This window comes from Astatotilapia calliptera, chromosome 12 (assembly GCF_900246225.1).
Source record: "Astatotilapia calliptera chromosome 12, fAstCal1.2, whole genome shotgun sequence".
NCBI lineage: Eukaryota > Metazoa > Chordata > Actinopteri > Cichliformes > Cichlidae > Astatotilapia > Astatotilapia calliptera.
Genome location: NC_039313.1, coordinates 35,411,657 through 35,523,557, shown reverse-complemented (window position 1 = coordinate 35,523,557; position 111,901 = coordinate 35,411,657). Strand labels below are relative to the sequence as shown.

Genomic DNA, 111,901 nt, shown 5'->3' with positions numbered 1-111,901 from the left:
GCACAGCCAGTCTCATTGGTACAAAGCAGAAGTCTTTTCCAGATGTTTGGAGAACTGTGCCTTGTTGATATAAAAGTAAAATGAGTTTCTAACACATCTATTTATCTGGCGGCTGTCACTAACACGAGGAAGACCATGTTGTATAAAAATAAAGGAGACCTGGTCTCGTGCTGTTTCACTTTTCACAAAAGCAAACGCACACAGATGTGTGGAGACGACACGTGTCAGCAGTGGGTGGAACCATTTCCTTCATGTTTGATTGGTGTGTTTGTTGATGTTCCTGCTAATCCTCAATTCAGATTTCTGTATTCTTCCATCCAACAGCTGAAACCTTTACAGGTCCCAGAACTTCCCGTGAAGGTCTTTGAATAAACTCTGTCTTATTACAGTTTTGGTCTCCAGTTGGACTTTAAAGTCTGCTGGACTCAGACAGTCTAAGTCAAACCTCACCTTCACCATCACAGCTGCTGTTTTCAGATTGCTGTTCAGACCTCTGGCACGTGTGCAGCTGTGATCTCCCCGGAGCTTCAGAATTGTGCTCAAGTTAAGCATCGACTTGTATCAGATAAACAGATTTCTGAGTGCACATCATATCAAACCATGTCAATGTAAATGTCATTTGCATATTCAAGAGAACTTTTTTTTGCCAATCCAGAGCAGCTTACTTGGTAACAGCAGTCTGGTGTATTAGAGCAGCTTTGCATGATCCACAGTGCAAACTAATGCGCATTTATCTGTTGCTGGGCCTTAGTGCAGCCGCTCGGCCTGAAACAAGCTGGTTTTGCCCCTTTCTCTTTAAGCTAGCCTTCCTCGGATTGGCTGCCCCTCTCTAAAAGTAGGTCAGAATAGCAGGTGGGCGGGGCTTCAGTGCCTAAGATATTAGGTATATCCCGTCTCTGTGGTGTCATGGAGACACCCCGGAGCCAAAACCTTAGAAACAGAACGTTCTGCTTTGTACTCGCATTTTAATATCTGCGATTCCTTTTCTTCCTTTTCCTGAAAACTCCAGGGAAACTTTGGGACCTGTAAACATCAGTGTTTCTGTAAACATAATCTTTCATTCACACAAAGGGAAGCGTAGCCATTTTTACAGGAAAAGGAGGGTTTTCTAAAGGACTGTGTCGTATTGGGTGATGTTGACCTTTCTAAAGTGTAACAAGCTGCAAAGCAAATGTTTAACCCATCACAGGGTGGGCTGAGGACGCCCTCACGCTGAGTACTTTGAATAGAAAGTTTCACTAAAACGCTAAATTCTAATCAGAAAGGTGATTTTTTTTTTTTTATAATTGGGTTGGTTTCTGTACTTTTGTACTTCTCTTAAACGAGCAGCCGGTTACAGTAGACGCTGACGCCGCACCTCTTTGATGCCTCCTCATCAGGTTTTTAAAGCGTTTTCGCCGGCGCAGGGGCGTCATTAATCAAGCTGCCGTCCGCGGTCAGAGTTTTGCACAGTGGCATCCACGCCACCTCTGTCAAGCTAAATTTGAGCTTCGTTGTCGGCGGGCCGCGCGTGGCTTCATGCCTTCTTTCAGTTTGTCTTTGTGAAGCATGAAGCCGCAGCCCGGCCGCAGTCAGCACAAGCACAGGGAAGCGGCGGCGTGATGTTAGTATTGTTAGCTGAAAAAGGCCAAAGGCTGCTGATGACAGAAATGTCAGAGAAAAGCATTTTCACTTTGTGCGAGCTGGTGTTTTGTAACGTTTGTGCCCCTCACTCTGAACCTGAAGAAGAAGAAAACAGCTTGTTTTTCAGCGCACGTGTGCGTCGGACGGTTTCACTCCTGAAGTTACATTTGACGGATGTAAAGGACTTTTTCAGGACGCGCTGTGTAAAGACGAGCTCCGTGCCAGAGTGCAGTATTTGCTGTCAGCTTCTCTTCCTCCAGTGTTACCATCTGTTCACAGATTTAAACTTTCTTCTCGCCAATCAACACAGCAAACTGTTAGCTGTGATGTAAATACTCAAAGCTTTTTGTTAAGCTGTTTGTTTTTTGCTGAGGCAAAAATGAATGTACTGCACATCTTTCCTAAACATATAGTGACAGTAAAAATGAATCAAAGACGCCAACATGTGCGCAGGAACACGAGGAAAGGAAATGTCCCAAACTGATCTGAAACGCGATTTGAGTTTTCTGTTTTTTATTGAAGCTGTTGTCGGAGTTGTGTATAATCATTGCCAATGTTGTGTGCCTAAAACACACTCGTTCATTCCTCTTTCTGCCTTGTACAGTACACGAGCTGAGAGGTGGCGTTTGGAAAGGGAAGAGACGCTTCTGTGTTTCAGAGGATCGTTTTGTAAAAACTGAGAATCACTATGATGAGTTTGTCTTCTCCCTGGAAGCTTCTGCTGAGGTTGAGATGTTTCTGTCGACGAGGAGGGACCGACTCGGTTTTACTGTCGGGTGACTTTTCCTCCTTGGAGAATAATCGCCGCATTGCACAAATCTTTCTGTTGCTATTTATGTTACATCCTTAGCATGTCCTGGAATGCCATGTTCTTAGTACTGCTGACACTTTATAGTGTAATACATTTTATAATAAATTCTTTACCTAATGTCAGTGTGGTTGCATCATTTAAGTGTTCGTAGTAGACTGTACAGGTGCAGCGTGCCAGCACAGGTGGGCTGATTAATGCTAGTTCAGTGACTCTAATGTGCAGTTCGGTTGCTCATATTAGCAGGAGCCTGTCTGTCTGTGTGTGCACACGTATCAATCAAAGGACTGACACACCTGACTTTACTTTAAAGATGAGCTCCAAAAACATCTTTGCAGTTTGCACTGACCGAACACTTTTCAGGCACAACGTTCAAAGAAAGTTTACACACTGCAGTCTGTAAGAAGCTTTAGTAAGATCCAATTTTACATTATTCTGGTTTTTTCTAAGTAAGCAAACCTACATACTGTATTTTTTTTGGACCATAAGGCGCTAAGCGAAACAAAACAGATAAGTCAACTGAACTGAACTCGTTCTTGCTTCCTCCACATCCGTACCATCGATTCATTAATGCTGAATTCTCTGGCAGCTGCTCTATTCCCATGTTGTTGCAGTGACTAACCTCGTATTGTGGATGGATTATCTCAGTTGTTCTCCTGACTGAAGTTTGGTCCGTTTACAGCATCCTGCCTTGCGACTGTATTTGTCTCTAACCATCGGGAACCCTCACGTTAACTTTTATCGAGTGGAAAAGTGTTAGTGTTCATCCTCCAGCTTCACTGTTTATGCTAACATAGCTGTGTAGCTAGCCACCATGTAGCACATCATTATATAGCAGCTAGCCAAACTTCAGTAACCCTACAATCGTCATTGCTGTTTATAGCAGAGCTGTACGTTTGAATTCTTTCAGAAGTCTCTCAGTCAGAACATGCTATATCATGTTTAGGTGGAAGCTAGCGAGCTAATGTCCTGCTAACTTCTAACTCCGTTAAATGTAATAAATCCTGTTTTCATGGATGCCTGGATGTTAAACTTAATTGTTACACCTGGTAAAGCAGCAACGCTGATCATTTTATTGAAGATGAAAGAATTTAGATAGTTTTTAACTCTCAGTGATGTCGCAGTGTTCGTTTGACTTTGCGATATGAAGTAACGGAGTTTTAGACCCAGATTACTCCACGAGGCTCTTGACTACAGCAGCCGTAATGCTCCAAGCCATCAAGCGGCGCAGCTTCTGAGCTTACCAAAGTCATACTAAAGCATTTTTTGACTGATTTATATATATGTACCACATAAAATCAGTTCAAAGTAAATAAGCACAACAAGAATTCATACATAATGCACACCGGATTATAAGGCACACTGTTAATTTTTGAGAAAAATTCAAGGATTTTAAGTGCGCCTTATAGTGTGGAAAATACAATATATGTTTGTATATCCTGGTAAAAAGTCTCCAAGATCCATCACGGTCTTCATATACATATACTGGTGCCTGCTGGCCATATACTTATATGCAAAAAGGGTCTTTGTATATATTTTTGTAGTTTAATTGTTTTACTTATGTCATTTGCTTCTGGTTCTAATAATATTGCCTAAATGTAGCATGTATACTGTAAAAAATACTCGTCCTAGCACAGAACCCTGTGGAACTCCATGACAACCTTTTACATATGAAGAAGACTCCCTGTTTACATGAACACAATGTAATGTGTAAGATACGATTCAAACCACTGCAGTGCCCTGTTTATCTAGCAGGATAAACACAAAGGTGAGTCCATCACCAGAGGCCATAAGAAGATGGTTTGTAACTTAGCGCTACACTGCGATGCACTCTAAATCCTCAATGAAAATCTTCAAATAAACCGTGCTTCTACATGTGCTCAGCTACTGTTGAGGTTAAAAATCGTCCCATAATTAGGTAAGACGGCTGCTACATAGTCTTTTAATAATAAAGATAAAATGATGTATGTAAATTTTAGGATTAATTAATAGCGAAACAACTTTGAGCAGTCTTTAAGGAATGGGGCTTTAGAAAAGTGAAAGATTATAAATATCAGCAGTTATTAAAGCTCCTGTAGGATGTGGATGGTTGTGAATAATTTTTTTCTCTAATTAAAAATGTTTTTATTTCTAAAGAAACGAGTGAAGTCATTGCAAGTTGAAGGAATTCTTCTGACTCTTTGTGGCTGCAGGGCTGAAGAGAAACCTGCGGTTGTTCCTGTTTTCGTTGATCAGGGTTACAGTGAGTGAACGCTAAGATGTCCTCGTTTTACAGAGTGCTTCTGCTTTACAGAAAAAGACACGGGCAAAAACCGAGAAAATGTTGATAACTGCAGCAGGATTACTTGACAAACTTAATGTAGATCACATCGTGGTGGTGATCATGTAGCTCCAGAAAGTTCATCCTGTATCACTCTGAGTGGGAGAAACGTTTTGTCACTCAGTAGAGACTTTTTCAGTCTCACGGCTCGCCCATATGGAAAAGATATTTATAAATCTTATAAAGTTTGTATCTGTCTTGTGTGAAACTTGTATGAAAAGCACACAAGAGTGAAAACAGATATAAGATCCCTTGAAAAATTATATAAATGAATCTTGTATGTTTTGGATACTTACTAAAACAATATATGAAAGTAATGACAAACTGGCCACTTTCATGAGTAAATCATAGAAGTTTTTACTACCGTATTTCTTTTCCATATGGGCGCTGTTAGTCACTGGTGATAGTTTTGGTCATTAAGCAAACATACAGGGAAACCTGCAGTCAGTCATCTGATCGAATGATGAAATATTTCTGCACTGAAACAACATGTCCAGACGAACTGAATCAACCTTCTGGGATTAATGTGGATCAGAAAGATTTGGATATTGCTGTGAAATAAGGGCTGCAGACAGAGGCCTGCTCTTCTCCAAATTCCACACTGAGTTGTTTCCACTCCTCTGGATTCATTGTGGAGCTTCAGCAGCAGGGACGTCACATTAGTTCACCCACAGAGACTCTCACGATTGGAAACTGTCCCAACTTTCTGTGTTGTTAAGAAATATTTGTTGTAGAGAAGAAGTTGAGCTGTTGAACGTGTTTCTGAACCTGTCACCTGATTCTGAGCAACAGCAGGATTGTTTGATTTGATTTGGGAAAGTGTGCCAAGGGTTCTGTTTACAGGGTCTGTGCTGGTTGGTACAGGCAGCACCTGCAAAATGCTTCTTTGGCACATTTAATATCAATACTCTGATTCTTATTCATCTGGCTTCTGGTAACATATTAGGCAAATGCTCAAAGAATACATTAACACATATACAAAGTTAATTCAGTGAACATCAACACTGCCTGTTGTTACTCTAACTGCACTTCATGTACAGTTAGGCCCACACGTTTTTGGACTCTAGTTTTACTTTGTACAACAGCACACTGGGTTTGAAATCAAACAAAGATATTTTAACTTTAATTCAAAGGTTTTTTACAAAACGTTGCATTAAAAAAAGGAGAAATTAGGGTCATTTTAAAACATAATCTCACATTTTCAAGGCCTAAAAAGTGGTTGAACGACTGGTGAACAGTTCTTTGACACAATGAGCAGATAAAAGATCTTCAGCTGATTCCAGGTTTTAATCTCATATTTGGTTTCTTTTCAAAAAGAGGTCCAAACAGACGTTGATGCAACTGAGTGAGACTGAAAATCCAAACTAAACCTGTGAGAGGGACGGAGAAACCTTTAGGAACGACCAAATCAACAATCTGAGTCTTTAAAATGATACATGAGTCGGATCATCAACAGCAAAAACCTGACAGAGCACAGAAGACGACAGAATTATTTCTGTGGTTAACAGAAAACAACTTCAGAACATCTAAATCACTGTTGAGGAGGCAGGTGGTGTAAGAAGACGCTTCCTGAGTGAAAATACGGAGCGTTTACGACAAACATCTGATTACACTCAAAAACACAAACACAAACATCCATAAGGGCCGCGAGGGTCACGAGGAAAAAGCAGATTCATTGAATCCATGACCTGATTACAGCTTTATCTGTCAAACATGGTGCAGGAATGTTATGATATGGCCATGCGTGGCTGCCGAAGGTCACAGGTCACCGGTGTTTATCGATGACGTGTTGATAGAGGGCTACGTCTCTGCTCAGCTTCAGCCAAGTGTTGCAAAACTGATTTGCTGTGAAGAAGCACTGTATTGATTATAATGATTGATTATAATCAATAATGACCCAAAGCGCACTGCAAACAGCAAACCAACAGCTTCTCCAGGTAAACAGATGGGACAGTGCAATGGCCAAGTCAGTCACATGACAAAGAAACCATCCAAACGTGTTTGTAAAACTGAGTCACAACTGAAAGTCTGCACTCTGATCACTTCTTCAGGCCCAGAAACCTCTGCGCCTCTCTGCATCTGCTGTGTTTCCACTTCCTCCGGTCTTGCCCGTCTCCATGATTTGTCTTTTGTCTTTTTGTCCTGTAGCGTCTTTTCTCATGTGTTGCTTTGTGTCTGACGTCCTTCATAAAAAGAGAAAAGGAGCTGCTGTGCTGTGGAGTCTGACTGTACAAGTCAGCTAAACATGGTCACTGTTGTTTACCTCCACGCAGTCAGGACCAGATGAAAACCAGCGTGACATGTGACTGTGCTGAAACGTGTCGGTCATCCGAGGATGTGATGTAAAGACTTCATGTATAGACAAACTGGTTTCATTCCTGTCAGCAAAGCCAAAGGGAAGTTTGTTGGAAACAAGAGAAGCATCAGCTGACTCCATACGCTCCATTACATACATGCAGTGCACTTCCTTAATCCACTAAATATTCACCGACTGTTCTGGTCAAAATCAGACGATAAATCTCGTTTTAAGGGGTTTTCAAAACAGAAGATAAAGACATGATGTCCACATAACATGGATGTAGAGGCCTAATCTGTGCCTTCTGCTTACAGACGTGCTCAATCGACACAGCGACGCATCGCTAACTAAGAACCTCTGACCGTCTTTCATGTTTGCATGAACAAAAAGCTCAAATCAAGATTATCATCAGGAAGTAAATCTGAAAGAAAACACTGGAAACAAACTACAAAAATGCAAAACGTCAGTGACTCTGATGATCCCAATCCAGAAACATGAAGGTGGTCCAAACGGGCCTGTGTGACACACCGATGCATCGCTAATTCTTTCACAGACCGAGTAAATAAAGCCCAAATGAACAAATCTGGGAACAGTTAGCTTCTTCAAGATTTTTGCTTCACGTGAACAAAATAAAACATTTTAAGATGAGCAGTGAAAATAAAGTCTGTGTGAACTGTTTAACAGAAACCTGTTTTTGTGATGTGGAAGAAACTACGTTAAAAATCATCATAATTCTGTAACACGTTCTTATTGGCACAAATATGAAACAATGTAAACACAAAGAACAAAACCAAACAAAAAAGAAAATATTTTTAAGAAATATTAATTATGACTGAAATGAAAAAGTGAAGCAACATAAACACGAATAATTAAATAAATAAAAATACATTTTTGTTATGAAAGCAAACATTTACGACTCTTTGCAAACACTCATGTGACCTCTGCTCTTCGTGGCTGATTGTAACGTGCACGCTTCACGTAACGCCGTGGACACACTTTCATCTGACTGCTGCTTTTTCACGTTAATGAGTTGCTCTTTTTTTTTTTACTTTATCAAATTTAATCACCAGTTTTGTTATTTTATTTTTATTTTATTATTTTGCATTATTTTATTTTAATAAATGAGAGCAAATGAATTTCTCTCATTCTAATAGTTTAAAAGTTTGGAATATTTAAATTTGCATGATTTTTATTTCACATTTCTACATTCGGCTCTTTGCTGCTTTGACTTCACTCTTGTGTGCTGAAATATTTCTGTGAGTACTTCAGTGTTTCTGTGAGTAATGAGGCTGTTTGCACCTCCAGCGATTCCTGGACGACTGCAGACGTTTGAATGACTGTGAACAGAAACAATCACTGACAATCATCAGTGTCACTGAGTGATGGGCCTGTTGTGTTGATCACTGGCCGTGTGTTAACCTTTGTTTCAGGGTCGGCAGACGCGCGCAGCAGCTGATAACCCGGCGGAGTGTTTGAGCTGATTAAACATCCTAATCAGAGGAATGTGTCGCCTCGATGACAGAAACATTTACAGTTCACAAAGTTCACCCGTACGTCTTCATCCGCAGCATTAAAATATTACACAATGATAAAACCATCATGAGCCAGTAATAAAATGATTCTGCATAATGAGTTTTTTTAGTTTTAGGAACTAAACATAGTTTCATTTTTGCACATTACAAAAACACTGAGAGGCTCTCGTGCTCAGAGCGGCACATCCAAACTCCACAGTCTTTTAATTCTGATCTTATTTCTCATTGGTCCTCGCTGCCTTAATCTTTCTCACGTTGCAGTTAGTTCAAAGTGTAAAAGCTGTTTCACTTCCATGCATTGACTTTGCTACTGTGCTCATCTGTGTTTATGAGAAAATATGTAGAAATCTAAATTTGCTTCATCCAAACCGGCCAAATTTGGGAAACATCTTTGATGGTTCATGGTTTTGTAAGAGGGTGACGCATGAATCTGAAATATTCTTGTGACACAGAAACATTTGGAGTTAGCTTCTTTGCTGGTCCGGCCCACATGATGGCTCAGACTGTGCTGTTTGTGACCCATGAAGGAAAATCCATTCATAAGCCAGCACTGTGTGTGCTCCCCTGCAGCATGCTTGATTGATTTAAATCACATTTCTTTGATAAACTTGTTGGAAACAGATGCTGATAAAGTTATCGTGTCTGACAGATTCCTCTGAGAGAAGCTTTGGGTAGATGACCGCACAGAAAACGCTCGGCCAGTCGCTGTCATGTGTGCCACGGCTTGAGCAACACATTCAGTCATATGCCTGCTGTGCTCAGCAGCAGAGACACATGCAAGGAAGGACACAGTGTTTTTTTAGACTGCTGTACAGTAAAGAACGATGCTGCGCTAATTTAACCGCTTCCTATATGTGACCACACAGATGCATGACAGACAGAGGGGCAGATGTGGATGAATCACTGCTGATGTGTCTGCTGCTGGCACTCTATACTCTGTGTTTGATGTGCATTGCTGGTATTTAACTGTGTGGTTTAGACTCAGTGTGCTGAAACCAGTTTGGGGAAATGCAGTTCAGAAGCATCCCGCTGCAGTAATGTAGGTAACATGAAACTAAAGCCGTATCGCAGCATAAGGATGAAACCAGCAGGAGAAATGAAACCTGGCTCTGCTCAAAGGCAGCAAAACACTCCGACCAGCGTTCACCCGTTTGCTGGGTTCAAAGTAAAGAAAGAGAAACAACTGTTATCAAACTACATGCAACTTCTGCTTTGGCGTCACTTTTCAGGCCCAAACATCCATCTTCGTGTTGATGGGCTGCACGAAAGATCTCGGAGGTCCTAAATTATAAAGTTGTTGTTTCTGTAGCAGCTCGTCCATGGCAGCGTTTTTTGCCACGTCAAGTGAGGAAGGATTCTGGACACGGGAAAATAAATTGAACTCATCTGAGCTACAGCCAGTAAGAGTCCAGGTATTAAGATGAGCACACGTGCAGAAATCACACCACAGACACACCAGCAAAACCTCCAGAATCCAGAGCGAACTTGATGTTTGTGCAGCAGTTTTGTACTGCTGTTGCTGTTGCATTATCACGTGAAGAAGCTGCTTTTAGTTGCTCCCTTATTCACACGGACCTGCCACAGTGGGCACATATGTAAACATATGTAAACGTCCACACATTGTGTTTTAAAGTTGTAACATCACAGTTTACGTGCATTTTAAATCTGAACCTGCAGAGTAATAAAAACCTAAATGTCATGATGTAATTCCTGAGGTCAGACTATCACAGCTCTGCCTGTTCAGAGTCCTTCAGTCTTATCAATCACATGAACACTGATTGACTCAGGGTCAGTGTTCATGTATGTTCATGTGGCCCGTCTCTGCTGCTCTGTATGTTAATGCGGTCGTTGTCAGGCTGTTACAGTCTAACACCTGAAGGATCACAAAGTATACTTTGGAAACGATGGCAGAGTGCACCGTCTTCATTTTACAGAGTAAATGATATGATCATATATCATCTACGCTTCTCCATCTATCATCATCAGCTCTTATTTTTATTAAATAATAACCTAAAAAGGGATTAATTTAACCTGTTTTTACTTCAGCAAAATTATTGGAGTGAACCTTAAATTTGGTGCTGGCGGGGTGCACTGAAGGAAAATACTAAAACATACACAAACACTGTCTACAACTAAAGATTCACCACTTCCCCCCTTACAAATCTCCTTTATGACCCAGTAACAAACATTCAGCTGTTAGTGTTTACCCTCCATCTCAGGCTGCTGTTGTTGTGCAACTTTTAAACTCACTGAGAGGCCTTCTGTGGGTGTTTGTTGTCCATACCTATTTTTGCAGTCGCAGTTTCACACAAAGAAAACGACATGTCTGCAGATGAATCTGGAAGCCTTTCTCTAATTTCCTCCTCTGGTTAAACAACAAATGCAGCAGAAAACCTGCAGGCCTGGTTCTCTGTGGGGGTTTCACTTCAGTCTATCCACACTTTCAGTAACAGTATATTTATTTACCAGTTTAACTTTTTTAAAAAGTCCCCCACACACCACAGAAATATAAAAGTACAAAAGCAGACGTGTTTTCAGTAACACACAGAATAAATCGTTATTACTAATCATTGTTACCAATAGTTTGCTGGGTGTACTTTTGAGTGTTTTCCTGAATACTTCTGTCTTGTAATCAGCGGTATTGAGCAGCATTGGGATGAATCAGAGGCTCTGCGACTGAAAACACGTTCAAACAAGAACACGCTGATTAAATCGATTCTTTTTAAAATCGCGCTTATCTAAAAAACTATCGACAACAACAACAGCTACCCGCAGGCTGGTGAGGGGACAATCACGTGCTGCCATGATGACATCAGACCCCGTGTGGGCGGAGCCTGGGAGCAAACAAGAGCGGACCAATCACAGGGCAGCCTCGGAGCAGCTGGGTGTCCGTCCAGCCTTTATAAAGTTTAGCGCAGCGTTACTGCAGCAGGTTATTTATCTTCACTTTCAGCGTCGAGAGTTTTTAGAGTAAGTGAAGTTTTTAATCTCGTTTTCAGGTCTGACGGTTACGTTTTGGAAACAGGAAGTTTGATCAGAATTATTTGTGGGATATTTCTTTTGCCTTTTAAACCTAGCATAAACATCGTGCCAGCCAGTGTCCGTTTTAAAAATCTGTAATTTAGCACGTTTTTAATTTAATGTTTTTTTTAGCGATGATAATCAACATTTTGCTCTTGTTTCCATCACACCCATCGCTTTGTATTTCGTTCGGCTGTGTGTGCTGTGATCTGCGGTTTGTGCTTCGGTGGCAGCCATCGTTGCTTTTTCGCCTCTTCGCGTTAAATAGATTAAGAAAAGCCGGGACCCCGTCGATCAGGTGGTGTTTCTGGCCGGATGCTGGTCAAGTTTTGGTTTTCTTTTCGGTTTCCTGGTAGTAGTTTCGGTGACGGCCCGGTTTCTTGGCTCTGCGCCGGGACAGCCGATCCCGTGACTCTGCACAAACACAAACAGGCCCTGCTCATTGTCGGGGTCTGGCCTCGTTTCCGTTCGGGAATGTGCAGGAAAATGGCGATGAGGAAATCGGCAGCATCGATTTTCTTGGATACACTTTGATGATGATTATTCTTTTATTCCCGGGATCCAGCGGGCTCCTTTTGTGTGTTTGGCCTAACTGTTGCCCCACATTTGGCCCGGGGGGAGGAAGGATATGACTGCGCTGCCGGGAATGTGTTTTACTACTTAGTCATTGTGATAAATAAGAAAAAGACTTGTTGAGTAACCGTGTTTCTGCGAAGACCTCCAGGACTGAGTTCTTCAGAATCGCGCCTCTGAAATCTGATCCTGACGCTGTTTTCTTGTTTTGCAGTAGGAGCCATGATGAAGCTGCTGCTGGCTGCACTGGCCGTTGGCCTGAGCTCGGTCCTCTCAGCCCCCCATCTGGACCCACAGCTGGATGAGCACTGGAACCTGTGGAAGAGCTGGCATGCTAAAAAATACCACGAGGTGATGCATTGTTGTTCTTTCTGTAAAACCTGGTGCTCTTCTGTCCAGCGGAGGAGGCCTGACTGAGTTTTGTCTCTGCAGAAGGAGGAGGGCTGGAGGAGGATGGTGTGGGAGAAAAACTTGAAGACGGTCGAGCTGCACAACCTGGAGCACTCCATGGGCAAACACACCTACCGCCTGGGCATGAACCACTTTGGAGACATGGTGAGCCAGCGGTTTGCACACACACACACACACACACACACACACACACACACACACACACACACACACACACTCTTGTATGGTGAAACTTATCAAGGCTCTTTTAAACCTTTGGAAAGATGAATGAGGAAGATATCACTGGAAAACATGGCTCATGCAAAAATAAAGGTGATCTAGAAGTTTGAAGGTGTAAAGTGCAGCATGATGTCGCTTTATTTACATTCCTGACGTTGTTCCCACAGACCAACGAGGAGTTCAGGCAGCTCATGAACGGCTACAAGCATGAAGCACAGAGAAAGGTGAAGGGGTCCCTGTTCTTGGAGCCCAACTTCCTGGAGGCCCCTCGTTCTCTGGACTGGAGGGATAAGGGCTACGTGACTCCCGTTAAGGACCAGGTAACAGCTGTTTTGTTGGTTTTTTTCACCCTGGTTGCTCGAGGCCCTGTGGCAGCACATGCGTAATTAAGGTGGAGCTTCCTTGGTTTTTACAGACTGTAGACTAGATCAGGCTGCAAGTAGGAGGCAGACGGAGGCTTTTTCAGGTGACACCTCGTGTGGTTGTAACAAACCAGACTGGTGCACATCAGGTGTGCTGTGGCTGTCTGATAAATGCCTTTAGGTGATTTTTTTTTTTTTTGAGTCATCCTGCACAACCTGCAGGTTTCATGACCACAGTGTGGTCCGTTTTCCTTCAGTAAAATTCCACAATGCAAATCTTCATAATTTGCATTGCTGGAGATGCAGACGCACTTCTTTACATCAGCTGTTTGCATTAAGCCTGATGTCATGTGCATTGTTCCAAATGTGTTGAAGGGCATTGCTGTAAATGTTTTGCAAGAAGATAATAAATACCCTGCAAGCAGTCAGCTTATCTATTTACTGCACTCACACCAATGCCCCTCCTCCCTCCTTCCATGAGTGCACAGCCTGTTCTCTCCGCCCCTCGACATACATTTTTCACTCGGTGCTGTCAAACAGGTGGAGCCAGCTCACTGTAAACAGGCCAAGGTGCAGCAGGCGGGTGTATACGTTTCTTTTCTGTCGTTCGATTAGTCCCCTCTGCCTTTGCTCTTAAGTTTATGCAGAAGTTTACAGCCACAAAACTCTCACATTGTGTGCTTTCATTTCTTCACCATCATCGTGTCCTGTCTGCTCTCCTCAGGGTCAGTGTGGCTCCTGCTGGGCTTTCAGTGCCACCGGAGCTCTGGAGGGTCAGCAGTTCAAGAAGAGCGGCAAGATGGTGTCGCTGAGCGAGCAGAACTTGGTGGAATGCTCCAAATTCGAGGGTAACGAGGGCTGCAACGGAGGTCTGATGGACCAGGCCTTCAAGTACGTCATGGACAACCAGGGCCTGGACTCTGAGGAGTCCTACCCTTACCTGGGAACCGTACGTATCTCTCACGTGTCCTCAGCACAAATGAAAAGAAGTCATTTGTCTTTTACTGACCTGTCAGCAGTTTACTTATCAGTTGTCGGCATAATTGAGTCACTGATTTAATTCATCTATTAGTTTTTTAAAGAAAAGAGCTAACCACAGAACACTGATTCAGCGCTCAGTGTTATCCTCACTCACCACCACCTTCCCTCTTACAGGATGACCAGAAGTGCCATTACGACCCCCAGTACAACTCTGTCAATGACACCGGGTTCACAGACATTAAGAGCGGCAGTGAGCATGCTCTGATGAAGGCCGTTGCTGCTGTTGGACCCATTTCAGTCGCCATTGATGCTGGCCACGCGTCTTTCCAGTTTTACCAGTCAGGTCGGTGTTTGCCAGTTATAAAACACATTTTAACTTAAAGCTTATAAAATGCACGGACAGGAGAGGAGTAGTTGACTTGACGAGATCTTCCTGCGTCAGGTTTCATGCTCAAACTGAGCTGCAGGTTTGACTCGTGGCTTTAAATTTCAGGAATCTACTATGAGCCAGATTGCAGCAGCGAGGACCTGGACCACGGCGTGCTGTTGGTGGGCTACGGCTTTGAGGGAGAAGATGTGGACGGCAAGAAGTACTGGATCGTCAAGAACAGGTCAGTCAGGCTTTCACAGCTGCAGCGTGCTCGGCCTTCAAGTGTGTAAAATCCACTCAACAAGAGTAGTTTCACTTCTTCCTTTCAATGCTGATGAATTTCACTTCCAGTTGGTGTTAAAGCTCCTAAATGTCACAGACTTCTCAGCCTGATGCAAAACGCTCTGCTGACATGAGAGTCGTTCTAATGTAAATAGGACTGTTTCAGGCCCTTTGTATCGTCGTCTCTGCATCACAAAGGAACCAAAACCAGTCACCTCCTGACTTTTGTTTTCTTATCTCTCTGCAGCTGGAGTGAGAAGTGGGGAAACAAAGGCTACGTCTACATGGCCAAAGACCGACAGAACCACTGTGGTATTGCGACCGCAGCCAGCTACCCTCTGGTGTGAGGCCGGCTCCACCTCGTAGCACCGTAGTGGTTTTATTCTAATACTCTGGACAGGAGGGACGACGCTGCAGTCGACGTGAGACACGCAGGCGATTCTGAGGTCTCACCACCAATAACACTGATTTTAGGGAAATTGCCCTTTTTTGTTTTCTGCTACTTCATGTTGTCAGGAAAAAATTAGCTCATTGTTTTATTCTCTGTAAATATGTACTAGGCAAGTGATCGTTACCACTTGCTATGGTCATTGTAAATGATTTCTTTTCTACTTTTACTGTGATCAATTAAAGTTTTAAAACACTAGTCTGGACTCAGGACTGTTTTTAAAGACGTGTTTCACCCCGAGCGCTTTCCTCATCTGATTATAATCAAACTGACGTCAACGTTAAACTCTGTCCCTGCAGAAGTCACAGTATTGCTCTAGAAAGCTAATGAAGTTAGCTAATGTTAGCGATGCAACAAAGCTCTGTGCTTCTGCTGGTTTTAAAATGTAAAGCAATGAGGCTAACGAGCTCACAGTATGTGGGATCTCGTGGATTTCTGATCAACAAAGGTGCCAAGTGAGAAGGAAACATGACCCAGTAAATACTGCTTCCATAATGCTTTTCTCATAAATCTGAGCACTTACAGTATCTCATCCAAAGACGCCTCTAACATACGAGCAGGGGGAGCCAGCGATCAAACCAACAGCCTTCTGGTCAATAGATGAGGCTCTTTACTTCAAACCACCAAATATTTCAAGTATAAAAAGCACCTAAAAACTATACTTCATGACTGATGATCATTATTGACTTCTACTGGTTGATTACCAGATGTTAACAAGGATGAAACCTCAGTTAACATTCATGCTAGCAACATTATGGTGATAGCTTTAGATTACAAAACAAAAACCCAACTAATTACTGTCGTACTGGTTCGTGGTATTTTAAGGCCAACTGTTAAAGATATGTGAATTCTCACTTTTCTATTTTATTTATTATTTATTTAGCACTAAATAACCACAGTGGCCTCTGCAGCTGGAGGATGCTGGAAGCTAAAGGCCCTGCGATCGTGCAGAGGAAACCCTAAAATCACACGTCCCTCTGAGCACGTGGCAACAGTCAGAGGATTTTTGCTAAAAAAAAAAAGAGTCAAAAACAATGATACCCGGATTCTTTCTGGTGTCATATTTCTTTGTTTTTATGCAGCATATATGACCCAACACATGATGTCACAGTTAATAAATCTAATTATTTATTTAAGGTTAAGCTGAATATTTAGCTGTTACCGTTAAAGCAGAAAACATCAGGTCACGACTGTGAGAAAACCACATTTTAAGAATCTTCAGCCAATCGAAGCTCCCGCAGCTTTATGAGAACTTCTTGACGAAGGACAGGTACTCGTTGACGTCATCAGGTGAGCCGACGACAAAGGGCACCCGCTGGTGGAGCGATTCAGGCTGAACGTCCAGTATCCTCTGAGTGCCCGTGGTGGCGAGGCCACCGGCCTGCTCGATGATGAAGGCGATGGGGTTGCACTCGTAAAGCAGCCGCAGCTTCAAGGAGAAGAAGAAAAAAAAGGACACACTTGCGTTAATATTGAAAAGATCAGCGCAGCTGTTTACAGCTAAAGGTCACAGCTGGAATCTGAACCGCTGAATCATTTCTAAAGATGGTAAATATTCACTCTGAGACTGATAACCACCTCACAGTGCAGCCGAGGCTCACAACAGCACGTTTCCAGTTTTGTGTAGCTACAGTTTGCAGATGACCACCAACATGTCGCAGGCGATCATCAGGACAGACTCGTGTTCATGTTTAGTTTTTAATTATCACGGATAAAAAGCTGAATGCGTGCTGGACTCTGGACACGCAACAAACGGGATACGAACCCCAGACTAACAATCAGAGGCACCAATAACCTCACATAATACACGCACAGGTCCCTGCGCGATCTGTTGTCATCTAAGTGATGACGCATGAACCCTGCATCCGGGTCCAAATGTTTATTAAGGCTGTTGTGTTTTTAACATGTTTTAATGCTTCGTATCTGTTTAACCTGAACAAGCTCCTGTTAACTTTTACCGAGTGGGAAAAAGTTAGCGTTCATCCTCCAGCTTCACTGTGTTTATCCTCAGCTGCTGTTATTGTTCTATATTTCTATATTGTGTATTTTGTTGTACAGTTATCTTATTTTCAACTTTAATTTATAAATTTTATCTTATTCTTTTCCAGTTAAATTTACCCTTCATTCTAATTTGTTGTTGTACAGTTATTTCAACTTTAATTTATGTATTTTATTCTATTGTTTCCTAGTTAAATTTACCCTTTTTCATTTCCATATTTATTTCCTATCCTATTCATAGTCTTTTTTTTTCTTTAGGTCACAGCAAAGCATTTCACTGCATATCGTACTGTGTATGTGACAAATACGATTTGAATTTAACGTAGCTGTGTCGCTAGCGATCACGTAGCACATCATTATATAGCAGCTAGCCCAACTTCAGTAACCCTGCAAACGTCACTGCTGTTTAGTTTCTGTCTTCATTTATGTTGGAAGTGACAGCAGAGCTGTACGTTTGAGTTCTTTCAGAAATCTCTCAGTCAGAACATGCTATATCATGTTTAGGTGGAAGCTAGCGAGCTAACTTCCTGCTAACTTCTAACTCCGTTAAATGTAATAAATCCTGTTTTCATGGATGCCTGGATGTTAAACTTAATTGTTACACCTGGTAAAGCAGCAACACTGATCATTTTATTAAAGATGAAAGAATTTAGACAGTTTTTAACTCTCATTGATGCCGCAGTGTTTGTGTGACTTTGGGCCCTGAAGTGGCGATTGGACCCGGAAATAATGACGTCAGACTTAAAGCCTGGATTCTGTTTCTGAGACACGCTTGTTTCTTTGACTCTCACATGTAGTGGGCTGATTCCTGGCAATATTAGAGAATGACAACAAGAAAAAAGGAAGAAAATTCTCTCAGAATTGGGAAGTGGAGTAGTTTCTTAGTTTTTATTGTGGCTGCATTTCCTTTTCTTGTGTCCATCAAATCCACATAAACCGTTTCTGATTCGTGACCTTTCAACCGCCACTTGACCTTTAGGAAAGCCTTCTCCTCTTTCTTCACAGCTGAGCTTTGGAAAGGCGTCCGTCCCACAGCACTGACTTATGAAAAACCAGAACGCAGTGCATTTGCTCGATTTGTGGGGCAATAAAACTGCTGTGCAGATTCACACATCTGGTGATTGTCCAGCACACAGAACTTCACCTCCAAAGGTCATGTAGAGTGTCTTTATTGGAGCGCTATGGCACGCTGACAGCATGTGTTTTATCCCCACTACAAGCTCTCAGCTGGAGCATTTGATCTAGTGTAAGGGGGCGATCGTGGCTCAAGAGTTGGCAGTTCGCCTTGTAATCGGAAGGTTACAAGGTTGCGGGTTCGAGCCCCGGCTCGGACAGTCCCGGTCGTTGTGTCCTTGGGCAAGATACTAATCCCATGTTTGCCTACTGGTGGTGGTCAGAGGGCCCGGTGGCGCCAGTGTCCGGCAGCCTTGCCTCTGTCAGTGCGCCCCAGGGTGGCTGTGGCTACAATGTAGCTGCCATCACCAGTGTGTGAATGTGTGGATGTGTAAAGCACTTTGGGGTCCTTAGGGACTAGTAAAGCACTATTCAAATACATTTACCATTTAGTGTTTTATATATATTTGTATTTGTTACATTCAGCTATATACATCAGTCAGATCAGAATTCAGACACCTGCTTGTGAAAGACATTAACTTTTTGATGGGGGGCATGTTTGGGAGTTTACGTGGTGCTTTTGTTAAGCATTAAAAAAATACCCTAAATTTGGCCAAAATGTGAAAGTTTTTTGTTTCCAGGTTACTTTTAAATGCTCTTCGTCAGTATTTCAATAATAACACCGGCAGTGAGCGAGCAGGTCGTGACTATGTGCTGAAACTAGAAAGTCTGAGTTTCATATTCCCGTCTTCACTGCAGTGCACAGGTTTGTTCACAGCTGCCTGCTGCCTGTGATTTCCCCTGTATTCAGTTTACATCTTATAATATATTAATCATATGTTAAGAGTTATTATTTGCTGCCGTTTTTGAAACTGGCGCTCAGCAGCTGTAGCTCGTGTTTGCCCAGGAAATAATGGTGGAAATATGAGAGATGTTGTGTTCGAAGCGCTCACAGAGGGAAGCTGCCTGGATGCACACTGACACATGAGGTTTGTGGGTTTTCTTTACCACCAGTCTCTGCTGCCTCTGAGCTTCATTTATCTCAGGACAACCTTGGATTAGTCCACGGACACATCCACGGCAGTGTCTGGTCACACGTCACAGTCAGAGTCATTTCATTTTGGAGCAAAAACTTCAATCAAACTTTTGGAGTTAAAACAAATTTAAAACTGAAACACACGTTTGTTTCTTCTTTTGTGGAGTGAACCCATTAAAGGGGACCTGCTTTGCTCTTCACACTGTTACTGATGCGTGCTGATACTAAACACAGCCAAAGATTCAGATAATGAGTTCAGTGTATAAGCAAGAAATCCCCGAGAGCCAAAACCTCAGACCTCAGACTGCTCTGAAAACTTTTTTTCCTCTTCTGGGCTCTGCGTGATGTCAGTGAGAGTCGATATCACTTTCATGTCAGGCACACCTGCTACACCAAGGCCCCGTGTAAGATAAATAAGCATTATTCTGATTGGTAAATCATGCAAAGCCACTCAAAAGCACAACGAGTCCCCATTGAACAGCTGCAGCCTTCTCAGTGGTTACCTTTCCCTTTGGGCTCTTCTCATTGGCCGGATACATGAAGATCCCTCCGTAAGCGATGGTGCGGTGAATGTCTGAGACCATCGAGCCCACGTATCGCGCTCCGTAGGGCGAACTGCCGTCCTGCAGGAGAGAAATTCATCTTAAATGTCACTAAACTAAATGTGACTTTCACATTTTCTATGCTCCACATCACATTTTGGTTTATTTTAAGAAATAAATTTAAACACACAGATTCCATTAGCATTAGCATTAGCATTAGCATTCCCAGAGATTCTGTGACCTTTACAGTTTTCACAGTTTGTGACTGGTATTTTATGTTGGCTGATTCTTGGATGTAAAGCGTTAGTTTATCTACTTCCTGTGGTCACTGTCAAATAACTGTATATTACAGATATTACAACCATTTAAAAACAAAGAGCTGTAGAGCAACAGCGTCATGTGACCAGCGTGTCAGCGTGGCACACCTGAGTTCAACACTCCAGCTTTATCACTACGAGTGCATTTTAAAAACTGACCTGTAAGTAACGTCTGAATGAAATGACTTTGTGATTAAATATTCTTCTCAGTGAACTTTATTCTCAGAATTTGTTGTTTAACAGGTTAAAATGTGACGACGTCATGTGACGCGAGCAGTCGAAGGTGTGTGGAGTTCCCACCAAGCGAGGTTCGTGTTCTGACCGGCACGACATGATGTAGAGTCATGTGCCTGCTGAGTCACATCCCATAAGGGTGTGTGTGTGTGTGTGTGTGTGTGCAAAGTAAAGCAGGGCTTCCCAAACATGACACACGATCAAAAAGAAAAGAAAAGAAAAAAATCCACCTCGAGCGAAACTACCTAAAATAAAATAACTAAGTCACAAGAAAGAGCAGCGAGCAGAGAGTGAGGGGAAGTTATCGAGGGTGTGACGTGTGAAGGTATGATTTATGATCTGAAGCATATTAATGCTGAGAGAGACGTCCTGAGCAGCAGGGGTGCTGATCTGGGAGCAGTGATCAGGGCGAGTTTTGTTTAGTGTTGAAATCTGGTCACCTGACTCTGTACGGCTGCTCCGCTGTAAACAAATAAAGCTTTTTCAAATGCAGACGTTACATTTGTGAACGATCCTTCATGCAGGTGAGAAACTGACGGGTTTAAAAAAGGAGCAGAGACTGAAAACTTCCCTGCGCGGCATTCAGAAAGTGTTGATTTCACTTTAACCTCGTGACTGAAGATCTGCTGTTTCATAAAGAAACAGAGTGTGAGTAACTCTGTGGTCACTGACGGATTGTGCTGGCTCATGATGCGCTGTGTGAAGTGTAATGTGAATGAATGAGTGTTCACGGAAGAGATATTAGCAGAAAATCTGCTGTGACGCAAACTCGGCCTGATGGGAACTGCAGCGTGTGCAGAATGGACTTTTACAAAAACACAAAACCACCCTCGAATATACCCACCTTAGTGTGTGTGTGTGTGTGTGTGTGTGTGTGAACATGTAAGAGTGCTAGTTTGTTATGGTAGCGTTACATTTAATACACATAATCCCACAGAGGTTGTTTTCCTATAGATTCGTGTGACGAGACGTCATCCTGTAGCTGCTGTGTGGAGTTTCTTGGTCTTTGTGTTTGAAACCAAACCCACGAAGCGTCGACAGAGTCATGTCTCACACGTGACACAATGCACCACTTTTAATTTGAGTTTTCAGTTATTCTAAAAGCACATAGGAGGGTTTTGTTTTGCTTTTTAGGAAAAATCAAAGGCAAAGGAAACTGAAATGAGAAAACGAGAGCATCAGCGAATCCCGGGCTGATGAAGAGGACGCTCATGACAAGCGCAGGCTTCACCAAGTGCTGAGTGTGCGTGTGCAGGCAGAGTTTCCAGTTGAGAAGCTGCTGCAGTTTCCTGAGGAACAGGATGTGCACTCACATTAGCTGTTTCACCATCCTGCAGCTCAGCTGACCGAGCCGCCACTCCTTCCTACAGCCTGACCGACCGGTCACGCTCCGCTGACTGCCCGTCACATGTTTCAGGGCATAGGTAACCTCTACCTGCTCTCGCTACACAAATGCATTGAGAGTCTTTTACTGTAAATCACCCAGAAGGCACTGCATGTGCATATAGGGTTGAAGTAATTTCTCCAACAAGCAAATGAAATGGTTTTATTGAGCAAGTCTAACAGTGAAGTATACACGTACCATAACACTAGACTGACCAACAAACATGTTCTCTGTGCCTGTGAGTCTGTAAATGTGTTCTAGCCCTGCGGATGCTTCGTCAGGACTCACATGACGAGTGCGAGCAGCTGCTTGTGTGTGAACTGTGGCTGCAGGAGTGTTAGATTCAGCTTTGAGCCGGCAGACCTGAACAGATGCGCTGTGGGTCGATAGCTCGCATTTCTACTGCAGCTTCAGTTAAAGGTATCACATTTAAAACCATCAACGCGCTCTGAGTCAGTGGGACGCCGTGCGCGCTCTTACCTCGGGGTACTTCTTGTGTTTGAGGTATTCATTGATGGAGGGGTGGAAGTACTTGGCGTAGCCCTCGTTCAGACTGTAGATCTTCCCCTTGGGCTTGATCCTCACGCTCCTTTCAGTCAGGATGAACTCGCCGACGCCCTGATAAGAAAACAGTTAGACGTTCAGTGGAAACAATAGAAATGATCAGGATAGAAAAACATCAGCAGAAGTGAACCAGCGCCAAAGGGTCAAATCCAGATGTTAGCCAGTGCCTTCCTTTAAGAGCAAAATCCTCAGGTCGAAGAGTTCAGGTGTTTAAATTACAAAGTCAAGGTGCCGCATTACACACGACTGTAAACACTGATGATACAACATTACTCTCTCCAGCTGTCGAGACCTCCGGAGGTTTCTGGACTAAATTCTTTTTCCTACATTTCTGTTTGCATCGAGACTCATTTCTTCAACGATATCATAACTAAACCTGCTTTTTAAAAAGGCTGATCAAAATGTTTTTAAAGACCAAAAAAACTCAATATCAAAGAAAAAGTGAAGTTTATTGAAAAGCTGATTAATCAAAGTTCTTCACTAAACAACAAAAGACAAAAACACAAAGCAGGACGTGATGAAGGACGCAGGCTGAAACAGGAAAACTCACAGAAGGAAAACAGAGAGAGGGAGACGGGACTCGTGCGCTCACTGAAGAACGAGAAACAGGAAGCATCAGGTGAGAGGAATAAAAACACTCAGACAGACAGGAAGTAAAACAGGAAGCATCAGGAAATTTGCATATTTGAGACAAGAAGACCCAAGATGCTGAAAAATGATGAGAAGATGTGTACGTGATCTTTGTTTAGACTCTTTTTACCTTTGAAACCCAGAATGTGACACGAGTGAGATGATGAAAACTGATTTAATCAGAGATGAGGTGCCAGAAACATTGTGGCAAAGCTAAAAGGATTGACGTGTGTCTACAGTCCTGTGATTCCACTGTGCAGATGTGCCTCACGAGGGATGATTGACAGCATCGTGTCTGCTTTCTTCGGCAGAAACAATAAACCAGAGAAACGGGAAAAGCCCGACTGTGAGGGATTAACCACGAGTTTATGAGATTATCACTGACACAAGGAGCCATGAGAGAAAAGGGCCCTTCAGGTAACGTCACGTGGCGCTCTGTGGAGGTGTGGAAACCTGTGACCGCAGTACTCACAGGATCGAGCGTGAAGAAGTTGACCCCGGCGCCTGTGCTGAGGGCCACCAGGGTGGCGCTGCCATAGAGGGCGTAGCCAGCGCACACGATGTTGTTGCCCTGCTGCAGGGCGTCTTTCTCGGTGGGCTCCCCCTCTGAGATCTGAACATCACAGCAGGGAAAAACAACAGCAGACCTGAGAGATTATCTGCAAACTGCTCACAGACTGAGTGCCTCAGTGGACAAAGACTGTAGCATCCAACCAAAAACTCACAAACTGACATCAGATTAACGTTTTTCTCATTTCAGAATAAAACATGTGGATGAATCACACCAGGGTTCATGGTATAAACCTCACGCAGGCCTGTCTGGGTGTTGTGCAATGTTGAAAAAGCTCAGCAGGCTGCAGCTGTAAATAATCAGAAGCGCTCAGAAGCCAGGTTTAGCTGGGCAGCAGCGCCCTCTTGTGTCTGCAGGATGTTACTGCACCTCGACCCTGCAGAAATCTGAAGTTTCTGAAAATCCCAGAAGCCTTTAAAGACTCGAGCAACATAGATGGTTCTGTTACAGACGGCAGCTTCACAGTATGAGAACATTTCCTGGATTTTGAAAAACGTGGTAGCGGAGTGATCGATAAAAAGGCGTGTGGTGGGAGACGCAGGAAATCTTAATATTTAAATAGGAATAAAATCAGTGTGGACACTGTGTGTCCTGTTATTACTGCACAGCATCATTGATGCGCGACTGTTTACCCAAGTAACTAATAAGTAACTTAATAGCACAAAAGCTGTATAATGAAAATATATTTAAAGTAATCACAGTAAATGTACTCAGACATTTTACTGTTGATGGTTTGAAATACTTGTGACTTCATTCAGTACCAGGATTTGGCTGTTTTCCTTGACTCGGGAGCAAAATGTTTGTGATGCAGATGATTCGGCGAGACTCTGAGCTCAGACTCACCCGTTTGTAGATGGCGAATATGGTGCCGATGGACGCCAAGCAGTCGATGTTACTGGAGCCGTCCAGAGGGTCGAAGCAGACCACATACTTCCCCTGTGGAGAAACACACTAAATAATGAAATATGACGATAATAATAAATTAATTCCAAATAAAAGTGAATGAGTCATGCAGCCATCTAAAACCAGTGCTGGGGGTGAGGGGCAGAGACGGGAAGTAAACAGGAAATAAACAAAGTGTCGGTTGTTAGACTGGAATCATATTATTTCAGAATAACGTGTTTATCACTCAGTGTGCTGTATTAATGCGTCACTACAGCCACTGAAAGAACCAACACGTCCCACATATTTGATCACATGACTCGCTCACCACTGGAGCCGGTGAGCGATTAGTACAGAACACGGCCATCCACCTGCATCTAAAGGTCAAAGGTCACTCTTGAGGATGCCAACGTTCACATGTTGGACAGAGAAGACAGATGGTTTGAAAGAGGAGTGAAAGAAGCATCTATGTCCACTGTGAACGCCATCTGTGAACAGAGGGCGGGGCTTATGACACCAACCGTCTGTCATCTATAATCCAGTTTTGAGATCGTTCCCAGACGCCTGAACGCCCACTCACATCCTGGGCCTGGGGCTGGGCTTCACCTGCAACCTTGGCTGATTGTGACCTACACCCGTTTTCACACCGTGGCTCGTACAGTTAGGTGGAGGATCAATAGGGGGTCCATGACCCTCTTGGGGACACTCCCACAGGGCTTTTGTCTCCGAGCTCCTTAGACAGAACATGCATGACGTCATTCAAACATCCAGATCCCAGATTTCACTCGTCCACCTGCGATGTTGTGGGTGATTAATACAGTTAGAGCCATAAATCTGTGCACAAAGGAACATTTCTTTTTTCTCTGTAACTCCGGACTGTGGACATCCGCCGGTACAACTACTCCTCAACCTTAAATTTCATACTCTAACTGAATTCTTCTGCCATAATAAATCAATTCAAGTGTGAGAAATCTGACTGAGTTTTAAGCTAACAGCACAAAGCTGTATTGTGCTGACTGAATTTAATCTGAGTGCTGTGATTATGAGACACGGACCGACTGTCTGGTTTAAAATGGTGACAAATTAAAAGAAAACCTTGAAGCTTGTAAAGTAGCTCGATGCTCCACAGCTCGGCTCCTCGTTGTGCAAAATCTTCTCTTCATACTGAGCTGGATCTCCCCGGCTTAGATGTGGTGAGGTGTCACACCAGTCCTGACTGACTGGACGAGGTCACGCCCATCACCACAGATGTGATTCATCAGAGGATAAAGATGGACTCACCTGTGAGGGTGGAACAGAGACACCTGGCTGTGAGGTGGCTGCTTACCCTCTTCTCCTGGGGGGTGACGATGAGCTCCTTGTTCTCCTCAGACACCATGCAGCAGGTGCTGTAGGAGGCCCGCAGCATGTTGATGACCAGGTCGTTCGACAGCACGTCCAGCTTCTTCACGTCGTCCCCCGTCACGTTCACAGCGCCCGCCAGACCCTGCCTGCACGGACCAATCAGCAGCCACACGTTAGCCACGCCCACACACAGGACACCTGACTGAGAGCAAACCTGCTCACATCCGGCTGAGCAGAGAAATTCAGTTAGTCACAGAAAAATTCATTATTGCATTTTCCCCCACAGTGGTTTCTTCAACTGGAGATCACGTGTGAAGCGAACTCCATTCACTGAGCTGTGATTGGTTATGTAAGCTCTCTGATGATGATGCTTTCTTCACGGGCGGGCACGATGTCAGCAGGCGGTGCTTTGGGGTCCTCACGAGCTCCGCCTGCAGCTTTAAACAAACCAGACACACTAAACTGTAAAGCGGGCTGTCAGGGTCACGCCTGCGACCCCACATTGACCTGAGGCGGGCTGCACCACTGACACTCCTGCACAATATGACATACATGGACACTTTTTATTAAGATATCCAATGAAAAATGATGACATGTCTTCAGAAAAACGAGCTTTGTTTAATTAAATGTGGTAAATGTTTCCAGTCGGTCGGACCAGCAGATCTGTGACTTCACACTAAATCATTTTATGCTTTTATGATTTGAGCCATTTGTCCAGATCTTAAAATCGCTGCTCTGTTCACACTTCAGTCGTGAAGCGGACCAACTCGGACCCTCAGATGGGCTTGTTTTGGCCCCGGAGCCGTGTGTTTGACACCCCTGCCCTTAAAGAATTTTAACAATGCGCACAGCTCCGTCCTTTCACTGCACCATCTTTTATTAAAGTCACGATTAGAGTGTTGAAATCACACAAAGCTGTGTGTGCTGCTTTCACTGCAGCGGTGCGACCTTTATCCAGCACAAAGCCTCCGTTCATTCTTATTGTGCAGTGTTGAAATCAGAGGAGATTTATCTGTGACGGCTCCTACACTGAACACAAACAGCCAGTCGCTCCACCAGCTCTGTGACGGAGGCCGACCTCCAACAGCAAAGTTCACGCACAGCTTTGTCCCCGCATGCTGAACTGTCTCTGTACGTAGGTGATACTCACAGGTGGGCCAAGCCTGCCTTACGCACAGCAGATGAAATTGCTTTGATGGCCGTCAGCATGGCGTTGATGAGCTGGGTCAGCTCACCCGTCGCCCCTTTAGCCTGGCGCCCCGTCTCGATGACAAACCGGGTCAGGGTCCATACGTCCGTCTCAAACGCCGACTGGTCCGACATGCCGGATCCTGGTTCTTCTGTCCTTCCTGCTGGGCAGCAAGCTACGACTGAGCCTCCTCATTATGAGCCTCGTCCTTTACGTGCCCAGAACTGTGAAGCTGAGCTGATCTATTTGTGAGCGCAGCCGAGTGGAAGAGCGGGTGTGTAGGTGGTGTCGGGTGTCAGCTGCAGACTGGCACGCTTTAATCCTGCACAACACTTTTATCAGCTCTTTAATTCATTTAGGCAACAGGTTTACAGGCTGTTTGACAACAGGCGCCCGAGGCTGGGGTGACGTGGCAGCTCTTTGGGACGTTTAACCTCACATGAACCTGACAGCAGGTCTGCAGCAGATTCTAAACATGCATCCAGGTTTACAGTCAAAAATAATCACGGCTGACTTCGAGGTTAAGGTTTAAGACACTTCAGCTGCTACAAAAAGAAGCTGAAGTGTTTGTTTCAGTTTGATGTTGTGTGTCTTTGTGTTACAGGCTCGGGGACACAGATTCGATTCTGCAGCCGTGTTTTAGCACAACAGCAGATCAAGTGAGCTTTAAATGTCAGTCGGCTCTCTGAGCTTCAGCTGACCCCGGCTTAAAGGTCGACTCCACTGAAATAAGTATCTTTGAACTTTAGCCTCTAACTTGAAGATTTCAAGATATTATCGAGGGACACAAACTGAATAACTGTGAGATGATGACACACGTCTGAAATGATCAAACACTCACTCGTTCTTATCATTTATTGAGAGACTTCATTGTTCCAAACAGCTGTTATTTCACATAATAAAAGAATCGCGTTTGGTTGCAAAGAGGCTGTTTTTGGTCTTTTGCACATCTGGAATGTGTCTTTGATTTAAGGCACAACTGGAGGTAAACTGAGGAGCAAAGGTCTCAGACTGAAGTGCGTTTGGGCACATTTTTGGTCTTTGGTAGCTTTTGTTTAGCAGTATGTGAACTTATGAAGCACCGCTTAAAAATGGGAGCGCTAACGTGGCATGAAAACACCGTGCCTCCAAATCTCTTCACATTTTTGGTCTTTAAAACCCATTTTTACATAAAAACCATCATTACAGAGGCGGTAACGTGCATCCCAACAGGAGGACCGCTGTGTGAGTCCCGTGCGGTCTCACTTCTTGGCGTGTTTCTGACAGATGGCGATGTACTCCAGCACGTCCTCGCTGGAGCCCATAGCCACAGGAGCTCTTTGGTGGATGCTCTCAGGCTGGATGTCCAGGATGTTCTCGAAGCCCGTGGAGGCCATGCCGCCTGCCTGCTCCATGATGAAGGCCATGGGGTTGCATTCGTACAGCAGGCGCAGCTTTGAGCGAGAGGGGAGGGAAGGTGTAAGTGCTCATGAGAAAGTCTGGAAAACTCACAGGCTCGTTCAGCATTTTAGTGCTTGAAGGAAAAAAATTGAGAAGTCACAAATGAACACTGGACCAGGATTTTCTAGAAGAGATCATTCCTCCTGTTCATGTAAAGATCTTCTTTTTGTGCTTTAAATGTAATCGACAGTCTGCTACAATAGTTCATAAACAGGCCTTTTGGTGTAATTTCATATATATATCACATTTAAACTGTCAGATGTGTTTTTTGGTTTTAGGCACCGTTACAGAGGAGCTGCTGAATCCTCCTGAATGACCAAAGTTTACAAAATGGTTTTTCTCCAGTATGAGTCAAACTATCGGCCAGCTCAGGTCAGGGGGGCGTTTTCCTGCAGACCTCTGGCTGTACCGGCTTCACTTTTCAGAACCAGGAACCAGAATGTCAAAGTGAGCAAGCTGATTTCATCAGCCATAAATAATACCTGCCAGTTAGTGCAGAGTAACAGACTGAAATGCTCATTTAAACCAACGTAACCGAAGCACAAACTACTGGAAATCAATTCTATTCAGTTTTATTTATACAGCGCCAAATTCAACAGTTGCCTCAAGGTGCTTTATATTGTAAAGTCGACCCTACAATAATACATACAGAGAAAAACCCAACAATCATATGATTGTTAAGTGCTATGAACAAGCACTTAGGCGACAGTGGGAAGGAAAAACTCCCTTTTAACAGGAAGAAACCTCCAGCAGAACCAGGCTCAGGGAGGGGCGGGGCCATCTGCTGTGATTGGTTGGGGTGAGAGAAGGAAGACAGGATAAAGACATGCTGTGGAATGATCTGTAACTCACAGCAGGTCAAAGTTTCTGTCAGATAATTCAAATAGAAATGCTCCAAAAAGCACCGACAGCACCAACACTTCAAATCTGTGAAGGCGGACAGCAAACCCGTCGCTCAGCTAACTGGACTTTAAACTTTACCAGAGTGGGTGAGTTTAAAAACCTATATTCTAACTGCAGCTGAGTGACAAACTATCGAGCCCAAACCATCTATGTACCTGCACAAAAACACTGTAGACATTAGTTCTGCTTGTAATCATTTGTAATCATCTGTGGGAACTGAGCTGATTTTGATCCCAGCCTTGAGGGGCCAATCGAGGAACTCAAGTTTTGACACGTTTTCCAAGTTTTTTTTAAGGTGCTACAGCATTGATGTCACGGACGCCTACACTGCATCCATCTTTTACATACAGCTGCAGGACCTTACCTTTCCCTTGGGGCTTTTCGTATTTCCTGGGTATAAAAAGATCCCTCCATACATCAGCGTTCTGTGCACATCTGCCACCATAGAGCCAATGTAGCGGGAGCCATAGGGCTCACTGCCGTCCTACAGGGGCGTCAAAAACAACATCTGCTTAGTGACGAGGTCTACGGTAAAAATACATCAGTGTGCACTATTAGTATTTAGTGTTTATTGTATATCCAGCATGTTTGTGGATACTGCTGGAATGTATAAATTTCCCCCTGGAGACAAACATGTCTGGACACCTGCGTTACCTGAGGGAACTTCTTGTTCTGCAGGTACTCTGTGACAGCAGGGTCAAAGTACTTTGCATAACCTTCATTCAAGCTGTAAATCTTCCCTCGTTTCTTCATCTTCACATCCCGCTCGACCAGTATGAACTCCCCGATCGCCTAAAGAGCAAAAAGCAGTAACAACAAAAACATGTTTGTAGATAAAATCAGTTTGCAGCTTTTCTATGTGGAACACGCGAAACCTTCAAAAGAGCGCTAACCGGGTCGAGCATGAAGCAGTTGACTCCCTGGCCGGTGGAGAGCACTACCATGGCGGCGCTGCCGTAGAGGGCGTAGCCCGCTGCCACGAGGTTCCTGCCGGGCTGCAGAGCGTCCTTCTCACAGGGCTCATCATCTGTGGTCTGAGGGAAACGGCATCAGTCGTGTCATTATTGATTCTGTTGCCTGATTCGACATCAGTGGAGCGTTTGCATTAAAATCAGTTTAGTCCCTGCTTTAAACATCTACAAGTGATGCAGCTGTAAAATCCAATACAAACAGTTTGCCAACACTTTAAGTTTTTAAATCAAGAACAAACCAGTTTCATCATAAGCTCTTAACCCTGTGCTAGTACCTTTTTGTAAATGGCAAAGATGGTGCCAATGGAGACGAGACAGTCGATGTTGGAGGAGCCGTCCAAAGGATCAAAGCACACGATGTATTTCCCCTGAAGAAGCAGAAAAACATGCAGTGACTATGTGATGTGTTATATACAAGAGAGTTACTTCTACAAAGAGGCGTCTCAACAGCTGCCTTGAAACGCCTCCGGGCAGCGAATCTGAGGCCTTATCTAATTTCACTGATCACCTGATGATCACCGAATCTGACTGTATCTATGCAACTGTCAGATGTCATAGAAAATAGTTGGTTTCTGAGTTTGCTCCAAAGGTTTTACAAAGCAGATTTCCCCTGGACGTTACACTCGGATGATGTGGAATTCACTGTTAAAGGAACTTTTAAAAAGGTCAACTTAGAAATATCTGAATGATCCGTCTCAGTTTTCAGAAAACGTCCCACACAAATAAGATCAGGTTTTTCAGGCTCGGTGGGTTCTTAGAGGAACCTGGAGCGTTAAACCCGGTTAGGCTCAAAGTCTCAAATATCTCACCTGGTCTCACACTTACCCTCCTGTCTGGCTCCACTATGATGGCTTTGTCATTCTCTTCAGACACCAGCACGCAGGAGCTGAACGATGACTTGAGCATGTTGATGACCAGATCGTTGGACAGGATGTCCAGCTTCTTCACCTGATCGCCCGTCACATTGGTGCTGCCGGCGATGCCGTAACTGAAAAAAGCAAAAACAAGTGAGCGTGAAAAGTTCACACACACACACACACACACACACACACACACACACACACGCACACGCACGCACGCACGCACACACACACACGCACGCACACACACGCACGCACACACACGCACGCACACACACACACACACACACACCAGGTAGTAACACAGCAGTAAGCCTGCCTGAGTGAAACTGCTGGGACTACTTGCGGCTGCTCTGGATACTGAACAAAGACGTCTTTGTGTGGAATTAAATGACAGAGACTTCCTTGTTTCCATCAGACTGGATAAATAAGAGTAACAGAAGCGTGACGCTGCACTTCTGAAACACTCGTTACTCCTCTGAGACGCAGTTCTGCAGGAACAACATGCAACATGTTCTCTTACTTCACATAAACCAGCGGAGATGGAGAAATAAAGACAAATGCAGAAGTGAGCAGGAGCTGGCCCGTTCCCCGACTGGTTCGGGGTTAAAAAAAAACAAGTACCGCAGTAATAACCACCTGTGGACCGAAGCATGTCTCATAAAATGGGCGTGTCTGTTCCAGGTATGCGCTTTCTGATTGGCGCAGAGACCCTGGAGCCCTGCGTGCCGCTGAGGGCTTTACATAGCGCTGCATTCAAGTACGGAACAGTGCTGGCAGGGCCGTAACGGCTACTTCCAAACCCAACGGCGTGTGTAACGTGGCTCACTCACAGGTGGGCGATCCCAGCTTTGCGCACAGCGCTGGAGATGGCCTTCACCGCCGTGCACAGCGAGTTGAGCAGCGTGGTCAGCTCCCCCGTGCCTTTGGCCTTCCTGCCCTGCTCCATGACGAAGCGGGTCATGGTGACCACGTTGGTGTCGAAGGTGCTGCTGTCGGACATAGTGCCGGTGAGTCGCTGGAACTGCGGGTTTAAGGAAACTCTGCAGGATTTAAATGCGGCAGCAACGCGGAACTGCGCGTGGACAGCCGTGGGGGGAGTGTATGTAGCGGAGAGGTGTGGCCCCGCTGTGCACACTGAGCGCTGCAGCGATGACACGATAGTGTTACAAACACAAGGATGTGAGCAGAACAAAGAGAGCTGCACAAGCCCGAGTCCAGACTTTTGTTCCCTGAGAGCGACAGCCCGACACAGATACGAGGAGTGCGGACACGCATTGTTTCTGCGCACGATAGTCAGCGTTTACATTCCTCTTGCGCACACGAACTTTTCAGCGCGTTGCCCTGGATTTTCTCTTTGGAAAGATTAGTGGCTCCAGAGACGCTCGCATGCTCATTTCATAACTTGTGCAAATCAGCTGGAGTCATAAAACCATCAGGTCGAACAGAAGCGTGGGAGTGAGGATCTGAACTCCTAAAACTCCAGCATGCAGAAAACACCGAGTCAAATGAAAATGCTTCATGCAAACATGAAACTGTACAACATGCTGTGAGTCAGGGCGAAGAGGCTAAAACAAGCCAGTGCAGAGACAGTAGTGCTCATGTCCAGTATGTGGTACGATGAGCTTCCAGTTAGAACAGTTTTAACGTCTGCAGTGTTTTAACGCTGAGGTTGAAAGATTTTTCTAAAAGTCACTCCAATGCTGTCATGTCCTTATTGTAAGAAAGTCTCACCTTCCTCTTGAACACTTCAGTGCGATTGTGACACTTGAAGATGCTGCAATGGAGCTGAAAACCGTTTTTACCACATACCGCTGAAGACACACAAGCAAGCTGTCCATCATGTGTTTCAATAAAACCGATGAAGAAAGGCAAAATGTGACGAAGCTGCACATTCAATAAAATCCAACATGTGCGCCCGTTTGCACGCACACACGGAAACACAAGGATGTTTGTGTAGTTTAGAAGAGACCGAATCAAAACCATGGAGGAAATCTGATCTTCCACAAAACAGTTTCCCAGAGTACTAACATGTATCTGGGGTCACGCTGTCAGAAGATAAAGATATGGGAACAGCTCAAACATACCTGTATGTTGAATCGTTGCTTCACAGAGAAACACTGGTGACATTTCAGACCCATAAATCTGCTTTTCAGTTCAGTGCAGTGGAATAAACTCACCGAATCTCAACACAAATATAACTCATAATAATTGATTTTCACTCAGGGCAGACTGTGTATGCTTTACCTGACTTAAGTGTAATGAAAAGAGTCAGATGAAGCACTCTGTCTTATAACCTTTCAGCCTTTAATCTCACGTGGCTCTGTAACATACAGTAAACTTCACTGCTGACGAGCTCTGTGACCTCAAAGTACTTCAAGCAAAAATGATCTCTGTAAGCTTAAAACTGGAAACAAACACTAGGAGCTCATCACCATCTCCAGGCTTTATCTAACTGAGCTGTTTACTTGGTGATGAGACAAAACACTGACAGTTCAGGAACAGCAAACACACTTTTATAAAAATCTACTATGACTGACTGTTTAATAGTCCTTAAGCTCTCCGAGCCAGTCGGCTGTTATCAAAGATGACCGGGATTATATCTATATCCCACATATTCAATAGATTAGTGAGCATGAACTCACTTCAGAGATGTTCTCCTGCCTGCAGCTGCGTCCAGCATCCAACCGGTAGCATCAGCAGCACATTAAACCATATGTTAACTTTCTTGGGCTTCCATATGAAGGCTGTGATTGACAGATAAAGGTTTTGTAGTCGAAGAGTGAGAAAAAAAACACAACAAAACATGGCTTTACTAATAAAAAAAAAAAAAAAAAAAGGAGAGTCCCATGAAGGCCAGATGTCCCAGTTCTGCACTAGCACTTAAACGCAGCTTACATTTGTGGGTCGGGTAGCGTGAAAAGTGCCCCCCCCCACACACACGCACACACACGCACACACTTGCACATGTGACGTCATATGTGCGGTTTTTTTTTTTTTAAACAATCTGTGATAGTGTTAGACGTTTGTCCTGCAGCACAGGAAGCGTTTAAAGGTGAAAACGATCCGATTTATATACATTAAATTAACATTTGACGCGTAATTATCAGCATTTATTCAAATTTTGATACTTACCATTTGAGAAATAGTTTTAGGTGAGACCAAATTGCTCTGTGTGTAGACACACGTCCGTGTACTCACTCATTTGTAAACTGTGGTTTGTGCTATTGTAGGAACTGTTTTGTGCACAAAGATGTGCCAACAGTAGCCGTTCAAATAGTAGATCTATATCAGGTCTAATTACATTTGTTTTCTCTAATGAAAACAAAATAAAGACGTTGGCTTTAAATGTGCAATGAAGGTAAACAGTCAGCTGTCAGTGCTGCGTGTTTATTCCACAGACCACATTAGATTCAGGGAGTTTGGCTTCTCTTTGCTGTTTTGTTTTTTTTTTTTGCCTGTCCCATTTGGTTCTTTAGCCGTCAGAATTGTTGTCTGAAGACCAACAAGGATACCCAATGGATTTACTTTGCCAAATGGATCATCGTGGCATTGCCGTATTGGTCCATTTGGTCGATCTTTGTTTTTATTATTTATTATATTTTATTTTCAGATGTTACAGACGGGACAGACATGAGTGAGGGATAGGAAAGGGAGAAAGAAAGAGGAAGGAAAGGAAAAACAGAAGGGGAGAGGGACAGTGAGAAAGGGGGGGAGAAAAAAATAAAAATCTCCTGGATCACCTGTTGAGAGAAGAATAAAAACAAGCAAAAAAGACAAAACAAACAAACAAAGCAACATACTAAACACAACACCATCGCATTAATCTAGCTAAGTGTAAACAGCAGTAAATACTAAATATTCAATGTTGTTGTGCAGCACGCAGGACAGATGTGCTTCGAAGTAGCAGCCAAGAAAGGTGTAATTTGGGTCTACGAGCAGTGAACACCCGTGTGCATACCTGTGTGGATCAGCGCGCTTGTATTCCAAAGGTTTCTCCATGTAACGATCTGCTAGAGGGTGTGGGGGGGCCACAGCCCCGTCCTCCAGGGTGTGAAGCAGGTGTGGAGGAGATCAAAACTCCAGACATCCAGAGGCCCCCAGAACACAAGAAACCAAGGAAGACCAACAGAGGGGCAGCCGCGCCACTGTCCCAGTAAGAGCTGAGGAGAGTCCCAGATGAGGGTTCACCCAGCAGCCGCGGAGCAGAAGCCAGGGGGAGTTGCAGTGACGCGCCCGTGAGCTCCGCCGGCAGCCAGCTGCGCCTGAGTGACCGAGCCCCAGGCCGAGAGGCCGGGGGCACCCCACCCCCGAAGGGGCCCGAGCGAGCCCCAGGCTCCAGGCCCCGATAAGCGGCCGCCAAGGAGTGAGCCGGTGTGTACCTGGACGCCCACCCCCGGACACAAAGAACCACCAACGCACCGATGTCTGAGGGAGTCCGCCACCGGCAGGGGAAGTGGTGGTGGGTGGAGATAGGCCTCCAAACCTTGGAGGGCCTGAGGTGTCCCCAGAGAGGTGGCGCCTGACACCCAACCTGACATATAGACACAGACATACAGGCACACACAGATACAAACATCCATTCCCACCCTCATGCTCTCATATGCACTCACTCCACACTCAACCAACGTGGAGACATACATAAAGAGACGTTGTACACACGATCACACTCCCCAAGCGTACTCTACAAACCGGGTCTAGGTACCCTTGCCCCTGGAGGGGGGGACTGCACCCAGACCCAGGTGGTGTTACCCTTTTCCCTGCGGTGGGGGGAGGCAGACTCCGCAGCAGCAGGGAGGCCCCACACTCCAGACCGCAGTCGGACGGCCAACTCCTCCTAGCCCCCCCTGCTCCAGCAGGCCGCAGAGAATGGGGGTGAGAGAAGACTCCAAACCTCCCTCCACCCGCTCATTGTAATGTTGATGCATGTGTGTTCTAAGGTGCAATTAAAACCCAGGAGGGCATGGAGCTACCTGCCAGAGAGCAGCAGGTAAGCGCATGGTCCCTCCTGCTAGCCCTCAATGTCTACGTGTATTTAAAATTGAGAGGTGGGCAACGATGCCAGGGGTGGGGTGTACACCCTGATGGTAATTTGGACTCCGTGATTGTGCCCACCCCCAAGATCCTATATGTATGTGTAATGAGAGTGTGAGTAATGTGAATGTCTAAGTTGTGGGATAAAATTGAGGCAGAGGCAGCCAGAAGGGGACAGAGGGGGGGGGGGGGGGGGGGTAGCCTCCTCTGCACCCTGGTGACATACCCCTACTCCAAGGTCCTGCATGTGTGGGTGGTTGTGGTGGAGCGGGAAGAGGGAGGCAGCTGGAGATCTCTTTGCTGTTAACGCCACTGGTCACCAGATGGCGCTGTCGGGCAAACGCAGCCTCCGGCGGGACGCTGACTCTGTCCAAAGCAGTGAGGATGCGTTTCTGAAACTTGTTGTCATCATGTATCTTTGAAATAATGATCATTTTTATGTACATGTAGGTATTCGTGTGTCTGCGTTAAATATTTAGGTTCATTTAAAAGTGTAAGTATTTTAAAGACCGTAAAAAATGAGCCCCGATAAGATTATCTGACACAGAACAATTAAGAACACTTGATATTAATGCGCCAACTGAAACCGCTTCCATCTATCGTCCCGAGCTCTATATTGTATCGCGGAAGAGAAACATCTTCGTTAGTTATAGTAAGTTAAAACTACAAAACTTTAACTTTGTAACGTACATGTCTTTTTCTCCCCGGTGTGGTCACAGTTTTACGACACAACGTGTAGACACTGGTTAGCAAACGACGTGCTAACTGCATTAACCTACACGTTTACCTGAGTTTTAAGGTGAGTCCGGAGCGCGCTGTTTGCTCTTCGTGACTCAGCTAGTGTAAGTAGGCCGAGCCCTGTGCGCAGGTAAAGCAACACCTGTGCCTCTAACTGACCTTCACATCAGCTCAGACTGGGCTCCTGGGAGGGCACCGACTGCGCATGACCGCGGGTTAACTTGGAGCCCAGGCACGAGCGGACAAGTACAAAGAGGCTGCTGCTGCTGGCGCAGAGGGGATGTACCGTGTGCGGCGGGCACAGACTGGAGCTTTGCACACTTTTGCGCAAAGTTAACGCATTACCCAGCTTTTACCCTCCGAGACTCCGACCCCGAGCACAGAAAGGAGTCCGAGGAAAGGAGCTGCACCTCCAAAGGAGCCCGGGAAGCGTTAGCGTGGGGTAAGTTAAGGTCGCTTTTGCTAAGACAAAGTGTGTTTTAAAGTGCTTCAGTTGTCCCAGGTGTCTCTGTGGGCGCGTGTAAGCGTGCACGAGCCCTCTGCTTAATTAATTACGTAAGTTGAGCGTGTCTTCAGTGCGTGTTGTCGGCCAGGTGGTCCTGCAGCGAGCAGACGAGACAATCCCATGAAGCGCTGCTGGTTAAGCTGGATTATATTTAAAGTCAGCTGGTGTTTGGGAGTCCTTCAGGTAATCTGGCGCTGTTTTTTTCCACTTCCGTCTGCGCTGCGCAGGTGTTATGAGGCTGAACTTTGAGCTCCAAGAGCGGGGAACCGGAGGCGAGGGACGGCGGAGGTTTTCAGGGGGATTCGCCCCTCGAGACCAGTTTCATTAAACTCGCGATTAAATCCACAGTGAGCCGCCTTCGCTCGGATTCAGAGTAAGTCAGGTGTCACCACAGGCTCGCGGACACCTTTAGCTCAAGCGCGAGAACGCAGAAATGTCTTTCGTGGCACTGTTTCCACAGCCGCGTCCTCGTAGCGCAGTGCGTGATGAGCTCTTAACAAAAGAGTCTCCGTGGAGCTCTAAAGGTCACTCAGCAACCCCGAAATGCTGCCAAATGAAACTAGTGTTGGACACGTTTCCTTCTTTGCTACCTGTTTTCATGCGGGGGGGCTCAGACCTGGATGGTAGTCCCCATTGTGCTGGTGAAGAGCTGGGGTCAAACTCACAGGCCTTTCCACTCTTCAGTACAGATGAAGCACTGGGGAATTGATATGTGAAGAGGAAGACTAATGGCCTTGTGAAGCTTCCACTGTGGGGTTGTTGCATATCTTAAGATCCACTTGTCTACACTTGGATAATAAGTGCAGATTTCATCCAGGAGGCCACACAAAGCATTCCTTCAGGGCCCGAATGCCTCGCATTTTGTGGCTTTGCAGAAAGCATCGCACTTTCTGCAAAGTCGCTTCTCAAAGCTGCTGCTTTGCTGTTTGTAGCACTGATTAACAGCTTTAATGGGGTTTGAGGGTTAGCGAGTCATTCACTAACCTTAAGGTGGTTAAAGGGTCATCTCGGTGTCTCTAACAGCTCAGGCGTTCTTTACTTCACTGCAGGGAGCTTGTTTCATATTTTCATAAGAATAAACTGAAGATGAGAGAAAAATGATATTTCTGGAAGCTTATTGATTTCTAATGCTCTCCTCCTCGGTATCGTGGACATACGGTGGAGGTCTGTGAAATGACGCCTGACTGAGACGACCCTCACATCCGCAGGATCAAAGCCGGGTCTCATCTGCTCAGACGTGTGGCCTCCCCCGCCTCCCCCGCCTGTGATTACGACTCCCACCCCTCCTGTTTGTTTAGAGGAAATGACTTCCACTCCACAGCTCTGTGCGAGCAGCTTGCACGTCACGACTGGCCTCGCTTCTCTTGTGGGTGTTCAGTTTTTTTGTGGAGTCCTTGCCGTGGTGTTTTCTCTGTAATTTTATCTCGAGGGGGTTGCTGAGTTATAATTTTAGTTTTGGTTGAACATCTGTGCATACTTGTCTTGTTTGTGCTTCTCTTGCATGTTTTTGGTTCTAAAAATAAAGCTGCTCTGCCTGGGTTCACTTGAAAATGTTAGTTTTTGCGTGCGTGCACGTGAAGCTTCACTGCTGGGTAACCCCGAAGAAACCACTCTTACTGGCTGGACTGGAGGTGAAGGGAGTCGTCACAGCTGCTCGGCTTTAACGTGTGGGATGAGGACCTACATGAGCCTCGGGGTCTGCCCTGTTATTACAAGATCAAATGTACTTTAGTTTGAGTGGAAGATCCACTTAAACTAAAACCATAAGAGCCCCCTCCTGCAAAAACAAGAACAGCCCAAGATGCATTTGAGAGGATATAAATGTGTTCATGGAGATCTTCGATAAGACGTTTCACAAAGGACACAACGACCACAACTGTCTGAGTCGGGGCTCAAACCGGCAACCTTCCCATTACAAGACGAGCCGCCAACTCTTGAGCCACGATCGCCCCCATTTCACACACAAGTAGCACTTATGTGTTGGCAGTTTGTGGCAACAGTTGGTAGTGCTTCTTGTAACTGGAAGGTTGCCGGTTCAAGCCCAGGCTCCGACGGTCTCATTCGTTGTGTTCTTGGGCAAGACACTTCACCCGTTGCCTACTGGTGGTGGTCAGAGGGCCCGGTGGCGCCAGTGTCCGGCAGCCTCGCCTCTGTCAGTGCGCCCCAGGGTGGCTGTGGCTACAATGTAGCTGCCATCACCAGTGTGTGAATGTGTGTGTGACTGGGTGGATGACTGGTTGTGTAAAGTGCTGTACAAATACAGGCACCATGAAGCCTCTATAATGACTCACAGCTTTATTTAAGGACATGATGAAGGTGACACTGCTTACTCTGTAAATGAGCTTCTCTGAATCTCAACCATTCTGCAGTGAGCTATTTGTGATCTTGGCTTTTTCATTTCTAAACAGTGAAACTGTCTGGTTTCTAACTACCTTTACCAATAAACTGGGATCATTACTGGCTCAAAATTGAGTTTCTGGTTGGTGACTGACGCTGAAGAGCAGCTGGTCTGCATAGTGTTAAGGCAAAGAGTTATTATTGCTTTTAGTAAGAATAAGTCAGAGTCGGGGAGCACTGGAGATGAGAAAAAGAGCTTCAGGTTGCTGTGAAGCTGCCATCCTGCTGTTCTCTGGGCAGTTGTTGCAGTTATTCTGAAGCATCAGCTGGTATGAAACTGGTGCTGCACCTCCACTCACAGTGCATGAGTTTTGGATGTAAATAAAACCTTTTAAAAACACCAGTGGACCGGCTGAAATGAAAAGGCTTGCATAGCTGATTCTAAGTAAAGGCGATCTTCAGGGAGTCCTAACAGATTTCCAGCAGCTCGGAGCAGCTGCCAAGTCGGCACCACGCTGTTTGCAAATTTGCAAGGAAGTTATTACCGCGGTGATCAAAGCTCTGGCAGGACTGCACGAAATTCTTTTCAAATCAGTTCTTGTGGATTTAGCAGCTTAATGGAGTCAGAGTGGCCTGAGATGGATTGGGAGACATTTGTGTGTGTTGGCACAGATTGTAGAGGAGGCTGTGAGGTGTGTTGGACTGATACTTAAAGCAGAGGTGAGATTATTTAGTTTCTTTTACAGATGTTTGGTGTCTGGGGTATCTAGTTTTGCATGGATGACTTGCAGCTGGAGTTATTCTGCACAGCCAACATTTTGGGTTATTCAGCAGCCCGACGAGGCCGACGGTAAACATGATCCCGGTCGCTTCTACCTGCAGAGATTATGAAACAAACCAGGTGAAGTTGTTGTGACTTTGAATTTCACTGACAACTTACATAAGAACAAGCGGACACATGAGCTATCACGATGAATGTCAGCGGCCCGCCAAAGAGCCCCGGATAGTGTTTTATGTTGTTCCGCCTGCTGATGATTCATTTCTGCATGCTTCAACTTGCGAGATTCTCGTTGGGTAGAAGATTGCTGCGGCGAACATGAAGGAGTGAAGCTTTTTGCTCTCTGTGGCTGGGATTAACCCTGCCTAAACCTCGGAGTGCGTTTCACAAAGATGTTTTGTTTCCTGGTATGTTAATCCCGTTCTTTCTTTCATGCTCCCTCACAGTCGTCACATGCTCGTCGTATCACAGACGATCAATAAGGGATCATTGACCTCTGACATTATGAAATTAAGAGTTTAAATGAGACGTTTTTGTTTCTCAGCTTCGGCTCCTCACAGACTTCGTTTCTTTAAACCACCCGAGCTGTTGGGACAGCAGCAGATTTGTGACGGGGTCTTCTACGTAAATATTTGTGTTGGTGTCGGCCTCGCTCGTGTCGGCTGTGGAAAACTCGATCTTTGCAGTGCTGATGGGACCTTTTGAATCAATGTGCCGGGACGACGCCCTCGTGGAAACGCGCTCTGCCTGACAAGACTTGCAATAAATGATTGTTTTTAATTTTCACTTTGATGGGAGGAGTGATGGTGCGTGGAACTTGAGGCTAAAGCGGGAACACCGTTGCACACCAACCCTTACAGGGGAAGGAAGTTATTCTTCCAGTGTAGAGCTGACGCCTCACACACTCATCCAGTGTGGCATTCTGGGAAATCAGTTTTCAGCTTGCTCGTTTTTAGTAAACAAGTTTTTGTTCTCGAGTCACACAACAAATATTTCAGGGCATGTATAAATGTTTATTACTCCAGGCACCTGTTTGTGGAGGTTTCAGATCAGTGCTCGTGTCGTGTAAGAATCTGTTAACCTTTTAGGATAGAAATAAATGTGACTTTGATTTCATTTGGACCTGTTGGTATTAAAACATTTGAATAAATGTATAAGGAAATCTTTGGATTATAAAATAACTGGAGGGTTTTTTGTGTGTTTTAAGAAAAATGACTAAAAACCTTTATTTTATATTAAAATAAGTATAAATAATTGGGTGGCATTTATTAATTTGTGCAGTTTTTCTCTTATCAAGGTGAAAATTTGAATATTATTGATATGATTTATATTTATTGGAGCAGAACAAATACTTGCAAATAAAAATCTCGGTAAATGGTCATAAAATCAAAATCTGAACGATGAAACCAACAGAATCATTAACATCACTAAGACTTTCATATAGAGTTGTTCACATGGTGACCATCATCTGTCCATGAAGCCATGCCGTCAGTTTTCCGAGCAGATAATTCCCAGAAAAGCTCTGAAAGTTCAGCTGTTCCTAACCTCAGCAAACTGCTCGCTGACCTGCACCGTCGTGGCTTACAGGTGTAGCACCAGCACCTGCAGCAGGTGTAGCACTGGTTCATGTGCTGGTGAAGGACTAGGGATGGGTACCGGTGTCCGGTGCCATAAACGGTAGTAACCAGACCGAAAAGCAGCGCACATTTCGGTGCTTTTTTTTCCTGACCTGTGATACACTTTAGATTCTAGCCAATCATTTTACGTTTCCGAGGATAGTAGGCGGGGCCAGGTACGTACGTTCTGTTAGAGCAGAGCTACAGATTAAAAATGTCCAAGGCGAAGCGGTCAAAAGTCTGGCTGTACTTCACAGCAGAAGATGCAAACTCAGCAGCAACAAGTGCTTTAAGCTGATACTGTGATACTGTCAAAGGAGGTAACACCAAGAATCCGATGAAACACCTGGCGACGCATAGCGGTTTTTTTTTAAAAGCCCAGAAATGCGCCGTATTTGATAGCTTGCTGCGAGACCTCACACCGAGCACATCTACTGCGGGTGTGGTGCCTGTTATTGGACCCAGAGTTAGCAACATCCCCCAAAAACACGAAGAGGAGAGTCCTGGCCCCTAGCCCTGCCAGTGTAGCAGAAATGATGATGAGGATGATGGTGGCAGCAGCCGTTCTTCTCTGCGTGAGTAGCTAATTTACGTTGAGTAGGCCAACCACGTTATTACATTAATGCATGTAAGGTGAACTAGCAAACATCATCATAGCTACATGCGGCTGTCTTCTTGTTTGATGGCAGATACTCCCTTCACCCTGGCCAAAAAGGCTAAAATGACCAAAGAAAAAGTGGGAAACAGTTAAACATGAGAGGTTTTTGGACAAAGTTTGTGTTTTTTCCATTGATTATGCACTGCTTCCAGCCAAGAGTGATACCATATATGCCCCATAGCTGCAGAAAAGGCTAACATTGTTATCTTTTTACAAAAAAAACAGCTGAACATGAGAGGTTTTTGGACAAAGTTTGTGTTCTCCATTCTTTAAGCACCGTTTGAGCACCGGCACCGTTTCAAAAGTACCGATTTGGCACCAGTATCGGATAAAACCTAAACGATACCCATCCCTATGAAGGACTGTTGCTAACTTCTCTCCTCGTATTCACAGAAGCCGTTTTCTACAGCATATTTCATAATTCTTTGAGAAAACTTAATTAAAACTGAAAGTAAGAACTATTGTATGGTGCATCAGGCGCTGGCAGCTGACTCCCTTTTGTGGTGCATGTAGATCAGAAACGAAGGCGTCCAACACACGAGACGAGCTATTAGCCCGTCTTCTTGTTCCAACCACAAAACTCTGGAGCTGCAGGCGGGGAGCAGCGGCACATTCGACTCCTCTGAACCAAACATCCTTTGCTCTGCACGTCAGGGGGAAGTGTCGCTTCTTAAAAACGTCTCACCCGTAGCCTGTCATTATCCTTTCAGAGCTGCTGATGAATGAAAGGTGAGCAGTCTCAGAGAGGAGGGAGCGAGAAATCCCACACGTTTCTTGTGCATTAAGCAGGACAAGGCAGGTGCAAAGGGGATTCAGGGCTCAGTTGATACTGTGATAATCCCTCAGCTATGCAGGCATGCACAGACTCTGCTTGTCAAGTCGAAGCATTCCACAGTCCGGGGGTCTGACGGGGCTTCACGTTAGCCAGAACCTGACCTGCTGATTAGAGATGCAGCCAGCTGTGCGCGGGACACATTCAAGCCTAGTTTACATACAAACCTTAGCATGAATTTAATACAAATGTCTTCATTCTTGGTTCATTGTTTGTTTTTTGAGGGAAATGGATGATGCCCATTTTTGTGAGCAGAGTATATACAGTAAAGCACTTTAAAAATACACCTTAGCGCTCATTATTTGAGAGTTTTTCCTTGTGCAGCTTTTTTTGCTGGCAGCTCTCGGTCTGAATCTCCCATCATCCTCTGCAGCTCAGAAAGGGCTGTTGAGTTTGTTCCCTGTCAGGGATGCCGCTGTTTACGGCCGAGAGCCTCGGCCCAGTGGTCACCGTGCTGCTCATATTACAGCCTCCCTCACTGGCTGCTATTGTCAGGTTACTCTGTGTGTGTGTTCAGCGTTTGCGTGGCCGGGCTGCGATTGGCTGTGCCGTGTGAGACGGCGCCGGGTGACGTCTCTGCTGTAATCCCTCATTTCTCTCTGGTAGCGCTGGCTGCTCTGTGCCAGCTGCAGCTCTGTGAAATGCTTTTACAGGTTTCTAACTGAGGAAGGTGAGTAAAAGGTGCAGCAGTTACCAATACAGCTGTTGTAGTATTATTGTTTTGGTTTTTTAAGTTGTGTTTAGTTTCTAAAACTTGCTGGTGCAGGTTTTAACGTTTGCATGGTGGGACCAGTGAATGTTATCAGAAGGAGATGTGGGGAACAGGAAGCTTGAGTCATGGTCGTAGTCACAGTTCGGGTGTTGGGTGTGTTGTTCATGTAAGCATCTGATCCCTGGTTTGGAAAGCCAGCTGAGCTTGTAACCTGGGTTTGAGTTCAGATTTACACTCGGATGTTGGTGCACATAAACTGCTCAGATGAACCTGGATCGTGCTCTTACACATTTCTCATGTCACATGCCATTACCATTATCTGACCAGAACGTGGATGCTGATGTGCGTGTGAACAAATTATCCAGGAGGAACGCAGTGAAGTCTGCGTGTGGAGATGCCGCCGCTGTGTGACGGTGTTACTGCAGCTGCTCGGGAGATAAACCTGCGTGAAACGCTGCTGTCGTTGCTCTGACTGCAGAGAGCACGCAATGTTAAATGCTGCTAGTACAAGTCATTCACTTTATCTGCTTGTTAGTGTGAACCGGTTCAAGGGTACAGCCGGGGTTTGCTGGGCGAGGGGGGCGGTGGTTGGTTGTGTCTACAGCTGCCACTCTGCACATTCCGACTCTCGGGGCTCTGCAGCTGTCTGAAAAGTTTTGGCATCTTTAATGAGACGCAGGCTGATGTGACTTGTTTTTCTTGGGTGCTTTCAAAACCAACCTCCTGATCGCTTGCAGAGTGATGCTGTGTTCAGTCATGTGACCTTGTGGTTTTTAGCATGTTTTTGAACTGAGAGATGCACTACACAGTTGCATTGTGGCCTCACCACAAGAAGTGGTTGTAGACGAGAGATGAGATGAATGGATGAAGGCGGTTAAAGAAGAGCCACGAGGACTTTATTTCCTACCGCGTGTTGATTCAGGAGGACCAGAGTCACTGAAATTGTGTGATACGAGTTACAGCTGAGTCCACATTAAAGCCTGAACAGTGCTCGAGTTGTTTTTAGGGTCAATACAGAAGTAATAAATCTGATTACATCAGTAAATGAAGGGTAATCGACTTCACACATGCTTACCTGAAGGCACTGCTCAGCTGTGAGGTGTAGTCAGCTACATGTGCTGCACACTGGGCTGTATGGCTGTAGCATGCAGTGGCAAGGTTTCCCTACTACCCCATTATGTTTAGTTTAATAATTAAAAACGGCTGTACACCAGCACTGAGCTGATGGTGATTAACCAGTGCATCTGTTTATCTGTGGGCCAAAATCCTCAACGTTTAATCCTCCTGGTTTCTCTGGAAAAATCCTTCATGAGGAGAGAGCTGGTTGCCTCTCTGCCACGTCTCCGTCTTGCCTAAACTTGGCAACCTGAGGACCAAATGCAGAAAAGCATTAAAAGGGGTTCAGGTGAGAAAGTGAAAGACGCAGCCTGTACCTGCTGCAACTGTGTATGGAGGGAAACTGTAGCATTCATTTGTCTCATTTAAATGTGATGTGTAGAGCACGGCCGACAGTCTGTGGAGCTTCATGCAGTATAAGAGCAGGCAAAGATGTGGGTTACGATCCCCCACACAGACCCTGCACAGCAGCTGTCCTCTTGGCCTGTATCAGGTCACTTTATCAGATCTACTGTAATTGCAAGCTGCAGGAAAGGCAGGAAACTCTTTGTATGCTTTGCATCCTTGTGGAAGTAATCAGCCGGACATTTGGGATTTTTTTTTTTTTTTTTTTTTTTTTGCAGCGTCACAAATTGTGGCAGTTTGTAACACAGATGGCAGCCATTTGTGCAAACCTGCAAATCGACAGCGAAGCGCGTAAGTGCGAGGAGCACGTCCGGTACAGTGAAGTCTTTCAAGCTGTGGTAACAAATTGTCGTAGAGGTCGTTGCATCAGTTTCAGGAACTTTCCACAGGCAGGTGACGAAGCTCCGTTAATATAGAAACACCTCTCCAGCCAGACGGCTTTCATGAAAGCCGTCTGTGGTTACATGCCTCTGATTTGGTGTATAAACACCGTCCTGAAGGAGGTCGGGCGTTTCACTGTTAAACTTCAGCAGTAAACCATTTCCTGTTACGGTCAGCTGGGCTTACAGTGGAGATGGACTCCCTGCTGGCACCGTTGATCTTATCTGGGCTGGTTAATGTTCCTGTCAGCACACATGGGCACGTTTTCATACGAGGCTGCGCTTCCACACCTAAACTTTCAAGTGGGGACGAGTATCGATGATAAATTTGATAGTGATGAACTTTGAAATGGTGTTACTATAGCGACCGGTTTACAGCGTTTGGCTGTGTGTGTCCTCATCGCGGTGGTGCGGTGACGTAGGCTTGCTAATGGCCTGGCGTCCTCTCAGGTTTCAGCCTCCACAAAGTGACGGGCACATCACCATGGCGATACCAGTCCTCGTTCCCCTGTAGTGGAGAGCATTAAAGGTCCCGCATACTTCAAATCCACACTGCAACAGCTGAGAAGGATGTATGACGTGTGAAGATGGGAGTGGATGCAGGTCCATCAGAAACCTCCTACGTGATCATCTCAGATTCAGTTCTTATTAGGAATGATGTAAAATTTCAGCTCCTTTTAATTCTTTGGTTTTATAAACCATTTAGAGAAAATTAATCGTCTGTTAGGCAGGAACAGACATGCACAAGCTTTACTCATCAATCTACAGACTGCTGCACACCTGCATCCTCAGGCTCGTGTGTGTGTGTGGCGCCACAGATTGTTTAGATGGAACAAACTCACAGATGTGAATGTTCTTCATTAAGGACATGTTTGAAATCCATTGATGGGCTTGTTGTCTGAGTAAACAGAAGTAATTCTCGCTGACGTTGGATGCTGCGCGTTGTGTAATTAGTTTTATTTGTTCTAATCACACGGCTCAGACGGTAACGCTGTGGGAAAGGAAAATTACCCATCAGGACGCGGCTTTGTTGGTTTAAGGCTTTAGCAAAGCAGTAATTGGGTTATGTTGTGCATAAATCTCTGATCTTGTCGTTGTTGAAAATGGTCTCGCTCGATTAACATCGTCTTTGTTGGGAGAAGCAACCGTAAGCTCGTATTCAAAAGCTGCAGTCGTGAACATCTGTCTTATCGTACTGTAAATATTGTACTTTGGTAGTCATGCACAGTAACCATTAGTCGTGGATGGGGGGGCTCGTAAGATGTCACGTGCCAGTGACCCACGCCCACAGTCAAGTGGAGCTGCTTTGCTTATTCAAAGCAGAGAGCAGGTTGTTGTTTCAGCGCGCTGGCTGATGGCAGCGCTGCTGTTGTGATGAAGGAAGTGGAGAACAGTTTTCTGTTGCTGCTCTGAAATCACTTTGTTTGTTTTTATTGTACTTTTTAATCGTTATGGACAGTTTGTGTCTTTACTGCACTTTTTAAACAGCTGGTGCGTGTTAGCAGCAGCAGCTCGAGGTTAGCACGTGAAGATCGGGCAGATCTGACTTTGTTTTGTTTTCTCCCACGTTCTGTACGATTACCTTGGTTTTGTTGTTCTTTAAACACATCCAGACCCCAGTGCAGTGCTGAGGGTCACACACAGGCCTGCTGCCCGACCCACAATACTCCTGACCATAATGGCTGTCCCTGGGAGCGGTCAGCCCTCAGGCTAGAGGATCCTCGTTGTTCTGGCTATGCATGGCCAAGCCCAGTGAATTCAAGCCTGAGCACCAGACACATGCCTGCAAGCTCCCCTCCCTGCACTGGCTCTACAGGCCCTGGTTTTTACTTCCATACAAGTTATCCAGAGTCCATATCATGACCCACGTTGTAGTTTGTAAATACATGCTTTTAGTCTGTGTCCTGGGAGACCCTGCCAGGAGCCTCTGTCCATGCCAACACATCCCCCCATCTTGTGTTGGGTGGTTCGGTCCAGCGTTGGAGCTCGGGTGAAGAGCGCAGATGACCGAAGCAGCTGCTGCTCTAATATGTCCCAAGGAGTCAGCTGAGGTGGTTCTTGGATGCTTCTCTTGGAGGTTTTTGTGGGAATACTCAGAGGTGACACCCAGAACCCACTGGAGTTCTCGGGGTTGTGCAGAGGGTCATCTGGCTTGGGAACGTCATGGGATGCTTCAGATGCAGCCTGCTGCCACATGAATCGGATAGATGAATGCAGTAGACTTTAGCTACAGTAGTTAATGTTAATCCTTAAAATTGATCAATTTGTTTGTCCAGTTTTATTTTTGCAGGTCTGTTTGCTTCGAGTTTGGTTCTTGAAGGCGCAGAGTGTGTTTGTGGCGTCTCAGCTGAATGGTCTGATAATGACAACTCTGCTTAATGGGTTTATTTGATAGAGCCACTTTAGAGTTGCAGCGTGGCGGTCACTTTTCCACTGAGCTCATTTTAAACAGAAACGGGCTGAGTTTTGTTTCCTGTCAGGTTTTGGCCACAGATTTCCACCACTATCGGTTTTATCTGCTTTTACTGGTCGATGCATCTGCTCTTCCTTCCTGTCTTTTGCATATTCAGTGACATCTGCCACCAGACTGCTCCCACATTGTTCTTGTCCTCCAGTGAAGCTGAAATAATAGAAGAGCACAGGCCAACATTCGAGTCAATATTTGCTCATGAGCTGTACCTTCTGGGCTCTGTTTTAGAGACGCTTTTGTTATAATTCATAATGAACTCTGTTCTGTTAAAAGTCAGAATAAGGTTGGACACCCAGCTGGAGTTATGAGGAGATTCATCCCAGCAGGACAATAATCTCCTGAGGAAACGGCTTCCTGTTACTTTGGCTACTTCAACAGCAACCAGACCAGATTTGCATTTTAGTTCAGGACCAGACGTTAGTTCAGACGTTAAAGATGGCTGCTGCATGTTTGTTTGAAGTCCTGTTTTCAGGGCTCATGATGGGAAAATCCCCCATCTCTAAGTGTGAGGCTGATCTGTGATGCACCTACAGGCTGTCAGGTCTGAAGTCTTCTCTCCTTCCTGTGTTTAACTGGAACAGGAAGAGCTCAGGTTGTCTCATCAGTCTGCAGAGTAATGCAGAGTCACCGGTGCACAGGTGTAAATGCAATAAATGCACTGCAGCGAGGATTCAGCGCAGTGATGTAAACCCTACATCTGTCATACAGTATCGTGTATTTACAGCAACATTTCTATCTCTGATAAGACAAACACAGATCTACCACTGAGTTTATGTTTGCAGTGTAAATGTGCAGCAAAGTTCAGTAAGCCAGAAACAAAACGGATGCTTGAAGCTGAGATGAAATATTCGGGCAGTCATTCTTGGAGCCGGACGGATTGACGAGTGTGGGAATTTGACTCATCGCTGTCAAAACACGCAGTCAGTTTAGCAAATATGACTGTTCACAGGTAGGAAAAGCCGGACAGCAAAAGTTACTCTGTCATTCCTAAAGGTGACACAAAACATTCCCAGAATGAGTTCATCCCTTTGTTTTGGTGGAAGTGGCGATCCTCCCAGCGAACAGACGCCCTCCACAATGCCACAGTGTTTCCAGAGGAATGCTGCTGCTATTGTTGATCGGAATGACTCCCGCTGGGAAGACCGCCCCGCCTCGCCCCCTCAGCCCTCCACTGCCAACACAATACAATGTGTTGCATTATACCTATGAAGGCATGCTACTGTTTTCATAGCCTGCGACCCTGCGAGGCCAAGATAATGAAAAGGATAACACGGAAGTCATTAGTTAGTCCCACAGTTATTCCCACTTCCTCCACCCAGCGATGGCTGGTAATCTGACGCGAGCCCGACCGTGCAGATGAATTTACATCTGCATTAAATGTCCAGAGCTTAGTCTTAGCCCCGAATTCATGTTATGAATGTTTAGAGATGTGCATGATTTACTAGCTGCAAAATAAATGTTAGTTTTCCGACTCGGACCGGTTTTCGTTTGTTAAACATCGCTGATGATGTCCTCTGCAGACGTCGACACCGTCCACGTCTCGTCTGTCTTCACCTGGAGCGGCGTCTCGCTGAGCCAGACACCCATTTGGTGTTTAACGACTTCCTGAAGCTGCTGAGGTTTGCTGTAACGAGCCGTGCTGTCAGGGTTGGAGGTTGCACCTCTCACCGATTCCTCCTTCTGGCGCTGATGCTAACGCTCTGCTTTACTCTTGTTAATCGTATATGTTAAATTTAAATTGTGTAAACTTGTTCTCGAAGCAGATAATGAGACTTTTTAAGGCTTGTTTGGGAGGTTTTATCTTTTGTGGGTCATGGTTTTGTTTGAATTTGGCGTGTCCCCCACTTTTATTTGGTGGTTCCTTTTCTGCTTCCCCTCTTGGGAACAAATTAGACTTTCAGATTAGGGCGTCAAGTGACGTGTGGACGGCTTCAAGCGCTGTTGATGCTAACGGGGAAAACGGGAGAGGTTAGTGCCTGGTCATTACTGTCATTCCCCTCAAACACCCCCCTTCTCTCCCTGTACTTTCCTCCCCCTCCCTCAGTGGAACAAATCATTTAGCTAATGGGATTAATCCTCTCTCCCTGCCTCCCCCCTCCCTCCTTTCCTCTCTTGTCTTCTTTCTTTTCTCAAGTCCATCCTTGAGTTCCTCTTTCTTCTTGGCAAACACGAGTGCTTCGTGTCAGTGAAAAGCTTTAGAGGGAACACTGAATTAACGAGGACTAAATGCAGGATTTGGGAGCCTCGATCACCTTCCTTGTTACTAAACGTTCTCGTTGCTGTGATCATATAAATGAGGAGTCTTTTCTCCAGACGACCCCTCAGTTGGGAGCCAGAATAAACTCTTAATCGCTGTATTTAGGCTGCTTTGTCGTCCCAGTAACAGAGTAGGGATAACGGCCAGCCCCCGAGATGGCATGCTCGATATCCCCGATGACAAATGACGCTAAAGCCAGTTAATCAGGGCTAGCACTGATGTCACCACATTAACCTCTCCATGACAAACAATGAGGCCAGCTAAGAGCGCACAAAGGCAGCCAGCGTCGGGACCAGCTGGGGCGGACACGCTCAGCAGATGGACATTAATATATTCTACATTACATTTAAATTGAGGCTTTTATTTATAAGCTGAACTACAGGATCTGTAATAACTCAAGAACAGAGTTTACTCACATTAACTGACTCACTGCTCTCTGACCAGGTATGAGCTGCAGAGTGGTTAACCGACTGAGAGTTAAGAACCTGGGGTTTATTAATACGATGATGATGATGATGGTGAGATGTGATAATAGGACTTAAAACGTATTCATTTGATTTATTTGTACTGGTCTTCTAGGCTCAGTGCAACTCTACTGTGTACTGTTATTTACAGTCAAGCTAGTCCTCCTCAGTCCACCTCACACATGCTGCTGGCGCTCCACCTTGCTGCTGGCGCTCCACCTTGCTGCTGGCGCTCCACCTTGCTGCTGGCGCTCCACCTTGCTGCTGGCGCTCCACCTTGCTGCTGGCGCTCCACCTTGCTGCTGGCGCTCCACCTTGCTGCTGGCGCTCCACCTTGCTTAAATCAGCACTTTGTCTCCAGTATCCGTTCCAGCTTCTCCAGACTGGACCGATAATCTGTCGAAATATCAGAAGAAGTGTGAAGGCAGTTTTTAGGCCATTAAATGATCTTTAAGTTGTTGGTGGAGGTGGAGCAGGTCGCCTACTAACCGGAAGGTTGCTGATTCGTTCCCCATCCTGCTCAAGGATACTAACCCCATGTAGCTCTCTGATGCATCCACCGGTGTGTGACCTCTGCAAATGGGAGGATGTACAAGTTGTGTAAAGCTTTGAGTGCTCAGAGTAGAAAAGCGCTATACAAGAACCGGTCCATGTACCGTTAACGAATTCCATGTGTTCTGCCCGAGGTGGGACTGCAGAGAACTCAGGATGTGTGGGCAGCTAACCTTCTGCCCAAAGGCCGATTCCTGGAGTCATAGTTACAATAGATAATTATCAACAGGAAAAGTCCACAAACGAGCAGCAGCAGGTCTGATGCTGCTTCATAACTGGTGCTTGTGAGGCCGTTTAGACTTCCTGACATTAAGGCTGTTTTGTTGTGAGGGGAAAATGAAAACAGACGCTTGTTTTCAGGAGTTTACAGCTGTAACTTTGGCTGCTTGTTAAAACCTGCGTGCTTGTTGTTTGCACAGTGATTCGCTGCTTTCTGTTACGTCTCGGTCATGATGAGATTTCTATCAAACTGAACGGCCAGCTGCTTTCAGTGGAAAACACTTTATCGTGTGGAGGCGGTTTCATGCTCCCCTTGTGCTTGAAAGCCTGAATCTGGCAGGTGTCTTTTGTTCCCGGGACCTGGGCCGCGGCACAGCTGGGACTGCAGCCCCCAGAGATAAAACTGCCTCTTCAGGGAGTCCTGATTGATTCTGAAAGCAACCCGCATAAACACACAGCCTGCGTTGTAACAGCTTTGTGGTGGTTTGACGATACAGTGAAGTGCAGCAGGGCTGCTGTTGTGCTTCTAAGCAGTGCGTGGGACGGTTCTACAGCTGTTCAAGTACTGTAATTATTTAAGGTGTGTTATGCTAATTTCTAGTTACATACTGGAATTGCTAAACTCAGAGTAGCTTTGCATGATTCAGAGTTCAAAATACTCCAAATAAACCTTATTTCTGTTACGCAGGGCATCAGGGTTTCTTCTGATTGGCTGCCCCTCGTAAACAGGATTGAAATGCAGGTTGGTGGGCTTCTGTGCCTGAACACAAAATGACCTAAATGTACACAGGAAGAGTTGAATAGGTCCATTTTATTTGAGACAAAGTTTTATTCAGAGATGTAGGTCGGCTTAAAAAAGGAATGTGAAACAGACTGACGGGGAGAATAAGTGAAAGATACCAGGCTGTGGGTGTGTTGCTCGTGACCCTGAACCCGGTCTTGCTTTTATCTCCACAGCCTGCGCACTTTCTTTCATGTGTTTTCTGAAGAACAAGCAGCTGCATTCTTAGTGTCGCTTTAGAAACTCTGAGCAGTTTCCACAAATGTGTGTTAGCTGTGCAGATTTTAAGGTTTCCACCAATAAGAAGCTGCGCCTGTAAACACACCAGTGCATGCCCATCAGCAAGTGTGCCGATAAGAGTTTATTTTCTCTTCCATGCTGCATGATCCTTAAACCTACACTTTTCTGATAATGCAGCAGTCGTCTGGAGCATGTGGGCCTCGTATCTGTGGAGATATGAAGCTTGTGTATTTTTGTAACATGAACTTTACGCTGTGAAAGAGTGTATTAGCCCCCCTAAACCCTGCACAAACAAACGGACTCCATAAGACAACTGAAGGTGGGAAAGTCCAGTGGATGAGTCCTCTGAGCCTTTCCAGCCCCCAGGGGCGGGTCCTTGTCCCCATTTTAACCAGGAACATGACTTAAACTGCGTTGCTCTAATGGCCACCAGGGGGCAACACCTTGAATTGCACAAAAGAGAGTTTATGGACTCAGGTTCTTATTTTAAGGTTATACTGAATAAAGCATGTTAATATATTTTGATTATTATAAGTGTCAGTAAGTGATGCTCACACATCACCTGCTGGTTTTACTCGGTTCTGAGAAAATCACGTTTTTATCTGTTTAATTTTGGGAAAAACCAACGAGTTTAGACTGTGTCAATAAAAATGACCGTCCGCATCCTCGAACCTAAAGGACCTGCGAGCGCTTCTCGTCTGTGCTCGCTTTGTTCTTTTCCAGTTCTGGGAAAAAACTCAACTTGTATTTAATGCAGATGGTCCAGTTCCTGTTTTAAGCCCATCGGCGCGGCCGCGTGTGGTTGGAAACTGTTTCGCATTTACAGTTTAGAGGGAGATGCCTCTTAAATTTCTGTAAGTAGAAATATGTAACAAAAACAAACTCTTTTAATTTTGTTTTGTAGTTTAGTGCACTTTATTGCAGTTTATGTAGTTAATATGTATGCATTAAGTCCATAATATTAAAATTTATGATATAATTAATATATAGCAACTTGAAACGCTCTACAGCATGTAGTTCTGGGCTTTAAAGGGGCAAACATCCAAAAACAGGAGGTGTGAACTCAGCCTGCCTCAGCAACATGCAAAATCAGCTTTCAGCAGTAGCTGCAGCTCATTAGCTTACATGCATGTGTGACAGAGTGATATCTCTTATTACTGTGGGTCAGGGAGGACGCTGACCTGCATCTCTGTACATTACAATGCTCCACAGCTGCAGCTCTCCTCCGCCTTCCCCTGGCTGTGATCCAGCTCAGTGGGACTCATTAACGCCATAATTGGCCCACCGGCTCAAGTGTTTGGAGCTCGCTGAAAAGGAGGGAAAAGTAGTTTATTAATAATTACAGCCTCCAAAAATATTCCTGAGATCGTTTCTGTTCAGGTAACACAAACTGCAGAAAAATACGTGGAGGCTTTGTTTCTTTAAAAGAAGCTCATGGTTTTATTTTACCCTCTCGTTTTGGCGTCTCTTGGCTTCTTCGCTCCACCACATGTTGTGATCACTTTAATTAGCTTGTCGTTCATTGTCCGGCAGCTGTCAGAGGAGAAGGGCAGCGCAGGAGGCAGCGCTGCATCTCATTGGTCTGTCTCCAAAAGGTCGTCAGAGTGGGCTCGCTTGGCACAAAAGCAAACACGGGAGCACTTAAGTCGGAATTTCTCCCACAATGCTTCTTTGAGCGAGCTGACAACACGAGTGAAAGCTGTGGGAGGGACCGCCTCTCTCTGGAGGTTGCATCTGAGCGCTGTGGCGTGTTTAGAGCAAACACAGACGTGTGAGCTGTAAAGGTGTCCACGCGGCTCGTACCAAAACTTTAGTGTTTGTAGAGAAACCTGAAGGCTGACGTTTGTCTTTGTTCTGATTCGTTGCACCTCTCACATGTTTGGAGTTTACGTTGTGGTTGGTTGACTCTTTGTTTTATTGAATTAAAGGTGATCGACGAGTTTCAAAGTAAAGGCGAGTGCATAACACGCCTTGTAATTAAGGCTCATTCATGTGGTTTCACTGTTGGGTAACACGAGAACAAACCCAGTGATCTGTGTGCTGAATCACGATGGCCGAATAAAACCAGTTTGAACTGAAGGATGAGTTTCAAAGTAAACTGTTCCGACTCACTGCTCTGCAGGAAACTTTAGCTTCAGTAAAATCAGTCATGTTTGTTGTTCTAGTCATAGATGTGAACTCCATTAGATGGAGAACAACGTCTGTGCAAAGCATGTAATTTAAAAGTAACTTGGTGCCTCCACCGGCTGCGAGTGATGGGCGGTGTTCACCGGCCCATAGCTCCACTCCGCCTTAGTGACTCCACTCAAGAGCTGAACAAATAAGCGGCTCCAGCCTGTCCTTGGTCAAGAGCAGGCCAGACAGAGGAGGACCTGTGGGGGGGGGATAAAGAGAAAACCAGAGTCGACACAGTGATCCGGGGAGACGGCGTCTTCTGTAAAAGCAGCTCTTTAACTCTTAGAGCGCAGAGAGAGACGGATGTGTTGATCTGTGGCGTTTTGGTGTTTGTTTCACATCTTTCAGCCGTAACCTGGAGCTGAGTCTTGTTCCTGCAGGGGGCAGTGTTGTCAGCAGAAAGGCTTCGTGTGAGTGCAAAGACTGGGTGACCTCTTAAATCTGTGCTCAGGACGGCAGTGAGGCGAACAGGCTGATTAATGGCGTACCACGGCGTCTGCAGTAGAGTCTTCTTTTCCCTCTTTGTTGTTCGGTGCTGGAGGAGCGGCGAGCGAGACAGAGAGGTGTAAACGGGCGTTTCGCTGATTCCTTGAGGCTGAAAATGACCTTTTTTTTTTTTTTTAACTCAGTAGTTCATCCAAAAACAGTTACTGGTGCAGCTAAATGTTTTTCTCACTGCAAACAAATTATTAACTCAAATAAGCTGAAGGACGGACAGTTTAGAGCCTGGCAACTTTGGCATGTTTAAAGCAGCTGATTGGCTCTTTGGCTGCAGGCGAAGAAGTAAAACTTGGAGGAATAAATCGGAGCAGAGCTGAAGTTTCTCCATCCTGGCAGACAGAAAGCATATGCCAGTGTAATAAACACCAAATTCACTCAGCTGTGAGCTTATTCTTCATTTTGTAGCCCTCAAGGTCTAATTTCTTTATTTGTTCAGAGCTGTAAGAAGGAGGAGGGACCCTGACAGACCTGCAGGGTCTGCTGTTTGTGTGCATTCGATGGTCTTGCACAGAATTCCTTTGTAGGGACTCTGAACCTCTGGAGAGCAGCTGTCGCGATAAATGGCTGAAGAAGATAAAGTCGATTCCTAAAATAAAGGGACAGCAATCAAAGACACTTCTGCACCATGTCGTCCTCTCTTGGCTTTACTACGGTGGAGGTCATGATGAGGAGCCACGCTGGGGGGCTAAATGCATCTGTGTGCACTCAGTTGCAATGATAGGAAAAAAGCTCAAGATCCCAACAAGCTGCATTTTCTGTTAATGGCTGTGAAGAGGACATTTAACACGATATTTAGGAGCTGCCACACGATGTTACCCTTATTAGGTGCTGGCTAAACTACAGTACATATTTACTGTGTGGCACCAACGCCATGTTTGCATCATGTGTTACAAGCTAAATGTCAGTTTTCGGTCTCATTCCTCTGACCTGTACATGCACCGCACAGATGTTGGTTTTCATTAACATTTGAACTAAAACCTCAGACGTGAACGCGGAGCGTCGGTGCGGTGGGGGTGGCCTGTTAAAGGCTGAATGTTTACACGGTGCTTGGCCACTTGAGCGCTGAGTTTAAACACAATATAACTGAACAGACTAAAGGAAGGATTGATGCAGCATGGAGCACAAACAGCCTGCACTGAGACTGTTACTAGAATAGATCTGCATATTTTTAGGATGGCCTATTACGCTCTGTTTAAACGCTTCGGTTATAAGCACAGCTACACTCCTTTTGTGGCGAAAGGTACACAGAACTCTTGATATGCAAGTAAACTTCAAAAACGAGTATGAATGAAAGGTTGGAGGCACTAATTTAAACCGAGCAGGCACACTGTGGTTTTAAAATGCAGTGCTGTCTGTCTGATAAGTGCAGGTTAACGTCTGGAAGAAGTGAACCAGCGACTGCCTCGTCTCACAACATTTTCACTCTTGCCGATACCTTTCCCAAATTTCAAAGCATCCGAACAGCTGATGCTGGAATTCGAAGCGCGTGCGGTATGGTGCAGATTTCAAAACGAGCTGGATTTAGATCTGCAGGTGTGACACAGATGTGCTGTGATCTGAAGTCCTGGTTCCAGTTTGTGCTCAGATACTGATTCTTCTGAAATGACCGGGCCGACTTCCACGTGCACGCTGCTCAGATTTTTATGAACGAGATAAAGCGAGCGATGGCTGGGAGCGTAATGACAGGGCCAGTATGTATAATTGTCTTTGATTTCTATAATTCCAGTCTCAGTGGAGGAAATGCTCGTCGTTCGCCAACACTGTGTTTATCTGCGAGCACGAGGCTCGCGGCTGCCTCGGAGGAACAATAGCAGGGAGTTGAAAGCGTCTGCACCAAAAATAACTCCATGTGTGATTATACAGGAGCAGGAGTCTCTGCAGGTCGGCTCATCAGCTGACCTCACAGTGTTTGCAGGGTAAGTTAAAGTGTGTTGGGTTTGTCTGACCTCAGCCCCGAAGCAGACACAGTAGTGACAGGTGATCACTGAGGTTCTCTGTAAAGAATACAGGCTGCAGTATTTACAAAGAAAGCAGCATGAAGCGATGCTCTGTGAACGCCTCTTTTTCCTCAGAAGCAATACTAAGTTAGAGGCACATTAGTGGGAAAGGACCAATCGTAGAGAGGCGAGGCTGAGCTGGTTTGAACACGTGCGGAGGAGAGAGTGGATCTACTGGACAGGCTGGAGGAAAAGAAGATTAAAGGTCATACAGAGGGTTTGTGTGACAGGATGCTGCAGGGAGCATGGCGAGATGGAGGGAGATGAGCCACTGTGGCGCCCCCTAAAGGAGCGAGGCAGCAGCCCCACTGCAAATAGGTCAGCGTTTGATGAAGCAACATGGCTGCTTTCACTGTTTTGCTGTGTTGCACTCTTTGTTTGACGGAGACCTTATCTCTGCTCATATTTGCATCAGACGCCTGAATGAAGTGTGTGTGCGTGCGCGTGAGCATTTCCACGTCTTTTAAAGAAGCTGCTGAACTTTGCGTCTGATAAACGTCGTCGTGTTTATCGTGTGGTCTTTGGCGCTCGTCAGCTGGGAGCGTCAGTACGTTTACACTCATGGATGTTTAAGAGCAGCAACATCAGCCTCGCTGCTGTTTATCACTGAGGTCCAGAGAGTTTGTTCTCCAAAGATCGTCACCATAAGAGACGTCTATAGAAAAGCAAAAACACAAGCCCGTCTTTATCCTTTCAATGAGTAATTTATCATATGTTGAGCTGACGTGCACCAGCCTGACTTATTGAGCCTCAGCATTGATGCCACAGCCTGGCACTCTTAGCCTCTAATGATTCTGTTTCATCAACTTCTTCTAATCTTAATCAGCTGCTGGAAAAGATTCCTGAGCTTCCCTGAAGATGGACGTCTTTGCTTTTCTCTTCTCACCTCTGCCCATGTGACTTCTCTTTAAAAATGCTAAGTAGGGGACACAATCCTCTGGTTCTTCCGGGTCCTCCCTCCCTGGTGGAATAATTGAGAGGCTTTATCACAGGCTCTCCAGAGTCAAACTCGGCAGGCTCCGTCAAAGTGAAGTGAACAGTTGAACAGAACCAGCTCTGCAGCCTCCAAACTGTAGAGCTCGTCGGCACGTCCGGCCTCCTCGCCTGGCCCGGCTCTTCTCCACGGTCGGCACAGCAGCTTCCCCTCAAAGCTTCAGAGGCATTTCCTAATGAGGCCCAGATGCAGAGCTGAGCTGACAAGCAGCTACTGCTTGTTCTGCAATTAGTCACATTTGCGCTCGTGCACACGTTAGCGCTGCAGCACAGGAGCACGCCGTTTCCTTCAGTTTAACTTTCCTCTACGTTTTAATTCTTACGGACATGAAAAAAGAAAACGAGGTGAACTCGATGCTCCACGTGCAGCCGCTCTGTTACGCTGCTGAGCTTTTCCTGATTATCTGAATGAAAACATCCCGGTTCCTCTCGAGGCTTTTTCCCTCCATTAAAGCTGCAGCCTCTGCTTTTATTAGGGGAAAAACAGCTCTGCTGAATATTCAGCGCAGCGGGTCTGCAGCCTAACGGCCCTCTGGTAACTTCTCCTTCTGTTTACTGTCCACACAAAAAAGCCTCGAGTCTTTGTTTTACTGCAGTGGAAAATGTGAACTGTGGCACCACATCCTGTCAGCTCGAACTTCTTTATATGTGTGTCGATGTGATGCACGCGTGAATGTTCTGACAATAACGGCGGGCATCACCGTGAGCCTGACGTCACTGTTAGGAAGAATCATTGTTTGCACGTCTGTGCTTTAAAGCCACATTTGAGAGGCTGACGTTTAAAACGTGTTTATGATAAAACTCATTGTTCAGTGAAATAACATTTAAAGTCCCATTATTATGAAATTAATGAAACATGTAGGTATTCAACATTTTATTGATAATGTCACAGATTGTATTTTTGCACATGAAAAAGCCGCGTGTTTGAAAACTGTGTGATGAAGAAACTGTTCACTGACCTTTTTCTGTCGTTCCTGAAATAAATGGAAACAAAAACAAGACTAAAACATGTCGTTCCCATCCACGCCATCGCCAGGAATAAAGGACAAAAATGACTTAAATGAAAGTCGTCCTCCACGTTGGGATTTCCTTCAGTAACAAACGTGCTTCATTAGATTTCCTGGGATCTTAAATAGGAGACGCTGCTTCCTGTTTGACTGACAATCCAAACAAAGTGTTTTCTTACATTTTGTTTGTTGCTTGGTGTAGCTTCACTTCACTAAGAGGGGAACTCGGTGAAGTCAAGTAATATTTAAAGATAAACTTCATACTCATTTACAGACCATTTAGAAACTCGTTGTTTTGGTTCAGCTCTTAAACAGCTTTGTGTTGATGTAATCAGATTACTTTTGTGCGCAGAGAAGAGGAAGCTGGTGGACCCAGGCACAGTTTTGAGTGGACGTTTTAGTTTTGTTGCACTGAAACACAGCTCATTTCTACCTGTACCTGCTTCTGCTGAAGTGCTCTTGGGCTCGTTCACCTTTCTCTTGGCTGTTTGTACTCGAGTACTTAAAGAGCTCAGCCTGTGTACTGACTCGAGCACGCCACGGGATGCTGTTTGAATGCTCGTGCGTCTGTTTGTGTAGCTCGTCAGGTGTCTGTCACGGTAAATAATGTTAGCTGTGTGTCTGTCAAACGCACCTCCAGGTGGAGAGGAGTCACGCCTGCCGCTGCTCAGAGCTGTGCGTGCACGCTTGAAAATTATTTAACAGCTGAGAAGGAACCGAACGGGTTGTTCCGGTTTGCGTCGGCGCTCAAAAGTTTCCTGCTCGAGGAGTTTGAAGCTCCTGAGATCAGCCGTGGATCTGCTCTGGTCAGCGCGGTGAGTGAGGCTCTGTTTAAATGGGAAGCTTTGAGTCACAGGAAAGGCTCAGAGTCGGACTCTGAGTACATTTAAAGTGGCTCCTGTTAAAGCTGAAGGATGTCGGAGATTAAAAATAGAATGTGGAGTTTATGAAGCAGAAGTCAAGATTTTATTGACAAACATGGGCTTCGTATTTAGTTTGACCGCACGCAGACGCTCTGCCTTAGAGCGCACAGGTCACGATTTCACAGCTGCTTATTACTCTGCTGCCTTTACTGTAAGTGGGAGAAGTTTTTTATATGATCACTTAAAACTATAATAACTGGTAACACTGTGTGGCAATGGGAACTGTGGGACGTGCCAGCGTGCTGTCAGAGCTGCAGGGCTGAGACTGAAGAAATGTAAGGGTACCTGTGTGTGTGTGTGGGTACCAGTGTGTGGATTAAAAGAAGTAGTTGTTTGTCATTGAAGCTGTTAGTAGATTAACTCTGGGTTTTATTTTTGTAGATCGATGCACATGCAGCCCTGAGACCTTCAGTCTGTTACTAATGACAGAGCAGTTTTACCTGAACGGGGGGCGGGGTTGGAACATGCAGTGTTGATCACTTTATTTATATTTATTTATTTTACCTTTTGTCATATATGATCAGCTCGCTGAATATCCTGCCTTTGCATGCAGTAGTCATGGAAACGGGTTACCTCAGAGGGCATTGGCTGGGGGAATGTGGCCAGCAGGTAATCGCGTTTATTTGAAGTGGGTATGTTTTCAGTCGCTGAGGTCTGATCCTGAGTGGGTGCTTCTGTGGAGTGTTTTTATCCTGTGTGGTCTGATGTTATAATGAAATGTGTGGTTAAGAGGAGTTCAGCTGAATTATTTCTTTCTTCACTGATTACTTCCAAATACGTTAAATCAGTTTTCTGTTGACCGTGGGCAGAAATGTGACGGGTTCTTGCTTAGCTTGACCTTTGACCCTCTGCTGTCCCACATCAGCCCTGATCCACGGCGCTGCTTTCTGTTGTTCGCCCTTCTGTCTTCACCTTCAGCAGCTGAGCCTTGAGAAACGCGGCCGTGCTGGTTGATGTGCAACCATCTGAAAGGTTTTCCATTGTGTTCAGCTGCCTGGCTCATTAGCTGCGCTTCAGCTGAAGGGCGGAGGGTGTTTACCCACGCCGGCCGACTACGCGCTTCACCTGGAGGCCCAGCGGAGGGGTCGTTCCACCCAAACGGCCTTAAAGTCCTGTTTCCTCTTATAGGACTCGGATCGTTTGGCTGTCATCTGAGGAAGTCGTCTAATCTTAGCCGTGAAACGTAGCTCTCTCTCTGAGGGCTGCTCGGTGCAGGCTCGTGTCTGAGGGCTGCTCGCTCTGTTTGTACCTGCGTCAAGGTGCAGGAAGTTAGAATGAAAGTTGCAGGTAAGCGGCTTCATTATTATGATGGGAGGTGTCACTGTTGTGGTTTGGGTTATTGTTAATATATCTGAAGTGTTTGTGTGTGTGAGAACTCCTGTTTGTGGTTGGTGTGACTCTGGGTCAGCTCTCAGGCCTCCACCTGCAGCTTCACCCTGTGCGAAGCTGCACAAACATGGATTCTGGTTTATTTTTTAAAGCTCGCACTGAAGAGTGGGTGGAAACTCTGTAAGCACGTAATCATGAAAATGTCAGAGGCTGAGTTTATGTCGATCATTAACTGCAGGAATGTGCAGACTAGACCTTAAAAACCTCACAGGAGGTTTCGTGTCACTCATTTAAAAAAAGGATGAGCAGGTTTTATATTAAAGGCTTTTGCCAAACACGGAAAAATTCAAATTGGAAGAGGAATAAAATCTCTTTAAAGAAATTCTTTGGTTAAATATCTGTTTATACAGACTTAAAGACACTTGGACCCAAACAGGGCCTCAGTTTATAAAGACTTTCCTTTTTTCTCTCAGCAACACTAAATGTTTGCATAACTTCAGTATTTACCTCAGTATATCATGTTTGGATTATTTGGATTACTGTTTATTTTTATAGGTTATGTTGTTAATTGATTAAACTTCTGATTTATTATGAATGATGTCAGAAATAATCCTTTAAAATAAATTTTTATTTTCAGTTTCATTGCTATTTTATGAATTATCAGGTCATAATTCTGTTCATTCCTGCAGAGTTATTGTTTCGCTTTTTATTATTTATTCCTGTAAGTCTCTTTATCACAGTGTCTTTACTCAGGAAAACATTAACGGATCAAATTTGCAGATATATTGATGTCAATCAGTGCTCGCTGATTTTTAAATTGGTGCGTCTTTATTTTATATTTTCTCCTGGAAACAGTTTCATAAAAGCGACCTGTGACCGTTTTAAGGCCTGTAGTGCATTAAAAGCAGGCTGATGCTCTGACTCTAGGATCGATGGCTTCCCCCACAGTGGTGGTGCAAAGCTGAACAGTAAATAGACTCCGCCTCCTTCTCTCCTGCTACTTCCTGCAGGTTTGTGTTCTGGCGGCTCATGGAACAGGACATGTGGGAGATCTTTGGTCAGTCTGTATATTATTCATTTTCCCTTCAGTTAGAATCGTTTGCATGGTCTTGGCAAACAGAAGTTGTGTGTATGTGTTGAAATGCTTACTGAGCTTCATGCTGCTGGAGAGCAGCTGCATGAAACCTTTGCTTTGTGTTCGTTACCTGTTGTCTCAAGTTTCAGTTCATCAGTGTTGGATGTCCAGTCCTTTGAGTCCCATTAGGTGTTAGCAGGCGCAGGCTCATCCATTGTAATCGTAATGTTTTAAACGGGCCAGCCGCCCACAGCTCGATAGTCTGACCTCCTCCACAAACACCTTTTCTTGCTCTCTAGCAGAGGAGCACCCAGGTCTGCCATGACGAGTAATCCTAGCATCCCTTTGATGGTGTGAAGGAGCAGCAGCTCTGCTAGGAGCTCGTTAGCCTGTCTGTGGAGAGCCGGAGGATCAACTGACCAATAAAATGACAGCTTTATGCTCGTCTCTCCTGGAGTTCCCCACCTCTGATTTATTTGATCCATCCTTTCTGACTTTTCTATCCAAGAATTGCTTTCGTGTCCTAAAACAGCAGATTCATTGTATAATATTTTTTATTTTATTTCACCCAATGACCCGAAAGCCGAGCACAGAGCTGAGCAGATCAGACCCAGACACCATCCGAGCGATATCCAGACGTCGTATCGATGCATCTCTAAATGTTAGTGGCCATTTCTTCCACACATTTCTTTTTGTGTGACATGCTGGAGCCAGTTTTAAGTGTGAGGGAGGAGAACAAACATGCCTGCGGTCTATTTGGGTGTTGGAAGGGTCTGTGTGCTCTGCAAAGGCTGCTCTCAATCCTTCGTCTCTGTATCGCGACTATAATAACTCCCCAGGGTGACGGACGGTCGGGACTTAGAGGCTCCGGCCTGATGACACTACGGCGCTGCTTTATTTGGCTGCACACTCTAAACAATGATTTACTTATGATGCAGCTGACTGACAAAGTGACCTTTCACATGTTCCTCACACACATTTTATGGCTGTCGGCTGCATGTCGTCACAGCAGGTGCAGCTGTTGGGTAGATGTGTTTAAATACTTTGTTTGTAACACTTAAATATGCATCGTTACGTTAAACTGTAAGTGACAGTAAGGATTCATAACCAAGAATATTTTCTGATGATGTTTGTTATTTTTCATGCACCAACGGGAGTAAATGCTTTCCTTTCTGCGCTTCTTGGATGCTTGGTTAAACTCTGACTTTGCTGGGAAATGTTTCTGGTGTTTGCTGGAGGTCTCAGCTCGGTCCTGGCTGATGTTCAGCGCCTTTAGCTCCAGTATAAACGTTCTCCAGAGGCCTGGTAATGAACTCATTTGATTCAGGTGTGTTGACCCAGGGTGAGATCTAAAACCTGCAGGACACCGGCCCTTGAGGCCTGGACTTCCTACCCCTATTCCTGAGGTATGCGGCCTCACCGACCCTGATAATCGAGTAAGACCGAGTATATTGTAAAAGTCTTAGATTGTCCTCGACTCTGTTACCACTGCGGGGCTGAGCTCTTGATCTCTAGCTGTCAGAGTCACGTGTTCAGTGTAAAGGTCAAAGGTTTCAGCTGTATCGAACCTCGTCTACATCTGTGCTCCTCGAGACCTGACACCCCCCCCCCCCCCCCCGGCCTACTGACTCCAGTTTTCGTCTTATATTTGCAGCTTCTTATAAGATGACAACGGCTCTTTTGTTTTGTTGCTCATAATGTGTCCATTGATGATGATGATGAGCAGGCGACTGCACACAGGACCTCTGTGCTTCGAAATGTCAGGATGCAAACACACCTGTGAAGGAGCGGAGGCCGGCCGGGCTTCAGCTCCCACAAAGACACGCTTAACAAAAGGTCAAAATACCTGCACTCACACTTCACATATTTCAAGTTACACTGGAGGTCAGAAAGCCAGCGCTCTGTTCTCATGTGAACTTTAAAAAGGAACCAGTCTGACCGCTGGGACAAAGTGACCTCCTTTACTGACACTTTTTAATCTTTGAAAGGTTGCCTTGTGTTGTTTCTCACTAATTGTTGCTCACCTGTGTGCGTCACTAACGGTATTCCTTTGTGTTCTGTCTCAGGTTGCAGGTTGCATGGTAATCTGGACTTGCTGCATGGCAGTTGCATGACGGCACTGAGTCTTGTTGTTGGACTGAGAGCACGCAGCTGCACCCATGGCTCAAACCGTGCACGTGAACGGCAATGGCCCAGGTAACGTGTGAGTGTGAGATTCTTGCAGGGATGTCTTTGACCTTATTTCATTGCAGAGCAGTTTGAGGGAGACGCTGGTTAAATGCGTCCCTGCATGTCTAAAGGTTACAGGCTGCCTCCGTGACTAACATATGCTCTCTGGGCGTTGGTGGGCAGGGGTACAATGGGACTGAAGTGGGATTAGGGGTCCAGTTTCAAGCTTAAGTCATGCTGGTATATTTAAGGTCTTGGCTCCGGCTCTTTAGACACAAACACCATGAGTTGCAAGAAGTAATTTTAGTCAAGTCATCCAGTAACTTTTCAGACCTCGAGACAAGAGTTTAACATCTTCACACGCTGTTTGTGCAAACTTGTATTCAAACATTCAAACACTGAACAGCCTCTAACAGCTGTGTGAGTAAGTGTGAGCTCACATGCACTGTGGTGGGTGTTTCAACATATCAGCAGAGGGTCCCTATGATCAAAGGTTTGTTTTTATTTTCCTTTACTCTTGGCTCTGTATGACGTCAGGAAGAACGTGATGATAATAATGGAGTGGATTTATATAGCGCTTTTCTAGGCACCCAAGCGTGCACGTGTCCACCATCCAGCTGAGTATGCTAGGCTATCACCAGCTTCTGAAAGAGGGTGCTGTTAAAACAGCGCTATTATTTGTTTTATTTTTTTCTGTTGACTGCTTCTATTAGCTCATCATTATTAGCAAACTTACTCGTGGACAAATAAATAAATCGCCCAACCTTATTCCACAGTATATTTTTAATGAATAATCATAATCTTGGCTCAAACCAGATTCAGTGATATCTGAAGCACAAAGGGCAAAGAGTTCTGACGGAGAGAGAATTTTGGCACTTCAGTATGAAAACACACACACACACACACGTGTGCGCTCTCATTCCTGTGTAGACTAACGGGAGAGCGTGAAGCTTCTTGCTTCCAAATCCCTGCTGGAATGTGCAGCATGCAGGTCGGGTGCTTCAGGAGCGCCGTCCTGAGTGTCAGTCTGCCATCACCACTCCACTCTGCTTGTGTTTCTCAACATGATAAAGTCTGAGCTTCAGTGGCCACATCGACAATAAGTTTGTCCCGAGGAACCCTCAGACCGCTGAACTCCTCGTCGTACAAATAGCCTCTCTGTCGTGTTGGTGGTCAGCAGGCAGACGCGGTGAAAGAATGCAGAGCAGATGGTGATATTTAACCTTTTATTGTAGAGGTGGGTGATGTGCTTTGGGAAGAATGTCGATCTGTGATCCAGGGCTGCTCAATCATGGTAAAAAATTACAACTGATACGTGGAAAATGTTGCACTTGTTGAATTTTGAGAAGGATTTGTTGTTCCTCACCAGACTTCCTGTTTTCAGCCTGTCTTATCATCTTGGCTCGAGCTGAACTAAAGCAGCTACAGTGTGAAGGGGGGAGTCTGAGCTATCAGAGGAGGTGAAAGTGCAGACTTACAAAAATCTACAAAACCAAAACACAAAACAAACAGTTGAAAACATGCAGCTTTTCAACTGTTTGAAGAATTGTAACCAAAGTCATTGAACAGCGTAATATTTAAACTGGAGTGCTGCATGCATCTTACATATCTGAAGCTCGAGAATGAAGCTTCTCTCAGATTGGAATAAATGCCAGATGTGGGACGCCTCAGCGCATTGAGCAACAAACCATTAAGCACATTTCTTCCAAACAAAACCTCAGCAGACTTTAATGCGACTCCAGCACTGTTTGCAGGACTGATCCCACAGTCTTAAAATACTTCTCCTCAAAAATGTTGGCCTGATTTATTTTAGACCAGTGGGGAGTGAAAACACTCAGGATGTGATCATTTTATATTCTGCACAAAGCTGACATCGGGCAGTGTGAAGTGTTACTCCTGAAACTCAGATCCTGGTCCAGCCCCGGGTTGTCTCTCGGAGCAGACCATTATGGGTCTGACTGGTCTTCAGTGGCACCGGTCGGCACGGGGACACCGCGGTGGCCATCAGGCCAGTGAGGCCACTCCCTGCAGCTCCTGTAAACCCACAGAAGTGGTTTTGTTTCAGTAGCAGTAATGGACCCAGCTGCCCTTTTAAACCTCCCCCATGGTAGCTTTCAGTCACTTTCCTGTTTGTGTAAGAGCTTCGAGTTGATAATGATGTGACCCGGAGCGGGCGGGACGCTGCGTCTTTGTAAATGTTGTTTGTTTCTCTCTCTGGAGCTGGCTGCTCCAGACCCGTACTGTCTTTACACAACAGGACTGATGTGCCAAGTGTGGTCGTGTCTCTCTGAGCATTAATCACTTCATTGTTGTCATCTGCATGCGCCTCCACAGTCAAGCAGCACAGTGCAGTGATTCAGATTCCTCTCACTCATAAGTTGCATCAGTTAATGCGTTTGCAGTCAGGAAGCTTCCCTCGTATCCCTCGTAAGACACAAATCCAGTCCTAAATCTTAATGAGCAGAATCCTGTTTAATGTGCAGAGTTTCATATGAATTTATCTCATTTCCAAGTTATGATGGCAGGTTCATCTGTCACCCTTTTGTTTCCTTTAAAGGTTTGTCTGTGACTGCAGCTCCAGAAGCAAAGGCAGTCGCATACATTTGTTACTCTTTTGCACCAAGAAGTGAGAAACCAGCCACACTAGATCAGCCAAATTATTACGTACACTTCAATGAGTCTCCTGCTGAAAATGGTGTTTCAGTAGTTTTATGAAATGTACACGAGCACCAAGGAGGCGACTGAAGGTTCTCAGTCATCCAGGTCATCGTAGTCGAAGGAGCTTGGAAAGAAAAGCGTCTGGACTTTAAGTTTCCCTGAAGACGTTTCATCCGAGAAGCTTCTTCAGTTCTAAGGTCAAATGGTGGAGCGTCCCTGTGAGGGTCATGGACCCCCTATTGATCCTCTACCTAATCACACGAGCCGAGGTGTGAATACGGGTGTGGGTCACAATCAGCCAGGGTTTCAGGTGAAACCTTGTGAAATTGATCATTGTGAAACCCAACCCCACCCTATCGTCTGATTTACTGGGGTCAGATGGCCCAGGATGTGAGTGGGCGTTAAGGGAAAGGATCTCAAAACTGGATCATAGATGGCAGACAGTTGGTGTCGTAAGCCCCACCCTCTGTTCAAAGATGGTCATTCACAGTAGACCTAGATGGCTTCTTTCACTCCTCTTTCAAAGGAGGAGGTCCAAGGAGGTGGCTATGCCGAGCCTTCCTGAGCCTCGTTCCGTTTGATGGCACTTCCTGTTAAAAGGGAGTTCTTCCTTTCAGCTCTTCCCGTGTTCTGCTCAGAGGATCGTTTGATTGTTGGGATTTTCTCTCATAGATTACAAAGTTTCCTAAACTTGAATTAAAAATAAAATGTAACCATGACGTTAAACTGTGACATTCATTCATAAGTTTACACCCAAACCGATGGTCCCACCAGCTAATTATGAAACGCTGGTATGTTTAACTCACTAAACCAAAGATGTGTGTAGTAAACACATCTGTGCCTCAGTGAAAACATGTTACTGAATATATCTGGAGAAGTATTTAACAAAAACACAAACCCGTTAACTCCGACCGTCTCGTAGCCGTACAAACTGAAACTGGATCATCACATTTACGTGTCGGTTGACTTGAAGCAGCCCGCACACTGTCGTTGATGTTTTTCTTGACCATCTATGAGAAAATCCAGAGAGGGGCACATTTTTTCAAAGTGCCTCAGTGTTTGCAGAGGAAGCCCAAACATTTCCCTCGGTCTGCATCATCATTGTTGAATTTGGCAGCTGCGTCTGGCGCGACCCCGCGAGTTCCTGGAAGAAGCCCACAGTCGAGCGGACCGGCCTGCGTGCAGCTAATGTGCAGCTTTAATGGACTCTTTGTGTTTTTGTCTTATTCTGGGTTCAGATGAGGACGGACGCGTCTTGCCTTTGTTGTGTTGAACTGCTGCAGCGTTGATCAAACGTTGGCTCTATTTTTCTTGGGAGTAATTAGGCTCACGGGCAGAGCCAGGAAATACCAGGCTCCGTGTGTGTCTGTGTGTTACTCATGTTGTGGGGACCGAATTCAAGTCCTCATAAGGAAAAGTGCAAAACTTTGGTATGAAGCTCATTTTGAGCAAACTCGAGTGTTTCGTCTTCTGAAGGGGTAAAATCAGAGCTGTTTCTGTGCCGTCGGGCGGGTGGAGGCTGCTCCACCCAGGCGCTTGCATCATGTTTGGCTCTCACAGCTATGCCGGAGCACAGCCCTGCACTTCCAATGAGTTTGCAAGTTTTTCTCTGCACATCCTGAACAGCCCTGAGTTTACTTTCACTTCTTTCAAGCATTTCACGAGTCTTTCAGTGTTTCTCCTGGATGCTGTTGGTAGTGATGGTTGTGTTAAAGGTTAATTATTGCAAAATCAACGTTATAGACAGACTGTGTGGACACATGCTTGGAATTGGGCTGCAGTCTTTTCTTTGCTCACAGTGTAGGTAAACAAACAGACGACAGGCAACGCTGACAAACTCAACATCACAGACGATAATGGCACGTGTAGCACATAAGTGCACTGGTGCAAAGATGTTGGGATAAATTATGGAGTTATAAGGGTTTGATAATGTTACACATGTATACAGTAAGCGCACAAGGACTCGACTATATAGCATGCTTTGATTTGGCAGCAGGTATGGGGGCTGTTTAAGTACAGACACTATGTGAGTGTCTAAGTGTTGGTCAGAGCGACGGCCTGAGGAAAGAAACTGGATACGACTGGAACGGGTCATGTGACGGGTGTGCTGTGACGTTACCTGCTCGTTTCCTCCAGCTCCAGGCCTCGAGCGCCGGTGTCCTGCAGGCTTTAGCTGTTTTTGACCCAACACAGCTGATTAAATGGCTGAATTACCTCCTCAACATGCCTGGAGTTTCCCACCCCTGCTGCAGGGCGTTTAGTCTCTTTGCAACCACAGGTTCCGCCTCCTGGTGGCCATTAATTAATTAGGTCAGTACCTGTGCACACAGGTGAGCTACAAACCTGAAGACTCCAGCCTCATCGTGCAGCTGGGCTCCATCCCAGACCATTATCTGCACGGCTTCCTGCCACCCTGTCTCCACTTTCCTGTCTGATAAAGGCCAAAAAAATACAGGTTAAAGGCACACTTCACTTTTCAGACCCAGAAGCAGCGTGTGCATACTGGATACTGGTAAATATGTACACGTGAGGTACCAACAGTGAAACGGGTGTTCCCAAACAAGTTTGTTTTCTTTGTTATTTCAGGACTTTTTGGAGCGTCACTAAAGATCTTAGAACACTGGAGACTCGATCCCTTTTGAGCAGGAACTTAAATTGAACGTGAGCTGTTGGGCAGAACCGATAAGATTAAAATCTAAATAAAAGGGCAGTTTGCTCAGATCTGAACACTCCAGTGTTTTCTTCTGTGGATGTCGGCGTCTCTCAGATATTCACAAGGCCCAGTGCTTTGTAGTTGGGCCTAAACTCATTTTGTCTACCATCACTAACGAGCAGTTCACTCATTTATCCTAATATCCCCGGATCGCCCCACGCGTGGGTCGTAATGTTGTTGTCTTGGACCACACCTAAGTGCACATGTTATCAGATCATAACAGCTTTAACTCCAGGCCGGTCGTACACATTTAAAACATGTAGTTAAAGATTACTGACACCCTAACTGTCCACAGACTGATGAGGAACTGCTCTAAGGTGAGATGTAACCTTCTGTAACTGGTAATTAAAGTGTGTGTGTGTGTGTGTGTGTGTGTGTGTGTGTGTGTGTGTGTGTGTGTGTGTGTGTGTGTGTGTGTGTGTGTGTGTAAAAGCAGGTAGTTTGGCTTGAATTTCTCTGGTTAACAAACAGCTGGCAGACACATTTAGCCCAGTAGCCTCATTTATTCAGCGTCTGATGGCGCTGTGGAATTAAAAGGCTTTCGTCAGCTCTAAATTTAAACTTTTACAGAGCCGCTGTAAAATAAGCACGGCCCCGCTTGTATATTTTTCTTCAGAGCGTCAACATCGGGGCCCGGGCCGGCCTGCAGTCCCATATTTTAAGAGCAAACACGGAGAGCTTGAGCGGCGTGAATGAATGAAGGCTGGACATTTTCAGCAGCTGATTGGAGAAGCAGAGAAAAGCTCAGACACAGTTCGGGGTGTTTTACGTGGCTCACGTGTCTGTGGACATGGAAACGACTGAAACGTGTTACCGACGGTGCGTGCTGCTGAGTTTGGCTGCAGAGGGACGTGTGAGGAACTGGTGTTTGACTCTGAAGCAAGTTTCTGTTTGAGCTGCGAGTCCTCATTGTGGCCTGTGAGCTTGTACATATGGCTCACCTTTGATAATTAGGCAGAAATATTTGAATATCTGAGGGAAGTGGAACAGAGCCGGGAACTGTGTGGTCAAAACTAAAACTCTGCTCCGCTGGACGACTTTGACTAAAAGAGGCATTTTTGTTTATTCTGTCTTTTATTAATACACGGTGCACATGCTCATAGCTGTATTTGGTCTTAATGTCCTTGGATGGGTAAGAAAAAAACATGTATCCCCCTGAAACTAAACGATTAAAAACCAGCTGTTTATACTGGAGCTCAGCTTATTAATGGTTTGAGTTCAGAGACGATTAGACTTTCTGTAAAAAGTGTCAGATGATTATCACCTGAGGAAACGGCTTATCTTCATCAGCTGATTAAAGCACTTTTGGACCCTCAAATAATGATTTCAGTTGTTTGTATGTTTGTTCTGCACTTGGAAGCAGAGCGTTAAACCCACCTGGTCACAGCTGAAAGAACGAGGCTGAAATTCCCACACGAACAGGCTGAGCTGTGAGCTTTGGAGCAAGAGGAGAAAATGAGGTGGAAAAGAGAGGAAGTATGATGAGTCCCTAAATTTGCTAAATTAAAAACTCGTACAGCAGCACTGTTTCCTCACAGCAAGAAGGTCGATTCCACCATCAGGCCGGATACACTAAACGACAGTAATGTGGTGTTTTAACATCCAGGATGTTCAGGGGAAAATGAGAAAATAATTTTATGACCAAATTGTAACCAGAAATGTGCTTTTCTCTCTCCTCTCATTGGCTGCTGAGGCAGGTAAAGAGGGAAGTTTGTAGGTCCTGTTTTCGAGGGCTTGGTCACACTGGTGCAGCTCAGTTTGGGGAACAGAATAATGCCTCCTTTTCATGGCTGTGCAAACGGCTTTAGGCAGGGCTGAAGACGTGGTCTGTAAGAAGGGAGATGAAGTCCAGCAGCCTCGCTGTGCTAACTGTCATGTGACCCCTCAGACTGACGAGCTCACAGCTGCTAGCTGCAGCAGACGCCCGGGCTCTTCTCGCTGTCCTGCTGCCCGACCCCGTCAGTTGTCAGCTGATGAGGTCATCGCTCAGCTGTTCGGAGTGTCCGTGCCACAGAGCCGCCCGTCACATGCGACACGGCCGGTTGGCGCTCGTGCCACAGGGGGACTCCTCCAAACCAGACAGCACAAGACCGTGACTGTGCGCTCAGAATATTTATACCAGGGGGAAAAACGGGACGTGACTCTCAGGGCAGCAGAAAACAGCTGGGGCTTTGTCTGCAGACGGAGCTGTCAGACGCTCGACTCACAAAAACAAAAAATCAGAAAACACGAGGAAACTGGCTTTTTCCCCCCCAAACAACTGTCAGGAGTGCAGACTAGTTTAAAATTGTGACACAGCATGATTTAAATAAAGTCTTTACCTTACAGCATAAAGCGCCTTGAAGCGACTGCTGTGTGATTTGGTGCCATATAAATGGAATTGAACTGGAATCCATGCAGTGTTATCATCACAGGCTGAACACTGAGGGGTAAATTTAGCCGTGCACGGACCAGGTCACTCCGTGTGTGTGTGTGTGTGTGTGTGTGTGTGTGTGTGTGTGTGTGTGTACGTGCACTCAGGTGTTTCCCCTCAGTTTTCTTTACCTGGTAGAAAAACGAAGGTAACTTCTGAAAATAAAGGCGTGGACACAAACTGACTGTAAGTCACGGATGAGTCTTTGTATCATGGAGCATAGACCAGTGTAAAAGTGTGACTGGTGTCAAGAACAGACTGTTATTGTTGTGGGTTCACCTCCCCTCCATGCATAACAGGACTCTTATTTAGGAAGGGAAGCGCCCGGCTCTAGCCTCACACGATTGGAGGAAGCAGCTGTCCAATGGTGCACCAGAGCAGCGCTGCGTGTAGTTTACACCAATAGTGGAGCTTTTTATGTCCCGTGTGGAGAGAGGATTGTGAAAGCGAGCACAGAGTGAGGAGAAGGCGTAGTTGCGATCCCAGCACAGAGCCGTGAATGTGAAGCCGAGAGGAGCAGAGGAGGAAACGTCCAGTTAAAGAGCTGCTGGTGTGCGGTGAGTGAAGTTTGAGCAACACATGCAGAGGTTTTAGCAGCAGGCTTATCCCTGTAGTTCCCTCCTCCTGTTGCTGAATGGAAAGGAGCTGGGCGGACTGGAAGGGAAGAGCAGGGCTGTTTATTTCCAGCCTGTGTTTGCTTTAGTCACTGAGAGTTCCAGGCATACCAAGAACAAGCCTCTGTATTTAGCCAACGCGGTGTGAATGCGGCGGCCTGGCTGTGACGGAGGGCATTTTCAGCTGGAAGTGTTGGAGTTTGGACTTTGATTTAAGCAGCTTTGATTGGCCCGTAGCTGCTCTTTTAACTGGGTGATAGCTCGTGGTCACTTCTGCCTGTAACAGCTAAAACGTGGACACTGGATGGATTTTGAACGAGGGAATATTGACGTCGCCTCTCAGAGCCCTTTGCCTTCTTTCTTATGTGAGCTTTGGAAGCGACGGTCTGTTTGTGTCACAGCTTTGAACCTTTGGTTTCGTCACACCTCGGTGAGCCGACTTTGACAGATTAATTTTGTTTTAAATCTCCTGCCGCTTTTGTGGAAAAGCCTGAGTGCTAATTATTTTGGCAGATAATGTTTTAGTTGGACCCAAACTATGTGAGACGCAGAGATGTGAGAAATTTGAGATGTTTGTACTCGCTCTGTCAAATGATGACGACCGTCTGTGGCCAGAGGTGCCGGCAGCGTGCTGCGAGCATTTGAGGCTGATAGACTAACTCTGTGTAAACAAAGAAAATACCTGCACGTTAAGAGTCGGATCAGATGAAGCTGTTGGGATTTGTGGACTTGTCCTCTTTATTTTCCTCCTTCTGTTTTTATCATGTGGCTGAATGAAATGTGCATAGATCTATGTATATGTAAGAGTGGGATTATTGTGATTTTATGTCTCAAATTAACAGGATAAATTATTTTCCTGACTCTCACACTGTCACAGACTTGCTCAGTAGATCCTCTCAGTATGTACGAGTCTATAAATCGGTCTGTTTCCAGCATTAAAGCGACACTAATACATTTTTGTGGTCTCTCTTACAGAAAGAGGACAAAGATGCCCAAGCACAGAAGACGAGAAGGACTCTGAGGCCCCCTACTATGTTGAAACTCCTTATGGTTACCAGTTAGACCTGGACTTCCTCAAGTATGTTGACGACATCGAGAGGGGCAACACTATTAAGAAGCTGAGTATCCAGAGGAAGCCCAAAGTGGCCAAACCCTCGGCGGTGCCTCGGGGCAGCACTGGCGGGGTCAGCGCTCAGGCTGAATGGACCTCCACAGACTCGCTGTCCTCCTCCAACAGTGACGGCAAACAGTCCCCGGTCTTCTTCACCAACAGGGCCGCTGCCCCGCTGACCCCCACCCTCTCCAGGGCAGCCTGTGAGGTGCCTCTGCATCAGCCGTGTTCAAGCTTCGCAGAGCAGAAACAGCTCCTCCCCCCGCCGTCGCCCAGGTTTGCCCCTCGGCACAACCCTCAAGTGGAGAAGACCCTCATGGAGACCCGCCGTCGGCTGGAGCAGGAGCGTGCGCTTCTGCAGCCGCTAAGCGAGCCTCCGATGCCCCGCCGGCGTCTCGCCAGCTTCGGTGGTATGGGCTCCAGCAGCTCGCTGTCCTCCTACTCTGGCTCCATAGGCACAAGCCAGATCTCTCCCAACACCTATCAGACTCTGCCCATCAACGGTCATCTCCCTAACGGAGAGTATAACCCCTATTACCCACCATCCAGGGGCAGCTCCATCCGCCACAGCCCCATGAGCTCTGGCGTGGCTACCCCGGTAACTAACGTCAGCCCGTTACACCTGCAGCAAATCCGGGAGCAGATGGTCGTGGCGCTCAAGAAGCTGAAAGAGCTGGAAGAGCAGGTGAAAACCATTCCCATCCTGCAGGTGAAGATTGCCGTTCTGCAGGAGGAGAAAAGACAGTTGGCTGCTCAATCAAAAGGTCAAGGTCTTGGCGGCTTCCGCAAACGTTCCTACAGTGTAGGCTGCGCTGACCAAATGGAAAACCCGGGCCCCATCCAAAAGGAAACGGAGCTGCACATCATCGAGCCAGAAGCCCAGGAGCAGAGCGCTCAGAGGCTGGAGGAGTTCAGACGCCTGGCTGCTGAGGTCCAAGCACTGGAGAAGACTTCCAAGGACAACGCAAATGAAAATCAGCCTCAAAACCTCACGCAGAACCAGGCCCACCAAAAGTCTGTTGGCATAGTTACTGATCAAAATATGAATAATCTTCCAGCCACCCAAAGAAAGCCAGAGAAGGAACGCTGTTTTCGGGACGCGGGGGTGTCTACAGAGCGACTGGAAATCCGGAGCACTGCAGTTGGCGTCACCGAGGCCATGCTGGGCATGAGCAGCGAAGCTGAGAAAGAGATCGAGCTCCAGCAGCAGACCATCGACTCCCTGAAGGAGAAGATCTACCGCCTGGAGGTGCAGCTCAAAGAAACCACTCATCAGATGGAGATGGGCAAGCTGAAACTGGAGCTCCAAGCTGCCGGTGGGTCAAACAAGAAAAAAGCAGACAAAGGTTTGATGGTCAGGCCGGAGATGTACAGCGCCTGTGTGGAGGCGAAAGTCCAGACACGCAGCCAGGGAGTGGGCGAACATCTGGAATTCAGCCATGTTAGCACTGCTAAAAGTCCACAGACTCTGACTAGAGGAGTGTCCTGTCAGCCTTCTGTGCACAGCGTCGCCACAGGACCGGATATCCCCATGGACCGGTGGGTGGTGCACGAACAGATGGAGGTGTCTGACCAGTGTGTAGGACGGCACGTGGAGACGTGCCATCGGCAGGTAGGCGTAGAGCTCAGCGTTTGTGAGGTGGGAGTGAACACAGAGGAGCTGGTGGACAGCTTGACCCTCGGTGAACCCGCGATGGAAGCCAGCAAAGAGCAGAGATCCGTGGGCTGTGGAGACTGTTCGGTGGATGTGATCGTTAGTCCCATCAAGACGCTGGTGTCACAAGGAACTGAGACTGACCGTGTCAGTCAAGTGGACTCTGGAGTCACGGCGGCTCCTGAGTTCCTGACTCAGGAGACCAGCACTGAGGCAGAAGTTGCACACAAGTCCACGAACACGAAGCACGCTGTCCTCTCAGACTCATTCACTCACATGGAGTCGGTTACATCAGATAAGCAAACCAACACGGTGGTCACAGAAACCCGGACCGTCGCTGCCGGAGAAGGACTCGTCAAAGACGTTCACTCAACGGCAAAGATGCGTTCGATCGCCGTTGGAACCACCTCGGACGTGGAGCTCTTGCCCGGCAAATTGAGCTCAACTAAAACCAAAGAATGCGGGGTGGGGCCAGTGAGCGTCCATGAGAATTTCCTGGTTGGTTTAAAAACCAGAAACATAGCATGTGGCCCCTCCCAGCCGGCTGAGTCTGTGGCGAGCATCGGCAGCCAGGAGACGGCAGAGGTGAAGCCTGCGCCGGCCGCTGTGCACGCTGATCCGGCCGCCCTGCAGGCGCACGGTGGCGTCAGCTTGGACCATTACATCGAGCGCGTGCAGAAGCTGCTGCAGGAGCAGCAAATGCTGCTGGCCGAGAACTATACCGAGCTGGCGGAGGCATTCGGCCAGCCCCAGTCCCAGTTTGGGGTCATCAACAGTCAGCTGGTCAGCACACTGTCATCCATCAACTCAGTCATGAAGTACGGGAGCGCCGAGGACATCCTGAAGCTGCAGGCGGAGTCAAAAGAAGGTGAGGGTACTGTTTATTTATTATATCAGACTAGAGTCTGACATGTAGACCGACTCGAGCTTTCCTCCCATTATGATAATGGCTCTTCTGTAGCTAACGATCGTGTCATTTGATCGTCCTCAGCTGATGGAGTTTGCTCCGCTGTCACAGAGATGATGTGATTTCCATTTCATCCTCTTCATGTTTGCTTCTCCATTTTGAAAGCGAGCATTTCCTCCAAACCTAAAGTTATTATTTCGTTTGTATGAAAGCAAAGTAACAAATTCATAAAATACTGAAATGCCTCCTTCACTCAAAACTACAGCACAGACCTCGTGCTTATCTTTATATTTTTACATGCTGTAGGCATTTCTGGGAGTATTTCAACTTGCTATGCAGCAATACAAACGTTATATCCCAAATTTTAATAATGTGTGTGCATTAAATCCATAATAACTACACATATTGCAAAAGAAGTGCAATAAACTACAAAAAAAGGATTTTATTTTATTTTTACACACGTTTCTACTTAAAGAAATTTCAAGTGTCTTCATAGTTTCATTTTTGAGATACACAATGTTTTTTTATTAACTGCAGGAAAAACGAAATAACTATTATAAAAAAACAGCATCAAGAGAATCCACTTCCAACAGGTCAATTAAGCCTCCCAGAAACTGTACAGAAAGGCATGAACTTTCATAAACACAGTAAACCTTTGAGAGGCGCTGCAAGGAAAAACTACGTTTCCCCAAAACATGACGTCACGTCCGGTTTTGACAGGTGATGGTGAACATGCGATGGTTTGCGCTGATGTAGGAAGTGCTGCAAACAGCTGATCAGATTGGCAAAGCGTGTTTCAGGATTATTATGTTTTTGTTGTTGCAGTGATTTTTATGTTTTTTGTTTTTTTTTTGCAAAGCCATTTGGAAAAAAATTGAATGCATGTTATGCAATTTCAACTCCTCCAGTTTCATATACAAAAAAAGTGCGCCAGCTTATGTGGTTGCAATTCTACCAGGATTTAAAAATGTTACGTTTAAGCTCTGATGGGCCTAAACGGGTTCCAGAAAGCTGTGACGGCACAAACCTGTCGACATTCAGCTGAGTGATGTGAAGTTTGCAGTAGCTACAGTTAAAGTTTTAACATGGGAGTCTATGGGGACTGCCTCAAGTGGTCATTAGAGGAACTGCAGGTTTTTCAGCCCTGGACGAGTGCTGCTCGTCTCAGACACATTTGTATGCATGTCAGTGTTCTAATGAGCTGAATCAAGGTGTAGTTCAGGACTGAAGGGTGGGTGCTGGTTTGGAGTTTAGGGGGTGGGGTTGTCACACACGTGTAAAGAGAATCCTGATAGGATCAGACAGGCTGTGCTGATCTGTGACCCTGAAAAATGTGGCAGGGCCTTTGGACTTGAACCAACAATGAGCTCATTTCTTTCAGGAGGCAGTAATGTCGCACCATTCTTCCACTTGTTGTTTTTGCGGGCCGCCCTGCCTTCACTAACAGCTCCCTGCTGATGCTGATTCATGGCTCCTTCTCCCTTACATAACACACGTTGTTGCAGATGAGCACGCGGCGACTCTGTGCTCCTTTCTGGCCTCTTTTGCGATGTCATCACACGTTTCCTCTTTTGTTTTTATCCCGTTCTTGTGACTTTACTCCTGCCATCAACATTCAGCACACAGTTACATTAAAGTCACGGCTGATGCTGCTCCTTGGAGCACCAAGAGCCTTTTTCCTACTGAATGCTGCCGTCTTCAAATCAGAGGAGTGAAAAACTGTCTTGATTTAGAAAACTGGATCTCAAATCGCTCCTCGCCTCTGTGGCGCTCTGTCGTTTCAGACGGTAACAAAGTGAACGTTCAGAGCTCAAAATGTCTAAACCTGCCTGACCTTTTCTTTTGTTCCCCTTGTCAGAGAGCAGTCAGCAGCTCCAGCTGTCGTCTGTCGGGGCGAAGCACGTGGAGAAGTCACCTGACCTCACAGCAGCGGATACGCCTGCGAACACGCCGTCGCAGCAGCAGATCAGTGCGGCCGAGCAGAAGAGCCGCATGGACCTCCAGATGTCTACAGCGCTGCATGGTGCGACTGCAACAACACAGCTCATTGTTGTTATTATTATTCCAATATTAAATATTTTAAGAGCGCTGCAGTTTACAAGCTGCATATAAAAGATGGACCTGCCACTGCCGTCTGTAGTTGGAATCAACATCTTGAAGTTTCTGTTTGTTTTGTGGGTAGTTTTGAGCTAATGCTAACAAGTCTGGCTAGTCCAGAGACTCTGAGGCGTCCCACAGACGCCTGCTCGTTATTTCTAATGAACTTCCTGATAAAATACTACAGCTTCATCCTAATTGGACAGCCAAAAGTGCTCCAGGCCACGCCTCTGACAGTGTAAATGTACCCCTGTCCTGACTGTGGAGGTTGCAGGTTCTGAGATGGAGGTCTGGAGGCTGAAGGTGGTTTCGAGTATCATAGACTCCCAGATCTGTGTTGCTTCTGCTTTTAGCTCAATCAGTTTTATTTTGGTGCTGCAGCCACACCCACCTGACTGCTACGTCTTATGGTCAAGTGCTGAACCTTAACATGATTCAAAGGTTTTCCCTCCACAGCAGACGGGCTGATGTCTGATGCTCTGTGACCCAGGAACATGAATCAGATTGTCAGCTCGTGCTTTTTGGACTCTGTTGCTCAGTTTGAGAGTCAAACACATCTTATTTGCCTTCTTCGGCCCCCGAGTCCATTTATCAGGGTTATAAACACTGCGAGCTGAAGTCACTGTTTCAGCTTCAGTTCCTGTTCCTGTGCAGAAGCAGAGCGCCAGAACAGTAAGAGCGAGGCTCTGGAGCGTGAAGCAGATGTTTTCCTAAGTTATCTGACCAGATGTTTAGGCTGTGGTCTGCTGGCTGTAGAGACGGCCCCTCAGCAGAACATTCAAACGCTTCTTTCACAACCCGGCTGCTGTAAGGTGCGCGTTACCTCACCTGAGCTGACTGTAGGAGGTCACCTCGCGCAGACGCCAGGTGACGTGTGAAACGCCACCACGAGCGCCGTCATCGGCCCGACGAGCGGCTCGCGCCACTCTCACTCCCAGCTGTCAAAACACGGGAAGCGTGCTGAACGACTCTGTTGCTAATGAGCAGCGCACGCGCCTGTGTGTACACATGCAGCTCCTGCATGCTGATGCATGAACTCCCCGCGGCGTTAAGGAGGCCCCTCGGTGGAGGCAAGTCCTGGCAGATGTGCTGAGTGTTTCTGGCTCGCTCTGCTGGTATTTCGGTTTTCGAGGCCTCTACTTAAAATGACTGAGATACTTCGGGCTTTGAGTCGGCTTCCAGCGCCTCACGGACAGATGAGACGGACACTTAATGGCTGCTTTCGTCTCTGCCAAAGCTCTCGATCATGTCAGAACTTTTAGTGGAGCATTCAGGCGTTATCGGCTCTTTGTAACCAGCTCAATGGGCTATTTAGTTACATGGTGTGTTAATTATGCAGGAGGAGAGTTGGAGGGATGATTTTATGAGGAGGATCGTGATGAAACATGGGAAAGAGACGGAAACGACGAAGGAAAAACACTTTGCACTCCGAAAAGTCTCACCTTACACACTATAAATAACGGAAACATAAATGGTCTTATTTTAATGATGCATAAACTCCAGATAAGTGTGTCTGTCACAGCCCTGTAATACTGTCTCAGCCACACACGGCTGTAAACAAAAGGGAGCCTAAATAGTCCAGCTGTTTAACATGATTCCAACAGGGGGCGCTGCGCTCATGAACAGAGGTGAAATATAGAAGCTGGAGCTTACAGATGTCAGAGATCTGATTTAATCTTATTGTTTATTCATTTAGTGACGAGGGTCTGTTTGAGATGAAGTCCTGACGAGGAACGTATCTTTGTTCATAAGTGACGTCTGAATATCTGCAGTGTTCAAAAATATGTGAACACACAATCATCACATGACGGCAGTTAAACGTGATTCTGTCGCTCAGGAAACAAAAGCATTCTGCAAATCAAAGTGATTTTTATTAACGATAAACACACAGCCCTGTTTTAAAGCAGCCTGTTCGATTTATCAGATGAGTTTAAGTTGATTCTGGATTACGTGTCATGTTGTCGGCTCTGGTTTACGATGTTCTGCGTCTCCTGCAGGGCAGAGCACCCTGAAATCCATCATGAAGAAGAAAGACGGCCGAGCCGACTCCAACGGCACGAAGAAGAACCTGCAGTTCGTCGGGGTGAACGGAGGGTGAGAATGTTTTTAATCAGAAGTTTGCAGCGTGAGAGTTTTTCAGTGTTTGTGTCCCGGCTGAGGTCAAAGGTGGCAGGGCTCACGTTTGCTCAGCTGTGTCGACGCCGAGCCTCATGAGCTCGTTAGTGTTGTTCGCAAATATGAAACCCGAGCTGCTGATCTGCACTCACATCTTTGTTTCTGCACCTCTGTCGCCCCCTCGTGGCACAGATACGAGACTACGTCGAGTGACGACTCCAGCTCAGAGGACAGCAGCTCCTCTGGGTCAGACGAAGAGGACGAGGAGGAGGAGGAGGGGTACGGAGGAAAGGAGGAACACCAGAAAGTGGAGGGGCAGAGCCTGAGGGAGGAGTTCCAGCCCGAGGGAGCAGAGGACGTGGACAAGAAGGATGACGAGGAAAGTTCAGAGAAGCAGGAGACGAGAGAGAGGCGAGTAAAGAAGATGAAATCATGATGATATTTTTCTGTCTGTAAATTTGATCAGTTGTGTTAGGATGAGGCTGAAGCTATTAGAAGAATGACGTCTGTTTGACCTCGACTCAAAGGTACGAGCTGAGCGAGAAGATGCTGGCTGCATGCGACGTTCTCAAGTCGCACCTCAGTGACTCCAAGGCTGTGACCAACAAAGACCTGGTGAGGAATCTGATCAGCTGTTTGTTAAATGATGTCATGAAACGTGGTTTGGAGCGCAGCGCTGACCAGTCACCACGGTGGATTCAGTGTGACACGCCCACTGTGCACCCAAAGCTGGGCCTTTGGCTAAATTTGCCTGTTGGCGTGCTGATGGTCACTTCCTGTCTGTGCAGAGAGGCTGTCTCAACACGGTGCAGCACGAGTGGTTCCGCGTGTCCAGTCAGAAGGCGGCGGTGGCGGCCATGGTGGAGGACTACCTGGGAGCTTTCACGGACTTCTCTCCCGCCGTGCTGCGCCACATCGTCAACATGGCCGACGGCAACGGCAACACGGCGCTGCACTACAGCGTTTCACACTCAAACTTCCAGGTGGTGAAGAAGCTGCTGGATGCAGGTGAGAGCTGCGTTCGTGCGAGGCGGCTTTGAAGCGATCGGCTCCCAGGAGAGGCGCTGCTGAGGGAGGGCTTCATCTCCCGCCTCCAGCTTCTTCTTCTCCATTTATACTGTTTGTTTGTGTTTGTTTTCTAAATGTAAAAACTGAAGACAGCAGACCGTCTGTCCATCCTGTAAGTCCTCGGCTCGTTCACTGGTGGAGCGCTGCGGGTAGGATGAAGTTCAACTTAAAAAAAAACTTTATTTAACTTGATGTGGGCACAGAGCAGTGAGACGTTCATGTTGAGGGACGTACAGTCTTTATTTGTTGTCTATAAAACGTCTCAGATGTCACGATGGTCAGATTTCACCTTTTTGTCCTCCTGGTTTCTCCTCGTGCTTCACCTCCTTTTTCCTCCGTCCTGACAGTCGAGGAGGATCCTCCCTCTCTGTCCCCGCAGCTCCTGCTGTTAACAGCAAAATAATTATCTGATAGTTTGACACAAAGGCAGCTGAGTGACCTCGTGATGCAGAGCCACAGATGCAGGCGGGACACGGCTTCACGCTGGAAGACGATGAAGGAAAACACTGAAAGTGAGGATACAAGGATACAAACGGCTTCGGTTGGTGCTGTCTCCACACAGCAGGAGGGGGCTCCTCCAGCTCCTCCGCCTTCCTCTCAGGCTCGAGGCTTGTTTGGACTCAGAGTTGTAATAAAGAGTGGTTAAATGTGGTGGCAGTGACTGACTTCCAGTCAGCAGGACTAGAAACGGTCTGTTTGCATTTCCATATCTTCCTGTGAGAAAATATATTTTAAAGCTCGGGCAGGAAATCTGCACGTGTGAGTTAAATGTCACCAAGAACACGTAGACGACACGGACGCTCACATTTGGGCTCCAAGACAGGAAAGTTTTCTCGTCCTCGCTGACGCTCCCACACAGCGAGCTCCGCGGAGGCTCAATAGACTGTGATGAGGTCGCTGCCACTCGCTGCTCTGAAGGCCTTTTGTCTCCTCGGCCTTTTGTGTCCTTGTGTCCGTGACGCCGTCTCCGCCCCCTCCTCCCATTGCAGCCTTTGTCCGTCCCAGTTCTAGCTGAGGCCTCCGCTCGCTTCGCTCCCATCCGGCCTCTGACGGGTTTCTTCCCCCTCCATGTTGGCGTGTTCAGCTTGTAGAGAGTGTGAGGAGGAGCAGACGGTACGACTCGAGTGTTTCCTTTTTGTTTATTCACGAGGAGAAGCGACTGACAGACGCGTCACGTGCTGACACGTCTGTGTCGTCGTTGACTGACGGTGACGAGTCAGTGTCCAAGCTGACCCCCCCCAACCCACCACTGACAAAAATGTCTTTGTCCAACCTTCTGGAAGTTTTAAACTGTCTGTGTTGGTGTGTGTTTCAGACGTGTGTAATGTGAACCAGCAGAACAAGGCGGGATACACCCCCATCATGCTCGCCGCGCTCGCAGCCGTGGAGACGCCCAGGGACATGCGTATTGTGGAGGAGCTCTTCGGCAAGGGTGACGTCAACGCACGCGCCAGTCAGGTCAGTGAGAGGAGGTCAAAAGGTCGCAGCAGTAATACGAAGGTCACGATGGCCAGACAAGAGCAGAGTCGCTCTGCGACCTAAAAAGCAAACGAAGCAAAAGCAGAAATGAAACGTGCACGATGGACGGAGCAGAAACGGGAACGTTACTGAAAAAATCAGAAATGCACAAATGAAGCTAAACATGAGTCGATGAACGACTGCCTGCAGAAGTTTAAACAGAGTTTAGTTTAAACCTCTGGAGCTGCTGAAGGGGGAAAATTGCACTTTAGTGACACCGTGTGGTGGAGAAAGGTAAAGCCTGGACTTTTAAAAGTGAGACAAATTTAAGTTTGTGAAATACTGAACATTTGATCTGGAGTCGTGTTTGGGAACGATGCAGCGGGAACACGACCCGTTAGCGTGGACTGCTTCCAGACAAAGCTTCTCAGAGCTGCTGGAGAGATTTTGACCTGGTGCCACTCGGTGTGTTTGTGGCACAATGTGTGCTGTGATGAGCACAAACCAACGTTAAGAGTTTTCAAACATGTTGAAATATAGAAAAGGATTGTTTGCATCCTGTGATCATGAATAAACAGTAACATCAATCATCTGGATGATTGTTCCTTCTTTACCTGAACCATGCATCGTTGCTTCACCCAGGCTCCGCCCACCGTACAGTTGTACTGGCTGTGCTGTGATACTGTGGATGTTTGTGTGGCTTCATTGAAAACGGCAGCTGTGTGATCAGAGCTCTTCGTTTAATGAAACCGTTTTAGTTCAGAGTTGATATTTGCACGAACGCGTCGGCGTGGAGGCTGGAAGCGTCCGGTTTGCTCACCGTGCTTTTGTCCCCGCCGCAGGCCGGCCAGACGGGGCTGATGCTGGCGGTCAGTCACGGCAGGATGGACATGGTTCGAGCTCTGCTGGCTCACGGCGCCGACGTCAACATCCAGGACGACGAGGGCTCGACGGCGCTCATGTGCGCCAGCGAGCACGGCCACGTCGAGATCGTCAAGCTGCTGCTGGCCCGGCCGGGCTGTGACGCCACGCTCAGCGACAGTGTGAGTTGTGTAGAAGAACTTTGTTGCTGTAATGTTGGACCCACTGGTTTCTAAACATTAGAGAAGCACTGCAGGTGTGTAGATGCTGTTCTTTTGGTCATGCTGACTTATTTTGTTTGTTCCACCAGGATGAGAGCAGCGCTCTGTCCATAGCTCTGGAGGCGGGACACAAGGACATCGCAGTGCTGCTTTATGCTCACGTCAACTTCTCCAAAGCCCAGTCACCAGTGAGTCGTCCTTTTAATGTTGCACCAAATCATGGAAGCTTCGTCACACATTTCAGAACCTCCTTCCTAATAATCTGGTGTGTGTGTGTGTGTGTGTGCGCGTGTGTGTGTGTGTGTGTGTGTGTGTGTGTGTGTGTGTGTGTTTTAGGGAACGCCTCGACTCGGCAGAAAAACGTCCCCGAGTCCGACCCGGAGGGGCATGTTTGATTAAACCCAGCCTCTCCTCTGCCCACAAACCCTGCGCTGCTATTGGTTCTCATGCACGACGCCTTACCCATCGCTGGATTTACCCAACCAACCAATGAGATTTCTGGATTTTCTTTGATCTATGTGCACATTTGCCTCCACGACGAGCCCAAAGTGCCCTTTGAATATGAATGTAAGCAGCTGGTGCTTCACAGACTGGCTGAAACGTGTCCAAAGTCACAAACTCTGGAGTTCAGACCAACCTTTAAACTAAAATATGCCTTTTTTTTTTTTTTTTTTTACTTGATGCTCAGTGTTGATCATAAAGAGCACCAAACCCTCGTCATTTGATTTTATTTTTAATTATGTTTGCGAGCGTCAGAGATGGAGCGCGATCCAGCCATCCTGTACATACCGCTGGCCTCGACATCCCGGTGTCACGTCGGCGTGAGCTAAACTGGAGAAGTTTTACTTTTATACAAATGATTTGTATCTATTTAAAAAGAAGAATCACAGTATTTTGAATATTTCCTTTTACTACTTAACAATCCACGAGGTTATATATTTATCAGAGTATAGTTTTTAATGCAGAGATGTATTACGTTGTACATACGGTGGTCGTTTGACTCCAGTTTCCTTCTGTGTAAAATAAGTTCTCTAGTTTTCATCAAGGTACTGACTTTCATGCTCACGTGAGATTTGAAGTGCCTTAAACTTTACCATGTAACAATAAACACCAATTAAAGAATCCAGACGTGTCGGGTTTGTTCTCACCGCTCGACGTTTCTGCAGAACGGTTTCATACCAGTTAATGAAGAAACTGACCTGTGAACAAAACCGTGGTTCATGAGCAGCAGGGAGGTCAGTGTTGGAGTAAAAGGCATAAAAACAAGTCCTCAGATCAACCTTTTTTTTCTCTTTTACAAGAAAACTGGGGAAATACTGAGATTAATTGATTCATACGTCAGTGGGGTTTTTTTTGTTTTGTTTTGTTTTTTTTATTTAAAAGATCCTCAGGTATCAGGACTAGAGAGGAAAAATCACACAGTCCAAAGAAAAACCCTGAAGACTTTCAGAAAGCTGCAGAAGTGTTGCTCAAGACCACTTTAAAAATTAAAGTCTGGCTCCTCCAAAACAAATCCACTGCTGCAAACAAAAGGAGCTCGTTCCAGGAGACCTGGACAGGACTATAACCCATCAGTGGGACCAGTAAGTGCTCCTTGGTGCAAAGAGGAACATGCTGAGCACTGCCAGAGCAAAATGACCTCCAGCAGGACGCTGGTGTGAACGTATCTGACTGAACCAACGGACTTCATGACTGGCTTGAGTGTCTGACATCTTCTGGTGGGTGCTGTCACTGTCCAGCACCGAGAAGCTTTTCTGTTTGAGGACTCCAGCGCTCCTTCATGCAGAGACAATGTCACAGTGGGATATTTGTGTAGTGCAGCCTTAAAGTTATAGTTTGGCGATCAGTCGATCCCTAATTTCCTTTGGGATTAATAAAGTATTCTGATTTCAGAAATGTCCTGAACTATTTTCATTGATTCTGGGGTGTCTGGAGGCTCTTTGTTCAAACATTTCTGGGTTGTTGCCCAAAAATGGCGACAACTGTTTCATTTGAACATATTTTATTATTTCATCTTAAAGAAAAACAGCATTACGTAAAAAGCATGTGCACAGGGGTCGATTCAAATCAGTACAAAAAATATCAGCTTTAATTTAGAAAAGCAGCTTTCAAGACACGCCGCCAACTCACTAAGGTTTATCCACCAGGATCAAAACAAGAACGAGCCAATCACAGAGCAGAAGAAACAAAGTGAGCACGTGCAAATTCTGCTTCAAAAAGTTATTTTTACTTTTAAGATTTTGGTCATTTTGTTTTACTGAGTTTAAACCGTTCTGCTGTTTCTGACCATAAGCTGACGGTTACATGTTTGATGTGTTCAACAACTCGGACCTGCTGGAGTTTTCCAGCTTTGGGAGATAAACACAATAAATGAAGAGACTTCATGACCCAGGTTAATATGATCAAGGGCCAGCAGGTTTGACCTGAGCTCTGCTTTTACTGCACTGTTCAGACAGAGGCCTGATTCTGCCTGAAAGCACAAGCAGAGGGGGGCATAGCTCAGTGGTAGAGCATTTGAGGTCTCCGGTTCAAATCCGGATGCCCCCTGTAGAGGCTCGGTGCTGTTTTATCTGCCCTGCTGACAAGCTCTGAATCTGTGAGGAAACGACCTGCTCACACTCATAAGAGATTTGATTTCTTATCACAGATGATGAAACCATGCAGCAGATCCTGCAGCTGCTGCTTCACACTGTTAGTTAGCTTTCACCTGCACCTGCCTGCTGTTGAGCTGCTCTTTCTGTTAACAGTTACTGTTGCTGTGGTAACCATCATCTTAGGATTCATTTGCACTTTAATTTAAGAGGTCACTTACCTTCATACATTTCTGTGTTTGCAGTTATCTGCAGTTTGGTTAAATGCAGCGCAACAAGGCCCTGATGACCTGAAACCCAACGTCCACACACCTCTCCCTGATGTTTAACACACTCTGATGAGTTGGAGGCTGAATGAAGCTCAGTCGGACCTAAATGGCCTTGGCTGCTGACGTCTTCCCTGCTCCTCTCCTCCCACACAGAACCAGGTTTAAAGATGGTTTGATGAGTTCAGGCACCGACATTACTGTCATGGCTGGACCAACATCTCAGATGCTTCAGATCCATTTTTCTCTCTAAATATTTGACCCAAGCCTGCTCACCTGTGATGAAGATCACCCTCTGAGTCCTCCTCTGTTGTTTTAGGATCCCTGGAAGTCTATTTTAAACCTGTTGTTACTGACCTTGGTTTTGAGTTGGACAGTGATTTTAAATTGGACAACCAAATCAGAGCAGTGGTGAAGTCCAGTTTTTATCATTTCAGGCGACTGGCAAGAGTAAAATCTTTTCTTTCGAGGCAGCACCTTGAAGCAGTGATCCATGCTTTTATTTCTTCCCGCCTGGACGACTGTAACGCACTTTATGTGGGGGTCAGTCAGTCACGTCTGCAGCTGGTTCAAAATGCGGCTGCACGACTCCTAACAGGAACTTGAAAAAGAGAGCATATAAGCCCCGTATAAAAGGCCCCAAAGTTCATAGAATAGTTTTACTGGTGTTTGGTGTTCTGGCCGACACACTGGGGTGACCGTAGTGCTCAAAGACTGAATCAGTGCCACAGCCGTGCCTATCTTTGATATCTCCACTACAACCCCCGTGCTAACCTCTCACGTCTTAAAACCCACTTTTATTCCTTGGCTTTTAACCTCAGTGAGACTTCCAGTATTGTCCCCTTTGAACCTCCTGTTCAGTTCCCCAGTCATGATGTCCAGAAAGGTGAAATATACACCACTCCTGAAATATGCCTCCACTGACTCAAACTGAGCACCTACTTGAGACACTGTGGTGCTGTGTTGGAAACGCACTGGAACTTTCCGCTTTCTCTCCTGACCAGGCACCACGGTAGGTACTGGAATGTTGAAACTCTCTGCCTTCTCTGATGCACATCTAAATATCTCTCCAAATTTCTCCTCAGACCTCATGGTTTGCAATGTGTGAAGCACACCATCAATTACCTTGTAGGCAGTGGAATGGTCCAACCCTTCTTCCTGCAGAGAATCTGATGCCAAAGCAGTGACTTCGAATACTGGTGTGGTGATTTCCATGCAGAGAATGAACATAAAATTAATGGCATTTCTGTACATCTGAGCATCACCTTGGGCCAGGTTAGGTGGGTCACTGTCACTGATGTCATCAAGGAGCATCAAAATGGCTTTCAAATTTCTCTGAAGTGCCTTCAGTGCTTTTTCCCTGCAAGCCCATCGAGTATCTGACAGCTGCTGGAGCTCCATAACACGTTGTCCAGGAAAGAGAGACTCCTGAAATTTGACCAAGGCAGCATGACGCTTTGGGGAGCCTGAGCAAAAGGCATACAATTTCTCCACCAAGTTGAAAAATGTCACAAAATGCTTGCTGGACTTTGATGCCTCCACTAGTACCAAATTGAGGCAATGGGCTTTGCAGTGCACATAGAGGGCCTTCTCATTGTGTGCACGGATTCTAGCTTGGAGACCTTTATACATGCCACTCATGTTGGCTGCTCCATCATAGCCTTGACCATACATGTTCTTCATCTCTAGGCCATTCTTTTGCAGAAGCAAGAACACTGTATTCTCCAGCTCCTGGCCTGTAGTTGTATCAACATTGCACACTTCGATGAATCTCTCCTTTATTTGCATATGATGAAAATATCGCACAACAAATGACACTTGCTCTTTGTGTGAAACATCAGAGGTTTCATCAAGTAGAATGGAATACATTTCAGCCTCTTTTATTTCACGTTGTATCTCCTTCCTGATGTAAGTTCCTAGTGCTGCAATGATGTCATTTTGACTTCTGTTGGAAAGCAGTGACACCTGGGGCCTTGTCTTGGTGGCTTTAACTGTGGCAGTTTTTTCCAAATGCATTTTCAGCACACTATCGTAGCGGGAAAATACATTGAGTAATTCACGAAAATTGCCACGGTTATCACTGGACTCACTCTCATCATGACCTCGGAATGCTTGTCCCTGACGTGCAAGATACACTGTTAGGTCAATTAATCTTGTCAGGATTTCTTTGTTTGTCTGCCTCTCTCGCTCTCTAACTTCCACCCCTTTTACGTCTGAAACATCAAATGCAGACTGAAGGGCCTTTTTCTGGAAATTGATCCATCTAACCATGCTTGTCATGTGCATCTCTGCGCTGGAGTGTTGTTTGATTTTTTCAAGAGCAGTACTCCACTTTCTGATGCCATCAGTTGTCCAGGCTGTTCTGCTTTTATATTTTTCATCCGAGAGGAAAAGCCGACAACTAAAACAATGCATTGAATTAGCAGTGGGTGAGTATTCCAGCCACACATTAGCAGAAAACACTGTTTCTGGAATGATCTCCCCTCAGTTTTTGGGTAAGGTATATCAGGCTGACATGGGCCCACATTGCAGCACATTGAAACGTATCTGTCATTGCGCTTTATTTTAAATGTATGGATGTGTGTTGGATCTGTTGGGTATTGTAAAGCTGCTAACTTTGACATTATGTGATCGATCTGTTCTTCCTCATTGTGGTCTTCAGAGAGCACTACATCAGTGTCTGTAGGCCTAACTGAACCTGTTGCTGCATTGGTCGCGGCTTCATCTGTTTCTATATCTCCCTCTTCTGCTATGCTGGTAGATGGCATAGAGCTGCTTCCCTGCTGTGACTGACTACAATGGAACAATAATAATAATAATAGTATTATTATTTATCATAATAATAAGCTTAAACAGATAGTTTTAATAATAACCCATACTGCAAGTCTTGTAACATAGAAATAACTTTCGTAGGTACAAAATAATAGTTAGCTCAATGCCTGCTGATTAAGTTCATTAAAAACTAAGTGTGAACAGCTTTTAAGATTTTCCAATAGAATTAACTGCAAGGAGCAGGTTACATTAAAACATTAAAATAGAACCTGACTCTGCCCTTGACTCTGACCTTTCATCTTCATTTTCCTTTGCTTTCATCCAGGAGAGCAGAGAACTGCTTCCCTGGGCTGCCTGTTGTAGATCCCTTTCTTTCCCCTTTCTCAGCCTCTCTTTCCTAGGCATTATGCTTGCTGAAATTAGTAAATAAATAGACCAAAATGTATGAGAACGAATAAGACTGACTGTGGTCATTACAAGAACAGGGCAGAATGGTCGTTTTCACAGGCAATTGGGAACTGCCTATTTTTTCTTTAGCAAATTAATGTGTTAATGTTGCCAATATGTTACACCAAAAAAAATTAACATGTCTAACCAGTGCTTCTCAAAACTTTTAACATGCACCACCCCCAACACCGTACCCTTCAAACTACCAATAACAACGTCACTGTTCTGTCACAATCAGGTCACAACACAGTGCGTAAATGTCTGCGAGCATCGCTGAGTCAGTAACAACCAGTTAGGCTAAAGACTGCATCTTTAGACAGTTGGACGGTGTTCTAACTTTCTCACAGGAGACACCTACTAAAGACAGTCAAAGACATTAATTTCAATCTTACCAAAGTAGGACAGTAGTTGACGTTAGTTATGGAAAGGCTAATCCACAAAAACGGAGAAACGTCCATAATTCTATTATTCATAATCATGTCAAGGTTTTAGGTTTTTCTGCAGTTCCATCTCTAAAAAGTGTGATGTCTTCCCGTCACTGACTTCAGTTTGGAAACTTTGTATTTATTCACAGATTTCCGTGAGATCATCCTAAAATTTGTAACGAAAAATGGGCTCAAAAGAGCCCTCTGCCTAACGGCATGTAGCCTATAGCATAACGTGATATTTTCAATAGTGTATGCAAAAAGGTCGGAATTGATGGAGAGTGGGGTTGCCTAAATGGTTTAGGTTACATTTTAAATGTGTCGTTTTTTTGTTTATCCATATGGATGGATGGAGGGGGCAAGCTGGCAAAGTTTGTCATGTGCAGTTTCTGACAGGCTACTTCACAACAAAACAATTGCAGGTTGGTCTTAGAGGGCAAACAGAATAATTTCACTCGATTCATGGGTTACCTGACTGGTTGGGAAGGGAAAGAGCTGCCGTGTTGTCCGCCGTGGCTCCCAGTCGCTATAGTTAGCCTACTATGCCTACTCCAAGTAGTCCTGTGTCATGCCGCTGCTACACGCCTCACAACAAATGAACTGCAAGCGTGTTCACGTGACACGGTGACAGTGAAAAAGTGACAGGGTTCGGGTGTCTTTGAAGAAGGGGCACAAATCAAGCCATTATTTTCACACCTTTTTAAATCGCGCAGCTTTAAAAAAAAGGGCACTTTTTTGGACTGAGGGCAAAAGGGCAAGTGCTTCAGCACCACCTCGTCTCTATCTGTGCACGCCAGTGGATCTCTAGGAGAAAAGCTTAATCACTCACCTTTAAACAGCTCTCTTTTAGGAGACACACTGCTGGCTAACGGTGTCATGTGATCAAACAGCGTAATTTAATTGGCTGAGAGCTGCTCGACTCGATCTAGTGCTGATTGCCCTGGCTTGGGTCATTCAAGTTCATCACTTTTGCAGTTGAAATTTTGCAGGTGAATTTTTGCAGGTGAATTTTGGAGGATAAAAATTCAGTGTTATAAATTCAATGTCTAAAAATAGTTAAATTCTGATGATACTATATTTCTTCCATAAGGGAGGGGGTTAGTGAGTCCTGAGTGATTTGCTTACCCTACGATTCAGCACGGAAAGGGAGGGGGTGAGTAGCTCAAATGTGCTGTTAGCATGTTAGCAGAGCGATGCTACTGTGAACCGAGGAGCTATTGTCTTGATGTGAGCTTCTACTCAGGGTTTTTTCTTCCAGTTCAGAGCAGAAATTTTTTTGTTAAGATACTGGATGTTGTTTTTCTCCACAATTTTAATTATAAGCTAGATACATTGCTGCTAACAGCAACAGGGATGAGTCAGTGAGTCAGTTGAGCTTGTGAATCATGATTCATGAGTCAGTAAAGTGATTCTCGAGTATTGAACGATTCGTTCATGATTCGCGCATCACTAGTAGGAACCACAGGATGCTGGAAAGCTGCTCGGTCTCAGAGATGGAGAGATAAACACTCCTGTCTCATCTATTCCCTGCTTCTGTTTTCATGTTAGTGTGAAGTGTGGTTTTTTGTTTGTTTGTTTTTGTTTTTGTGGGGTTTGTGTGTGTATATGTCTGTATTTTTGTATTTAGGATATTTCTGTTTTGCTTAATTTTCTTTAGTATAACTTTGAATAAACCAAAGAACAGTGTCTTAAAATCAGTCAATTATCTTGATGAACAATTCTTATTCTCCATGTGATGAATTAATTCATTGAGTCATTTTTACATTTTCTGTGATTTTCTTACTTAGAAACTGCATTCTTCCATGTTTACTAAAAATCCTCCATATTAACCAAGGAATTAAAAAACAGTTTTTTAATAAGATGCCACCTGCAAGAATTACTTAAAAAAATGACAGGGTAAAAACATCATATAGAAGATTTTATAACAACTTATAAAAGTGAACATTAAAGAAAAAAACCCACAAAGATGTTTCCTTTAGAAAATAAAAATACAAGGTTAAACATTTTTCTGAAAATAAGAATTTAAATTTAAATCAAACATCTGCTGATTGTAAATTGTTTATGAATCAACCTTAAGATCAGTCAGACGAACCAAAGAGTCTGTTGTGCTCGTATGTAAAAATAATGTAGTACAGACTCTCCTTTAATGCACCAGCAGCTACATCTGCATTCTCGTACTCCAAACGTAGTATTTTGTGCTGAAATATTACAAATTGTATTAAATGCACCGAAAATCATTTCTCCATGTAGCTGAAATCTGACAATAATTTTAATCACCTCATGAAATGCTGCAGGACGAGTCATTCAGAAGTTTTCTATGAACTCTGTGATCTCCTTTTCATGAATTTTCTGCAGGTTTTATTTTTCATCCTTGATGTTTGCAATCTTCATTTGGTCCTTGTGTTTTGTCAGCAAATCTCTGATTTTTGTCAGATTTCCTCTCTTCTTAGACAGACATACTTTTATTTAATAATAAATATTTCTAATTACAGCAAGCATGCAAATATCTAATACAGGGAGTGCAGAATTATTAGGCAAGTTGTATTTTTGAGGAATAATGTTATTATTGAACAACAACCATGTTCTCAATGAACCCAAAAAACTCATTAATATCAAAGCTGAATGTTTGTGGAAGTAGTTTTTAGTTTGTTTTTAGTTTGAGCTATTTTAGGGGGATATCTGTGTGTGCAGGTGACTATTACTGTGCATAATTATTAGGCAACTTAACAAAAAACAAATATATACCCATTTCAATGATTTATTTTTACCAGTGAAACCAATATAACATCTCCACATTCACAAATATACATTTCTGACATTCAAAAACAAAACAAAAACAAATCAGCGACCAATATAGCCACCTTTCTTTGCAAGGACACTCAAAAGCCTGCCATCCATGGATTCTGTCAGTGTTTTGATCTGTTCACCATCAACATTGCGTGCAGCAGCAACCACAGCCTCCCAGACACTGTTCAGAGAGGTGTACTGTTTTCCCTCCTTGTAAATCTCACATTTGATGATGGACCACAGGTTCTCAATGGGGTTCAGATCAGGTGAACAAGGAGGCCATGTCATTAGTTTTTCTTCTTTTATACCCTTTCTTGCCAGCCACGCTGTGGAGTACTTGGACGCGTGTGATGGAGCATTGTCCTGCATGGAAATCATGTTTTTCTTGAAGGATGCAGACTTCTTCCTGTACCACTGCTTGAAGAAGGTGTCTTCCAGAAACTGGCAGTAGGACTGGGAGTTGAGCTTGACTCCATCCTCAACCCGAAAAGGCCCCACAAGCTCATCTTTGATGATACCAGCCCAAACCAGTACTCCACCTCCACCTTGCTGGCGTCTGAGTGGGACTGGAGCTCTCTGCCCTTTACCAGTCCAGCCACGGGCCCATCCATCTGGCCCATCAAGACTCACTCTCATTTCATCAGTCCATAAAACCTTAGAAAAACCAGTCTTGAGATGTTTCTTGGCCCAGTCTTGACGTTTCAGCTTGTGTGTCTTGTTCAGTGGTGGTCGTCTTTCAGCCTTTCTTACCTTGGCCATGTCTCTGAGTATTGCACACCTTGTGCTTTTGGGCACTCCAGTGATGTTGCAGCTCTGAAATATGGCCAAACTGGTGGCAAGTGGCATCTTGGCAGCTGCACGCTTGACTTTTCTCAGTTCATGGGCAGTTATTTTGCGCTTCAGAAGCTTTGCAATTTTGAGACTGCTGCATCCCTCTGTAAGATATCTCACTATTTTTGACTTTTCTGAGCCTGTCAAGTCCTTCTTTTGACCCATTTTGCCAAAGGAAAGGACGTTGCCTAATAATTATGCACACCTGATATAGGGTGTTGATGTCATTAGACCACACCCCTTCTCATTACAGAGATGCACATCACCTAATATGCTTAATTGGTAGTAGGCTTTCGAGCCTATACAGCTTGGAGTAAGACAACATGCATGAAGAGGATGATGTGGACAAAATACTCATTTGCCTAATAATTCTGCACTCCCTGTATGCTTCTTCTATTGTTTAATACGCTGGTGCCTGCAAATAATCTAAATAAAATATACCAAAAAATTAAACAGCGTTTCAAATATTTTCTAAAACCTTAAGTTACATGGCAGCAATTCATCCTGCATGCATCATTGACATCATTGACATCATATAAGGTACAAAATGAAACACAATCCTGAAAATATAAAAGATAAATCAAGAATTCCATCTGTAATTGTAAAATGTTTACAAACTGACCATAAAATATATCTCTTTATCTCAACTTTTAATGTACAGAAAATATTTTATCCAGCTGAGCTCTGTCACAAAAAGTAGAAAAAAAATCTCATGAAATGCTGCAGGGAGATTTTGTCTCAGCTTCATCCAGAAGTTTTTGTATTAGTTCACTTATTTCTGTTTCATGGATTTTCTGCAGGTTTTCTTTTTCCTCCTGGTTTTTTTCATTCTTCATTTGATCCTCATGTTTTATCAGCAAGTCTTGGATTTTTTTCACGTTCCCTCTCTTCTTGGAAAGACATTTGATCACATCTTTGATTTCTGCTTGATGTTTTTCTCTCTTTTGTTTTTCCTTGAGCTCAGCCAGAGCCTTTAACAGGTCATACTTCTCATCTTTGTCTTTAATCTTCTTCTCGTGCTCCTCCTTCTGAGCTGCGAACTCTTTGTTGTGTTTCTCTTTGAAATCATTGAACTCTTCAGCTTTCTTTCTGGTCTCATCTTCATACATCTTCTTCAGCTTTTCCACATGTATTTTATAGTTTTCCTCCAGCTGATTTCGTTCTTTCTTCTCCTCTTCTCTCCTCTTTTCGTCTTCTTCTTTTCTTTTCTTTTCATGTTTTTCTTTTTCCTGCTGTATTTTTTCTTTCTCTTCTTTCAGTCGTTTTTCCTCCTCCTGTCGTCTCTGTTCATCTTCTTGTCTTCGTTTCTCTCGTTCTTCTCTTCGTTCTTTCTCCCAGGCTTCTTGTTTTCTCTTCATCTCGTCTCTGCTCTCTTCCAGCTCTTTGTTCACACTTTTCTTTTCCTCTTTTTCTGACTGAATTTGTTTGTCCAACATTTCAAGTTGTGTTTTCAAATTCTGTCTGTATAATTGTTCCTCATTTTTCCATTTCCTGTTCTCTTCTTCTCTCACTTCCTGTTCTTTCTTCCTCTCCTCACGCTCCTTCTTTATATATTCCTCCATCTCCTTGAGTTTCTGGTCTCTTTCCCACTGTAATATTTTCTTCTCTTCTTCCATTCTTCTTTTGATGGCTTCCTTTTCTTCCTCATGTTTTCTTTCTAGCTCCTCTCTCTCTCTCTATCTCTTCTTCCTTCTCCTTTAAAATCTTCTGCATCTCCTTCCTTATCGCAGTTTCAGCCTCTTGCAGCATCTTGTTGGTAAAGCAGCGCCTTCCATTGTTCTTCATCGTGGTGTCAATCTTTGCTATCAGCTCACTGACTTGTTTTTTATTTTGTTTGTCATTGTTATTGAACACATGGTATCTTCCTCCACAGTCAGAGATCAGCTTCTTAAAGGAAGGATCACAGTTGTTTTTGATGTAGTCCTCTGAGGACAATCTGCTACGCTCCAGTTCATCTCCTCTGGTTAAAAGAATGATGGTGAACTTTTCTGAATTCTTCCCAAAGAATTGCTTGATGAGTTTCAGTGTCTCCTTCTCCTCTGGTGTGAGACGACCAATTCTTAACACCAGCAGGAAGACATGTGGTCCTGGAGCCAGAAGACTGATGCATTTCACCATCTCCTCCTGAACTTCTTCATGTGACAGAGCTGTGTCAAACAGACCAGGAGTGTCGACCACAACAACAGGACGACCGTCCACCTCACCCTGTGCTTTCTGACACTGTTTGGTGACTGATGTTTGACTTGGCATTTCTTTAAACACTTCCTTTCCTAGGATGGTGTTTCCTGATGAGCTCTTTCCACTGCCGGTCTTTCCTATCAGCACAATCCTGAGAGGCTCCGTGTTCTGCTTCTCTTCCTCACCTGTAAACACATGATTTTCTTTAAATGTGAACAGTTTATAAAGTAGATGTTAGAATATAATGTCGAACATGATAAATGATTAAAAAAAACATTCAATTACTTACGAGTGACCATATTTTTAGTTATCAGATCAATCTGGGCTCGAGCAAATGTTACAGCTGTGTAGCAGCATGGTTTGTTTGTACATCTCATCTGCTCCACAGTGTCCAACAACGTGTGGATCTGCTCTTTATCCTTGATGTTAACAATAACAGGCCTTTGTCCATAACGTTGACAGACCTCCTGGATATTTGGGTCTTTGCTTACAAAGTTAACAACAGCTGGATCTGTAGGATCTGAGCCCACAGTGAACAGAATCATGGTGAAGTCATTGACTCGAGAGCTGAATGTGTTCTGGATGGTCTCTAACTCTCCCTTGTCTTCATCAGTGAGGGGAGCCACAGGTAGGACCAGGATGAAGGCATGGACACCCTCAGGATCACAGAGGGAGATACACTTGAATGATTCCTCCATCACTGCCTCCTGAGGTTTTCCATACAAGGCAGGCAGCTCCACCAGGGAAACCCAACGTCCACACACCTCTCCCTGATGTTTAACACACTCTGATGAGTTGGAGGCTGAATGAAGCTCAGTCTGACCTAAAATGGCCTTGGCTGCTGACGTCTTCCCTGCTGCTCTCCTCCCACACAGAACCAGGTTCAGAGCAGACCTGGGTTTTATTGTCTCTTCAGTAAAAGTGAGGAAGCTTTCTTTGTTTTCTTGCAGCATGTCTTCAATCTTCTCCATTAACACGTTGTGCTCATTGGTAAACATGTTGTAGTGTCTTCCATCACAGTCCTGAAGGAGCTTGTTCACAGAGACGCTTGTTTCTTTCCACTGATGTCTGTACATGCTGATGATCATCGAGTGTTTAAAGGAATCTTCTCCAAACAAGCTCAGGATGAACTTCAGAGTTTTTCTGTTCTCCTCAGTGAAATCAGAAGGTTTGACCAACAGCAGCAGAACGTTTGGTCCAGGAGGACAGAGACTCACACAGCTCTTCATCTCCTCTCTCACTCCCTGCACAGACAGACTGAACATGTCGGGGGTTTTCACCACTGTTAGTGGTTTTTCTTTCCACGCTCCACGAGCATCTTCACAGTGTTTAGCTGGAGAAATATTTCTGAACTGAAAAGAATTTTTCTTTGTGATGAAGTTTCCAAGTGTCGTCTTTTCTTCCTCGTTTTTCCCAAACAGCACAATCCTGAGTCCACGAGCTGCCAAACAACAAGGAATAAGAAGAGTTTAGTGATGCGCTCATCAGCGTCTTAACATGATACATCTCAATATATCAATAATCAAATAAATAATCAGTAATTAAAACACTTTTTAAGACACACAAGACTGATTTTTCCATCTGAACTTATTTTAATTTCGCTGTCTGTTTCTGTTTGCAGATCTCCCCATCATTTCACACTCGGGGACACAGAAGCAAGAGCCCAGCACAGAAGGACGATGTATTAATAACAACACGTGACTTTACTGGAGGTGGGTTTCAAAGTGGTTTGTGTGATATTATCTTTTGGGAGACTCTTGTTTCATTTCCTGTCAAAAAAAAAACAAAAACAAAAAAAACAGAACAAAAAAACTTGCTGGTTGAAGAAAATTAACTTTAAGTCAAAATTTGCCAGGGGTATAAATAATTATGGGCTTGACTGTATATCCATATATACTGTCCACACTTACAGTGCAGTGTTTATATAGTGGAGTCACTGTGTTAAGCATTTAACCTGCATGTTTAAATCACATGATGCATATAGGTCAAATATATCTATCATTATATATTAATGAAAGATATTGTACCACTTTTTGTATAACACATGCTTCTCAATACTGTATGAAAATGTAATAATTAGGATCAATAAGTAACTGTTACAGTCCGCGGGTTCGGTTCGATACTTTGGTGTCACGGTTCGATATTTTTTCGATACAAAAAAATTTTCATGCATTTTTAATTTGTCATTTATTAAAATTATAAATATATATTTTAACTCAAAAGTACAGTTTTTAAATTTAACCCTAACCCTTGTGCGTGTTTTTTATTTTGACAGTGAATGCGCACCTGCGGACCACTTATGTGCAGCCCTGGTTATTTAGCTCGTCATATTGCAGCCACAGAAATTCTTTTGTCCATGAAACCATAAAGCTGCACTTTCTTTTTGCCTTATAGTCTGATTTGTCATAACTTCTCCGTTTTGTGGTAAGCTTTTCTTTGGCTGTCACTTCTTCACCCCGACCTGTCTTATTTGGCTCAGCAGAACTGAAATGCTTTTACACACTCACTCACATAAGCTCAGCGATTCTCTGCGCGATCAACCTCTCACATGTTTAAGCTGCGGGAGATTTCACTTGTCATGTTTGCATAGTAAGCTAACGATTAATAAGACGATGTCAGAGGAATTGGTGCAAATTATCATCACTCACAGATCAGTGCTGTCGCTCTCTATACACAGTTCGCACGATTGCAAAGTGAAAGCAAAAAACAAGCGCAAATTCAAACGCGACTTCAATATGTCACATATTGACAGTGGCTCACCGATGCCAATGACATAATTACCCAGCTACATTTCTGAAAGAATGCAAAACAGGGCTAGCGATATTGCAAGCCCTGTATCTGATTGAGGAATCCCTCATCTTTGGAAAAGAGAGTTTATTACAGAGAAATGTCTCTTTCCAAAATAAAAGCTCTACTATACGCTTCTTCTGGGCTATATTCTCAGCAGCACATTAAACATATCAGGTCCCCATAAGGAGAATCCTGTGCTAACGGCTGTCTAAATGACTCGGGTAAAGTTAGTAGCATGCTTGTTGTTTTTGTCTTTGCACTAGGATGATGTCGGTGTAAATGTGCAGTCATATTCGTTGTGTTCCCACTAGTGCTTTCAGGTTAATCTTGTTGAAATGACCTTAACGCCACAACGCGGCAAATCTCCGTTAACGAGCTACCGCGGATCGCCCCGTGCATGGGGCTGGACGGCCAACACGTTAACGAGCTAACTGCGCTAACACACTAGCTCCCACCCATGTAATTGAGCATTGCGTGGCACATCCAACATACTGTTTTACTTTAGTCCATGACTCGCTTACCTTCAGGGTCATACGTCACATGAAAACCAAAATAATTCCAAACGCCAGATCTGATTGTGGGTGGGGGAGGTTCAATTTGCCATGTTGCAAGGAGAGCTTAACTTCTGTCTCGCTAGCTTGCACTCCGCTCTTCCTTCTGATGATGCTGTCTGTGTTGAGCGCTCAATAAATGTGTTTATGAAATCTGTAAATCACTGTATTGAGTTTTTATTTACATTGCACTCAGCGCTCCAACTATTTTGGAATCAGGGTTTTATTTGTATATATTTGAAGATATTGGCTGAGAAATCAGATGACGTGGGCTGATATTGAAATGAGCTGATCTGAAGGTATCATGGCTGAGCTGGACTTCATGCCGTACCCAACCTTATTCTAGATTCCATGTGTTACTTTTTGAGTTAATTCCAAAGTCCAAAGAGAAGTTAAGGATCATTCCTCCTCAAATCAGTAAATTTTCATTTATCCTGCTTGACCATCTCCAGTTTGCTTTAAACGTTATGATCCAAAGTTTGCAGATAGAAAATGATTGATGTGTAATTTTAGCTTCATATATCAAATAGTTTTCAGATGCCTATCAATCTGACCTTCATGTCTGATTTAGTCCTGCACATTGAAATCTGAGGCAATGTTTGAACATGAATATCTCAACAACTTTTAAAGATTATTCTCAACTACTCAGAGTGGCCGTCGACCAGCACATCCAAGACGGAGGCGTGGCAAGAGAGGTGGGCTACATGCTAGACTAAAGGCTAGAGCCACACGACCACCTCTAGCCTTTTGTTAGCTAACGTCTGCTCTCTCGAAAACAAGATGGATGAGCTGAGAACCAGGATAACATCTCAACATGAGATCAGAGAGTGCTGTGCTCTGATTTTTACGGAAACCTGGACTACGGGAAGCTCACTAGACTAGGCAATACAGTTACAGAGACACATCAGCAAACACGAGAGCGCTCACACAGACGCCGTGTTTGTTGTTGCCGCGGATTTTAATCACTGCAACCTCAGGACTGTGCTCATGAGGTTCCATCAATATGTGGGAATATCACGTCTACAGCAATGTAAGGGAGGCAAACAAGGCAGTGCCTCGCCCGCACTCTGGACAGTCCGTCCACATTTCTGTGTTCCTCTGTCCAACATACAGGCAGCTCCTCAAACGAGCCCCCCCAGTGAAAAATGGTAAATGGCCTGTATTTGTATAGCGCTTTACTTTACATTCAGTCATCCACACATTCACACACACATTCACACACACATTCACACACACATTCACACGCTAAAATTACTAAAGTTTGGAGCAAAGAGATCTGATTTGGTGCTTCAGGACTGCTTTGATGTTACAAACTGGGGTGTGTTTAAGACTGCTGGCGTAAGAGAGGAGAGTTCTGTGGATTTAGAGGAATATGCATCAGTGGTTACCAGCTACATCAGGACATGCACTGATATTGTCCCCACCGAGTACTACAAACATATCCAAATCAGAAACCATGGTTGAACTCTGAGGTACCTTCCATGCTACATGCACGCTCCACTGCATTTGCCTCTGGTGACGCTGTGGGGGACAAAAAGGCCAAATAAGACCTGCGTAGATCCATCAGGGAAGCCAAGAGGCAATACAGACCGAAGCTGGAAGGACACTACAACAGCTCAGATTTCCGACGCATGCGGCAGGGCCTTCAACAAATTACTGATTTCCAGCAGAGGAGCAGCAGGGTCACAGTCAGCTCCAACACGCTACCAGATGAGCTGAATAAGTTCTACACCTCAACACCAACCAACTCAGAGGGATTCTACCAGCAGAGGCAGCACGGAGCTCTTCACTCACTGTGGCTTCAACTGAGGTGTGGAAGGTTCTGAGGACTAACCCCGAGAAGCAGCTGGCCCTGACAACATCCCTAGCCGTGCTTTTAGGGTCTGCTCTTCAGAGCTCGCTGAGGTGTTTACAGACATTTTCAGTTTGTCCCTCACCCAGTCAGCTGTGCCCACCAGTCCACCACCATAGCGCCCCTCCCCAAGAAAAACAACATAATCTGTTTGAATTATTAGACTAATATCTGGAAACTCCAGTATTTTGTTCCATTGGATGGGAAAATATACTGATATTTGTCTGTGTGGTACAATTTCTCACATTTGCTCAATCCACCATGAACGTTGAGGCATTTTCTTCATTTCTGTGACTAAAAGTTTCACGTTAAAAAGTACTGATTTCATGGCATTGTGTTCCTAGTTGTTATTTATTTATTTATTTTTATTTCTATAGTGTTTTTAAATATGGGACTTACTGAACTTATTTATATTTTGTCCTCCTGCCAGCAGAAGAGCTCAGAGTACAGAGAGACCCAACAAACATTTAAAAGTAATAAAATGTTTTCCTGAACTCACCAGCAGCTCGAGCAGGATCCATGTTTGCAGGCACTGACAGCTGATGTTTCAGGGTTTGATGAGAACCATCTGCTCCAGTTTCAGATAAATCACAGCTCACATGTTCTCCATTGTTTTCTTTCACAATCTGACCTAAACGTGTCCACAGTTCCAGAGGTTCAAGGTTCTTCTGCTTCACATATCTGAATCTACACATTTTCATCATGTCCTTTAATGGGGGATCTTCCATATAACTTTCACTGGAAGCTAATTGTTCCTTTGCAGGTGTTGATATCAGGACCAGCGAGTGTTCAAATGACTGATCACCAAAGTCTTCCAGGACTGTTTGCAGCCTCAGTCTTTGCTCCTCAGTGAAGTCTTCAGGCTGTAGAACCAGCAGGAACACGTGAGGTCCAGGATCAGAGAGCCTCACACAGGTTTCTATCAACTCTGTCAGTTTGTCCTCAGAGATGTTTGGATGCAGCAGATCTGGAGTGTTGATCAGAACGATTTCTTTCCACCTGCACCGCCCGCTGACCCTCACACAGCAGTCTGGTTCCTCAGTGCTGAACACGGCCCCTCCCAGTATGAAGTTCCCCACATCTCTCCTCTGAGACCAGCTGTTCCCCAGCAGGACAACCCTCAGCTCAGACACTGGCATCAAAACACAACGACAACAGGGAGTCAACAAAAACAGAGCCAGGGTCACTCTAAGATGTTTATTGTCTTAAAAATCATGTTTGCTGATCATCAGAGAGGAAACATATGATAAATAGTTTGAGGAATCTTCTCCAGAAAAACATTAAAACCCATAAAATATGCAGGAAATTGCAAATGTTAAAAAACAGTTATTCATCAACAAATACATCATGCTATTTCCAAAAAATGGTTTTGATCTAGTTCGAGAAAGAAACCCTGCAATATTATTTGTGTTTTGAATGAAAAATGTGATTTAATTTAGGTTCAACAACATTTTTCAGTTTTGTCATTTCCAAATGAAACAGACACTGCCCGACCACAACAAGCTCACACCTGGATTCAACCAACAGGTTCCACTGCAAAATGTCATGCCAACTATGTGTATACAGTATAATTCATTACATGCAAACTCCATGTGCTTCACATAAAAGATGGAAACATAAAGACCCATACAAATCAACAGTGCTTTGAGGCAATTAAAAAATAATTTATACCGTAAGTTTGATTGGGAGCAGAAACACTGGAAAAGTGATGCATACATCATGTCTAGTTATCAGGATGTGACCTGGAGTTGCTCCAGTTGGTCAGGTCCAGGTTCTGTAGTGTTGTTTTTTTAATAATAGTTTCATTTTTATTTTATTTTTTTTTAGCCTTTTTCAGCTTTATTTGGCAATGAAGAAAGGACAGGAAAGCAGAGACAGAGGGGCGGACATGCGGCAAAGGGCCACGGGTTGGACTAGAACCCATGGTACATGGGTTAACCCTAACCCATGTACCAAACGGCTGAGAGGAACCCAGGCCGGCTGCTCTCAGCCGTTTGGTACATGGGTTAACCCTAACCCATGTACCAAACGGCTGAGAGGAACCCAGGCCGGCTGCTCTCAGCCGTTTGGTACATGGTTGCCCACTCAAAGCCAAACCAGTGCCTGAGAGTCTGTCGTGTTATGTCATCCAAAACAAAGATGACAGTTGACTGAATATACTGGATTGTCAAGTTTTTTCCATCAGTGGATATTTTCTGACTCAGATTGTGAAATCAGGGATCATGAAACATTATTTTCACACATGGATTGGCCCCAGAGTCTAGACCAGGGGTCGGCAACATGCGGCTCTTTGGTCCTTTTAGTGCGGCTCGGTGTGGTTTGGGAAAATAAATGAGTTTTTTTTAAGTATTTAGCTGAAGTGCATTTTATTTATGTTACTTTTTTTAACTTGTAGTTCTAAATTGGAAGATTATTGTGATATTGAAATATAAATATAAAATTATATTTTATTATTTTTTTCATGCTCAAAATAAGCGTCACACTCGCGGAAGCCGGTGTAGCATTTATCGAGACTTTCAACCCCAGATAGGCCAATTTCGGATCTTCGGATCCACATTATGTCAGCAGCTCCACTGTGAACTATGTTAAAACAAACAGCGCTCACGCCTCACAGACGACAGCTTACAGTCCTGCGTAAAGATGAAAGTAACTTCGTACAGCCCCGATTTGCAGACGCTGTGCGCAGAGGTTCAGGAGCAGAAGTCCCGTTGTAAACATATCACGGCAGACCCGACGATGTTTGCATGAACACGCTTTTCAGCATCTCTTTACTGACCACTTTTCACACACGGTTGCTGACGCATACAGCCGGCTGTAGCTTTGCAGCTCACAGCCCGACACACACCAACACAACAGCAGAGATAGCGCAGACGTTAAGGTGGCGAGGTGCGTCCGCCTCTGCTGCAGCGGTGCTGCAGACCACGCCCCGCCACACACATTAACCAGGTAAAATACATATTTAGGCAGAAATTTGCAAATATTTTTTTTAGCAGCATAGTGCTTTTTTTTTCAATTATTTTTTAAAAGTCAGGTCAAGGCTCCAAAAGCACAAAGGCGATATAAGGGCGGCTCACAGCAGTTTTTGTTTGCTGGATCATTTTAGTTCAGCTTTCCTTTGGTTATATTTCTTTAAGAGTTCAAAATGTGTTAATCAAATAAATAAAATGTAATTTTCTCTGTAGCACTTCATGGATTTCATAAGCAACACACCTTAGTTGTTCACACAAAGCATAAAGGTAAAAACAATATATACAGTGTTATCTTCATTTTAGATGTCAAAAAGTATTTGCGGCTCCCAGTGTTTTGTTTTGTTTTGCGTGGAAACCGGCTCCAAATGGCTCTTTGGGTGTAAAAGGTTGCTGACCCCTGGTCTAGACATTAACTCCACTGAGAATCTTTGGGAGGTGCTGGAGTAGATTTGACATAGCTGTTAGACTTTCCCATCAGCAAGATGCACAACTGGGGCAGGGATAGCTCAGTAGGTAGAGGGGTCGTCCCATGATCGGAAGGCTGGGGTTTGAATCCACTGAGGCACCCTTGAGCAAGGTACTGTCCCTACACACAGCTTCCTGGGTGCCTGCTTAGTGGCTGCCCACTGCTTCACTGAGTGAATGGATCAAATACAGAGAAAAAAAAGTAATTTCCCCACGGGGATCAATAAAGTATACATTATTATTATTATTATTATTAAACTGGACGAAAAACTGGATGGAAATAATACTGTGATGCTGCATAAGGTTATATAAATAGAAATAATATCACAATGAATATGTACCATATCAAAGTTAGTCCAAAGAAATATTACAGTGTGACTTTTTTGGCCAAACAGTTTATATTTGAGTCAAGATTAACTTACTGTTGGGGGGAATAAGCTCATAGCTGCTTGTTCGCTGCTGAGGCACCTCTGTGAATATAAAAGAAAAACCAGTTACACAAAAACCTAAACTGTGTCAAATTCCCACAGTGATGAAATTTCTTTGTTGACAGTGAAGGAGAAAGTGGGAAAAACCAGTTTCCAACATATAATGTTGCAGCAAATATACAGGAAGAGAATGTTTTTATCCAAGCGTCTGTTGCACTGAAACTTATGATCTGTTAAATGTAACTAATAATATACACTGAACAAAAATATAAACGCAACACCTTTGTTACTGCTCCCATTCCCCATGGGATGGACGTAGAGACCTAAAATTCATTCCAGATACACAATATAACCATCCCTCCCAAACAGTGGTCACAAATCAGTCCAAATGTGTGGTAGTGGGCACATCTGCTATATTGAGATAATCCATCCCACCTCACAGGTGTGCCACATCAGGATGCTGATCTGACATCATGAGTAGTGCACAGGTGTACCTCAGACTGCCCACAACAAAAGGCCACCCTGGAATGTGCAGTTTTGTCTCACAGCAAAATGCCACAGATGCCACAAGCAATGAGGGAGCGTGCAATTGGCATGCTGACAGCAGGAATGTCAACCAGATCTGTCGCCCGTGCATTGAATGTTCATTTCTCAACCATAAGCCGTCTCCACAGGCGTTTCAGAGAATATGGCAGCACATCCAACCGGCCTCACAACCGCAGACCTCGTGTAACCACACCAGCCCAGGACCTCCACATCCAGCAGGTTCACCTCCAAGATCGTCTGAGACCAGCCACCCAGACAGCTGCTGGAACAATTGGTTTGCACAACCAAACAATTTCTGCACAAACTGTCAGAAACCGTCTCAGGGACGCTCAACTGCATGCCCGTCGTCCTCATCGGGGTCTTGACCTGACTCCAGCTCGTCGCCGTAACAGACTTGTGTGGGCAAATGCTCACATTCGATGGCGTCTGGCACGTTGGAGAGGTGTGCGCTTCACGGATGAATCATGGTTCACATTGTTCAGGGCAGATGGCAGCTGAGAATGTCCCAGTTCTTGCATGGCCAGCATACTCACCGGACATGTCACCCATTGAGCATGTTCGGGATGTGCTTGACCGGCGTATACGACAGCGTGTACCAGTTCCCACGAATATCCAACAACCTCGCACAGCCATTGAAGTGGAGTGGACCAACATTCCACAGGCCACAATTCACAATCTGATAGACTCCATGCGACGATGTGTTGCACTGCATGAGGCAAATGGTGGTCACACCAGATACTGACCGGTTCTGGGTCCCCAGACCCCCAATAGCGCAAAAAACTGCACATTCCAGGGTGGCCTTTTGTTGTGGGCAGTCTGAGGTACACCTGTGCACTACTCATGATGTCAGATCAGCATCCTGATGTGGCACACCTGTGAGGTGGGATGGATTATCTCAATATAGCAGATGTGCCCACTACCACACATTTGGACTGATTTGTGACCACTGTTTGGGAGGGATGGTTATATTGTGTATCTGGAATGAATTTTAGGTCTCTACGTCCATCCCATGGGGAATGGGAGCAGTAACAAAGGTGTTGTGTTTATATTTTTGTTGAGTATAAGAGTGTGATGAGTGCTGATGATAAACTCTTTACTTTACAATATAAAGCACATTAACTGTTGTTGTGATTTAATGGTATAAAAATAAAATTGAAAATGATAAAACATGAACTGGAATATTGAAACATGGCAACAAAAAGCCTCAAAGATATCAGATCAGAGACGATCAGCAACAACATCCCGGAAATGTCAAACCTGCCCAGGTTTAAAACAAAAACACTCCCAGAAATGCTGTCAGTGAAAGAGCAATAAATAAATGAAGATTGAAACTCAAAGAACAAACGGGATAATTAAGATCAAATCTCATCACATTTTAAACAGTTTCAGTTCAACCACAACAGAGAAAAACGTATAAAGATAAAATGAGTGATTAGAACAAGGACAAAAGGAAGTAGTTTTATCCACGAGGACATCGAGCACTTGTGAAGCGTTAAACATGGAGCTTCCTGCTTAAACACACTTGTGTAGCTCTCTGCTGAAGGCCGCCCAAATCCAACATGGCGGATGAGCAATGATTACGAATGTGACGGTTAACACGAACGAACAAACAAACAAACAAACAAACACTGACGTTATCTAAGTGTGTACCATCAGAGTCAGACTGGGATCGCTCTGAAATCAAACAGTGATAATAAAAAGCTTTGTGCGGTCAGTCTGTTCACTTCCGTCTGTTTCCGCTTCAGCAGCTGGAGTTAATCTGATTTTACCTGAAAACTGAAAGTTTCTACATTTCTGTCAGTTTATTAAAAGAAACATCAGAAAACTGCGTCCTGCTCAGTTTCTGTGATAAAAACCAGCTGACAGTGTGATCAGCCGATACTCACCCATCGATCCGGATCGATCAAAATAATCCTTTTAACGTGTTAGAGTCACCGGATCAGCGTTGATCCATCGATGTCAGCACAGCCGCTTCATGCAGAAACTTCTTAATGCTTTACTTTTAAACGTGTTTCTAATCAGATGATTTGTTCTGCTCAGAGTTGAAATTTAACGTAAAAACAACTGAAACACTTCAGTCTGTCCCCGCTGCGCGAGAGGCGGAGCACAGGTCTCACATCAGTTTCGGTTTTATTATGCAAGTTAGCACAGGGTCAACATCGCAATGACATGTGTTTGACGAGCAGAAGACAGTCAGCAGCAGAATGGTACAGTAGAAAAAAAAAAAATAATAAAATAAATAGAAAAATAGTAAAGAGCAAAATATTAATAAGATGTAGTAAAAGAAAAAAGAGATTTTCAGTTAACTGACTAAATATATATATGTATATATAAATATATGTACACACTAGTGATTAAATAAAGAAAATCTTAAATAGGAATGTGAGGGGGGGATGGGACACTGCACAGGAATGAGCAGCAGTACAGACTAAACAGTACAAAAAATGTTTGTTTTGTTTTTTGTGTGGCAGTTGTTGCAGTGGCTGTGGTCCTTGATGATGCTGTGTGCTTTAAGGAAGCCTCGTGCCAGTGATGTGCTCTGCTGCCTTCACCACCCTCTGTAGTGATTTACGGCTGCTGGCAGAGCAGCTTCCGTACCAAACTGTGATGCAGCTCGTCAGCAAGCTCTCGATCGCACACCTGTAGAAATTTGAGGTGATGTTGGCGTTCATGCCAAACTTCCTCCACCTCCTCAGGAAGTAAAGCCGCTGGCGAGCTTTCCTGATAGCAGTGTCTGTGTGAAGGGTCCAGGAGAAGTCCTCAGTGATGTTGACTCCAAGGAACTTGAAGCTGCTGACCCTTTCGACCTTGACACCGTTGATGTGGGTGGGCTGGTGTTCCCTGACTGGTCGTTTCCTGTAGTCCACTATCATCTCTCTAGTTTTGCTGATGTTGAGAGTCAGGTTATTTTCCAGACACCACTCGTACAGCGCCATCACCTCCTCTCTATAGGCGTCTCATCATTGCCTGTGATGAGGCCTATGATGGTTGTGTCATCATCAAACTTGATGATGATGTTGGACTCTTGTTTAGCAACACAGTCGTGTGTGAGCAGGGAATATAGGAGGGGGCTAAGCACACAACCCTGTGGCGTACCTGTGTTTAGGATGAGTGATGAGGAGGTGTGCTTACCAACTCTCACCACCTGGGGCCTGTTTGTGAGGAAGTTCAGAATCCATCTGCAGATCGGTGTTCCCAGCCCAAGGTCGACGAGCTTCGTGGCAAGTTTTGAGGGGATGATGGTGTTAAATGCCGAGCTGTAGTCGATGAAGAGCATCCTTGCATATGTATTCCCTTTCTCCAGGTGAGTGAGGGTGGTGTGCGTTGCAGAATATAAATACGTAATATGTACTGTTTAATTACTTGTTATCATGTGCAGTGAGCAGAGACCTGCAGCTGCCTGGGTTTGATCTCTCGTACTGTCTGTGAACTTAAAACTAAAATCATCCATAAAACAAACGGAATTATTCTCAGACACAGTTTCATTCATGGATCACTGAAAGCTTTTATACAAATAAAAGCTTTTTCCTGCCTGATGGGCAGTAACGCGTAAAGCGATAGGGATGGGTATCGAAAACCGGTTCTTGTTGAGAACCGGTTCCCACTGTTTCAATTCCTTGGAACTGTTTGCCATTTTTGCAAACGATTCTCTTATCGATTCCAGTCGCCCCGAATGACGTCACCACGTTGCGGAGCGTCATTTACCTGCCAGGAAACATGGCAGCTCAGACGCTAGAAAGTTTGGTTATACTTTACAAGAACGGATGACAACAGGGCAACTTGCAATACTTGCAAAGTAGATACTTCATTTAAGGGAGGAAACACTACGAATATGCAAAAGCATTTGCTCACAAAACACACGATGACCTTAAATGAATGTCGTGCTTTTAATTCCGCTCCGGACTCGTGAATCTCAACCCAGCAGCAGCGGTAACGTTTGCACGTCCTCTCCCGTTAATGCGGCAGGTAAATAATCAACTAACAGTGCATATTATGTTAGCGCGATCTGCCTTATCTGCCATTACTGTGCGTTTAGGTGACCATGATGGGAGACACAGAGTCTGGCTGGCGCTCGCTGGCAGTTCTCGCTGCAGTCTACCGGTAGCGTCTCCTTTCAAGCCAGGATAGACTAATGTCACCGAGCAGTGACTCAGTTTGTGGTCAAAGGCTTGCACCCATTTGCCACAGCAGATGCCCCCGATTTTCGGTAAGTGAATGTGTTTAATTGTAGGCAGGGACATTACTGGATATTCTTGTGTAATTGTTACTGAATAATTTATGTTATACTTTGTTATTGCTACAGAAGAATATTTATTTTATTATTTTACATTTACAATTTTTTTCCCCGGGGTCCCTGTGACACCACATTGAAGAGCCGTAGGCTGGATCTCTTAAGATCTCACTGTTGGGTTTGTAAGGCCATGTTACTCCTAAATTTCTATCTTGTTCAAAGAGAAGATATAAAACAAAGTTCTGAGCTAATCGACCTTAGTGTTCTCCTTTTTTAAAAAGAATCGATAAAAGAATCGAATCGTTAAACAGAATCGAAAATGGAATCGGAATCGTGAAAATCTTATCAATACCCATCCCTATAAAGCGATCAATTTTTACAAGTAACAATTAAAG

At 45.1% G+C, this 111,901-nt stretch overlaps 5 protein-coding genes and 1 pseudogene across 10 annotated transcripts; 2 read left to right on the top strand and 4 right to left on the bottom strand.

Annotated features, from left to right (window-relative positions):
- The first annotated feature begins 11,466 nt into the window (after window positions 1-11,466).
- Window positions 11,467-15,383, top strand: ctsla (cathepsin La). The gene is made up of 8 exons (XM_026186118.1): window positions 11,467-11,549; window positions 12,388-12,524; window positions 12,606-12,728; window positions 12,971-13,123; window positions 13,890-14,114; window positions 14,321-14,489; window positions 14,640-14,757; window positions 15,046-15,383. Exons 2-8 carry the CDS (start codon window positions 12,396-12,398, stop codon window positions 15,143-15,145), a joined length of 1,017 nt encoding a protein of 338 aa, XP_026041903.1. The 5' UTR covers window positions 11,467-11,549; window positions 12,388-12,395; the 3' UTR covers window positions 15,146-15,383.
- Window positions 15,384-16,351: 968 nt separating this feature from the next.
- On the bottom strand, window positions 16,352-27,256 carry fbp2 (fructose-1,6-bisphosphatase 2). The gene is made up of 7 exons (XM_026186122.1): window positions 27,012-27,256; window positions 25,845-26,007; window positions 24,479-24,571; window positions 23,537-23,677; window positions 22,351-22,488; window positions 19,897-20,016; window positions 16,352-16,675 (listed from the first exon to the last, which is right to left on the bottom strand). The coding sequence occupies exons 1-7, from the start codon at window positions 27,182-27,184 to the stop codon at window positions 16,490-16,492; spliced, it is 1,014 nt and encodes a 337-aa protein (XP_026041907.1). The 5' UTR covers window positions 27,185-27,256; the 3' UTR covers window positions 16,352-16,489.
- Window positions 27,257-27,891: 635 nt separating this feature from the next.
- On the bottom strand, window positions 27,892-37,174 carry fbp1a (fructose-1,6-bisphosphatase 1a). Of its 2 annotated transcripts, XM_026186121.1 has the most exons (8): window positions 37,046-37,174; window positions 33,870-33,971; window positions 31,190-31,352; window positions 30,640-30,732; window positions 30,287-30,427; window positions 30,048-30,185; window positions 29,758-29,877; window positions 27,892-28,483 (listed from the first exon to the last, which is right to left on the bottom strand). In XM_026186121.1, exons 2-8 carry the CDS (start codon window positions 33,905-33,907, stop codon window positions 28,292-28,294), a joined length of 885 nt encoding a protein of 294 aa, XP_026041906.1. In that variant the 5' UTR covers window positions 33,908-33,971; window positions 37,046-37,174; the 3' UTR covers window positions 27,892-28,291. The 2 variants fall into 2 exon arrangements, with proteins under 2 accessions (XP_026041906.1, XP_026041905.1); XM_026186120.1 differs by lacking the exons at window positions 33,870-33,971; window positions 37,046-37,174 and adding an exon at window positions 32,058-33,428.
- Window positions 37,122-86,503, top strand: kank1a (KN motif and ankyrin repeat domains 1a). Of its 5 annotated transcripts, none has more exons than XM_026186114.1 (12): window positions 37,380-37,438; window positions 65,392-65,514; window positions 74,861-77,518; window positions 79,416-79,580; window positions 81,652-81,748; window positions 81,962-82,180; window positions 82,297-82,384; window positions 82,558-82,777; window positions 84,153-84,295; window positions 85,138-85,338; window positions 85,467-85,565; window positions 85,714-86,503. In XM_026186114.1, exons 2-12 carry the CDS (start codon window positions 65,478-65,480, stop codon window positions 85,774-85,776), a joined length of 3,990 nt encoding a protein of 1,329 aa, XP_026041899.1. In that variant the 5' UTR covers window positions 37,380-37,438; window positions 65,392-65,477; the 3' UTR covers window positions 85,777-86,503. The 5 variants fall into 5 exon arrangements, with proteins under 5 accessions (XP_026041901.1, XP_026041899.1, XP_026041898.1 ...); XM_026186113.1 differs by having other exon boundaries at window positions 65,385-65,514; XM_026186115.1 differs by lacking the exons at window positions 37,380-37,438; window positions 65,392-65,514 and adding exons at window positions 62,129-62,201; window positions 63,254-63,300.
- Window positions 86,504-88,805: 2,302 nt separating this feature from the next.
- Window positions 88,806-93,042, bottom strand: LOC113033858 (zinc finger MYM-type protein 1-like). The gene is made up of 2 exons (XM_026188012.1): window positions 91,299-93,042; window positions 88,806-91,027 (listed from the first exon to the last, which is right to left on the bottom strand). Exon 2 carries the CDS (start codon window positions 90,647-90,649, stop codon window positions 89,012-89,014), a length of 1,638 nt encoding a protein of 545 aa, XP_026043797.1. The 5' UTR covers window positions 90,650-91,027; window positions 91,299-93,042; the 3' UTR covers window positions 88,806-89,011.
- A 2,795-nt stretch (window positions 93,043-95,837) lies between these two features.
- Window positions 95,838-109,415, bottom strand: LOC113033857 (uncharacterized; annotated as a pseudogene).
- Between the last annotated feature and the right edge of the window lie 2,486 nt (window positions 109,416-111,901).

Excerpts from the sequence above, each read along its gene's own strand:
- ctsla (XM_026186118.1), top strand. The coding sequence starts at position 12,396 with ATGATGAAGCTGCTGCTGGCTGCACTGGCCGTTGGCCTGAGCTCGGTC. Across the intron at positions 12,525-12,605 it reads ATGCTAAAAAATACCACGAG|AAGGAGGAGGGCTGGAGGAG; the intron begins GTGATGCATTGT and ends TTGTCTCTGCAG. Across the intron at positions 14,758-15,045 it reads TACTGGATCGTCAAGAACAG|CTGGAGTGAGAAGTGGGGAA; the intron begins GTCAGTCAGGCT and ends ATCTCTCTGCAG.
- fbp2 (XM_026186122.1), bottom strand. The coding sequence starts at position 27,184 with ATGTCGGACCAGTCGGCGTTTGAGACGGACGTATGGACCCTGACCCGG. Across the intron at positions 24,572-25,844 it reads TCACCCCCCAGGAGAAGAGG|GGGAAGTATGTGGTCTGCTT; the intron begins GTAAGCAGCCAC and ends GTTTCTCCACAG. Across the intron at positions 23,678-24,478 it reads TATTCGCCATCTACAAACGG|ATCTCAGAGGGGGAGCCCAC; the intron begins GTGAGTCTGAGC and ends TGTGATGTTCAG.
- fbp1a (XM_026186120.1), bottom strand. The coding sequence starts at position 32,227 with ATGTCCGACAGCAGCACCTTCGACACCAACGTGGTCACCATGACCCGC. Across the intron at positions 29,878-30,047 it reads AGAACAAGAAGTTCCCTCAG|GACGGCAGTGAGCCCTATGG; the intron begins GTAACGCAGGTG and ends ACGCCCCTGTAG. Across the intron at positions 28,484-29,757 it reads CGAAAAGCCCCAAGGGAAAG|CTGCGCCTGCTGTACGAATG; the intron begins GTAAGGTCCTGC and ends TCTCGCTCAAAG.
- kank1a (XM_026186114.1), top strand. The coding sequence starts at position 65,478 with ATGGCTCAAACCGTGCACGTGAACGGCAATGGCCCAG. Across the intron at positions 82,181-82,296 it reads AAGCAGGAGACGAGAGAGAG|GTACGAGCTGAGCGAGAAGA; the intron begins GCGAGTAAAGAA and ends CTCGACTCAAAG. Across the intron at positions 85,339-85,466 it reads ACGCCACGCTCAGCGACAGT|GATGAGAGCAGCGCTCTGTC; the intron begins GTGAGTTGTGTA and ends TTGTTCCACCAG.
- LOC113033858 (XM_026188012.1), bottom strand. The coding sequence starts at position 90,649 with ATGCATTGTTTTAGTTGTCGGCTTTTCCTCTCGGATGAAAAATATAAA.